Consider the following 117321-nt stretch of genomic DNA (forward strand, 5'->3'; position numbering starts at 1 on the left):
GTTTTCTTGAAGAGATCTCCAGTCTTTCCCATTCTATTGTTTTCCTCTATTTCTTTACATTGATCACTGAGGAAGGCTTTCTTATTTCTCCTTGCTATTCTTTGGAACTCTGCATTAACATGGTCTACCGGAGAAGGGAAACTTCTATTAAAAGAATATTCCTTTCATCAACTGGTTTTTTTTAACTTGAAGTATAGTTCATACAGGGCTTCCCTAATAGCTCAGTTGGTAAAGAATCTGCCTGCAATGCAGGAGACCCCGGTTTGATTCCTGGGTTGGGAAGATCTGCTGGAGAAGGGATAGGCTACCCACTCCAGTATTCTTGGGCTTCCCTGTGGCTCAGCTGGTAAAGAATCCACCTGCAATTCAGGAGACCTGGGTTCAATCCCTGGGTTGGGAAAATCTCCTGGAGAAGGGAAAGGCTACCCACTCCAGTATTCCGACTATTTCAGTATAGTTCATACAGGATAAATACTTGATCTTTCCTTTTACTAGTTTTTAAAATAATGGTTGGTTCTCTGCATGTGTGCTAAGTTGCTTTAGTCGTGTCTGACTCTTTGTGACCCTATGGATTGTAGCCCACCAGGCTCCTCTATCCATGGGATTCTTCAGGCAAGAATACTGGAGTGGGTTGCCATGCTCTCCTCCAGGGGATCTTCCCAACCCAGGGATCAAACCCATGTCTCTTCTCCTGCATTGGCAGGTGTGTTCTTTACCACTAGTGCCACTTGGGAAGCCTGGTTGGTTCTCTAGTATTCTCCAAAGGTGATCATATTTTAAATATAAAGATATAGTTCACATACTATAAAATTCACCCTTTTAAAGTATACAATTCACTAGTTTCTAGTGTATTCACAAAGTTGTGCAACCATCACCACTAGGTGATCATTTTTAAAAGCCTCAGTATAAACTCAGGGACATATTTGATATATTTTGATCCAAAGCAATTAATTCTTTTAACATTCAATTGTTTTTCATCTTTAGCGAGCTGGAGCCTCTTTAAACTGGCTCCTCAGACCTTCTGACACTTTCTTTTTTTGCTTTCTTTTATGAGAAGATATTGCTGGTTCATCTTGTACTGTTCTGCTCCAGCCCAGGAATCAGTCATTTCTCCCAGAAACCCTGGTTCCTGTAGTGGGAAATTATATATGGAGATCCCAGTTTGGGTGCCTGGGGTGCTCATCATTACTGCTTATTGTTTCTAGACCTCATATATTGATGTTTACCTCTTCAGTAGAGCTAATTTGTTTGCTTTGTCCTGTGATTTATAATCCATGAGGTAGAATTTAGCTATTAGTAATTTTCAGGAATTAAACAGTGTCTTATTCAACTAATGATTTGTGTGAAAAATACTGTTCTAAAACCACCTAATTGTCAGTTAGTGTTTATTTTAAAATTATTTCCCTTGGGTAGGGTGGTTTAAAGATTCAGAGTAAAAATTCTTACTTGGCATTAATTATAGTCAGCTGAATTACAACATGATGCAACATGTTCATGTTAAGTATAACTTAAGTATCAAGTACCAGATAAATGGTAAATTTTTATAGGGCATGCTTAGTTCAATAAAACTAGGTTCTTGCTAGGGGAAAGTAAATGCTTTTTTAACCTTTGGGATATAATATAATGAATTACTACAACTTTATTCAAGAAGGTCTGTATTTCTCATAAGCTAGTAATTTATTGTTTCTTATTTGGATTTCCGTCAGTCAGTGATGAGAAATGAAAAGCAACAGCTTCTTTTTTTCTTTTTTTAACAGCTTCTTTTCTGAATAATCTTTTTCTGAAGAGATGATTGAAAGGCCTTGTATTATTCCTGGCTCAAGGACCCATAAACATGTCAGGGATTTTTAGTTAAGTTATTAAAACACTGTCAAAACCTTGAGTAGCTTTTAACTATCTGATATACATTAACAGCTCTGAAGGAACAAATAAATTTTAGCTCATAACCAAAATCCCTTTGACTGCTTTGAAACCATCTAGTTTGTATTCACAGCATATGCCTTTGAAACGTTCTGCTCTCAATCTCCCTAAATAAAATTTCACTTTATTGTGTGTTTATTTAAGTGAGAAAATGAAAGCACTTGAGAATGTTTGTATTCAGCCATACACAGCCTCCTTATTCTGAGCTCCCTAAGGGAAAGGACCACATCTTTTTACTCCCTGTGCCCAGAATTCTCTAGGTCCCTAATATTAAAACAACAAAAAAAGTATCTATGCAAGAGAGGCTGTAGTAGGTCCCTTAAATGCAAGGTCTCAGGTGCTTAATCACTTAGTGCCTGATTATCAAATGCTTTCAGTGATTTTTAGGTGTCTTCAAGGTCCTACTGTGAATATTTTCACAACCTATATTTTGTGTTTTATACAACATGGAGCAATCTCCTTTTTAAAAAATATATTTATTTATTTTTTTGGCTGTGTTGGGTCTTAGTTGTGGCATGTGGGATCTAGTTCCCTGATCGAACCTGGGCCCCCTGCATTGGGAGCACGGAGTAGCCACTGGGCCACCAGAGAAGTCCCAGCATCGAACCATTGAACAATTTCTGATCTCTGCTGTTCATACTTCCTCTGCGACTTCACTTTTATCACATGAGAATTTTGTATTAAATGTACTTCCAGTAAAATGATTTTTATCGTATACTGTTTCTTACAGCCTTCTGTAAATGGATTCAAAATACCTTTTTAAAAAACGCCAAAAAAGAAAAAGATTATAGCTGACCTCTTCTGTACAATCATGCATATACTAATCTTTGTTGGACTTCAATAATGGTTTGTTAAATATAATTAATAGAACTAGGCCATCCTTTCCTTGTTTCCCATCAAAGTTAACAGTCTTTTAAAAAAAGTATTTATTTTTGGTTGTGCTAGGTCTTAGTTGCAGGCATGTGGGATCTAGTTCCCTGACCAGGGATTGAACCCATTTCTTCCACATCTGGAGCAGGGAGTCTTAGCCACTGGGACCACCAGGGAAGACCCCTAACAGCCTTTATATGGATGAAAGGTAATGGCAGAAGGCTCTTTATTTATTTATTTTATTTATTATTTTTATTTATTTTTTTCATTTATTTTTATTAGTTGGAGGCTAATTACTTCACAACATTTCAGTGGGTTTTGTCATACATTGACATGAATCAGCCATGGAGTTACATGTATTCCCCATGAAAAAATATGGAACGCTTCACGAATTTGCGTGTCATCCTTGCGCAGGGGCCATGCTAATCTTCTCTGTATCGTTCCAATTTTAGTATATGTGCTGCTGAAGCGAGCACCAGAAGGCTCTTTAAAAGTATCTATACCTAAACTGCTTTTGACTTTTTAAATTGAGCAAACATCTTTTTTATGTTCCTTGACACTTTTTCCTCAAGTGCTGGTGGACTTAGAAGTATTGGAGGGTAATTATGGAAGAACTAGAACAAGAATATTGACATTAGGTTGTGTCCTATGTTGCTTAGTTACATGATTGATGAGACCCATTCTTGACATGTCATAGCATTAAAAGGAGGCCCTTGGAAAGTACCTATTAAAGGCCGGTTACCAATATTTTGAAATCATATTAGTGTGGGTATACAAGCTATTTTTCACTTTTTTTTTAAACTTGAAAAAATTAGTTTTATTTACCTTTCTGTGAATAGTATCTCAGCCCAGCGAAATTTTCTATAAATGATGACATGTCATTTATCATTTAATTGCTTGAAAAAAATCAAGGTTAAAGCCTTGAGAGGAAATTTACCATCAAGTACATTTTCAGAGTACTTCTTACTGTACCTTTGCTTTTCCTTTTTGAAAGCAACTTTATAGTTTTAAGAGCTCTAAAAGGAAAGGACAAATTGCATTCTGGGAGTTTTAAAAAGTCATCACGGGATACTAAAATAGAAGGCCTCTGTATTTGAAGAGATTTCACACTAATATGCTGTTTGCTTTATAACTTTTGTGTTCTTTACTGTTTAGAAGTATCTTTAACATTTAGTGAACTGAACAAAGAAATAAAGCATATCAGATTTGAATTAATGTAAAGGCTATATTATTTAGCATTTAACTAGTAAGTTTTAAAAATAGTTTGGGTTCACTATGGAAAAAGCATACAATTTCAGTAGCGAAATTGCAAAATACACATTTTTGGAGTTGATGAATGTTTTATTTACTCAAATTCATCTTTTTCTAAGTCTCTTTAAACTTTAAAAGGCTTAAGTAGTTTGTAAAAAACACCCATATCGCCATTCTGCTGCTCCCTCTGTATTTATTAAAGAATGTGAAAAATTCTTTATTTATGAGTCACACAGGACATATATTTCAGACTCCCCAACCGTGAAACACAGATATAGAGAAAATATACGTTAAAAATTCCTGTTTGTTGCAATGTGCGAAACAAGTTTCAAAATATAACACTTTTTATTTTTTCCGCCGTAAACTAATCAATTAGATTCTCTAAACGTTATTAAAAAGAAAAAATTTAACAGTTTGGTACGTGCTCTAGAATAACCCTTCTGCCCCTCCTTTTGCCCACACACCCATTTAGACTGGCAAGCCTATTTTCATTTTATTTCAAAGTTGCCTTTTTTTTTTTTTTTTTAAGCGAAGGCAGGGGACAGTGGGGGTTGCTAAATTTATCTTCTTCTCCAGCCACGGGGATGAAGAAAACACATTTACTGCGGGCGGGGGTCTGAGGGCCTGCAAACAACTCGAGCAGGCGCCTGGGCCAGGACCGGCGCGGAGAGGCGGTAGGTCTCCGGGGAGGGCCCGGGGGCCGGCCGCGGCCCTCGGGAGATGGTGGGGGGCGGCCGGGCCGGTTGCGGGCCTCTTGCCTCTCCGTGGGGTCGGCGGACCACGGCCCCGCGCGGGCTTTTACGGCCGAGACGGCGGCAGTGGCGCGTGTGTAGCGGCGGCGGCGGCGGCAGCGGGCGGGAGCGCGGAGGAGGTGGAAAGAAGGGGGGCGCTGTCACGGAGACTGCGGCCGCCGGAGACCCCGCCGCAGCGAGGCCACTGGGCTCCCCGGTCGCGGAGCGTGAGCGCACCGGCCGGGGCGCCAGGGGGACACACCGGCCGAAGGAGGGGGCCTATCTATCCTTCCGCATTTTCCTGGGTCTCTCTCCCGGGCGGTGACGTGACGTGCTGACGGCGGGCCCGTGCCGGGGAGCTGGGCCGCTTTTTGTCAGCTCCGAACTCGGCCCCTCCTCCCTTCCTCCGCCCGCCCCACCAGCCGGAGCCCGGCCCAGTGCTCCAGAGAAAGGCCGGCCTGCAGCACCCGCCACCGTCGCCGACCGCCCGCACGCCCGTCCGGTGAGTTCCGGGCGCTGCCGCGGCCGTAGGGCCTAGCCCGCGCGCAGGGGCCTGGTCCCGGCCTGGTTGGCGGCCCGCGTGGCGCCCTTCCGCGCTAGGCCGGGCGGTGTGGCGCGCGGCGCGGAGCAGGCCCCAAGGAGGCCGCAGTTAGGCCCGGGGAGGAGCCCGGCTGCCCCGAGCGGCGGCGGAGGCGCGCTCCATAAACGGGCGGGGGTTGGGGGACGGTTGCCCGGTGACCCTGGAGACGGCCGAGGGGCCCCGGTCGGTGTCGCGGCCGGCCTGGGGCATCGCGCCGCGGTGAGGCCTGGCAAGGAGGCGAAGGCTGCAGGCGTGAGGTGAAGGCCGCAGGCCGGCCGGGCCGATTTTCGCTATGTAAATATCGACGAGGGGGGGAGGGACGGGGGAAAAGATGGCGGCACCTCGGCGCCTACTGCAGGGGACGGTTGAGGGGGTTGTCGGGAGGGGGAGTCGCCATCTTGAAGGCGGTGTCTGAAGAGAAAATTCCGCTACAGCCCGTGAGGGGGGGTCGGAGAGCGGGCGGCGGCGGCGGCGGCTCCGGTGACGGGTCCCGGAGGCCCGGCACGGCAGCGTGTGCGTGCGGAGGGGGCGTGCTCGCTCCCCACAGCGGCCATTGCCCTCGCCGCCATGATGGGCGCTCTGGCTCCAGTCGCTCGGCGGCAGCGCCACCTTCCTGCCCTGCCTCCCGCAGCCCCGTGACTGGCTCCTGCTTCCGCTGTATTTTAACTGAGTTGCCGCAGGCGGCCATAGCTGGCGCCCGGGCGCCGGGGCCGTCTCGTCCCTCAGGTCCCTCCCCCCGCGCTGGTAGTCATTTGAGGGTCGTCCGGACGGATGGCCACCCAGGCATGTGGACTCATCAACGCAAAAGGGACCCCAAGACATTTTTAAATTTTTACCACATCGCAGTAACACGTGACTGTTAGGGTGCCCTAGATGCAGTCGTTTTCCAACAATCACTGTCTTCTCGAGTAAAAAAATTAAGGAGTAAAAAAAAAAAAATTGATAGGTAAGAAGTTCTTACCACTTTTATGCTATAAGGGAAAAAATACAAATTGCACAGTACGGAAACGGAGGAATGAAAAATCTTAAGGAGTCATTTGAATTTCATTAATTCGGCAACAGCTTTCTAGAAAAGATACATTTAAGCTCTTAGCGATCTGTTGGTAGCATTTTTTCCCCCCCAGGAGTAAGAAAAGGGCAGAAGTTTTATCTCGTTACTGAAGGACAGCATAAAGTGATGCAGTGCTGTTCTGTACATGGTATGGTATTCAGTTTCTCTATTTGATGTGAAAAACTCTACGGTGCAGTTCCACCTTTTAAGTAGTTTTGACTGCATACTCTACTACTCTCCCGTGAACTCGGAGCCCAGTGCCAGCTGGTGCTCCGAAAGATTAAAAAGATTCTTGTAGTGCAGACGGCGACTCCAAGAAGTTCGTTGTTCAGAGGCAGATGAGGTGAGATGTACTGAGGTGGTGCGGGGAAGGTACAACCAGTTATTGGGGTTTCAGAGGAAAGCAAGGTTAGGTCACATTTTGAGGTTACTGAAGGATGGGTAGGACTTTGTTGACGGAGATGGGGGTGGGGAAAGGGCGTTTCAAGGGTGAACGCTTCTTACAGAAAACAGCAAGTGTGTATAATTTGGCTGGAGTAGATGGTGTAGGTAGAGGAGTGGCGGCTAAGGTAGATGGAGCTTACTTTGCAGGTAGAGAGGCTTATACTTGATGGGAAAGGCCCAGAGAGCCCTCAAGTATCAAGAGTGATGACGCACCTGAGCCCGGCTTTATAGTCCTTGGTCCTTCCGCTGGCCTCAGAAGAGTTTCAAAGTTGAGATATAATGAGAGTAGCAAAGTTAACCTTGAAAAGCAGTGTTTCACTATGGGAATGATTATCAAGAATGTTTGGAAGTTCAGCCAATTTTGCTACTTTTAAAAAATAATCTGTTATAGATAACTGCTCCTTTTTCCTGTCCTAATTTCTCACTTCAAGTAACCTTTTGTTCAAGAGTTGCTATAATTTCTGTAATAAACCAATGGGGAGGGACTTCTAGCTTTTCATTTACCGTGGTTGAACATTACAGGATCAGTGCTGTGGGTTACTTTACCAAAAGGAGGAATGAACCTGTAAGTATCCCCATGGTAATTTTTAAAGAAGTCAGTTTTAATGATGATTAAAAAGGCAGCAATCTTCAGATGGCTTTTTTGGAATCCCTATTTTTCTGTTTGGTAAGAGGAACCACCTTTTTGATTAAGAACGTAACTAAGACTTTGCTAAACTAAGCCTTCTCATGTTTTGATTAATATGTGAACTAGTCTAGATGCACATTTTGGGAATGTGTTTCCTAGAATTTTATAACGTAAATTTATAGGTAGCATAAATATTCATTAGAAAGTTGTTTCACTTTTTCCATTTTTTTTTTAGAGTCTCATGTTGATTGTAAAAGGCCCTGGGTTAGAAACGTTTGAGACAGTGCATTGTAGGAGGCTGACTCTTGAGCAAGATACTAAGGTGGGCTGTGGTTGTTGAGATGGTAAAGGTAAACGGAAACTTGAAAGAACCAGTTGCTTTGTGTCTTGACAACTGGGAAATCCGTAGAACTCTAAAAGAGAGAATTGTTGCTGCTGCACATGCAGCACAGCAGCAGTGGGTGTTCAGTACAGCAGGAGTGGATGAATACGATTCCGAGTTGGACTCAAGTTGTGTAGTTAAGAGGACAGAAATCTATGGTTTAAAACTGGTGAAACACTGGCCATCTTGGATAAACGAGGTGTTGATTTTCAATTTGTGTATCTTTCAGATAGATGGAAGTTTGCTTTTTTAAAAAAGCATGCTCATAATGCATTGAAGAAAAGCTTTTCTTTCGCATTGCTGTTTGTAAATGCTTCTTTTCTAAACCCATCTAGACTTTTAATGCCACTGATGTCCTTGTTTGTATCATTTGTGTTTGTGTACACTGGCAATTGCAGACTTTTCTTTTTTACTCTTTAACTCCTCAACCTGTCCTTTAAACCACTCCGCCTCAGCAGAGATTGCCTAATCGTTTACTTAGGCCAGAAAGAGAGGGCGATCAGATACAAGCAAGTGAATCCCCTCCCTGCCACTTCAGGCTCTTCCTTTGTCTCTCCCTAGGCTGCCCCGTTCTCTGCCTGCAGGAAGAACTGGCCTCCTTCAGGCCAGACGCTCTGCCGGTGGGACCACCGGTCCCAGAGGATGGAGCTCTGGCAGTGTGGTTCTGCCACTTGCATCGCTGCCATCTAACTCTGCTGGTGCCTTTCCCTGTCCTTAAAAACGTTCCTGGGCTTGCTCATCTTACAAAAACTTCAGCTATTTTCCCTTTCACCAGCACTTTTATTTCTTTTCATCCCACTCTTCCTAGATCTGATACTTCCCAAATTGGGAAACTTTTCCACAGCATGTCAGCAGGTGTATCTCATAAAAGTGTTCTGTGTTTCAGAAACTCTGTGCCTTCTCTGTCTTCTGGCATGGGGTTTTTCTCCAGGTCAGTCGTCTCTGCTGTTTTCTTGAATCTTCTCCCATGGTTTTGGTGCCCTTTACGATGCCCACCCGCTTTTCTAGTTTCTCATCTAGCATTTCCAGTTGCTTATTAACCACCTATATTCAGGTGTCTAACATGGCTGAAACCAAAGAAGCCCAGTACTGTTTACTGGGGGGAAAATTGTTCTTTAAACCCAGAGCCCCTAAAATAACTTCTGCTTCTAGCTTGTTTTCTTTCTTTTATGGCACTGTCATTTTCCCAGACTTATTCTGTCTCATATAGCAGTGTCGGTATGTTTTAATTTAGCATTTAACCGATTTTGTTTTAGCTGTGTATTTATATTTTTGTTATCTTTTCTAAACCTGTAGAGGCAGATTCTCATTTATCCTTGTCCCAGAGCATTACCTGGCACATAGTAAAGACAGTTACCTAAAAACAATTATCTCAATTATTGGGTGCAGAGAATTGTATGTAGTTGGATAGTTTTCAACTATTAAAGTATCTGTCTAGTCACCATGTTCTTTGACCAAGGGGTGTATGTAGTAAGACATACCACATAAGCTGAGTAACCCCCACTGCTTAAACTTGGGGTTAATATAGCCAGTCTCCTCTTATTCCTGTCAAATTATTTTTCAAAGAGCTTTTTTTTTTATAAAATCCAGAAATCTTGTAACTATATTTTACTCAAAGGGAGGTATGTTTTGAGGAAGCTGCATGACCTTGAAAATACAACCATTAGGATAGAAAAAATATTTAAAATTTTAAAATTATGAAATATCTCAGAATTGCTAAAAAGCAAGTATCGCTCAGATTTAACAGATCTTAAATATCTTACATGTATTTGTTTCATAACTTGCTCTGTATTTAAAGAAAACCTCACAGAAAGAGTGCCTCCCTATCCCATTCCTGTCTTTTCTTTGCCAGAAATAGCCACTGTCCTAATACGTATGTACCAGAAACAATATCAAGTACTGCTTTGTGTGTTTTAATTTTGCATATATGGTATCGTACTGTGTTTATCATTTTATATATATTTTTTCACTTAGCAAAGTGTTTTTTGAGATTTTTTTCATGCTTGTATGTGAATCTAGTTTAGCGATTCTCAGAGTGCTCCAGGAATTCCCAGGGATCCTTGAGATTCTTCCAGCCTCATTCTTTTGTGCACTGCACAAGTACTGTACAAAGGCGCCACGAAACATGATGTCATGATAGATGGAACACAGACGCAGTTATGGGAATCCAGCTGTCCTCTATTAAGCCTGTCTTTGAAGAGATTTGCAGAAATGTAAAACAGTGCTACTCTTTTAACAATTTTTTTGTTTTGAAAAATAGTTATTTAAAAATCAGTATTCATGTTACATACAGTGGGTTGATTTTCTATGAACTAATAAATCTTTTTAAGATGTCTCGGATTTAATTTCTAACATAAACATATCTAGATAGAACCCACATAAACAAAAACTCTTTGAGGTCTTCAATTTTTAAGAGTGTAAAGAGGTCTCGAGTCCAAGAAATTTGAAAACCACTGATCTACTTCATTCATTTTACTTATATTTTAATGTGTAAATATACTGTGGTTTATCTATTCTTAGGCGGGGCCATTAGGTTGTTAGCAGTTTTCTGCAATTTCAAACAGTGTGGCCCTGAGCATCCTAAATAGGGGGTGGTTCTCTCTGGAGATTGTGGAAGTCGAGTGGCTACATTCAAGAGTCAGTGCATTTGTCGATTTTATTGGGAATTGTTGAATTGTGCTCCATTTGACATCCCCACCAGCTTTGTATGAGTCTGTTTCTCCAGACCACTGCCAAAAGATTAGACTTTGCAGTTTTCTCCAGTCTTTTGGGTAAAAGTGGTATCTCATTGCTGTTTTCATTTAGCATTTCTTAGATTACTCATGTTGTTGAATTTTTTTTCCCATGTATTTATTGGCTGTATGAGTTTTCTGTGATTTACTTGTGCCTAACTTTGGTCCATTTTTTATTGGATTGTTGCCTTTTCCTCACTGGTTTATGGTTATTCTTTTTATATTCTGAATATTAATAATGTGTAGTTTTACACACAGAAAATATCATTTTCTAGTCTGTGGCTAATCTTTTAGTTTTGTTTGTGGAATGTTTTTTGTGTAGGACTTCTTAATGTGAAAGTAGTAAGTTTTCTCAGTTTTTTCTTTTTTAATGTTTTATGTTTTCTCGTATCAGCGAGAAATTCTTCCCTTGCCCCAAGGTTATAAATGATACTGTACTTTTTTCATATTTAGGTCATTAATTCATCTGGAATTTTTTCTCTATTGTGTGATGTAGGGATCTAATTTTATCTTTTTAATATGAATTTGCTGAGTAGTTTGGCCTTCCTCCTCGCTGATTCCATATATATATCTGTTTCTAGTTTCTTCTGATTTCATTGGTCTGTTTGACTATAATACCTCTACCACTCTGATTTAACAATGATAGCTTTATAATTAATAAGTGTTCTTTTTCAGAGTTTTGAAGCTGTTTTTCTTCCTATATTTTCGGGTCAGTTTGTTGGTTTGTATGAAAAATTGTTGGATTTTTATTGTATTTGCATCAAATTTACAGAATAATATATAGATATGCTAAGTAGCGGAGCTGGGATTTGAGTCTTGGGTGTATTCTACTGCTTTTCATAAAGCTCTTGCACAGCTTTTGTTAGATTTTTTTAGAAAAAATTTGTATAATTTTTGTTATTGTGAATATCTTTTAGATATTGTTTCTAGTTATTGCTGATATAGAGAGTACTATGGACTTAATGTATTGATAGTGTAACCTTGTTGAACTTGCATATTACTATATTTCATAGATTCTGAAGTACATTCCCCCCCATTACATCTTACATCTCTCCCCCTCAGAGAGTCACATAGATCTTCAGTTGATAGTGTCCTGTAATCATGGTTGTCCATGTCTTGATGTTATCATCTTTATATGCACATACTTGGTCAGGACTCTTCCTTTCGTCGTCACTTAGATGAGTATGTGGATTGTTGTTTTGTAATTTCTTGCTCAGCAATACAACTGAAGGCAGAAGGAATTGTGAAGTGAGTGTCTTACCAGAAAGAAAATCCCATAGATAATAATGGAACATTTTACGAAATGCCGTATCACCAATACTCTTGTTGGTAGAGGACAGTATTGTTAGGAAAAATTGAAGGGCTTTAAGTAGAAGAGCATTCCAGAGTAGGACCCTGAATGTGAAGTTTTAGGAGTACCCCTCAACCAATTTCTTTTGCTTCTATTTTTTTCTTCCGTATATGCACAGGCTGTGATGGAAATACATCTAAATCAGTCTAAAAGAATTGTCTTGATAAGTCTAAAATGAAATTTCTAGATATTAAAGTGTAGTATCAGTTTGACTGTATTTTCCTTAGTTGTAGGTAGAACAAGGATGCATCTTAAACAGGTGGTATTTTTGGATTCAGTGAAATGTGGGAGTTTATAATTCATTTGTATTTTCTAAATACATAAATGTATGTGAATAAAGATGTTTTATTCTTTTGATTCCTTTTTGCCTCCTCTTTCTTTTTTGTTTTCTTTTTCTTCTGTTTCACTGACTATCGCCTCTAGCACAGACTTGTATGAAAACATTGATAACAGGCATTATTGTCTAGGTACTTTAATGTTTAATGGAGTGCTTCTAACACTTTATCATTAAAAATGATATTTTGGTGGGGTTTTTTTTTGGAGCAGGGGCATACTAGTTTTTTAGTTTATGTTCTCTTCTAACTAGCATTTTAGAGTTTTCGTTATGAACAAGAGTTGATTTTTTAATGTTTTTGCTGCATCTATACATGTGATGAATTGTATTAATAGATTTTGTATTTTTAACTATCTTTGGAGTCCCTGTATATCTGTGTCCTTTTGTTACTGCCATGTACTTTTATTTTTATGCTAACTTTTTAAGATGTATTGAGGAGTATTTCTTTTTGAAACAAGTTGTGTTTAATAGAGATGATCTGTTTCTAGAAAGTTAGAATTCATCAGTGAAATTGTCTTTGCCTGGTGTCTTTTTTTTTTTCTGAATTGTTTTTTGATTAATAGTTTTTTTCATGGTGGTAAGTCTTTTGGCTTTTCTTGAGTTTCCTTTATACAAAATAAAGTATTCTAGAAAGATATAACATTTCAAATATATTGGTATAAAATATAGTCTTCTCTAAAGACTTTAAAATGTCTAATTTCATTAATTTCCTTTTTTTTGATGAGTACTGCCAATAACTTGCCTATATTAAGGCTTTTAAAATAGTTCTTTATATTGACCCTTTTTGCTTCTGCTCATATGGTTAATATTTCTTTCTATCTTATTTGCATTTATTCTGACATTTTAAAAGTTTAATTTGAAGTTTAGCTAATTAGTTTTTAATCTCTACTGTTAAATGCCTTTAAAACTATAAAATTTATTCTGAACTGTAACTGGATACTGTGAATTTGATATGAATTGATTTTTTGTTATTCTAAATATATTGTGATTTTTATAATTTTCCTCTTGCCCATTGAATTATTGAGACTTTCAAATTTATGGGAATTTTTTGGGGGGGTATTATCATCGCTGTGACATTTATTTCTGATTTTACTACTTTATAGTTGGGGGATGTTGATTAATACACAAAAATTAATTGTATTTTTCTATACTAACAGCAAACAATTTGAAAATCAGATTTCAAAGCCAGTACAGTTGATTGATTGTTTCATATTTTTGTTCTAAATCCCAGTAGTACAATTTATAATAAGATCAGAAAGCATTCAATACCTTGAAATAAACCCAGCACAACTTACTAAGACCTTTAGTTAAAAAAGCATTACTGATAACCAGCCCAGGTTGGGTACATGAGACAAGTGCTTGGGCCTGGTGCACTGGGAAGACCCAGAGGGATCGGGTGGAGAGGGAGGTGGGAGGGGGGATCGGGATGGGGAATACATGTAAATCCATGGCTAATTCATTTCAATGTATGACAAAAACCACTGCAATGATGTAAAGTAATTAGCCTCGAACTAATAAAAATAAATGGAAAATTAAAAAAAAAAATAATAAAAAATAAAAAAACAAACAAACCCCCCCCCCCCAAAAAAAAGCATTACTGAGGAAATGAAAGATGAGCTAATAAATGTAGAGAGACACAATGTTCATGGATCATAAGTGTCCATATTATAAATATGTCAATTTTGACATACAGAGAGATTCAATGAAGTCCCAATCAAAACCCCAACAGGTTGTTGTTTTTGGATCATATCAGGTTTATATGGAAATGCAAAGGGCCTGGAATAGCAAAGCTAGTCTTGAAAAAAGTGTAAGTTGGAAAACTTTCACTACCATGTATCAAAGCTTATTATAAAGTTACAGTGATTAATATAGTGGGTGCAAGGCTGAATTGGTCAATGGAACAGAATAGTCTGAAAGTAGACCTACATATATAAGGTCAGTTGATTTACAACAAAAGTGTGTTGGGATTTTAACTGAATGTAGTAATCAAAGAGAATTAATATTACTGATCCAATATATTGAAGGGCAAGATTGATTTTTCTGTGTATTTTTTTTTTTTTTAATTCTACTTAGTAGAGTTTTCAGTTATTCTTATCAGTGGTATTTTACGTTTTTAACTGTGGCATAAAAAAGCTTTTGTCTTAAAAAAGAAAAACCTTTGCCTTCAAGTATATTAAATTTGTCTCAGCACAGTTTATGAATTCACTCTGAAATTAAGATTTTAGTTGATTATCTTGAATTTCCTCAGTAAGTCATATGTAAATAAATATAATTTCTTTCAAATAATAATTATATCTTGCATTTCATTATCTTACTGCCTTGGCTATCAGTTCCCATACAATCTTAAATAATAATAGTGGGCATCCTTGTCTTAAGTTTGACTTGAGAAGAAATACTTTTAGTGTTTCACCTGAGTTTTAATACATTTCTTTTTGTTATAAAGTGATACTGATATCAGTTTCCTATCTAAAAATACATATTGTAACATGAACTAGTTTTTGATTTGCATGTACTTGTGTGTTTTTTTAAACAACTTTATTGAGAGAAAGCTGTTACAAAATACACCCTTCTTGCATGTACTTGTGTGTTTTTTTAAACAACTTTATTGAGAGAAAGCTGTTGCAAAATACACCCTTCGAAACTGTATACTTAAGTGAATTTTTTGTAGATTGAGTTGTCCTCCTATCACCAGTAATTTTAGAACATTTTTATCACCTCAGAAAGCCTGTACCCAGTTAGCAATCAGTTTCCACCCCCTGCCCCTGCCAGTCTACTTTCTGTCTGTATGGATTTGCCTTTTCTTCACATTTCATGTTAGTGGAATCCTGTTGGTGTCTTCCTGTTCTTCCTTTTTCACTTCACCTGCTTCTCCTTCATAGTAAGAACACTTAACATATAATCTACCCTTTTAGGAAATTTTAAGTGTACACTACAGTATTGTTAGCTATAGATACTATGCCATATAGAGGATTTGCAGAACTCTCTGTCCTTTACCATTATCTCTCCAACATCTCCTCCATTTAACCCCGGGGACCCACCATTCTACTCTCTGCTTCTCTTGAGTTTGACTGATGGGATTTTGAGACTGAAGACTATCTCAGTGTATTTATATATCCAGTGTATTTATATATTACATTTTCTTTATCCATTCAACTGTCAGTGGACATTTAGGTTTTAATATTTTGGCAACTCTTAATCTGAACATGAATATGGGCTATGGAAAAATAAGATTTTAGGAAGACTTGTCATTTTTAGGTCTAGTTTTTTTCCTGTTTAAAAGCTCTTCTTAAAGAAAAAGATTTTAACTGAAGTATAGTTAATATGCAGTGTTGTGTTTTAGGACAAAATTTTAATAAATTTTGAAAGTTTGAACTCTTAAACTTTAACCAAAAAACCTTGAAATGACTGGTGCAAATGGTTTTATGGGAAAAACTAATCTGTAACAACTTGGCATTAAATTTTTGAGCAAAACGTACAGAATTCTGAGTAGGACAGGGCAAGGAAGGAGGGGCTCTGATGTTTACAACAGGAAGCATTTTTTTTTTTCTCTTCTTGACACAGAGGGTGGCAAGGTTGTTTAAAATATTCTGTTAGTGGAATTTGAATTAAACCTTTTAGCTCAATATTACTTATATATATATCTTATTTTTTGAGTGATCTGTCAGGTGTTGATAAGAGTTGTAACTTTTTAGTACTATTGATTTTTTTGGTTCCGTTTCTATCTTAGTTTTTTTTTTTTTTTGCTTTTACATGTTTCCATGCTGTTTTATTTGACACATACAAGTTAATAATAACTTCAAGATAGACTAGAGAACACACATTTATTTTTACTTTTTTTTGAAATCACATTGAGGAAGAAGTATACAAAGAAAAAAGAAAACCTGAGGGATATGCCACTTGTAGTCCAGAATATGATGAATTTCTGGTTGCATAAAGCAATTGGGAATCAATCAATGACAAAGCCCTAGAGAACTTAGATCAGTGAACATGTATCCTTATTTGAAAAGCTGGAAGGACATCCCCAAATTGTTATTTTGCGTTATCCCCAGTGTCAGAAGTGGGGACATCCCAGGAGAAAGAGCAAGCCGTGGGCACAACCAGATAAAGTTACAGAAAGCCAAGCCATTTACTTATCAGTATAGATGTCTCTAGTGGTTGTCCTCCTGAGCTAATGCCAGAAATTTGGCTTTCTGAATTGCAGATTCATCCATAGGAGATTCCAATGTAAGTATTGTGGGGAGAAAGCTAAGGACAGTGCTTTAGGTAGCTTATAGCTATCCTGAGGACATTGGACCTCCAGTACCTGCACGATGGGATACTCATCCACCATAAAGGAAAGCCTGGCTAATTACATGGTTCCTTTCTCTCCCTTGGCCTTATTCTAGACAGGACTCCTTTGGTCAGAACTTGGGTTCATTGCTAGGCCACCAGGGATTCTCACTTGGGCTGAGAAAATACAGAATACAGCTCAGCTATCAGGATGTAACTCTAGTCTAGACCCTTATCCACAAATATATGTGGAGAACCTGTAAGAACAATGCTTTTGAGGAATACCATCAGTCTGAAAGAGAGGCACGAAATTCAACCCACTGAATAATGAAACAGCAGAGGAGACAGTTTAATATAGAGTACAGAATAAATCCTCAGAGATATTTGAGAAGATGCAGTATCCACTGAAAAGAGGTTACTGTGTAAAAGAAAACTAAGTTTATTTTGAAATTAAAACATTTTTTAAAAAGCTTTTTGGCCATGCTACTTGGCATGCTGAATGTTAGTTCCCTGACCAGGGATTGAACTCATGCCCCCTGCACTGAAAGCACAGTCCTAGCCTCTGGACTGCCAGAGAAATCCCAAAACATGATATTTTAAGTAAAAATCAATGGATGGGGTGAAGATCAGATAGCTAGGTTAGGAGAAAGGGCTTAAGGATTCTGAGAATGTAATGGAAAAGGATAGAAAATACAGGAGAAAAGGTTAAAGCAATGTGGAGGCTAGATTTAGGAGTTCTAACATTCTATAATAGAAATTCTAGTAAGAATGAACAGAGAAAATGGAAGAAAGTGTAGAAACAGAAGAAAATTTCTTCACTTCAAAAAGGGCTCAAACTTTTGATTGGAAGATTGCCACTGGGTTCTGGAGGAAGTCTGCCAGAGCTTGTTAGAGTGATAGTGGTGAAAATAAAGGGGATATGAAGAATTTAAGAGTGACTGACTGTGAGAGAAATTTAAGGGCTGAATTGGTGAGAGAAGTGAAATAGCATTCCAGATTTGAAAGTTAGATATCTGAAGAAATGATAGCTACATATCCCACATTGAAGAATGTGGGAAAAAATTGGTAAAGAAACGTAGCTTAAGAGAGAACATATTAGGCTTTAAATGTAAATTTTAAGCAGTTTCATTTTCTTTTTAAGAAAAATTCTGTTACAGATGGGTCTCCTTTTGTTTTTGTTTCCTGTAACTTGAGCAGTTTCATCTAACATGTATAGTTTCATCTAACATTTGAGTCTCTGAGCATGTCTTAGGGAGAGGAACTAGAGTTACATCATAAAATTAAAAGGCACGGAGTTTCAGGAAGCCCAGAAGCAGACAAGTGATTCTTGTATGCTTATGACAAAAAGCAGAGTGAATACATAAGTACCCTGTTCATTTGCCTCAGAGGAAGATTGTGAAAGTGTCTAGGTATCAAAAGATATAAAACAAATAAATTATATTCTTTATCCCTAATTTAAGACAGATAAAATGCCACTGCTATACTTATTAACTTGGCATGGTATTTTTATTGCTTTATTTTAAAGGATGGAAGAAAGTTATTTTAATTTCCTGAGTTTAAGTCAGCTCATTATTTCTCTTAAAATTGTACGTTTTTCTGCTGTGAATTCTTCCATAGCATTTTTAAGATCATGCATCCAGGAAGGGAATATTTTACTGAGCTTAAGGTAACAATGGGGTCCTGGAATTATTTTGAGGGCATTTGATAGACTAAAACTATGTGTTCACCCAAATCGTTGGGTTCTTGGTTCTCTGAACCATTCTGCTGATTTGTCTTCAGATTCAGCTGGTCCCTGGACATGGTTCTTGCAGCAAAGGTAGGGGCACTTTCAGTTACATCATCAGTGTGCGCCCCCTACCACCCCGACTTTGTCACAGTCCATAGAACTTTCCTGAGTAGTCCCATTCTAAGAACATTGGTTTCAGTTTGATTATCAGAGAGGTTTCTAACCCAAAGGGGTTACAAAGTTGAAGTGCAGTCACCTCTGCCTGGACGTTCAAAACATGTTTTTTCCTGGTTTGAGTTTTTATAATGACAAAATAGAAGGAAAAATAACCAGTCAAAATTGTTGAACAGTTACTGCTTACCTGAGTCAAAATAAGGTGAGTGGACACCCTCCTTTAGACCAGAGTATCTGAGGAAATGGATATGATGTGAAATGTTGGGAATAATAGCAAATAAGTCTAATATGGTAACTTGGGTTAATATTTTAGAGCACCCTGAGTTTTGGGGAACTGCTGGAGCTTTCTGAGCAGTGAGTGCTTTGAACAAAACAGTACTTCTGAAAATTAGTCTGCCCACAGATCGCAGGAATGCCCTGGCAGTTGGCACCAGCCCTTACTTGTAGGTTCCTGGTCATTTGTTGTGGGAGTGGCAGAAAGCGAAAGGCCAGTTGAGAGGCTATTTTTGTCCCTTGGGGATCAGGAAATATGAAACTGAGAGTGAATGGTGACACTAGGAATAAAAAGGGACAGATTCCAGGGAACCTGTGGAGAAGGAAGGGACACAGTCTGACAACATGGTGGAATATAAGCAGGGAAGAAGGAAAAGGCCTTAGTGGTCATATGGGGAGAAAGCAGGATTTTCTCCTGATGAAAATCTTCAGCAGACAGCCTGGTGGAAGTGTTAGGAACTACCCTGAGTATTGGATTTGGGGAATTATCTTTGTGTAAATCATAATTGAAACTCTGGAATAAAGAGAAAGAAGAGAATAAGGCTAAGTGTCCTATCCTGGGCAGGACTGCAGTAAGGGGAGAGGGCAAGCAGAGTAGACAGAAGCTGGGAAGATGGGGAGAGACGAGAGTGTCACTTAAACTGAGGAAGGAGATAATGTCAGAGTTGAGGGGATTAGCTGTCAAACTCTTAATAGAAAAGCTGAGAAAAGGAGTTACTGTGCAGGTGGAAAATTCTTAGAGCAGATGGGTTTGGGTTTATGTAGGGAAATTGGGGAGAGGAACCTTAATACCTTAAGGAACCCCGTTTATTACCTTCTAAATTGGCTTAATTTCATGTTTTAAGACTTATGTCATTATGCTTAGAAAATTAGCTTACATTTATAATTTTGTAGTTACATTTTTAAAAGGGGAAAATGGACTATGGCCAGAGGTGATTTTGTTGGGGAGAGAGCAGTGACAATTTATTCAGAGCATTTATGTTTTACTTTTTTTTTTCTTTTTTGCATTTTTTTATAGTTGAAATATTTTTGGTTTTGGTTCGTTTAATTTGAACAACTTCAAATAAATAACATGAAACATTCACTTTCCTGAAAATGGATAGAATACATCTCAGAATTGACAAGCTGAACATCTGTTTATTAATGTTAATTGGATTTCTCATGGATATTTCATTAAGGATTATATATGTGTATGTAAATGCAAGTTTAGCATCTGAAAATAATCATAAATAATTTACAGCAAATAAGTACAGTCAGAAAAAGGGAAAAAGGATAAAATGCTGTAGAAATTCAGAGGAGGGGGGATATTATTTTCATCTTTTTCTTTCTTGGGTGTGGGGAAGAGGATTTGAGGGAAGGTCCAAACAGATGATAGCGGAAAGGTGTTCCTGGTAGAAGAAATTCTGAGCCAAGTATAGAATTTGGATCTTATGTGGATATTGAGCACTTTTGTTTGGTTGAAGTGTGTGAATGTGGTGGTCGGGGATGTTGCTTGAAGGAGGAACACTTAGGGAAGATAATGAGAAAAAGATAATTTGCAGCTGGAACTTAGAAGATGGCAGGAGTTTCAACTTTATTTGAAGGAAACAGGGAGCCATTAAACATTTTTTGAACCGAGGCCTGATATCACCTAGCTGATGCTTTAAAAAAATGACTCTTGTTTCTGTTATTTGAAATTTTAGCAAGCATCATGGGGCACTTTTATCATCAGCAAAAGATGATAAAAGTAAAAGAAAGATGTGTTTAATACTACCATTTAGGTTGGATTAGAAAGTGAGAAAGTAGAGATAAGGAAACCAGTGAGGGAGGAAGTTTACGTAATACTTGTAACATGAGTAAGCCCTAATCCCTGATGTCTGCTCTTTTGAAGCAGTGATTAGTATTAAGTAGTATATTATTTGATTGGTTAATTTTTTTGTTGTAAATTTTTGGCTTAAGTAGAAAAGGGAGCATTAAGGTCATTGGGGTGGCTTGCAAAACTCAAGGCAGACTGTAGCTGCACTTCAGAAAGATCTAGAACCAGGACCAAAAAAGCCATTATTGGTAAGCTTCCCTTCCCTGCTCCCTCTTCTCTATTTCTCAAGGCATTCACTGGATTCTTTTTGCTTTTTATTTGTAAACTTTATCTCACTAGTCTAAGCTGAAGTTGGTAAATAGTCTTCCTCACCTCCTATGTTCCAGCCATGAGGAGAGGAGAGAGAGAATGATAGACTGAGTGACCTTTGCTCATGGTTTCAATTCTAGGGATAGGACTTTGATTTTATGGTGCTCAAAAATGAACTTATTTGTACAGTTTTATAGTTAGTGCCAATCAGCTACGGCCAGGAGAGTATAAATTCACTGTGGGAATTTACTTCTCTAGACTGGAGGGTTAGTTAAGAGGTCATTGTAAGTTAGGCAGAGATCCTAAAGGATGTTTGCTACAGTTACACATTTTGAATTTTTAACTGTTGTTTAATGTATTGGTTGGAAGATAGCAGACTACATTAAATTTAGAAAAGTAATAAGAAAATTGTGCAGGAATTTCCTCCCAGTAAGCTACAGAGTTGAGTCTTAATAAAGCCAGTTGCGCTTGTGTGAGTGAGGAGTATTACAGACTGAGGAGACAAGAGTGCTGGGATGCTGGAAATGTTCTCTGTCTTGATCTGGGTAGAGTAGTGATTACACAGATTTATGCATGTGTCAGAATTCATCAGGATGTTTGCTGTATGTATGATGTATGTAAGTAGTATCTCAGAAAGTCTAGGCAAAGTTGATTTTTTGATTTATCTACCTTTGCTTGTCATGTAGATGCCCATATATCATTATGTTTTTGGCAATTTAATTTTAACTTTTCTCTTTTATTTCACCTAGATACATTTTTGATAGATATTCATTTGTCACATAATTTTGAGTGTTTCAGAAGTGTAAATATTATGATGACATTTTTAATACATGATATAAAAAACCTAATGCTTGGTTTACTTTCTCCCCTAATTTAGGAGCTGTGACTGATGAAAATTAAAGGCCATGGATGAAGATGGACTTGAATTACAACCGCAAGAACCAAACTCATTTTTTGATACAACAGGTATAACTATTTGGGTTGTTCCACTTCCCAACTACCAGATTTGGAGTTGGTTGTCAAGTGGACAAATTGCTAGATGCTCTCGTTGATATTCACATTTATGTATTTTATTATCCTGTCAAACCTACAGATGTTAAAGTGAGTACATTATTATTTCCCTGCCTAAAAATATGGCTCCCTCTTAACCATCACTCATATTCTTGTCAGTAACAGCAACAGGATCAAAACCTTAGTGTATAGTTCAGTTATAGCATTAAGTTCTATTAAAGTTCTTCCTTTGAAGATATTCCTTGCTTACGTCTCTTCATTCTACTTTCTTCCACATAGACCAACTCTATCATCTCATTCTTAGTCTTCAGTAACTTTTAAATTCTTTTCCTTCCCCTTAGTCGCTTTTGCCTAGCCCAGTAATCAGAGTACTCATCATAAAATAACATGTGAATCTTGTCATTTCTCTGTTTCCCATTATCCAGCAGGTAAAGTATAAACCTAAGGCACTCTGTTTTCTGACCCCATCCTACTTTTAAAATCCTCTCTCTCACAAGGTAACAAAAGGAACCATTTGCTTCAGGAAGATGGAGTCTTACCTCACTCCCCAAACTGTTCAAGGAAAACTAAACTTAGGAAGCTCTAAAAATAGAAGAAAAATAAGTATTCACAATTTTTAATTACTCATGGTTCCCATTATATAACATAGTGAAGTGATTATGCTAGGTTTTGTAATGTAAAGTGGTTTTATATAACATTAACTAGGAACCCTTATAAATAAAATGTTAATGAGTTTTCCATTGGACTTGAAATGACTATTTGTAGTATATTAAGGAAATAGTAATTAACTATCAGAAAATTAAATATTAATGATATTTTAACTTTTCTTTAATCTCTAAATCTAATGGGGGTTTGTGTATTTTTCTTAACAATATGGGATAGTCTTTTGATTCACCTTTGGTAATTTCAGCTTGATAATGATAAATGCAAAGTTACGATTCTTTCTTCTTTAGAACATGAAGTATAATTAATGTGCTTGAAGGAGAGACTTAAGCTCTTTGGAGAAAAACGCACGCTATTGACTAGCTTGATCTTGCCGCACGCAAGCCTAGATCATGGGCTGAGGGGTCGATTGAAGGGCTGTTGCATTTTAGCCCTGATTGTTAACACTTATGGTGTTTGTTTATCTTTGAGCAAGTCACTTAATCTGCCAGGGCCTCCATTTCCATATGTCCTAATAATAATGAAACCTTTCATTACAGTTTTTCAGAACACTTCCCATATATTCCCATTTGATCATCACAACAGTCCTGTGAGGTATGCATGGCAGATACTACTGTCCTCATTTTACTGATGAGGAAACTGAAACTCAGAGGTTAAATGACTTGCCCAAGGTCACAAAACTAATAAGTGTCCAAATCTTGCCCTGTGGTTTAGATTTTTTAACCAGTACTCTTGCCACTAAATGCTTTCATCTTCATGCCTGCAAAATGGAAATTACTGTGCTCTATTGCTTGATGTTACATTGAGAATATTGAAAACAGTATAAAACATTCTGTGTAAGTTCTATGGGAATTAAAGCAAACACTTTGTTACTTCTAGGAATAATTAAAATTAAAATGAATATTAACTGGCTTTAAGATGTCTTACATTTTTAAAGGTTCTTTGGCCCTTGTTGATTATTTGTGTTCGTTAAAAAATTTTTTTAAAAAGCCCTGTGTGTGTCTGTGGGCCTGGCCATTGATAACAGTCATTGAGTTAGGCAGCTGCTTGAACTCAGCTTGGTCTGAGTCACATCCAGAAGCACTAATCGACTGAATAGCTTTTTAGGTAAGACTTGTATAAAATATTGTTTGCTTTTCTCTGGATAAGGAGCCAAGATACTGGATTTGTCTTGTCTTACATTATGTTTTTGGCAAGGATATCTGATTTTGATTCTCATTTGTGGCATTCATTCAGAGTAATATTTACTGAGCACCATAATCTGTGCAAACTGTGTGATCTTGGTGAAGTCATTTAATCTCACTGGGCTTCAAATGATTCAACCCTCTACCTTCATTTGTTAACTGCAGAGTGGACTAGAATAGGGTTTCTTATATTCTGAGGAATTGGGGGATTGGGATATGGGAAGATGGGAGGAAGCTGGATGGAGGCAGATCACCCTGGTGAGGTTGGATCAGGCCCTGCTCCAACTAACCTTACCCTCCACTGCTGCAGAGCAGCTACACTTTTATTCATCTTACCTCTTCACAGAGGCTCCTTAACCAGTTGTCTTTCCTCTTTAACTGTGGCCTTCTAGCCCTGGTTTTATTTATGGCCCAATCCTTTTTATATTCTAGATTCAGAAGATAGTTTCTGAATTTCCATAGTCATAAATGGAGGATATTGGTGGGATATTGTCCTCAAACAAAACAGGAGAAAGGGGAAAAAATGGAAGGGAAGTAAGAAAACATGGGAGAGATGAAAAGGAGAAAAAACATGAGTTAAGAGAGACATGGAGCAAGAAGGGAAAGAAGTGAAAAACATAATGAGGGAAATGATATATTTATCTCCTGAAGTTGCTTTACTTACTAATTTTTATAATCATCCCTTTAGTACCTATACATATGGGTTTAATCTTAGTCAGCCTAGGAAATCACTTTCATGAATATATTTTTTGTGTGTGACTCTCAATTTGTTTTTCTATTATTTCCTTATCAATTGATTTGGGATGAGTATAAAAATTCTTGTGTTAAGAATTTCTGATATGATTTAAAAGTAGATTCCCTCTTTATTTCTTTAACCTGTCTTAATGTTTGAGACAACTGAGGAGCTCTAGACTGTTTTCCTGGTAGAACTTAAGTAACATTTGTATTAATTGAGGTAGTCATGCAGGTCTACCTGAAATTTGTGATTTTAATTTTTGTTTTTTTAAGGAGCTGATGCTACACACATGGATGGTGATCAAATTGTTGTGGAAGTACAAGAAACTGTTTTTGTTTCAGATGTTGTGGATTCAGACATAACTGTGCATAACTTTGTTCCCGATGACCCAGACTCAGTTGTAATCCAAGATGTTATCGAGGACGTTGTTATAGAAGATGTTCAATGTCCAGATATCATGGAAGAAGCAGATGTATCTGAAACAGTCATCATTCCTGAGCAAGTGCTGGACTCAGATGTAACAGAAGAAGTGTCTTTAGCACATTGCACAGTCCCAGATGACGTCTTAGCTTCTGATATTACTTCAGCCTCAATGTCTATGCCAGAACACGTCTTGACGAGTGAATCCATACATGTGTCTGACATCGGACACGTTGAACACATTGTTCATGATAGCGTAGTAGAGGCAGAAATTGTCACTGATCCTCTGACAGCCGATGTAGTGTCAGAAGAAGTATTGGTAGCAGATTGTGCCTCAGAAGCAGTCATAGATGCCAACGGGATCCCTGTGGACCAGCAGGAGGATGACAAAGGCAACTGTGAGGACTACCTTATGATTTCCTGTAAGTCTTGTGGTACAGTGATTGTCAAAGGTGTTTTCAAAGGTTGTCTTTCCTAACTTAGGTTGGGAGGATATTTTCTTGACTTCTATAAAATTAAATTAAATCTCATTGACCTTTCTTCATTGTTTCAGTCTGGACCCTGTAAGATAACTCAAAATTAAGACAAGTGAAACAATACAGAATAGATTCATTTCTTTTTAAGGACACAATAGAAAGATGAAATTTCTTTCGTCTAGAAAGACAAAGATGGAAAGGAATAGAACTGAACTTTATGAAAACATAAAGGATGTGATTAGGCTGTTATGAGCCTTTATTAGAATTAGGAACCCTCTTGAAACTTAAAAGGAGAAAAATGTGTAATCAGACTACTTATATTCTTGTATATGGATGTACAGTACTACTTACATAATACTTATGTATTTATACAGTATGTAAAATGCTGTTTATTATAACAGCATGGAAAAGAGCTCTGGCATAGTATTTAAACAAATGATTCTAAAACATGATTTCAAATGTAACAGACTCATACTAGATTATCGAAGAAAAGTAACTGTTTTGGAACACACCTCTAACATCTGGGAGGATGACTGTGTCTTCTTACAATGGTTCTTGGTGCCTCTGTCAGAGATAAAATCCACAGTTGAATAGACCACAGTTCTGACTCAGTGTGGAAATTCCCAGGCCTTTAGGAACTAAATTCAAACAAGACTCACAGACTATTTGCTCATATAAATTTATGAGACTGTTTGCTTTGCTTGAATACCTGTTAGAATTAATTTAATAGAACATATTGGAGTCCACCAGCATTTTAGGAAATAACTTTTAAAAGTTCTTAAGATTTTGGAAATCAGAGAATTGTTTGTGTGAAAAGAAGAAAAATGCCAACACGTTTATTGTGCCTCTACTGTGTTTCAGAAATTTGTGTGGATAGTGCAAATATAGACTATAGCCTGCCAGGCTCCTCTGTCCATGGGATTTCCCAGGCAAGAATACTGGAGTGGGTTGCCATTTCCTTCTCCAGGGGATCTTCCCAACCCAGGGATCAAACCTGCATCTCTTGTGTCTCCTGCATTGGCAGGCGGATTCTTTACCACTGCACCACCTGGGAAACCCAAGAATATGGATATATGCTAAATAAAAAAACACAAAAAACCATTGTTCTTGGAGAGCTTGCAGTCTACAATGGGAGAGAAAGATAGGTCACACTATGATGTAGAGGTATGACTAAATTAATGTGGAGACGGAATGGAGTTGCTGACCTTTGAACTCAACGATGAGTTCCAAGTTTAACAAGATGCCGAAGGTCATGGGTGAGAAGGAGCCATTCCGGGAAAATGGTATAGTATGGCAAAAAAGGTCTTGGCTTCTTCTGAGAATAATGGGAACTTTAGGATGTACTTGTATCTTTGTGCACTTTCTGTTTAATTACTTAGAATGCATTTCTAGAAGTAGTAGTGATGAATCAAAGGGTACACATATTTACAAGTCTGGTTATATTTGCCTTGATAGTTTGCCTAATATTAACTCCACCCACAAAGTTTATGAGAATGTCCATTTCCCTACATTCTGATCAGCATAGGACATTGTTTCCCCTTTTAATTTTTGCCATTCTGACAAGGAAAAATATTAATACCCTGTTTGAAACTTGAATTTATTTTAGGAAGATAATCCTGGTAGTAATTTGGAGTAAGAATAGGTGAGGAGAGGTTAGTGGTAGAGAGGAGTTGAAATGGTTCCTAGATGAGACAAAGAAGATCCTGAGTACCTTCATAATAGTGGGAGTATAGAAGGGGAGTTCAATTTAAGAGAGTTTAGGAAGTAAAATTAATGTGATTTGGTGATAGATGAGGGGTAGGGATTTAAGGGAGAAAGAATTCGAGGAGGACCCTAAGGTATTCTACCTTGGGAGATGGCTGCCTGGTTATGCTGTTACCTGGGAGGAGGAATAAATTCAATGGAAAGAAAGTGATTTAGGACCTGTTTAAAGTTTGGGTTGTTTGCTGGGAACAATCTGGTGGATGTTTCTGTGGAAGTTAAAAATATGAATTTGGTGCTTTTGAGAGAGTTTGTGACTAGAGAGGAAGAAATTTGGGACAAGAGATTGTATAGCTGGTGTCCTATCCTATCTGGAAATGGATGGTGGGCCCCAGAAAGTGCTTATCAAATAAGGATGTCAAGTATTGATCCTTTGGGAATTTAAGAAGTAGGCAGAGAAGAGCCAATGAAAATCAGGAAGGTTTAGGAAAAAGAGGAAGAGAAAAATCTTTAGAGTGTTTTTAACACAAAGATAAGAATTGCTAAGAGTGTCAGTCACTGAGGAGGGAGTGGCCTTTTTCTTTAGGCAGTTAGGAGGTCATTGGTATCTTTCAATGAGCCTTTGTTTTTATTTTTGTGGAAAGGCAACTTTATTTATTAATTAAATTTCTTTTGTTGTTTATTTATTTTAATTGGAGGATAATTATTTTACAGTATTGTGATGGTTTTTGCCATACATCAACATGAATCAGCCACAGATATACATGTGTCCCCACATCCTAAACCCCCCTCCCACCACCCTCCCCTAATGTATATCCCTAATGTATATTACCATATGTAAAAAGATTTTTATTTTAACTATTGGGTGTAATATAGGCTCAAGGATGTATAGTACAACATGAGGAATATAGTCAATGTTTTGTAATAACTGTAAATGAAAAGGAACTTTAAAAATTATAATAAAAAGTTATTGGTATCCTAATTAGAATAGTTTCAATAAAGCATGGGCCAGTGGAGAGGGCATAGAGGAGATAAGCTATAATGAGTTGAGAAGTTGGTGGAAGTGGTGGAGTAGGTGAAGCAGTTTGTATAAGTTGCCATTTTGGTCACTGAAGGGACAGAAAAAGCATGAGTACAGGTTTTGATGGTTGGCTGGATGGTAGAAGTGTGTTGAGCATTTAAAGGTTTATAGGTGCAGAACACAAACTGTTGAACAGGAACTGAAGATAAAGGAACTAACAGGTGGAGCAGATTCCAGAGAAGAGGAATGGAGTAGGGTCCAGGGCAGTGGTGGAAAGCTGATAGGTGAGTCCTAGAAAGGAAGAGTGAGAGAGAGGTAGTTAAGGTTCAGGAAGATTGGAGAGCCTGAGACAGTGAGTTTAAAAGGAGTGTTTGAATGTTGGGAGCTATTTTCTCTGTGTAGCAAATACACCTGCTAATATAGAAGAACCTGCAGAGGTTGGGTGGGAGCTGAAGGGTAGTAGCAAAGGCCTTTATCTTATGGGGATGGGCCAGGATAGGAAGCTAAGAGCCTATAAGATAGATTGCTGAACTGCAGGGGCCAGGTGAAATTGGGCGACTTAAGTTTATTTGTAAGATGCATTATTTAAAAAAAAAAAAGATGCATTATTTAGTATGAAAATGCTATTTTTAAATGTAACTGCTAGATTTTGTATTCCCACAACTAGGCAACCCAAGGGCAGGGCTGGAGAAGGGAGAGAGTTGGGTTCATTGTGCTTTTTGAGGGGACAAGGATCTTTGTCTCCATCAATGGAGAGAAAGAACTTTCCATTCTTCACTTGTCTTTCCATTTTCTGCCCTGTCTTAAACCTGTTTTCTGAGGAGGAAAATGCAACTAAAGGTTCGACCTTTAGTTGCACAGCATCTCACTTTATTACCCTTTTAAGAAGTCAACTCTTCAAGAAGGTTATCCAAAAAGCCAGAAGTTTCTTTAGTAATGGTTGACACAGTGTACTAGATTCTTGGATTAGAGCTCAGACTTGCAAAATTTTTATTAAAAAATCTTTGTAATCATCTTTTTTGGGGTTTCTGCTAATTTATATAGATTTTAATGTTTCCTGAAAAAGTAAATACAAATGGATACAAACTGCTATTATACTGTATTTCAGTATATTTTATATATGTACATAAAAATACATATTTTAATATAAAATGCAATTTTACTTTTTGTTTCTTTCTTTACTTTTAAAATAGAATATCACACCCAAGCTCAAAGAATATAAAAACACATATATATTAGTACAAGTTCTTATCCCCCTATTTTACTCTAAGGAAATGGTTGGATTGGTTTTAAATTGGGTTTAGGGATGGTGGCTTTTGGAAGTTTCTTTTGTCTTCTCTATTACACAGACACTTCTTCACTGTTTTCCTCTACTCCACACTGTCATCCCTTTTCCCTTAATCATGTTAAACTGTTGACTTTGGAATCAAACCAGTTGAATGCCTTGTAATTAATTAGCTTTTCTCTTGTTTCTGCCTCCCAGTAAAGACACTTCTTTTATGCTGCATTTTAACTTAAAACCTATATTGATTTCAGAAGTTTAGGATTGAGAGGGCTTTGTGCCAAACATATACAGGAATGGTCTGATTTTATCTGTGATAGAGAATGCTGAGATTCCATAATTAGCAGTCAGCTTTAATGCTCTTCATAACATGATGAGAGATGGTGGTATCTCTGAATTCCTGTGATGTTTATTCATTACTTGATAGGTCAAAGAAGAATATGAACAGATGTGCAAATATTCTTCTCATTAAAAATTTCAGGAAGTCATTGAATCGAAAGAAAGAAAGATAGCGCTAAGTCGTGTCCAACTCTTGCGATCCCATGAACTGTAACCTGCCAGGTTTCCTATGTCCATGGGATTCTCCAGGCAAGAATACTGGAGTAGATTGCCATTTCCTTCTCCAAAGGAATTAAAGAGACTGCTAAATAGCTTTCATAGACTTTAGTGTCCGTCTTGGCAGATTTCTTCCCTCTGAAGGTCTCATTTAAAAAGATGATGACATAGCAAGTAGTAGTGTTGTGGGTAGTGTACAATGGCACACTCTTTTTCACAGTATAAGCTGCCTTTGAAGTCAGGATGATCTTTATCTTTGCCGTCTAGATGTTGTGATTGCTTCTAAATTGTTTCTTGAGGACAAGAACTATCTGTTGCATCTTAGCTACTTATGTATCTTCCCCATCAAACCCTTTGGCATATTAGATGTGAAATATTTGTTGAATAAATGAATATATGAATGCTATAGCTGAAAATCTGTGGACATTATACCTCATCTAAGATATTAATGACACGTTTCTTCCCTATCAGTAGCTGTGGCTCTTACTTGGTTCTGGTCAGGCTAGATTTGGTAGCTTTGCTTTATGGCACTTAGGAGTTTTTTGTCTCTCTGAAAGTGGAGTGTTTGAATCATCCACTTGTTACTCAAATTGTTTCTTAAGTTCTCCATTAATTTGAGACAGCTTCCAGACATCCCTAATTTCTTTGCAGTGATCTTCACCCTCCTACAGTTTCACTTTGCAGCTGCGTGTTCAAGATGCTACTTGGTGAAACGTTAGTTTGTACAATAGGGAAAGTTAGAAAAGGTCTGGTGATGATGAGTTAGGCTCTACCTTGCAATAGCTACAGGAAACAAAATATTCTTTGGGTGCCTCTGATTGATCAACAAGATGTCACTCTAGGTCTTGTTGACATCTTTCATGTCTTTTAATTAGAACAGTTAGATCGGAGATGTATAGGAGTTAGGTACTCCTTTCTAATCCTAGATTCAGTTTAAGTTTTGAAATAAACTTTTTTAGTAACAGCTTTATGCACATACCGTACCATTCACCCATTTTTAAAGTGTGCAATTCAACAGTTTTTAGTATATTCATAAGCTTGTGCAGCTATCCTCATAATTAGTTTTAGAAATTTTTTCATTTCCCCGAGGAGAAACCCTGTATTCTTCATGTATCACTCATATCATCCCTCTCCATCCTCTCCAAATCTAAGCAACCATTCTATTTTCTGTATTTGCTCATTCTGGACATTTCATATAAATGGTATCCTATAATATGTGGTCTTCTGTGTCTCGCTTCTTTTACCTAGCATAATGTTTTCAACATTTATCTCTGTGGTTTTTTATCTATATGTGGTTTGATTGTTATCAAGTCAATGTGAACAATTTTTAAAACTTATCCTAAGAGAGATTTATCCTCTTGTCCTAAGAGAGATTATTTAGTTGGAGATTTGTAACAGGTTGGTAACAACAAAAATAAGTAATAGTAAATCTTCACTAAATAATATCTTTGTGCCTGAACTTACATTTTGTTACTTTCAGCAACCTTATAATGTTGGTGTTATCACTGTTTTACAGATTGGTTAACTGAGACTCAGTGGAAGTAACTTGTCCAAAGTTACATATCCAGCTAGCATTCGGGTGAACATTTGAAATCAAGTGTGTTTTATTCCACAGTTTCTAGTCCCTACTCTAATATTGCATTTCTTCGTGTGTGTGTGTGTGTGTGTGTGTGTGTGTGTATAAAGTTAATACTACAAAGCAGTAGAGTTTGGGATCAGTAGTATTTATTGGTGGATAGTGGAGGCAAATAAGAGTTGCAGTGATTTACTAAAACTTACTGTATTACTGCCAGTATCTACATTAGGAAATAATTTAAAGGGGGCCTAAACGCTTTCTTAATTACTTACCCATTATAGCAGAATCTACCCAGACAGCGCTGATGCCCTATTCCATTATTTTTCTACCACAAAAATGTTATTTTTTCAAAATAGGTTTATAATAAGTGAATTGTATGTGAACTGTTGTTTTACTCTTGCCCATGTTTACTTTTTTTGTATTTATTTATTCACAAACATTATTGATAAACTACGATAAGCCAAGAACCATGCTAGCTGTTAGAAATAAACAGTGAAAGTCTCTGACTTTTTAAAGTTCACAGTCATGGAAAGAAGACAAACAGACACAGGTAACTACTGTTGAGTGTATATATAACTGGATGTACCAAGTATTTTGGAAGCACTAAGTGAAAAGATGTTAGGACATTTGGGATACACTTGAGTGAGCTAAATGCCATAGAAGTGTTATAAGCCCAAGTTCTGTGGAAGCTTGCTTAAAGACATATCTGAATTTATTTCATTTCTGCTACTGCTAAGTCACTTCAGTTGTGTCTGACTCTGTGCAACCCCATCCCTGGGATTCTCCAGGCAAGAACACTGGAGTGGGTTGCCATTTCCTTCTCCATATTTCATCTCTACTCCTATGCATTTCCTTCCTTCCTTATATTGTTTTGAAGCAAATTCCACCTATCATTTCATTCGTAGGTGTTTGAGTATATAGTTCTCAAAGACAAGGATTTTTAAAAAATGAAACAGTAATACCATTATCACATCTTTAAAAAATAGTGTAGTGAACTTAATTTGAAAGGGGAATGAAATGTTCGGTAGGCAGCTGAGAGGGGAGGAATGGAGCATGCTTAAATGGAAGGAGCTGGAAAAGAGAAGTTCAGAGACTTTTGTTTGGGGTACAAATAATGTGTTTGCTGACGCAAATGAAGGAAGTGGTGAGAAATGAATGGCACAATAGGGAAGGGCACAAATCATACAGGCTCTTAAATATCTTGTACTAAGAGGGGAGTTGTTAGAAGGTTGTAAGTAGATTAATAATAACATGCCTAGATTTACAGTTTAGAAAAGTAACCTTAATGGTCATGTTGAGAGAAGACAAGGTAAGAGTAAAATCAGAAACAAAAAAAATACACTATCAGAGGAGGTTGTAGAAGGCCAGGTGAGGAACAGCTGATGATAGTTTGAAATAAGGTTCTCTCAGTAGAGTTTGGCAGAAACTGCTTTGTGACGTATGTCAAAAGTAGAATTTGGATTAAATTTAGAGTTGAGGAAGGGGGGGGAGGTTGAAGCGCCCTCTCAGGGAGCTTTCTGTGCAACTGGGCAAATGGCAAAACCATTGCTGGAGGTGGAGCACATGTAGATAAGCTGAGGGTCTGTCTACAGAGTTCACTGTCCAGCCACAGTGTCAACTGTACCCCTGAGGATGGGGGGTGTGGTGGCCTTGGCCTTCTAGTTTAGGTGTTTTGACCAGTTGGTCTCATGTTAGCTCCTGATTAAGAACAACTTCGTAGTGAAGACATCCAACTAAAAGTTGTTTGGGGAATGATTAAATAAATAAATCCAAACCCCTTTATGTTTGATGCATAAACTCTGAGGATCAATACAGTCAAAGGACTTGTTTATTGATTCTAGGAGTTACTAGCACAGGAGACATGATAAAATATTTGTTTATTCTACGGGCTGATTCTTGAATGTGTATGTATCTTACCATTTTTTAAAATATATGTGCTCTATCAGTTTTCTTCCTTAAACCATTTGATAAACCACAGCAAAATTTCAGAATTTAAAAAATGCATATCCACATGGGAATATTTCTGAAATGTGAGGAAAAGTCTTTTATTTATTGAACTATTACAGAGAAGATGCTTGTTCTAATAAAATTCAGAAAGATTTGTGTTAATCCATAGAAAATTATTGTCTTTTTTACTGTAGGCATTCTGAAATTAACTTAGAAATCACAACACTAAAATTATAGGGAATTAAGAGCTTTCAGTTTAATGTCCAGTCTGGATATCAGTTAGATTTGTACTAGGAATGAAAAGTGTTAGTCACTCAGTTGTATCCGACTTTTTGCGACCCCATGGACTGTAGCCTGCCAGGCTCCTCTGTCCATGGGATTTCCCGGCAAGAATACTGGAGTGGTTGCCATTCCTTTCTCCAGGGGATCTTCCTGATCCAGGGATCGAATCTGGGTCTTCTGCATTGCAGGTGGATTCTTTACCGTCTGAGCCACCAGGGGATAAAGTGCTCAAATAAGATAAACATGTTTAGTCCTTCCTTATCCCCACCACAAAAAAGATTGAGTTAAAAGTTCTACATCTTGAAAGTCTTAGATAGAGTTGGAGCTTCAGATTGGGCTTGTGATTCATATTTACTATTTACCTGCTTGAGCCCTGGACAAAAATTGTCTGATAGCTTGCTCTTGGGACAGATCTCTGCTTACTTGATGGGATTAATGGGAGTTGGTTAGTGGAGAGGCAGGAGAGAGGGAGAGAGAACATACCTGTCCTTTCATAGGGATGATAGAGAAGCAGCATGGTGTTTGGAAATAGCATGTGTAGCTTAAGAGTCAGCCAGCCTTCAACTTGGATGCCATGCCTGCTGCCTATGAGCTGTATGAATTTGAGCAAATTACTAATTTCACTTTTTTGAAGTCTTGTTTGTGAAAAGGCAGTAATACTATCTGACTGACAATGTAGTTGTGAGAATTAGAGATCATGCACACCAGGCTTTCAGCACAAAGCATGCCTGTCAGTAACTACTAGCCATAGTAATCATCCACACAGAGTCTCTCTGTTGGTGACATCCATTGGGCTAGCAAGACTAACCCTGGACTGGCTTCATTTAAAACCTTTCTGTTGTCCCATCAGGGCATTTTTGGGTAAAGGCAGCATAGGGTGGAATTGTAGCTGTCATTCCTCTTCCCCCTGAATTTGTGAAGAAAGCAGTTCTTGGTTAACTAGGTTTAATTAACTATGTGTTTTAGACCAATTCAGTGTAATTTGGCCTATATTTTTCATTAATTATATCCCTGATGCCATGTTGGAGGTCACTGTAACTTAGGGTGGGCACTTGAATGGCTCTGATCCTGTCTACAGAGACTAAGTACGCCTTTGAACCTTTCTAGGAGGAGATCAGATTATAACCAATTCTTTGAAATATTTTATAGGCTATATAATAGAATTAAGTTGAAATTTTAACCCCAGAAAGAGGATTCTTGAGGAAGATAAGAGAGGAAAGTCTAAAAGTGAACTTCAAAGTTAACTGATAACTTGGTTAGGTATGGAAGTCTAGGTTGAAATGAATTTTCCCTGAGAATTTATAATGGCTTGTTTCATTGTCATCCAACGTTTGGTTTAAGAGCCTAATGCCATTTTTATTCTCATTTCTTTGTAGATATTTGTTTTTCTTCTGAAAGTTTTACAGATCAACTTTTCATCCCCATTGGTCTGAAATATGATCACAGGTTGTATTTAGTTAGGTGTGGATCTTTTTTCATGTGTTATCATGCATGGTGAGCCTTTTGAAGATTCATGTTCTTCAGCTCTCTGAAATATTTTATTTAATATTTTGTGAGACGAATTTAAGTACATAGTTTCTAAATTGCACCAACCACATTTCAAGGGCTTAGTAGTCAAATGTGGCCAGTGCAGATATATAGAACATTTTCGTTGTCACAGAAAATTCTGTTGGTTAGCACTGACCTGCAGGCTCAATGAAATTGCAAATAATGTGATCTCTTAAAACTCAGAGAAGAGATACAGAAGAGGTTCAAAAAATGTATTATAAGACAATAAACTGATAGAAGTTGAAAAGTAAGAATATGATCAAGATAAAAGCCACCATAGAAATAACTATAAGAATAAATATGCCTCAGTATATGACCAGGGGCAGAGGGATACCTGACTTTAGAAAATCACAAAAATGAAATGGTTAAAAATACGAAGATATAAATGATTATGGGGAAGGTGGATAGAGATGGGAGACAGATAAAGGAGACAAGTGCACATAAGTGAAATTCCAGAAGAAGGGACTAACTGAACTAGAAAAATACTTAAAATGGAAAAAATTTTTCCAAAATAAAGATTAGAATCTTCAAGGAACTTTCCTGAAATAAAGATTAAATCTTTCTTTCAAGTTGACCAAATGATAAAACTACTAAGTCATAATCACAGTGATGTTTAGGGAACTTTGAGGATAAAGTATTATAGGGACATCCACACAGAAATACTCAGTGCTAGAAGACAGTGGAACAGTATCTACAAAGTTCTGAGAAACTGTAACCTAAGGATAAAGTATGCCTGTATTTTGCTGTAGTTTTGCTTTTGCTAATGAGATTGTTGATAAGTCAAATTTTTCTTTAGCTTTTAAGTTTAAGATACTAAATGGGATGTAATGATGATTATTACATAAGACTTGGCAATATTGTAAAGTAATTAGCCTCCAATTAAAATAATTTTAAAAGAAAAAACTAGTAAGAAAATTTACTAACTAATGATGTAATCTCTGGTTAGTGAGACTATTGGTGATTTTTTTTTTTAATACCAAATTATATGTAGTGAGCATACATTTCTTTAAAAATCTGAAGATGAGGACAAAGGTCTTAAGTTCTAAAGACAGGCACCTACTCACTCTCTCCCATCCCTTACTTATTTACTGATGGGGCTAATCACATATCATTTCAGAGCTTTCCTTTCTTTTTCTGGAAAAGGTAAGAATCAAATGGAATCAAACTATATAGAAATGCTAAGGAAATTGCAAAATGCTATGCAAATGATAGTTATTATTAGAAGTGGTCTTAATTTCCAGAAATTATGCTCTTCTGTTTTGGAGAGGCCTTATTCTGAAACTTTAGTTCTTCATTACAACATTAGGAGGAGGCACTTATGCAGAAATCATATGTGTGATGACTCAATGTTATGAAAGCCTTCTTTGTCTGTTTTTAGAAATTCATTTTTAATGGAATCTTTAAAATCACAGTGAAATTTTTAGTACTTAATAGGACCACCAAAGTGTTTTCTTTTTAAAGCAAATCACTTCTGTAATATTTCGTATTCAGAATAATTTCACAGTTTAAGTTAGTAGACACATTCTCAAGGTGAAAATCTGAAGGTGAATTCTACTTGTGTAAAAGACTAAATAATGAAAATAGATTCTGCTTTATCAATGGAAGAGATCCATTTGTTCAGTTTTCATTTGGGCTTCAGGTTCTGCAATTTTAATCCTAGATAGAACTCAAGGATAGCCCTCTTCCCTGTGCATCCTACCTCTGTCCTGATTTTTGAGGCCTTGTTGCATTATTGCAGTAGACTCAAAAGTGTTATCTCTGCTTTGTGTCTTGATCCCTTTGAAGCCACCTTTCTCATGGCCATCTACTCTTCCACCATCTACAGCAGACGTTCTTGAACTGCTGATCAGAATTCCCGGGGCAGGACACCTCTAAATCTGTCAGGTTCTGCCCCTGCAGTTTCTGATTCTGTAGAACTGCTTGGCAGTGCCCGTGTTTTTAAGTTTCCTGAAAGATTGTCATACCTGACCAGACTGTGAAACCTCCTGCCTATCAGAGTCAAGTCTGAACCCCTCTGCCTGGTTGTACAAAGCCCTCCGTGACCTGGCTCTATCTTAGTAGTTAGCCATGTTTCCAGTACCTGTTACAATCAGTTTTGCTTGTGTACTTGTTGAGGTAAAAATCATCCAATTTTATGTGAATCAAATTAAGAGATTATATTTTTAAAAAGGGTGTTTGAAAATGGTAACATTTTATTTAAATATCTGTTGTTATTATTTATTATATATTTCCTGCCTTTTTTAGTGGATGATGCTGGCAAAATAGAACATGATGGTTCCTCTGGAATTACCATGGATGCAGAGTCAGAGATCGATCCTTGTAAAGTGGATGGCACTTGCCCTGAAGTTATCAAAGTGTACATTTTTAAAGCTGACCCTGGAGAAGATGACTTAGGTAAGAGAAGACCTTCAGCATAGTATCCATCCTGATCAAATACTTCACCCTATTTACTGTTTGGTGGTTTAGACAGTGAATATTTGTAATCTTTTCTGAAAATAACCTTTTAAGTGAGGATTCCAATATAGCAGTAGAAAAGTGTGCAAATGTAATAAGTAAAACAAGTGGAAATGAAGTTTTCACATAGATTTTTGGAGCTGTCATCTTCCCTGATAGGTGGGACTGTAGACATTGTGGAGAGTGAACCTGAGAATGATCATGGAGTTGAACTACTTGATCAGAATAACAGTATTCGTGTGCCAAGAGAAAAGATGGTTTATATGACTGTCAATGACTCTCAACAAGAAGATGAAGATATAAGTAAGTAGGTGGCCTTTTTGTGGGAGAGAGTTTTATGTTCCTGTAGCTCTTTTTTTTTTTTAAATATGGCCAGTAACTGGAGGAAACAAGTAGCAGTATTATAGAGACTATGATTCTGCTGTATTCCAAGAGAAACATCAATGACTTACTCTGTGTGCTTAGAATATGGCTTTAAAAGCAAATTATGGAACTGTATTCAAAATCGTATAGTAAACCATAATGGAAAAGAATATGGAAAAATAAAATTTAAAGAAAGCAAATTATGTAAAAGAATATGGAAAAATAAAATTTAAAGAAAGCAAATTATGTTAAAAGCCAAGAAACATGATTCATTCAACAAATATTGATTGAGTGCTTACTATGTGAAAGCTGTGTTCTAGGTCTATAACTTCTTTCTACTTGTCTATTAACCAAATTCACGTGAAAATATCTTTCCTGTGATCTCTGTAAACATGGTCACAGAAGTTTCTAAAATTTTCTACTTAGATGTTGCTGAAATTGCAGATGAAGTTTATATGGAAGTGATTGTAGGAGAGGAGGATGCTGCTGCTGCTGCAGCAGCTGCTGCCGCCCATGAGCAGCAGATGGATGACAACGAAATCAAAACCTTCATGCCAATAGCATGGGCAGCAGCTTACGGTAAGTCCTGTCGCAGCTCTTGGGATTGAGTTGGTTTTTTAACGTGAATTCATGATAGAAAAGTTTCTGTGGTCTTAGGTTTCACAAATCTGAAATACCAGCATCCTGTAAGAGTTATTTGATTTGAATAAGAATAGAGGAAGATTATAAAGTCTACTTTTTGTCTTTATTTTTAAGAGGAATTTCCTTCATGTGTATATCATGTAGAAGGAAGTAGTGCAAGAAGTACACAGGCTTTCAAGCTGAAACTTTTCATCTTGATTATATGTGGCCCATGACTTTACAGTTTGGGGAGACAATAAGAGAGTCCATGGGGCAAAATGCTGACATATATTTTTTAGATATGGAAGCTAGGCATTTCTTACAGTCTTGCTATAATAGATGTGGTCATAAAACCCATTACCTAGAATGGGGAATTTCCGTCATTCATGAGTATCATGGCTTATTTTCGTTGTTATAGTTAACAAAGAGTCCCTAATTCTTTATAATTTATAATACTGTATAATTTTGTTTTTTAATGCACACTGTTAGGTAATAATTCTGATGGAATTGAAAATCGGAATGGCACTGCAAGTGCTCTCTTGCACATAGATGAGTCTGCTGGACTTGGCAGACTGGCTAAACAAAAACCAAAGAAAAGGAGAAGACCTGATTCCAGGCAGTACCAAACAGGTGAGGGCATACGAGTTCCACAGCGCAGCGTGCTTTGCGAGCTCTCAGATGAAACTCTAATATGTATCCTTAAAGGTGTTGTGATGGCATTTTAGCTGCTAGACCACATAGAGTTTTTGTGTATTGAATTTAAAAATATAATTTTAAGAATTCAGTGATATTCATGAATGATTTCCTTGGATTAAAACGACAACAGCGAGTGGATCAAATGTAGATTTAAAAAATTCAAAACTTGGGTGATTTTTATGTGGCCATGCAAAGAAGTCCCTGAGATATGTTACAAGCAATAACTTTTTTAAAAAAATGAACATATTTAAAGAATCTGATTATGTCAGCATAAAGCAGGAATAATTTACAGAGCAGCAGGACAAGTACTTCAGTTCATGTGGCATATTCCTGTCTATTCTTATATGCTGATTTGCATACTAAAATTTTTTAGACATCTTTAAGCTTTACTGTAAATTGACATAACTTATGTTGTTAAGAATAACCAAAACAGCAGTTGTGATTATGAAAGTTTTTTATCAATAATTTTCCACCAATTTCTTAATTGGTATAGCTTCAGTTGCTAGTTGGTAAAAGTTACATATTTATTTTGTTTATTTTTTCCAAGCTGAAGGGAGTGAGATTGGTACAGTCATACTGAGTGGAGTTTCCAGACCAGGTTCCCTTCATGATGAGACTGCTAATCTCTTACGTTGAAAAACTATAAAAGAAATGTTAAGCAGCAAGTAGCCTAACATAGTAGGAGTATTTGCCCAATAATGTTCAGAACACACACTTTAAATTCTTGAAAAAACCAAAACAGAATTTGGTTTGATCACTCATGCTCCTTTCTTTTCCTTTCTTAGCAATAATTATTGGCCCTGATGGACATCCCTTGACTGTCTATCCTTGCATGATTTGTGGGAAAAAGTTTAAGTCAAGAGGTTTTTTGAAAAGGCACATGAAAAACCATCCTGAACACCTTACCAAGAAGAAGTACCGCTGTACTGACTGTGATTACACTACCAACAAGAAGATAAGTTTACACAATCACCTGGAGAGCCACAAGCTTACCAGCAAGGCGGAGAAGGCCATTGAATGCGATGAGTGCGGAAAGCATTTCTCTCATGCTGGGGCTTTGTTTACTCATAAAATGGTGCATAAGGAAAAAGGAGCCAACAAAATGCACAAATGTAAATTCTGTGAATATGAGACAGCTGAACAAGGGTTACTGAATCGCCACCTTTTGGCGGTCCATAGCAAGAACTTTCCTCATATATGCGTGGAGTGTGGTAAAGGTTTTCGTCATCCATCAGAGCTCAAAAAGCACATGCGAATCCATACTGGAGAGAAGCCGTATCAATGCCAGTACTGCGAATATAGGTCTGCAGACTCTTCTAACTTGAAAACGCATGTAAAAACTAAGCATAGTAAAGAGATGCCATTCAAGTGTGACATTTGTCTTCTGACTTTCTCAGATACCAAAGAGGTCCAGCAACATGCTCTTATTCACCAAGAAAGCAAAACACACCAGTGTTTGCATTGTGACCACAAGAGTTCGAACTCAAGCGATTTGAAACGACACATAATTTCAGTTCACACAAAGGACTATCCCCATAAGTGTGACATGTGTGATAAAGGCTTTCATAGGCCTTCAGAACTCAAGAAACATGTGGCTGCCCACAAGGGTAAAAAAATGCACCAGTGTAGACATTGTGACTTTAAGATTGCAGATCCGTTTATTCTAAGTCGCCATATTCTCTCAGTTCATACAAAAGATCTTCCCTTTAGGTGTAAGAGATGTAGAAAGGGATTTAGGCAACAGAATGAGCTTAAAAAGCATATGAAGACACACAGTGGCAGGAAAGTGTATCAATGTGAGTATTGTGAGTATAGCACTACAGATGCCTCAGGCTTTAAACGGCACGTTATTTCCATTCATACAAAAGACTACCCTCACCGTTGTGAGTACTGCAAGAAAGGGTTCCGAAGACCTTCAGAAAAAAACCAGCACATAATGCGACATCATAAAGAAGTTGGCCTGCCCTAATAATACTTTTGCAGAATTTTGTAGAGATGTTGGCTTTGAAGCAGAAAAATCATTTTAAAAGCCAATCAGTCTCGTTCACATACAATACTGTATATTGATTTATGCTGTGTACAAATAGATTGCTTCTAGTTGACTTTTTTTTTTTTTTTTTTACATTTTGTTCAATAGTGTGTTCTGAATTCTATTCAGTTTGTTTAATAAATGGGGAAAAGCAGCAACAAGCAAGTTGCTTTTAATAAAGCAATCCCTGATTCTATACTGAGTTTTTCTATCTTAGAAGTTTTATATTTATTTAAATATTTACCTTGCTTACCTTGATGGTACTCTTCTAAGATCATTTAACTTAAGGTTAAGGTAATTTTAGATTGGTAACTCTGAAAGTACTCATTTTGACTTATTTTTTCCCATAAATTTCTCACAATAAAATTGTCAGAGACATCTACTAACATAAATGGGAGATTTTATGGTCAGGTCTAATTATCCTAACATGGAAGTCATGTACTCTTCTTCTTTAATATTTTCAGACCACGTGACAATGAAAGTTTTCATTCGAGCTTTTGCGTCCCTGGCATTGCTGAGTGAAGAGCAGTGGCTGGGTTCGGGTTTACCTTTCGTTTTGTTCAGCAGACAAAATATCCTTTCAGGGGGTGCTTTCTTTGGAGTATTTACACCTTTTGTCAGCATAGCAAACTTTTAGAAAACTTTATTGAAAAATTTTGCTTGATCCTGTTGTATTTTGTCTGTGCTGCTTTGTGTTGGAATGGTTGTGTGCTACAAATGAGACTTACTGAGGACTGCATTTGGAATCTCCTAGAGGTAATTCGTGGCTCATAGGATCTTTTGCAACTTTATATATGTAAATTTACCCTGACTTATGTATATGCACATATATATGACATGTATCATGTGTATCGTGTGTATTGCTTATTTTACATATTTATACACACAACCCCAATTAGTAGTTGTTTAAAATCTATAATAATGAAAAGTATTAAATTTACAATAACATGAAAGATGCAGGGATGCATGAGAGAGCATTTTGTAAATCATGCTCTTTGGAGAGACTACTCAGGTGAAGAAATAGAAGGAAAATAAGGACACTAGTATTTTTAAAGAGTAAAGGTATTTTCTTTTAAATATCTTTGGTAACTGAAAAATAGAACTTAAGATGTTTCTACATAGAATGTTTTCATATAACTTCAGCTTCATGCCTTTATATTTTTCTGAAAAGCTAATGAGTATCCAGATATATACTCCCTCAGTTCTCTCTGAGAAGCCTGTGAGGGGACTCTGTGTCACCAAGTGAGGGGACTAAGGAAGCAGCGGTTCCATGTACCACAGAATGGGTGCTAATTACGACTTCCACTTGGCAAGTTGAGACTGCTTGTTACTTCTCCGTACAGCTAGCAACCTTTCAAAAATGTAACACTCAAGTTGGCTTTGATTAGAAGGTAAAGGTGTATTCTCAGTGCATGAGAAAATTTTGAGGCCTTATTTGGAACATCACCAAGTCTTTCACAGTTGTGTTTTTCTTTAGCAGTTAACTTTTTTTTTAACAAATAGACATGATTCAGGGTCATAAATACATAGAATGTACCTGGTTACTTAGAATTTGGTTAAGGTGAATTTTGGAGAACAGAAAATAGGTTTTGGGGTCTCTTACATTGGCTGTTGACACATGAGTATCTGGCACATCGTGGGAGATTTTGGAATTCTTTCCCCACTTATTAGCTGCCTTGCCACTTCATTATGGTGCTCCATCCCCTTTGTGCTGTTAGGTTTTTCGCTTTCATCTTTCTCTTTGCCATTGATACTTCTTTGCAAGAGTTATATTTTTAGGGTTAGAAATCTAATAGTATTTGGCAAGCCTCTGAAGTGCTAGATTGATTGAGTCCATTTCTAAATCAAGTGCTTTAGGCTGGTATGAACACCATCCTTGAATGCCAGTAAAAGCCAAGGCATAGAAATGCCTGTGCCCTTTTGCCCCCCGTAACATGCTTTTTTTTTTAAGTAACTAACAATTATGTGATTCATTGCCCTGCAGTACAGTTGAAAGCTCTGTCTGTTTTTTTGTGAGAACCTTTAAAATCTCCCTTAATTTTTATTTTTCCCACAAATAGTGTAAAAGAAAACACAAGTGAAAGTGGAAATTTATTACTTTTAAAACATCCTGTAAAAATTAATACAGAAAATATAATTGGTCATTTATATTTTTTTAAATAAACTGAAAGATAAAGAACACAACAATTTACACACTTTATATTTCTCTTACATGGTCTGGAATCATACACCGTTCTTTTCTTTTTAAAGCACAATATTGAAACCTTTAAAAGGTATTTAAGGGTTTGGTCAAGTGAATATGATAAAATGGTATTTGTCTGTATAAAGAGAAACTGAAATCGTAGTCACTGTTATGTACTGACATTAGTTACAACCTAGTTTTAATTCTTAAAACAATTTTGATTAGCAAAGCTAAAAAAATGGATGTTTCAGTTAAATGTTTTAAAGAGGTACAGATTTTTACAAGGACATAATATAAGTTATTGTTCTGTAGAAATATCCTATTAAATATTGTATGTCCCTCCCTCTGTACACTTTGTAAAAAAAGTAAAATACATAAAAAGAAAATCATATAGGGATGTGTGACATTATTGTAATTGTGTACTTGAGAATAACGTGCAAAAATAAAAATCAGAATATTTTCCTGTTAATGTTTAGTCTATTTGATACCAGTACTAAGTTAATGCTTTTTCTTAAAAAAAAAAATGTACAGTTTTTGTAAACCTAATAAACATCAAAAGCAGTGGATTATTTTCCTTTCCCCATTTCTTAATTCCTTACATGCCACAGCAGAATGCACAATGCTTGATCGCTTTGAATTTTGTGACTTGGATTTAAATACTACTAATATTTCAGTTCTGCAAATTTGCAAGTAACATTTCAGAGAAGTTAAGAGGTGATTGGGAAGTCCTTTGATGAGCATGTCCTTGAAATTCTTTTTTTCTTTTATCTTCATAAAGGATTTGTTTTATTAGCATCTCTAATTCCCCCAAGATAAATATCCCCACGCATAAAATGGTTTTTGAGAGCACTTAAAATTTACTTCAGCATCAGTCCGATAGCACATTTAATCAGTGGGGTTGTCCCCACCTCCACAGCAAAGCCCTGCCGTAGAGTTAGCCCTTTGTACACAGTTGGAAGGCTTTAGTAGACACTAACATCCTAGAGAACGGTCATTGTTATAATAAAAATCAGAAGTCAGGTAAAAGTTATCAGGAGTCAGAAAAAAATAATAAAACAGATTTGAGTCATCTTTGATTTTTAAAGATGAGATCTTACAGTTATTTAACTGTTGGAACAAGTGTTTCTCTAATAGTTGAAACACTAATCAAAATTTGAGGTAAATGATTAAGGAAATATGGTGAATGTCACTGTCTAGAGCCATAAAAAAGAGAAAACCATGCCATGCTGAAAAACTTAATCACAATAGAACCCCTAATGGATAACATCTTACTCGTCTGATCCCAATCACAGATAATGTACTGCTCTCTCCTCTGGGAATCTCGGTATTAACAATTTCCTTTATTTCTCACAAATTCTAGGATTCATGTAAGGAAAAGCTTTATGAGTAGTTGAAATCTTACAAGGGTGTTAGTTCAGGGCAGTGGTTTTCAAAGTGTGGCCTGGTAGCAGTGGTGGCATTATAATCACCTGGACTTTGTTAAAGATGCAAATTCTCAGCCCCACCCTAGGTTCACTGAATCAGAAACTGGGTGTGGGACCCAGTCAGTGACCTGTGTCTTAACATGTCTTAACATATGACTGTGATGCATGTTCAAGTTTGGGAAGCACTGCTTTAGAGCACTTAAGGAACTTTAAAGATGACTGGTGCATTAATTTTGTGTAGTAGACAACACACACACATGCCCTAGAAGGAAGCAGTGATGGTGAAATGGGACTCAATTTATACGTTCACTTTCATACCACTTTATACCCCTTTTGAAATGTGAGCCTGTCAGTAAGTCTATCTTTTAGTACACATGTAAATATCCTGTATGTACTTCATAAATCTTGTATGGCCTCCCCAAAGTTACATTCCTCAAAAGTAAATAGAATTCAGAGGAAGGTTCAAGTAAAAAAGAAAGGCTGAAAAAAGTATGTGTTGAATTGGCCCAGCAGTACTTAAGTAGTTCATTTGCCACATATGCAGCTGTTAAGGTCACATTAAGTTTGCCCTTTTGGATTTTGTTTTATCTTTTGTGTATGTATTGTTTGCCTTTTTCATAAAATAACTCTTGGATTTGTTATATATTGTTCCTGTTATTTTTGACGCCTTTACTATTGTAAATAAATTCCTATTTTTAAGTTACTCTAGTGGAGTGTTGCCTGTAGACAAGGGCTACACACACACACATACACACACACACATGGACACGAGGCTTAAATCACACAGTTAATAAATCCCCAACACAGTACAAGCTGGAAGTAATGTGACTCCTTCAGTAGTTCAGCACTTCTAGGCCCAATGAAGGTATCAGTGTTATACCTAGATATAGCATCTGCACCTGCTCAGACTTCAGAATCTTTTTCATGGCCTCTGATGGAAACTCTTAGTCAACCAAGTTTGAGGTCAAAGTAAAAAAAAATCAAGAATTATTTTCCTTTATTTTTCCTGTTCCCTTGGTCTCGAGTTACTTGTGTTGCTGATACTGGTGAACACAAAGGATTTGCCATTGTAGTGATGTCAAGAGAGGCCAATTTCTGCTTTTCCTTCATGCTTGTGATTGACTTTGAAAGCAGAACCCATTTCCCTTTGCCTGAACTCTGAAATGAGGTATTCCAAAGCTATCTGATGGAGTTTGGGAGGTTCTAATCACATTGAGAATAGACATAAGAAACCACCCACACTGGGTATGTGGCTTCATATCATAAAGCTGGATTGAGAGACCCAGAGGCCGAATCTTTTCCTCCATCCAGTCTAGACCTTGAATAATGCAGCCAGTCACTTGAAGGTGTGGGGTTCACCTTACCCTCTGTGAGCTATAGAGAGACAGCTTGGTCCTCTACCAGAGAAATGGAATGACCATCTTCCCCCACCCTCTCAGGGGAAGCAAAGAAGAGTTCCCTTAAGCCATTCTCATAAAGCAAGGGTTAGTCCAATTCTGGGTTGGCCCTCTGGCATTAGCCCACTAGCAGAGATCTTTACTTTTGGCCTTGCATATTCCTGTTGGTTTTTTCTCTCTTGAGGTAGTTGTGACAGACTTTCAAAGATTTAGTTCCTATTTCTCCCAGGGCGGTATGCTTCAATTTTTCTTCAGGAAAAAAAAAAAAAAGCTTTTAAAGGGAACATTTATTAAACTATACAAAGAAGGATATCTTGCAAGTTATTTTTATTGTATGTGACCCACAATACACTTGCTTTATTAAAGGGCTGTTCTTTGTTTTCTTCCAATCTCAGTTGATAACACGTAAATCTTGTGTTTTGTAACCACAGCATTGATTCTGTATGTTTAGTGATTTTCTTTTCAAACATCAAGTATTTCTGTAACTATTGTTTGACTTAAGAGATTTTTTTTAATGCACATTCTTTTTGGAGAGAATATGGAAAATTCAGAATGGTACAGAGAAGAAAGTAAAATGCCTTTCCGTCTTATCCTATTACCCAGAACACTGGTGGTGGTGGTTTAATTGCTTCAAGTTGTGTCCGACTCTTGCGACCCCATGGACTGTAGCCTGCCAGGCTCCTCTGTCCATGGGATTTCCCAGGCAAGAATACTGGAGTGGGTTGCCATTTCCTTCTCCAGGGAATCTTCCCAACCCAGGGATTGAACCTGTGTCTCCTGCATTGGCAGGCAGATTCTTTACACTGAGCCACCTGGGAAATCCCACCCAGAACATCCTTTAAATCAATCTTTACTGTGAGATTTCCCTGGTGGTCCAGTGTTTAAGAATCTATGTTCAATGCAGGGGATGAAGGTTCAGTCCCTGGTCAGGGAACTAACACCCACATGCCCTGGGGGCAACTGAACCTGCATGCTCTAGGGCCATGTCCTCAGTCGTGTCCGACTCTGCGACCCCATGGACTGTAGCCCGCCAGGTTCCTCTGTCCATGGGATTCTCCAGGCAAGAATACTAGAGTGGGTTGCCATGCTCTCCTCCAGGGGATCTTCCTGACCCAGGGATCGAACCCAGGTCTCCCGCATTGCAGGCAGATTCTTTACTCTGAGCCACCATGGAAGTGCACTAGGGCTGGTGCAGCGCAACTACTGAGCCTGCACACTCTAGAACCTGTGTGCCACGACGAAGACACAGCACAGAGAAAAGAAAACCTTTACTGAGTTTTAATTTTGTTACATTTTTAAGTTATAAAATGCATGTAATTGTAACATGCCGTACAGTACAAAGTAAGTATAAAGGCAGCTTAATGATGTCATCTCTACACTTCCTTCAAGCCAATTTTCTTGAGGTAATCACAGTTAATAGACTGTATGCCTTCCCTTCATGCTCATACGAAACTGTACAAAGATAAATATGTAAACAGAGCAAGAGGACATTTGGAGGAATGTAAATTTTTTTTTGACCAAAATAAGACTATGCATCTCTATAAGTCACGTAATATATCTATCCCTTTGGGGAAATAGACTGAGCTCTATCTCATTCTCTTTAACAGTTGAAAAACTTGCCAGAGATTGTACCCACCATAGTTTAGTCAACTTAGATACTATTAAAGCATCTATTGATCTTTATATATTTTTCATAGACCTAGCTACTTTACCACATGACATTCCAATTCTAATTTTCTTTGGTAGTCTTGAATTTCTATGTTTGCAGTCATATTCCAAAAAGATGTCAATTTCTACTTTCTATTTTATGTTAGCTAGAACTTCTAAAACAATGCTGAATATATTACAGCAGACATTTCTGTGTTACTCCTGCTTTTAATGGCAACAGTCCAGCATTTAACCACTTAGTATAATGTTGGTTTTGGAAAACATATTTATCAAAGTTAGTTTCCTTCCACTATTATTTTACTTAGACTTTATTAGGAATGACTAATTTATCAAATGTCTTTTAGCCACATATTGATAGTTACTTGATTTTTCTCTTTATTTGTTGATGTGATGAAGTATACTGAATTACATTGATAGGTTTCCTAAAGTTAAACCATATTTGCATTTCTAGGATAAAAGTACCCTACTTAGGAAATTTTTATTGTTCTTTAAATATATTGTTACTTAAAATTGGCTAGTATTTTTTAAAAGAATTTTTGTATCTGTGTTCATAATTTTGGTGTTTCCTTGTTTTGTAATGTTGTCATCAGGTTTAAATGTTAATGTAAAGCTAAGTCCATAAGATAAACTTGGAAACTTTTCTATAATCTCGATAGAACTCAGTCGTGAAAGCATTTGGGTCTGCTGCCTCTTTGTAAAATGGTAGGTTTTTACTTTAATGATCTCTTCTACTTTAATTCGTCCACCAACTTTTCTTCTTAAATGAATTTTGATATCTGTATTTCCATGGGAAATCATCCATTTCTTCTAGATCAGTGCTCTGCAAACATTAATGTGCATCCACATCACCTGAGGGAGGTTGTGAAAATGCTTATTCTAATTCTGTGGGCCTGATGTGGGGGTTCAAGAGTCTGCATTTCTTGCATGCTGCCTGGAGATAGTGACGCTGGCTCATGTACCATATGGTGCAAGCCCACTAAGAATTCATTGGGTCTCAATTTTGGTCAAACATCAGAATCACATGAGGCAGCCTTTGTCCCACCCAGTGCCCGGGCAACACCCCAGACCAATTAAGTTGGAATCTCTGGGAGGGACTTAGGCATCAATAATTTTCTGAGTTCCTCAATTGATGACAATGTGTAGCCATGGTTAAGGACCACTTTTCTAGATTTGTCTATTTATTACCATAAAGATGCACATAATATTCTCTTACAATTATTTTATTCTCTTGCATTTCTGGTAATATCTCCTTTCTAGTGTTGATCACTAGTTTTATTGGTTTGGGTTCATACTGTGGCCCAAATATCCTCTACATTTTTTGGAATTTTATAGTTTTCTTTTGGGGCAAGGCATAATACTTTTTTTGTGGTGAACATACAGTACAGGAAAATCAGTACAATGTATATTTTTTCATTTCTGATATAAATTTATAGATAAAGTTGGACTTGATTATAATTTCAAATATATATTACTACTGTTTTAACTACCTGATTTTTAAATTTTTGAAAAAGTATTAAAATCTCCCATCATATTGGTGTTTTATTCAGTTTCCTTGTATTTCAAGTTTTGCATTATGTATTTGGCATCTGTACATTTCTGTTACATAGATGTATGACTATCTTCTTTATGATTGTACAGAGCTTTAGTTTTTGTCCTTTTTAATGTTTGATCTTGAATTCTGCTTTGTCCGATACGTGTTTTCTATTTCAACAATCCTTTCTTATTGCTTATATTATAAATCCTCAGTCATGTTATCATACTCTATTTATATGTAAGCATATATTGCAAGATTTATTGCTACTGCTGTTTCTTATTCATTTTATCTCTCCCCATTTGACATCTCTGTGCTGAATAAACTGTCATTTGATTAATGCATACCAAATGTTTATTCCCTCATGTCTGATATGTGGGTGTCTTATATTCTTTCTGAGGCCTTGCCTACCCCAAAATATCTACTTTTGCCTTCCCAATTAAGACAAATGCTGTCTTAGTTTTGGTCACAGTCCCTTAGTTGGGAGGTTATAAACCTTTCACCGTTGGTAGATGTTATTTCACTGGTTCTCTTTTCTATATGTTTCCTTTGTTTTCTAAAGTTCATATGATTTTTAAAATATCTTTGGAATTCAGAAATCTCACTAAGATACATCGTGTGTGTGTGCTGTTTTAATCATGTCTGGAAGTTATTTGTTGAACACTTTCTTGGTGATGGGTCAAGTCTGTCTTCAGTTGAAGAAAGAATCTCTTTAATTTCACATCCCAGCATGTGATTGTTATCGTACTGAAAAATGTAAATGTTTGAAACCTATGTCGCTTGAAGAGCAAAGCAAGAGAGTGGTGATATTTGTAAATGTGTAGCTTGTCCTCATGGACTAACAGTGCTTCTGAGTTATTTTTATGTGGTAGAGGAACTTCAGCCAGAAGTTTCCTGTCAGAATAACAGCAATCTGGGTACCCCTTTTGCTTCAACTTTAAGAAGCATGTGAAAAGGTCTTAACTTAATGCTTAGCTTATAGATAGTACTAGATAAGAATTCTCCATATCCTTCTTAGCATATTATAAATCTTGTTAAGCTAGCAAGGAGAGCATTTATTGTTGCAGACATAGCTGTTATTTCTGAATGTGTTTTCTCACATTATTCAAATTTAACATGGAATGCCAAGCTTTGTTTAAAAATGAACCCATTTACACTCTGACCAGTGCAGCAGTTTATGAGAAGTCCCACTGCTACCCATTCTCACCAAAGCATTTTCTCAGACTTTTAAGTCTTGCCAGCTTTGTACATGTAAAAAAAAAAAAAATTACATTGAGACTTTAACATATCCCTAAATATGAATAATACTGAGCATCTTTTCACACGCTTACTGATCGTTTGTGTTTCTTCTTCTGTGAAAGCCTGTGTAGATTTTTTTTTTCTTTTGCCCATTTCTGTTGGATTGTTTACCTTTTCTTTGTTGATATTAGTCCTTTGCCAGTTAAATGTAATTTAGCAGTTTCTGCATTTATCTTCTCTTCCTCTATGGCTTGCCATTTTACTCTTTCTATTGCTTTGTTTAATGAACATAAGTCTTCATTTTAAAGAACTAAAATTGAAATATTTTCATTATGTTTAGTGCTTCATGTGTTTTAGAAAAGCCTTCCCTTCCCTACTCTAATGAAGATACTCTCTGATGTTATCTTCAAAAGCTTTGTATTTTGACTTATCTCAACTAAGTCTTTAATCCACAGAGTCAGTTCTAGCATATATATGCCGAAGAATTAGGCATCCAATTTAAATTTTTTCAAATTCAAATGGATACAAGTTCAACTCTTTATTGAAAAGCCAGTACTGTCTTCACTGATTTTCAGAGCCAACTCAAAATATTCCTATGTATATGAGTTTGTTTCTAGGTGTTCTGTTTTGTTCCATGTGTCACTTGTCTTTTTCTGCAACTATACCACCCTATTTGAATTACTATACTTTTTAAAAAGCATCTTTATTAAGATATAATTCACATACTATAAAATCCATCCATTTAAAATACACAATTCCATGCTTTTAGAACAATGAAAAAGTTTTGCAACCATCACCATGATCTAAGTTTAGAATATTTCATCACCCCAAAAGGAATCTTGTACCCACTAGCAGTTACTCCCTGGTCCCCCCCCCCCCCCCCAGCCTCTGGCTACCATTGGTCTACTTTCAGTCTCTATAGATTTGCTACTCTGGTAATTTCAAATAAATGGAATCATATGATATGTGTGCTCTTTTTGACTGACATCTTTCACTTAGCATAGTGTTTTCAAAGGTCATCCATATTGTAGTACATGTGACTGTGCTCAGTCACTTCAGTCATGTTTGATTCTTTGTGACCCCGTGAACTGTAGCTCACCAGACTCCTCTGTCCATGGGATTCTCCAGGCAGAATACTGGCAGTGGGTTGCCATGCCTCCTCCAGGGGATCTTCCTGACCCAGGGATTGAACCCATATCTCCTGTGTCTCCTGTATTGCAGGCAGATTCTTTACCCACTGAACTACCTGGGAAGCCCCCCATAATGTGGTATGTATCAGTAATTCATTCTTTTTCTGATAGAATGATATTCCATTGTATGGGTATACCACATCCTGTTTATCCATTAATCAGTTAATGGACAATTGAGTTCTTCAACTTTTTAGGTATTTTGTTTTATTATTGAAGTATAGTTGATTTACAATGTTATGTTAATTTCTGCTATATAGCAAAGTGATTCAGTTATACATACATATATATATTCTTTTTCATATTCTTTTCCATTATGATTTATCACAGGATATTGAATATAGTTCCCTGTGCTATACTGTAGGATCTTGTTGTTTATCCATCTTATATATAACAGTTTCCATCTGTTAATCCCAAACTCCCAATCCATCTGTTCCTCACCCTGCCTCCCCCTGGGCAACCAGAAGTCTGTCCTCTATGTCTGTAAGTCTGTTTTGTTCATTCATGTTATATTTTAGATTCTACATGTAAGTATTGGTATATCATATGGTATTTTTCTTTCTCTTTCTGGCTTACTGCATTTTGGCTATCACGAATAATGCTGCAATAAGCTTTTGTGCACAAGTTTTGCACATACGTGTATTTTCATTTCTCTTGGATATGTATACCTAGGAGTGGAATTGCTAGGTCATATAATAATTCTATATTTAATATTTTGACCAAATGCCAGACTATTTTCCAAAGCAGCTGCATGATTTTACATTTCCATCAGTAGCATTATGAGGGTGCCAATTTCTCTACATTCTTGCCAACACTTGTTATTGGCTGTTGTTTTGATTATAGTTATCTTAGTGGATGTGAAGTTTTATCTCTTGTGGGTTTGATTTGTGTTTCCCTAATGACTAAGGAATGCAATTCCCAACTTACTGTGACATTAGAACATTATTTCATTAGAACATTATTTCAGTGGGTTAATTCTACTTTATTAAAATTTAATGGGGTAAATAGCATACTTACTTAATACATTATTGGGCTTCCCTTGTGGCTCAGCTGGTAAAGAATCCGCCTGCAATGCAGGAGACCTGGATTCAATCCTTGGGTTGGGAAGATCCCCTGGAGAAGGGATAGGCTACCCACTCCAGCATTCTTGGGCTTCCCTTGTGGCTCAGCTGGTAAAGAATCCACCTGCAATGTGGGAGACCTGGGTTCGATCCCTGGGTTGGGAAGATCCCCTGGAGAAGGGAAAGGCTACCCACTCCAGTATTCTGGCCTGAAGAATTCCATGGACTGTATAGTCCATGGGTTGCAAAGAGTCAGACACGACTGAGTGACTTTCACTTAATGACTGAGGATGTTGAACACTTTTTCATATGCTTACTGGTCATGCATATGCCTTCTTTGGAGAAGTGTCTATTAAATCCTTTGCCCATTTAAAATTGAGTTGTCTGTCTTTCTGTTATCGAGTTGAAAGAGTTTTTTATGTACTCTGGATACTAATCCCATGACTTACTATAGTTTAAGAATAATTCTTATATTTCTTTTTTAAAAATTATTTATTTATTTGACTGTACCACATCTTAGCAATGGCATTCGGGGTCTTAGTTGTAGCATGTGGGATCTAGTTCCCTGACCAGGGATGGAACCTGGGCCACCTGCATTGGAACATGGAGTCTTAGCCACTGGACCACCAGGGGAGTACCAAGAATAATTCTTATATTTCTTAGGGAAAGTCTACCCATTTTGTTGTTCTTCAAGGATGTCTTGAGTTTCTTGGTTCTTTGCAATGACCATATAATATAAATTTGGGGAGCTTATTATATGCTTACAAATGTATCATTCTTAACATTTTCCTTTTTTAAAAAAATATTTTTACTTATAGCCTTATGGTGTCATCATGCTTTAAAATTAATCTCTTGTAAGCAGTACATAAGAAAATTTTAAAATATTCAGTACAGTTTTAGTCTTGTTAACTGTAATTGTTTTAATGTAATCAGTGATAAATATTTCCTATTTGTCTAACCTGTACATTTTTTGTATTTTTATTATAAAAATTCAAGTATAAACAAAAGCAGTCAGGATAGGATAATGGACCCCCATTTACCCATTATCCATATTCAATAATTATCAACATTTTGCCAATCTCCTTCATCTATTCCTCCCATCCCATTTTATGCTGCAGTATTTTAAAGCAAATTCTAGAAATCATGTAGCTTCACTGATAAATACCCAAGTACGCTTCTCAAGCAGATGGCATTTAAAAAATGTAACTACTATGCCATCACCATTTACAATAATTGCTTATCTTATATTACCCAATCCATATCCAAATTTCCCTAATTGACTCTTTTATTCTTTAAGAGTTCTTCACCCACTCAGCCACCCATTTTTACAGAATTAATTTTTCAGAGAAATCAGGTCATTTGTTTTATGGAATGTCTCACAGACTGCATTTGGCTGGTTGCTTCCTCTTGATGTCATTTAACTTGTTCTTCTGTTGCTCTTATTTCTTGCAAATGAGTAGTTAGATCTGAAGCCTTGATTAGATTCATATTCGGGTTTTTGGCAGGAATACTTAATAGGTGGTGCTTCATATTGCATCACATGCTTGGGCACAGAAGACCTGGTTTTCACACTTTTAGTGATTGTTGAGTAAATTTAGATGCATATTTACCTTTTATCTATTTAATTGCTTTATTTTGGATTTACTGTTTTTTTCCTGCTTCACTTTTTTCCTTCTGTTGTTCTGAAAATAAAAGAAATTTCTTTTGCTGTTTTAATAATTGTTACCCTGTACATTATAATATTGCTTCTTAACTTATCAAAGTCAAATGTTAATTGGTACTTTTATACTTCTCTGAGAAAATGGAAGGACTATAGATTAGTCTTCCTAACTGAAATGCTACTGTTGTCATATATATGTTTTTTTGGAAAAAATTTTTAAATATTTTATTGAGATGCAGTTGACATATAATATGATATGAGTTTCAGGCATTTGACATAATGATTCAGTATTTGTATTTACTGTGAGATGATCACCACAAGTCTAGTTAACAACATCTGTCACCATATATAGTTAAAAGAACAGTTTTTCTTCTTGTGATGAGGACTTTTGATTTACTCTTTTAAAACTGGTTTTTTGTTATAGTTGATTTACAGTGTTGTGTTTCTGCTGTACAGCAAAGTGAATCACCCGTATATATACACGTATCTACTCTCTTCTAGACTCCATTCCAATATAGATCATTCAGTTCAGTTCAGTTGCTCAGTCGTGTCCGACTCTTTGCGACCCCATGAATTGCAGCATGCCAGGCCTCCCTGTCCATCACCAACTCCCGGAGTTTACCCAAACTCATGTCCATCGAGTCAGTGATGCCATCCAGCCATCTCATCCTCTGTCGTCCCCTTCTCCTCCTGCCCCCAATCCCTCCCAGCATCAGGGTCTTTTCCAATGAGTCAACTCTGCATGAGGTGGCCAAAGTACTGGAGTTTCAGCTTCAGCATCAGTCCTTCCAATGAACACCCAGGACTGATCTCCTTTAGGATGGACTGGTTGGATCTCCTTGCAGTCCAAGGGACTCTCAAGAGTCTTCTCCAACACCACAGTTCAAAAGCATCAATTTTTCGGCCCTCAGCTTTCTTCACAGTCCAACTCTCACATCCATACATGACCACTGGAAAAACCATAGCCTTGACTAGATGGACCTTTGTTGGCAAAGTAATGTCTCTGCTTTTTAACATGCTATCTAGGTTGGTCATAACTTTCCTTCCAAGGAGTAAGCGTCTTTTAATTTCATGGCTGCAATCACCATCTGCAGTGATTTTGGAGTCCAAAAAAATAAAATCTGACACTGTTTCCACTGTTTCCCCATCTATTTGCCATGAAGTGATGGAACCAGATGCCATGATCTTAGTTTTCTGAATGTTGAGCTTTAAGCCAACTTTTTCACTCTCCTCTTCCATTTTCATCAAGAGGCTTTTTGCACCAAATAAAGTTCCCTGTGCTATACAGTAGGTTCTTATTAGTTATCTTTTATATATAGTAGTGTGTATATGTCAATTCCAACCTCCCAGTTTATCCCCCCTACCCCCTTAGTAACCATGTCTGTTTTCTAGATCTGTGACTCAATTTCTGTCTTGTAAATAGGTTCATTTGTATCATTTATTTATTATAATTTTATTTATTTGGCTGTGCTGGGTCTTCGTTGCTGCACAGGTTTTCTCTAGTTGTGGCAAGCAGGGGCTACTCTTAGTTGCGGTGCATGGGCTTCTCACTGAGGTGGCTTCTCTTGTTCTAGACCATGGGCTCTAGGCCCATGGGTTTCAGTAGTTGTGGAACGTGGACTCAGTAGTTGGGGCTCCTGGCCTCTAGGGCACAGACTCAGTAATTAAGGCACATGGGCTTAGTTGCCCCACGACTGTTGTCATATATTTTAATTCCCGGTGTGTTGTAAACTCTAGATTAGAATACTACGTTGGCAATTTTCACTATAGTGTTTTCTGGATTCCATTGTTCCCTTTGAGAAGTCAGCTATTGATCTAACTATAGATCTTTGATAGTGACTAGTTTTTTCCCTTGTGTGTGCTTTCCCCACCCTTGTAATTCTGCTGTGATATGTCTGGGTGTGAATTTCTTCTGATTTTTCCTGCTTAGGATTTGTTGAGTTTCTTGAAACCAGAAATTAATGACTTCTTTTCTCTCTTCAAATATAGCTTCTTCATTCTGCCTCTCCTCTCTTTCTGGGAGTCCGGTGAGATCTATTTTAGGTCTCTATATTGTATCCCGTGTCTCATACTTTTTAAAATACATTTTTCATCCGTTAAATCTCTCCATGATCCATTTTTGGGTAGTTTCTTTTGCCCTATCTTCCAGTTCAGTAATTCTGTCATTGGCTGCATACAGTTCAGTTCAGTTCAGTCACTCAGTCGTGTCCGACTCTTTGCGACCCCACGGACTGCAGCACGCCAGGCCTCCCTGTCCATCACCAACTCCCGGAGCTTACTCAAACTCATGTCCATCGAGTTGGTGATGTCATCCAACCATCTCATCCTCTGTCGTCCCCTTCTCCTGCCTTCAATCTTTCCCAGCATCAGGGTCTTTTCCAGTGAGTCAGTTCTTTGCATCAGGTGGCCAAAGTATTGGAGCTTCAGCTTCAGCATCAGTCCTTCCAATGAATATTCAGGACTGATTTCCTTTAGGATTGACTGGTTTGATCTCCTTGCAGTCCAAGGGACTCTCAAGAGTCTTCTCCAACACCACAGTTCAAAAGCATCAATTCTTTGGCACTCAGCTTTCTTTATGGTCCAACTCTCACATCCATACATGACTACTGGAAAAACCATAGCTTTGACTAGACAGATCTTTGTCAGCAAAGTAATTGAAGAAAGTAGGGAAAACCACTAGACCATTCAGGTATGACCTAAATCAAATCCCTTACAGTGGAAGTGACAAACTAGATTCAAGGGATTAGATCTGATAGAGTGCCTGAAGAACTATGGACAGAGGTTCGTGACATTGTACAGGAGGCAGGGATCAAGACCATCCCCAAGAAAAAGAAATGCAAAAAGGCAAAATGGTTGTCTGAGAGGCCTTACAAATAGCTGAGAAAAGAAGAGAAGCTAAAGGCAAAGGAGAAAAGGAAAGATATACCCATCTGAATGCAGAGTTCCAAAGAATAGCATGGAGAGATAAGAAAGCCTTCCTAAGTGATCAATGGCTGCATATAGTCTGCTCTTAACCCTGCTATTTTTTTTTCTTTTCTTTCTTTGATTTCTTTTGTTTCTTTCACTCAGCATGATTACTTTTAATTTTCTCCATATTGCACATCTACTAATAGTTCATTCCTTTTCATTGCTGAGTGTTATTCCATTGTGTGGATATACCACAATATTTTTATACATTCACCTATTGCTGGATATTTGGATTGTTTGCAGTTTTAGGCTGTTACAAATTAAACTGACATGAACATTTATGTATTTGTGTTGATATAAGTTTTCATTTCTTTTGGGTAAATGGAGTGAGTGGTTTGTATGGTCTATGTTTAATATTTTAGACACAAACTTTTTTTCCAATGTAGTTGTATCATTTTAAACTCCACTAGCAATATTAAGAGTTCTGGTTGCCTCACATTCTCACCAAGACTTATGATCATTCTTTTAAAAATTGTCCCCATTTTAGTGCTTATGTATTGATATTAATTTTTTATCTTTTTTGAAATTTCATTTTATTTTAAAATAACACAGTGCAATTGGCTTTTTGGTATAAAAGTTTATAAGCTTTATAAATTAACATAAAATAAAAATGATTCCTTTTTTGTTTTTGGTGGGTTTTAACAAATATATATGTTTCTATAACCCCTGCCACAAACTGACTGCAGAAAAATTCCATCATCCTAAAAGTCTCCCTCAACATGCCCCTTTGTAATCCTACCCTCATCACACCCCTAATCCATGGCAACCAACAATCTTTTATAATCTCTTTTCCAAAATTTCATAGAAAAGGTATCATGCAATATATAACTTTTGAAAGTGTCTTCTTTCACACAGCATAGTGCTGTTGGAACTCATCCATGTAATAGTTTGTTCCTTCTTATTGCTCAGTAGCATTCCATTATAAAGCTGTACCACAATTGTTTATTCATTCACCCACTGAAGATCATTTGGGTTGCAATTATGATTTGAGTTGCTATAGACATTCATGTTTTTGTGAACATAGTTTTCATTTATGTAAGGTGGTTTCCTAGGAGCGGGATACCTGGGTAATGTGGTAAGTATATGTTTTACTTTGTAAGAAACTGTCAAAACATTTCCTGGAGTGGCTGTACCATTTTGTATAACTATCAGCAATGTGTGAGACTTCCATTTGTTCTTCGTGCTTGTCAGTACTTGATATTGTAAGTTTAATCTTTTTGTTTTAGTCGTTCTGTTAAGTTTGTAATGCTATCTCATTGAGATTTTAATGTACAGTTCCCTAATGACTAGTAACTTTGGCCATCTTTTCATATGCTCATTTACCATCCATATATCTTCTTTGTTTTAGTGCTATTAATGCAGTTTGCTCATTAAATTTTTTAAATATCTTTTTTCTTCTAATTTTAAAAAATGGAAGTATAATTGATGTTCATTGTTGTGCTAGTTTCTGGTGTACAGCAGAGTGATTCAGATATATATATATATATATACATATATGTATGTATATATATTCTTTTTCAGATTCTTTTCCATTATAGTAGGTTATTACAAGATATTGAATATAGTTCCCTGTGCTATACAATAGTGAAGTGAAGTTGCTCAGTCGTGTCCGAATCTTTGCGACCCCGTGGACTATAGCCTACCAAGCTCCTCTGTCCATGGGATTCTCCAGGTAAGAATACTGGAGTGGGTTGCCATTTCCTTCTCCAGGGGATCTTCCCAACCCAGGGATCAAACCCGGGTCTCCTGCATTGCAGGCAGACGCTTTGAACCTCTGAGCCACCAGGGAAGCCCATGCTATACAATAGGACCTTGTTATTTATCCATCCTATCTATACTAGCTTTGCATCTGCTAATCCCAAACTCCCAATTCTTCCCTTCCCTCCCCCACTTTCCCTGTTGGTAACCATAAATTTGTTTTCTAAATCTGTGAGTCTGTTTCTTTTTTGTAAATAAGTTCACTTGTATCATATTTTAGATTCTACATATAAATGATATCATATGATATTTGTCTTTCTCTGTCTGACTTACTTCACTTAGTATGACAATCTCTAGGTTTATCCATGTTGCTGCAAATGGCATTCTTTTTATGACTGAGTAATATTTCATTGTATATATGTACCACAGCTTCTTATCCATTCTACTCTTAATCAGCATTTAGGTTGCTTTCATGTCCTGACTATTGTAAATAGTGCTGCTATGAACATGGGGTGCATGTATCTTTTTGAATTATAGTTTTCATCTTTTCTGGATAGGAGTGGGATTGCTATATTATATGGTTGCTCTACTTTTAGTCACCATGCTACACATTAGATCTTCAGAGCTTATTCGTCTTGCATAACTGAAACTTTGCACCCTATGACTAACATCTATTTCTCCTACCCTTAGCTCTTGGCAACTACCATTCTGTTTTCTGCTTTTATGAATTTGAGTTTTTTAGATTCTACATATAAGTGAGATTTTGCAGTATTTGTCTTTTTGTGGCTGGCTTATTTCACTTAGCATAATGTCCTCCAAGTTGCCCCATATTGTTGTAAATGGCAGGATTTCCTTCTTTTTAAAGTCAGTAATATTCCTTTATATTTATACATATCACATATATTCGTTATCCATTTATCAATTTTGTTTCCTTTAGTTTTATACCCAGAAGCTGGGTCATACGGTAGTTCTAGCTTTCATTTTTTGAGAAACATCTATACTGTTTTCCATAACGTCTGCACCAATTTGTATTCCCACCAGGAAAGTACAAAGGTTCCCATTTCTTCCTTTTCTCCTTGCCAACACTTAATATATTTTGTCTTTTTGGTAACAGCCATTCTAACGCGTGAGTGATATTTCACTGTGGTTTTGACTTGCATTGCCCTGATGATTTGTGATGTTGAGCACTTTTTCATGAATCTATTAGTCATTTGTGTCATCTTTGAAAAAAATGTCTGTTCAGATTTTTATCCACTTTTAAATTGTGTTATTGGCTATTTTGCTATTGAGTTGTATGGATTTCTTATATATACTAGATATTAACTCTTATCAGTTATATGGTTTGCAAGTATTTTCTCCTATTCCATAGGCAGCAGCATTTTGTTGATGATACTCTTTACTGTACAGGACCTTTTTGTTTTAACTTTGTCTCACTTGTTTATTTTTGCCATGCTTTTGGTATTAAAGCCAAAAAATCATTCCAAAGACCAATGACAAAGAGATTTCCCCCGATGTTTTCTTCTTGGAGTTTCATGATGTCAGGCCTTACATTTAAATCTTTAATCCATTTCAAGTTGATTTTTGTGCATGGTATAAGATACAGGTCCAATTTCATTCTTTTGCATGTGGATATTCAGTTTTCCCAATACCATTTATTGGTATTGGAAAAGACTGTTGTTTCCCCATTGTGTGATGACTTCTTTCAGGTTTTGTAAATCTGAAAAAGTCTTTATTTCCCTTCATTTTTGAAAGATATTTTCACTTGGTATAGAATTCTCGGTTTACTTTTTTTCTTTTAATATTCTAAAGATGTATCTTCACTGTTTGCATTGTTCCAAAGAGAAATATGATGTTCTTCTGTTAAATAACATTTTTTTTCAATTGTCTGTCTGCTTTTAAGATTTTCTCTTTATCACTAGCTTAGAGTGATATGATTATGATGTGCCTTGGTATAGTTTTCTTCATTTTTCTTGTGTTTTGGATTCACTGAGCTTCTTAGATCTGTGAGTTTATAGTTTCCATTATATTTGGAAAACTTATGGCTATTACTGATTACTATTAATCCTGTCCAGTGTAATTTCATGTCTGACATTATAATTTTTATTTCTTAAAGCTCAATTTGAGTCTTTTTTAAAAAAATACATATCTTCCATGTCTTAACTTCTGAGGGCATGAAATACCTTTTAACCCTTTTGAATGGTCTTGTCTACTAATTCTAACATCTGTGTCATTTTGGGGTTTGTTTGATTGATTGATCCCCCCCCCCCCATTTTGGGTTGTATTTTCCTCCTCCTTCGCATGCCTAGTAATTTTTTTAATTGGACATCAGACATTGTGCATTTTACCTTGTTGAGTGATGGATAATTTTGTATTCCTATAAACATTCTTAAGCTTTATTCTGTGACATAGTTCCTTGGAAACAATTTGATCCTTTCAGGTCTTGTTTTTAAGATTTGTTAGACAGGATCAGAGCAGTGTTTAGTCTAGGGTTAATTATCCCCTCAACTGACCTCAGATTCTTCTGAGTACCCTGCCAAATTCCCTGTGAATTTTGAGGTTGTCCAGTCCGGTTAGTGGGAACACGCAGTATTCTTGGCCTTGTGTTAACTCTGAATCCTGTTCCCTCTAATCTCTTCATTTGATTCTTTCCCTGGCCTTGGGCAGTTTCCTGACATGCCTGTATAGATTAGTACTCTGCTGAATACTCAAGGGAGGCCCTCTGCAGTGAAGCTGGACTTCTCTCTGAAACTCGTTCCTGAAGATTCTAGCCATTTTGATCTCCTCAGATTTTCAGCTCTGTCTCTTCAGCTTGGGGAGATCACTGGGCTATTTCTGAGTTCCCCTTCCCTGCCCCATGACCTGGGCACCCAAGGCCGTAATGTGGGGTGTTCCTAGTGTTCACCTTGTTTGTTTTCCAGCTCTTTCCATCACTGTCATTTGTCGCCTAATGTCCAGTGTCTTGTAACCCAGTGTTTCATATATTTTTTCATCTTTTGGTTGTTTCCGATGGGAGGGTAAATTCAATCTTCTTATTCCATCTTGGCCAGAATTCTCCTAATAATTTTTGATGGAATGTTTGACATATATATGAAAAATTATAGAGATAATTTGATTCTCTGTAAAGTATTGTTTTCTTATAGAATTGTTTTACTTTAGTTTCAGGCTGGCATCTGAAAGAGGCAGTTCTCCTTAATGTAATCAGGGATTAAACTGATTTGAAGCGGAGAGTAAGTCTTTTTGAGTGTTTATTCATTTCTGATTCATCCTTATTCCTAAGATACGGCCCTTCAGAGATTCTAGCTGAAAACATGAAGTATTTATCAGGGTCCCTTTTCCTTGGTGGACCCTAAACTCTTAATTTCCCCCATCCCTTTGGGACTATTGGAATCACTGCTCAGCTCCTCGGACTATGAGTCATTGCTTCTGCTAAGCTTCTCAGCTTTTCAGCTGCTTTTTAAAAAATCAGTAAATGCCTTGAAGGAAAAGCAGCCAGCAATGAATGTTGGTCTCATTTTGTGTGTTTCTCATCTTTTATCTTGGCTCACAAGACCTCATTGCATTGGCTCTGATACCTTCAAACAGATCTTTAAAAATAGTTTACCTAGTTTTTCCAGTTGTACTTGATGAGAGAGTTGGTATGCAACAAGTTAGTCCACTATTGCCAGAAATAGAAAAGCTACCTTTCGTTTTTTTGTTGGTTACTTTCCTTCATCGAGGTGTTTGAAATTTTCTTTATGTTTTGTAATTACAGTTCCCATTTGTTTAGTGTAAGTTCTAAATTTACATACATAGAATATTCATCGCCAGTCACTTCACCATTGCAGGCCATTTTTGAGCTCTTTATTTTATTCAGCATTAGGTTGCTTGGATTTTATTCCCGAAAGTTTTTCTCTGGAAGCCTCCTTTCCCTGTTTCAGCTGGCTTGGTTTCTTTCCAGGTCTGTCTGTACAGCTGCTATCCTCAAATTATTTCTACTTATTATTTTCCTGGTTATATGTACTCTTTCTTTAATATTATGTCTTTCTCTTTCTAGGCTTAAAAATTACACAGTCACATGCTCTAAATTCCTGAAACGGGTTTGGGAACGTAAACTTTTAAGTCTTTGCATGTTTGACTATGTCTTCATTCTGTTTTCACTCTTGGTACTTGAAGCTATATTATTTCCTTTTTCATAGCACACAGAGGCAGTGATGAGAATTCTGAAAATGATATTATTTTAGTTCCTTTGAAGGCAATGTTTTTCCTCTTTGGGAATTTAAAGAATTTTTTTCTTCATTCTTGGTGTTCTGAGATTTCACTACAATAGGTCCAGATAAATATTTAAAAGTTTGTCATACCTTAGCATTTGCTTCACTCTTTAAATATGAAAACTGTGTCTTTTTTCACCTCTGAGATTTTCCGTCTCATTTATTTTATTATAGTCTCCTCTCTATTCTCTTCAGCTACTCTAGAACTTTCATTTGATCAAAGCTGATACTTCTGAATCTGTCCTTGTTCTTTTAACTTTTCTTTAATATTGTAATCTCTTTTGTTCTCTGTTTGCACTGTGTTCTTTTTTTTTTTTTTTTAATGCACTGTGTTCTAAGAAAATCACTCAGGAAAACTTATTCTTCAGCTGGAGTTTTTTTCCAGTCTTTAATTGGTTTGTTTTTTAACAGTCAACTCTTGTTTTATGAATGTGATAGCCTCTCTCATCTTTCTCCAGATATTAATAATTAATTTTAAGTTATTTTCTGTATGCTACATCTACTGTTAATAATTTTAATACAAGTCGAGGCCTTATGTGATCCATTTATTACAAGTCTGACAGCCAAAGAAATCTAGGTAAGCAGCCAACATTCATGATGAGTAATTTACAGCTTTACTTGGTCTCTTGAGAAAAACCGAAGAGGAAATGCATTTTAAATACCCACCTAACATCTTAAATATGCCTTTTCTCCACTGCTGCTTCCAAATACACTTTATACTGCTGGTAAGAGAGCTCTGAAAGTCACCTTCCAACCCTCTCAAATCCTCTCTAATATCTTTTCCATACAACTTCTTTCTTGTACCCCCTCCTTTCCAACTTAGATTCCCTATGCTCTCTACTTAAAAAAAAAACAATCTCCTTATGCCTCACGTGTGGATTCTCCACAACAAATAAAAACCCAAGAACTGCAACATGCAGAAGAATTTTTCTCCCTTAGAAACTGAACATAGTGAGGTAAGATTGTGAACACTCACACTCTAAGGGAGTTCCCTGGTGGTCCAGTGGTTGGAACTCTCTGCTTTCACTCCCAAGGGTGTGGGTTCAATCCCTGGTCGGAGAACTAAGATCCTGCAAGTTGTGCGGCATGGCCAATAAATAAGTAAATAAAATTGTTCCTGTGATGGTTTTCCCAAGGAAGCATTTGAAAGTCTCCGTGTAAAGAATCCTGGTATTTAATACTGGCAGCCAGAGATTACTCCTCCAGTTCTCTCTCCATCCTTCTCTGTCAGTTTAATTACTTTTTTGGCATCCTAGAAACCATGCCAGACTGAGCCTGAGTGCATCATGATTTCTTCTCAAAAACCTTAGAGCCAGAGAGTGGCACACTCCACAGAGTAATGTGAAAAAGAGGAGATACTCACCAAGTAGCTGTCATCACGTTTGCCAGCTGCCGCTGGATGGCCATCTTCCTTATCAACTTGAAACAAAACCAGGCCATATAAACCTCCCAATGTTTGGAGGTAGCATTTTCAGTTTCATTTCCATTTGTCTGTTTCCAAAATGCCAGGGTATGGATGGTCCAAAACTCACTGCCCCCGCTCTTCTGACCCATCTTACTCAAACGAAAGCAAATGAGTGGGTGTAGTCTCCCAACTGAACTCTGGGGAAGAGGGCCCTGCTTGGGTTTCAGACACTGCTTTATTCAAGCCACTGGGATCTTGCTTATCTTGGATACAATTTCATATTTTTGAATAACTTCTCTCCCCTAAATCTACACTAGAATCTTTAGTCTGTACTTTATTGTTGAATCTTGCTTTTGGAAAACATGTACGGTAACCTTTTGCTCTTCCTCAGATTAGCTTCACCAACAAATGAGAAATCTGAAGTTTAATGAAATCTAAGGTGACATCACTTTGCTGACAAAGGTTCATATAGTCAAAGCTATGGTTTTTCCAGTAGTCATGTACGGATGTGAGAGTTGGACCATAAAGAAGGCTGAGCACTGAAGAATTGATGCTTTCGAACTGTGGTGCTGGAGAAGACTCTTGAGAGTCCCTTGGACTACAAGATCAAACCAGTCAATCCTAAAGGAAATCAGTCCTGAATATTCACTGGAAGGACTGATGATGAAGCTGAAGCTCCAATACTTTGGGCACCTGATGCAAAGAGCTGACTCATTGGAAAAGACCCTGATGCTGGAAAGATTGAGGGCAGGAAGAGAAGGGGACAGAGGATGAGATGGTTGGATGGCATCATCGACTCAATGGACATGAGTTTGAGCAAACTCCAGGAGACAGTGAAGGACAGGGAAGCCTGGTGTGCTGCAGTCCATGGGGTCACAAAGAGTCGGACATGATTAGCCATTGAACAATAACAAGATGACTTATTAAATCTCGACTATAAATTAAGATTATCATTGCTGTTATTTAGTTACTAAGTCATGTCTGACTCTCTTGGGACCCCATGGACTGTAGCCTACCAGGCTTCTCTGTCCATGAAATTCTCCAGGCAAGAATACTGGAATGGGTTTCCATTTCCTCCTCCAGGGGATCTTCCCGACCCAGGGATCAAACCCTCATCTCCTGCATTGGCAGGTGGTTCTTTACCACTGAGCCACCAGGAAGCCCATCAATTAGGATTACAAGTCCTTATTTCAGGTCAGAGGTCTCAACCCTAGCCGCAAATGACACTCATCTGGATGGTTAAATGAGTTCCTATGCACAGGACTCAGCCCAGGCCAACTGACCGTGGACTTCTGAAGGAGGAGCCAAGGCATCAGGATTTTTAAAAAGCTTCTGGGTAACTCCATGTGCAGTCAAGGTTGAGAACCTCTCCTCCTGGTGCTTCTGGTCCTTCTAGCCTCGGTGTCTCTCCCAGGAGACACCTGCTGTAAGAGGTGGTCCAGTCTGAAGAAGTCAATAGCACCCTTTGCCTTTTTTCACTAATGTGTATTAATAAATTGGGCCTATGAATTGAGGCCATTGTCCATTCTGCTGTTCTCTCTAGGGCTGTGAGGCAGCTGTCAGACACAAACAAAGATTTGGTGACCTAGGGTCCATGAAAAACCCTAACGTGGGAGCCATTTTAGTCATGCTCTGTTCTTGCAGCTTCTGCCCTTGTTCCGTCTCATTGGCATTTCTAATCACGGATCAGTGTTTTGATCTGGTACCCTGAGGTACGTCTCACCAACTGATCACGTTTCTGGTAGCACATACTCCACTTCAGTGATGTCAAAGTGTACATCATCACTAGCTTCATAGAGGCTGCTAACTCCCAGGGGACTGATGGGACCTAGGAGGACCCTGGGCAAATGCAAACTGCAAACACATCAGTCACAAGACCCCTACTGCCATCCAGAAACAAATTCCATTTCTGAAGAAACTGGTCATCCACGGAGGTTATGTTTTAAATGATGTGTCATTTATAACTGCAGACTTTCTGCATTTGGTAGACTTAAATGATGCTGCATATGTTTGTTTTTTTCTCTCCAGTATATACACTTCTAACAGTGTACTCTCCACCAAATTTGCCACTTTGACTTCAGACCTCATCCTGTCCCTCTTTTGGGTCATCTGGAGTAAATGTCAGGTCTGTCATGGCCTTGGTTTGTCTGGGTGACTCCTGTTCTTTACCATCTTTGATCTGATTTTTCTTGTTCAACACAAAAGTTTTGACCTGGAGTCCAGCTATATCTCACACTTTGGAACTCAAAGATGACTGATAGCACACTAGAATGTAGTCCAGGCACTGGGCCCTTGCAATGCTGGGGAAGGGACAGGACGGTCAGGAACTACTTCATGCAAGACCTGACCTTTCCCTCTCTTTGTCTTCTACTCAGGAGAAAGCAGAGTTTTCTAAGTGATCAGAGAGGTGAAAGATGTAGCGTACCCACACCCTCTACCAAACAGACACACAGAATTGGTTCTTTATAATCCAAACCATCTGGAGGGTAAAGAAGAACTTGGTCGGTGATCCTCTCCGTTCAGCTCATTTTGTGCGCCTGTGTCCAGTCCTTCTGCTGGTAGAGATCCACCTCCTGGAACCATTTCCCACATCTGTGCCCCTTCCCCATGTCCCTTGATCTTTTTAGCACCCCCGTACTCCACACAGTCCCTCTTTTCTGGATGGGAGCAGGAGAAAGTTTTAGGTCCTGAAGGCGGAAGTGGACAATGGAAGAGTTCATTGTGCTGCTGTGACCTGTTGGAGCTACAGTTCCAAAGCAGTCGGGTGTTTCTGTGGAGGATAAGTTTCTGTTGGTGTGTATTTTGAATCTGATTTTGCTGAAAGAGATCATGTCTCTTCAACTTTTAATTACAGTTTGAAAAAGCCTCCTCCTATGACCTCAGCCTTGAGATGTTTTAGGCTCCTCAAGTGGAGTGGAAAGGAAAACACACACACACACACACACACACACAACTATTCCTCCATTAATCCATTAATACCAGAGGTAACTCTGGTATTTCTTGTGTTGGCTGAGCTTGCTGACTGTCTTTTACAGCAATGAATTTCCTCAGATGGTCTGTGATTTTTGTGTGCTCATGTTTTTGTTTGAGAAATTCTGTTTGTATGGCTGTGATGCTGGCTCTGATTGTGGAGCTTGTTTGGAGGATTATGGGGCCTCAGTGGAGCGGGGACTGTTTGGCTGTGTCTCTCCCTGATGGGGACTGCCGGCTTCCTGGAGAACACGTGATGAGAGAGAGTGGGAGAGACGAGAGAAACACTCCATATGTGTACGCGTAGTCTTGAAATCACCCACCCAGAAGATTGTTCAGCTCCACTGGGAATGTCCCTTCTGTTCCCCCAATAAGTCGTATTGTGCTCATTGTACTCACTCACTCAGTCGTGTCTGACTCTTTAGGACTCTATGAACTGTAGCCCGCCAGGCTCCTCTGCGCATGGTATTATCCCAGCAAGAATACTGGAGTGGGTTGCCATTTCCTCCTCCAGGGGATCTTCTCGACCCAGGGATTGAACCCGAGTCTCCTGCACTGCAGGCAGATTCTTTACCACTGAACCACCAGGGAAGCCCCTGGTAATAAGTCACATACTATAGGCTGAAAAATAGTGACAGATGACCTTTAATGTTTATAACAACCCAGAGATTTTAATCTTTTATGAAGAAATATTTAAAAGTCGATCGATGCATCATGAATGGTATGGCCATTTTCCTGGAAGTATAATATTTTGTTAGGCACAAATGGCCACATGTTAATCGAATTTATCAGTTGATTCTGACTTGAGGTGCTCTTAGTTTAAAATGATTACTCTCTTAGTAATACACAGATCCTGGCTTACATGCAAAAACTTTACTTGTGGTTATGATATTGTTTTGACTTCCCAGATGGCACAGTGGTAAAGAATCCACCTGCTAATGCCAAGAGAGAGATGTGAGTTCGATCCCTGGGTCGAGAAGATCCCCTGAAGGAGGAAATGGCAACCCACTTCAGTGTTCTTGCCTGGGAAATCCCATGGACAGAGGAGCCTAATGGGCTACAGTCTATGGGGTCGCAAGAGTCAGACACGACTGAGCGCACACACACATATACATGATATAATTTGCCACAGTATGTGTCAAAATCTGCAACAAAATTTTCTTTTTAAAAAGAAAATCACAGCTATCACTTAGAATTGTAGAATTGTGTTGCTTCCTTTGGAAAATTAATCATCAATACGGCATATGTGATAATTCCCTATAAACAACATTCAATTGGCTTCAGTCTCTTTATACTCAGAATAGGCTGTATTAGAAGGTGCTGTTTTCAAGGGAATGGGTACCAGCTCATTGCGAAGGGTGCCATCTACTGGATTTACTAACATTCCCTCTAACACCACCAGGAGTTCTCTTTCAGGACTTTCTTTCCTCCATTTCTGGGTTACTCCATCCTTCCCCACTTTCACACAGCATAAACAGAGCACAGAATTCCCATGGAGCTGTGTAGCAGCTTCTGAACTGAATCCCAATGATTTAAAAAAAAAACTTTTGGCTGCACTGGGTCTTCATTGCTTTGCACAGGCTTTCTCTAGTTGTGGTGGGGGCGCTTATCATTGGAGTGGCTTCTCTTATTGCAGAACATGGGCTCTAGATTTTCGGGCTTCAAACTGAATCCCAGTGATGCTTGTGTCTTCTTGAGTGTGCACTAGTCACTTGCTTCTAATCAATAGAATGTGACAAAGGGGATGGGATAGCCCTTCTCAAATTAGATTACAAAAGAGTGTGACCTCTGTCTTGGGCACAGCCTGTTTGGTGCCTCTTACTGGCTTGTTCTGATGAAGCGAGCTGCCATGACTTGTGAGCTACCCTATGGAGAGGTCCACATGGTAAGGAACTGAGGGTAGCCTCTGGCCAGCAACCAGTGAGGAACAGAGGCCCTTATTAGAAATGAGACCCTTAGCCCAACAGCTTGTGAGAAACACAGTCCTGCCAGCACTCCTGTGAGTGAGCTCAGAAGTAGATCCTTCCTCCATGGAACCTTCAGATGAGGCTGCAGCCCCAGTCAACATTTTGATTGCAGCACCGTGAGAGACCCTGGTTCCTGACCCACAGAAACTGTAACAAAGTGAATGTTGTTTTGAGCTGTTAAGTTTGGTGATGTTTTGTTATGCAGCAGTAGATAATTAATTCAAAGGCCAATGCTGGCTCAGTAACTTTGATGGATTTTCCAAAGCTTCAAAACTTCATGTGTTTTTATCATTAATTTTCAGTTGGAAGAATAAAACATGAATACATTCTCTTGGTGAAAATAAGTACATTATAGATAAAGTCCTCTTCAACAGTAACCTGATCTAGGTCTCTCTCCTCCCCACCTCTCCACTCTTCATTATGAGTTTGGAGTAAATCTTTCTAAAACTTTATATAAACATGCTTGTGCTTGTTTTTATAAAATCAGTGCTCTCTTGCAATATCATTCACTTTTTTCACTCTCCCTTGCTTTTTTCCCACTCAGCCATCTCATTCAGTTTTGAAATCCACATTTTGATATATGTGGATCTAGTTCATTCTTAGCTATGAAATGAAAACAGCACATTTTACTTTTCTGTCTTGTACTGATGACCTTGAGTTGTTTCCAGATTTTCACTGTTAAACACAATGCTGCTATGAACTTCTCCTACCTGTCTATACCAGAGCCTGTTTTTCTGGGGTAGACACCTCCAAGGGCAAGTGGTGGGGGGGCACACCTTTAGTCTTAGCAACATTGCCAAACTGCTCGCCAAAATGGCTGTGTGAATATACACTTCCTGTAGTAGCAAATGTGCCTGTTTGCCCTAAACCTTGCCAGAATGTCATATTTTCCAGTCTGGTGGGAGAAGAATGACTTCTCGTTGTTTTAGTTTGCATTTTCTTAAGTTATTAGTGAGGTTGAAAAACTTTTTATACATTTATTGGCAGGTTTTCTCCCTTTTTTATAGGGTTCCTATGAGAGTAGTTGTGTGTGTGTGTACGTGTGTAACAGGGGTTGGGGGAAAGGTGTGAATTTGAGCTTGGATGCCAACTACCCAGCGGAGCTGCATTCCAGTTTTGAGAACGTGCACTGCCCATTGCTGATAGCACTAGGAGAGCTTGTGAGAGATTGAGATCACGTACAGCTTTGGGAGTGAGGTAGAGCCACTGGTTTCAGCTGGGAGGTTAATCTAGACAGGCTTGGGGGTTATCTGGCACTCAAACTCTTCCCAACACTATTGTGTGAAGGCAAAAACAAGGGCGTTATGACTTTGGCTTAATTAATTGCCTCTGATTCAGCGCAAAATAGGTTGCTGCCACATTATGGGGGCAGGCAGAGGATGAATGGAAATCAGGAAGCTCTCCTCGGTAACAGTTAATAAAAGACGACCACATGCCTAAACAGACAAAGCTGACAAGGGCAGAGACTCTCTGGAATTCAAGTTTGGGATGCCTCACACCTGTCAGGCAAGAGCAGTTAGGATCGTATGATGTGAGGAGGGATACCTCATAACTAGTTGCAAAAACAAAGGCAATTGCTGATCCTCAAATTTTCTTCCTTGCCCAAAATGTATATTTATATATTTTAAAGAATTTCTCATATCTTTGACTGACTTCTCTCTCACTATAGATGAAGATGGATAAACTTGTGCTATTTAGACCAAAGGTTCCAGAATTGTGTTGGAATTAGAGGAACAGATCTGATCCAAAGATCTTTATCTTGCAGCTGGATGCAGAAACTGAGGAGACCTTGGCCTCTCTTTGGGAAGTGTGAGTTCATTTTATGTTGAAATGGGAAACAGCCATGTTATTTTGGACAACAGAATTTTTGGAAGGGTATATATGGGAAGATGGCTTATGTGAATAATTAGTGACCAAAAGGATGGAATATTTTGTGATGGAAGTGGGGGAGGTACCACCCAATATTCATTCAGCCTTCCTGACAGCAAGCATGATTACTTCTGGGCAATTCTCTAGGTGTGTACAATCTTGGTGGAATGATAGATTGAGGATCTGGTAGAACTCCTGCTCCAGAGGCCCCTGAAGGCTCCATCTGCCAGATCTTTCCTCTAATTTCTGCAACAGAGCCAAAGTGTCAGCATGTTGCCCAAAGTATGTGAGGGTGACTCAGTCTTCTGGAACTTTTAATCCTTTAATCCTCAACAGAGTGAAGCAAATCAATTCATTCATTCCAGTGACTGTGCTGGGAAAGATCGTCAAGCTACTCCAGTTACAGAGCCTCTCTGGTTCTGTTTTGCTCCACTGCATGAATATACTTCAATGTATATATCCTTTCTCTATCCACATCTGGGGCTATCTCAAGTATTGCAGCTGTGAGGATTCTTTTTTTTTTCCCCATTAATTTTACTTCAGTAACTTCAACTTTCTGTCCCTAGCTACTGAGTGGATAGATTTTTGTCACAATAGTGTTTATTTATAATACATTTAAATATATATATTTTAATTTTTTTCATTGCTCTTACTAGATACATTTATTTCTAAGAAGAGACAAAGCCAGTTTATACCCCACTAAAAGAGAAAGTATATCTAAAGCTTAAGTAAAAGAGAAAAAATACCAAGCTATAAAAAAATGCAAAGTTGGGAAAATGTTCTAATAACCATACCTAACTCACAAATTGTCTTTCATTGCCAGACATTGCACTTAGCTAAAACATTTAAAATTTAGTAAAAGTGAGATTATTTGATAAGATTTGTTTTGTTTTTGTAATTAATATTAAGAATAAAAACAAAAATTGTAATGAAAATACTCAAAGCAACGTTGGAGTACTTTTATAGCTTTTGATTGCATCACAGACCAAAAAAAAGAATCAAAGTCCTTTGTTTTGTTAAGTGACTCAAACATTTGGTCAAATGCATTGCCTTTGGAAATGTCTGAACTGTCTTTTCTATCTCTTTGCTTGTTAATCTTTAAACTCACAGGCATTTCAGGGTAAACTTAATCAGTATGCTTCTGATTTATTGTCAAGTCACTGAAAAGTTACTTCTAAAATGTTAGTTTGTGACAAATGAGATTTTTGAACCATTTAAAAATACTTTCAGGACCTTATATTTTTAGAGACAAAAAAAGTCATATTTCTCTAGATGTCATTGGACTGAAATCCCAGCGAGGAGAGGTTTAACTTTAGAATTCTAAGAGTAAAATAGATCTTCAACTTGAAAAAGCACATCTTCTACCACTATTCTCCAGTGTCGTCCAAGCTTATCTCCCGTTCTGTAGATTTGATATTTGAACTTTGACTTCAATTTAAAAGCTATCTCAGTGCTCCTCTTTTTTTTAAATTGAAGTACAGTTGATTTATAATGTTGTTAGTTTCAGGTGGACAGCATAGTGATTCAGTTTTTTTCTTTTTTTTGCAGATTATATTCCAGTGTAGGTTATTACAAGAAAATGCTGTGAAGATTTTGTACTTCACATTTGGTGCAGATGTTCACTCATTTCTCTTGGGTATACACCCAGGAGTAAAATTACTGTACTTGTAATAGAGATTAAACATGCATCTTTGACTTATTAAATCTAATATTAAATGATAATTTTGCCTGCTCCCAGGGCCACAGGGATCATAGAACATCCCACTACACCCCATCCTGGCCTATGTGCCTTTGTAGTTGTGTTTATTAAGCCTCTCAAAACATAATTATTATTGTATTGTACAATCAATATTTTTTGCCTTTTATTTACTTTATTTATTTAAGTATAGAGTATTTACAATGTTGTGTTAGTTTCTGGTGTATAGCAAAGTGATTCAGTTATATATATTCTTTTTCATATTCTTTTCCATTATACTATATTGAATATAGTTCCCTGTGCTCTATAGTATGATGTTATTGTTTATCTATTTATACATGGTAGTTTGTATCTGCTAATCTGAAACTCCTAATTTATCCCTCCCCCCTTTCCTGTTTGTAACTATAAGTTTGTCTTCTGTGTCTGTGAGTTTGCTTCTGTTTTATAAATAAATTCATTTATATTATTTTTCAGATTCTACATATAAGTGATATATATGATATTTTATTTATTTCACTTAGTATGATAGTCTCTAGGTCTATCCATGTTGCTGCAAATGACATTATTCTTTTTATGGCTGAGTAATAGTCCACTGTGTATATGCACCACATCTTTATCTGTTCATTTATCAATGGACACTTAGGTTGCTTCTATGTCTTGGCTTTTGTAAATACACTTCACATTTATTCTTGAAGGATACTTGCACTGAGTACTGGTTGTTAGGTTGGCTGTTATTTTCTTTCATCTCACTGAAATTAACTTCCTCTTTTCTTTAGGCCTCTACTGTTTTTGTTGAAAGGTGCACTGTCAGTCTGTTTCTCCTCTGTAGGTAATATATTTTTCTGCACTTTTACTGGCTATGCTGACCTTGATTACTTGGTTGACATAGTGCTTATCAGGTTTCTCTAGTGTAAAGTGACTTCCCCCCAACCCCTTGTACTCTTTGGAACAAGACTCTAAGAACAACCCATACTTAAGGGGTGGGAGTTAAGCTTCACTGTCTTGAGGGAGAGTATCTACATAAATTACTTCTAATTCTTCAGTATAGGAGATTTCTCTATTCTCCCTCATTAGTTTTTTTTTCCAGTTGTTTATATGGACTCATGGATGTTTATTTTATAAATATAACTTCAGATTGTAGTTTAGTATTATGTGATTTGTTTTGTTTCTCTTGCCCAAAGTATTCCAGTTTTGACAATTCATAGCTTATTCAGGTTGTGTCCTGTGTTCTATTGACTCCCATCATTTTCTTGGAGCACTTCCTTACTTCCTGGCACTTTCACATGCTTCAGGCTCACATTGTATTTTTCATCCCCCCCCCCCCATTTTTTTCTTGCAGATATTTTTAATCATGTATTTTATTTCTTTAAAGTAAGCATTTTTTTTTCAACTAATCTCTGAAGTTTTGCTAAGTCTGATTCTGCAGTCAGTTGTTTCAACTGCTTCCCACACAGTGACTTGTTTTCATACATGTTTGGTTATTTTTTTGTGTTGTTTAGTTGCTAAGTCGTGTCCGACTCTCTGCAACCCTATGGACTGTAGCCTACCAGGCTCCTCTGTCCATGGGATTCTCCAGGCAAGAATACTGGAGTGGGTTGCTTCTCCAGGGGATCTTCCTGACCCAGGGATTGAACCCGCATCTCCTACATTGGCAGGCAGATTCTCTACCACTGAGCCACTCTGGTTATTTTTACCTTATACTATAATAATTAGTGAAATTGAAATTTTATTTTGAAGATTCACTGAAGCCTAGGATGAAGTTGATTTTCTCTAAAAAAAAAAAAAAAAAAAAACGTTTTCCATTTGGTTTTTTTTCTTGGGGTAGACCCAATCTGGAACCATTTTAAATCAGGTACATAGCTCTAATTTCCCAGAACTACTCAGGCAGTGGGAACCTGAGCTGTAAGTTCATGGTCACAACTTTGCAGAGAAGAAATTCTTTTCCTGCTCTAAATATCATCAAGCCAGTGGGGTCCCAGCTTAACATGGGAAAGACCGCCTGTTACTTTGTCTACCTTGGGTTGTTTTATGTCCAAATTTCCCTATTAAGCTGCTAAAATTGAAGCACAAGTGTTCCTTATTAGCAAATCCCTTGGGGTAAAAGTGATTCTGGGCTTTGAAACTGTTTCTATAGACTCCTACTTTCTTTTGGATTTTGGCCTGGTATTTCCTTGCTTTTTCATTTGCTTTTAAGTGCTCTTCAGATTTTTTAAAAAAATCTATTCATGTATTCAATGGTTTGTTATTTATTCATATTTTTAGTTGATTGGTACAAATAATACAGCCCCTTTCCTAGAAATAGCTTTTTCAATCTAGGGACACTTTCTTAAGTTCATAAAAATTCTCAGACATTCTCTCCTTAACTATTGTCACTTCCTGATTCTTTCTGGTTTCACTCTCTGGAACTTTCATTAAATAGGTTTTGGTGCCTTTCAATCTAGCCCCCTAGCTCTTAATTAGTTTCTCATATTTTAAATCTTATCACTGTGTGGCCTCTGATGAGTGATCTCCTCAGCTGCTCTAGGTCATGAACTCACTTTTTGCACCCATTCTCTTGTTTATCTCCTCACGTTGGGCGTTCATCCGTTTGTTCTCAGATTCATTCCCCATCCTGTTGTGTTCTGTCCCATCCATACTGCAAGGACCTTCATATCCTACCATCTCTTCTATGTAAGTTTGTGTATTTCTCTCCCTTTGTCTGGGCTTTGAGAAACGTCACCAGAGGGGCTCCTCCAAGCCCGCTGGGCTCAGGCGGCTCCTGGTGGTGCTTGCGGGTGAGCCCTTGGAAGAGAGACCCGCCCAGCCCCGCCTGGGGACCAGCCAGCCTGCGGAGGTCAGTCAGGTGGTCGCCCATCTTCCTGACGAGTTTCAGCTGCTCACCTAGGACGCGGCTCTCCCGGAAGTGACGGAGGTGGGGGCTGCGCGGGGAGAGCCCCAGGCCTGCAGGTCCATGACGGCCTGGTTCGGATGCTTGTCCTGGAGCTCGGTGGCCTCCGCGGCGTCCTGGGCTTGACCCCACTCAGCCTGAGATGCGCCTGCGGTCCTGGGAGAGGGCGCGGCTGCCTTGCTGGTCTTGCATTTTCAAGAGATGCTAGGCGCCCTCGCGCTTCTCCTGGGCCAGTTCGTGGACAGAGTGGCCACCGCGCTCCAGAGCCACGTGATCGCGGTGGAAACAGAAGCCTAGAGAGAGGTTGGTGTGTGAGGCCCACAGATGCAGGGTGACCAGGTGGTGGATGGGGCCTCCACCTCGGTGGAGTCATTCTGACGAATCTAGGAGGTCAAGGTAAAAATTGGTGGTCTGGGTGGCTGAGGGTAGCTGAGGGGCTGATTCTGAAGGTTGTGACTGGAAAAGAGGTTGGAGGGTGGTCGGAGTATGGAGCAAGTGGCATCCCTGGGTCTGTTCCGTCCAAACAAACACTGTTGTAGCAAGAGACACATCCACAGGACCACCTAGTGCACTGCTTCTGTGTTATTTTTAAAATTATCAAGATTTCTATCTGTTCTTGATTCATAGCACCTACTTTTGTTTGTTGAGTTTAAATACACTTATTTTTAAATTCTTTCCAAACTGTTCTATTATTTCTTTTATATGATTCCTCTTAGATGTTGGCCTCCTTTTGTGGTGTCGGGCCTTTGTAGTTTTTTTTTCTTTTTTTGAATGCCTACTGTCATGGAGGCTTTTTTTTCCTCTCCCACTCAGTCCCTGGAAAGTGCTTTTGTGATTGCTTCAGCCCAGTGTCTTGAGGACCAAAGTCAGTGGCTCAGGGATTTTGCTCTGTGGACATATACCGCAGTTCCAAAGCAGGAGCTCACACATCTCTGGTGGCTGACCGTGCACATCTCAGCTTGCTTTCTCATCACTGAGCAGTTGGTTTCTCGCTCCACTCCCCAGTGGATAGGTAGGATTTGTTCACCTTCAGATATAGCTGGAGGGCCGTGAGCAGTTTCCCCTTACTCCTGGGTTGGATTTGAAATTCCAGACTTGTCTTCAAAAGGTACAAACTTAAAGATGTAAAATAAGTACCAGCGAGCTAATGTACAATGTCATGACCGCAGTTCATATTGCTGTGTGATATATTTGAAAGTTGGTAAGAGATTAGGTCTTAAAAGTTCTCATGACAGAGTAAAACACACTTCTTTTTTTTTTTTTGTATCTATATGAGGTGATGGATGTTAACTAAATTTATTGTGGTAATCATTTCACAATTATGTAGGTCAAGACATTATGCTGTACACCTTGAATTTGTATAGTGCTGTATGTTAATTATATCTCATTAAAACTTAAAAACTAAAACATAAAACAAAGCAAAAAAGAAATCCCACACTTTACTGGGTCGGGTCCTTCCTTACTGCTCACTTCCTTACTGCTATGGGCTTCCACTTCCTTTCTAGTCCATGATTTTAAAAATCATGTCCCCTGAGTATTTTTGAAACACTTTATCTATCATTTTTACATTTTTGAAACAGAGTGCAGGAAGTTTAGCATATTTTCACCCTGAGTCAACACAGTTTTAACCAAAATGTAGTCTAAAGCCTTGCTGCTCAAGAGCCCTCTGTGGAGTGTGTTTATTTTTGATTTTTATGCAATTTTAAAGGTTACTTTCCATTTACAGTTATTACAAAATACTGGCTATATTCCCATGTTGTACATTATATCCTTGTAGCTTATTTTATTTTTTTAAATTAATTATTTTTAACTGTGTTGTGTGTTTATTGCTGTGTACTGGCTTCCTCTAGTTGTGGCGAGTGGGGGCTACTCTTCCTTGCGGTGTGTGGGCTTCTCATTGCAGTGGCTTCTCTCACTCTTTTTTTTTGGAACTTTTTATTTTGTATTGGGGTATAGCCGATTAACAATGTTGTGATAGTTTCAGGTGAATAGTGAAGGGACTCAGCCATACATATACATGTATCCATTCTCCCCCCAGACTCCCCTCCCATCCAGGCTGCCACATAACATTGAGCAGAGTTCCATGTGCTGTACAGTAGGTCCTTGTTGGTTATCCATTTTGAATATAGCAGTGTGTACATGACCATCCCAAACTCCCTAACTATCCCTTCCCCCTGGCAACCATAAGTTCATTTTCTAAGTCTGTGAGTCTCTGTTTTGTAAGTTCATTTGTAGCCTTGCCTTTTAGATTCTACATCTAAGGGATGTCATATGATAATTTCTCCTGTTTGACTTCACTCAGTATGACACTGTCTAGGTCCATCCATGATGCTGCAAATGGCATTATTTCTTTCTTATGATGGCTGAGTAATATTCCATTGTATATATGTACCACATCTTTATCCATTCCTCTGTCGATGGACATTTAGGTTGCTTCCATGTCTTGACTATTGTAAACAGTGCTGCTATGAACATTGGGGTGCATGTATCCTTTCGGATCATGTTTTTCTCAGGCTCTATGCCCAGGATTTGGATTGGAGGGTCATATGGTAGCTCTGTATTTAGTTTTTTAAGGAACCTCTCCACCATTGTTGTTTGTGGATTTTTTGACGGTAGCCATTCTGACTGGTGTGAGGTAATATCTCATGGTAGTTTTGATTTTCATTTCTCTAATAATTAGTGATATGTTGAACATCTTTCCATGTGCCTTTTGCCATCTATCTGTATGTCTTCTTTGGAGAAATGTCTATTTAGGTCTTCTGCCCATTTTTTGATTGGGTTGTTTGTTTTGATGCTGTTAAGCATCATGAGCTGTTTGTAAATTTTGGAGACTAATCCCTTATTGGTCACATCATTTGCAAATATTTTCTCCCAATCTGTGGGTTGTCTTTTCATTTTGTTTATTGTTTCCTTTGCTGTGCAAAAGCTTTTGAGTTTAAGTAGGTCCCATTTGTTTATGTTTGTTTTTATTTCTATTATTCTGGGGTAAAAAGATGTTGCTGTGATTTATGTCAGAGAGTGTTCTGCCTATGTTTTCCTCTAGGAGTTTTATAGTGTCCGGTCTCACATTTAGGTCTTTAATCCATTTTGAGCTTATTTTTGTGTATGGAGTTAAAGAATGATCTAATTTCATTTTTTTTACATGTAACTGTTCAATTTTCCCAGCATGCGGTGGCTTCTCTTGTGGAGCATGGATTCAGGACGTGGGCTCTGTCATTTTGGCACATAGGCTTAGTTGCTCTGTGGCATGTGGGATCTTCTCAGACCAGGGAATCAAACCCGCGTCCCAGCTTTGGCAGGTGGATCCTTATCCATTGCACCACCAGGGAATTCCCTGTGTAGCTTATTTTATTTCTAATAGTTTTCCCTCTCACTCGCCCACCCCTATATTGCCTCTCCCTCCCCTCCCCACTGGTAACCACTAGTTTGTTCTCTGTATCTGTGAGTCTGCTTCTTTTTTGTTATATTCACTAGTTTGTTGTATGTTTTAGATTCTGTGGAGTGTGTTTTAAATTCAGAATCTCGGGCCTCCCTGAGACCTGGGGGATCAGAAATGGTTCTTTGACTAAAGGCCCAGGTTCAGTTTTAAGGAGCGCTCCTCTAAAGGTCACTTAGTTTCTGTATCACCAACCAGGACAAGATGAGGAGAGAGGAGAGAAGCTTTTATTTACTTAAATTTCACCTTCTTCCCTTTCCTGTCACTTCCGTGTTGATATATCTTGAATTTTTATTACAGTTTTCTATTAAAGGCCATAATGCTTATACACAATAATAATTTTTTTCTTAATTTTTTCTTTTTTTTTATGGCTTGTGGGATCTTAGATTTCCACCCAGGGATTGAACCCCCTGGGCCTTCGACAGTGAAAGTGTAAAACCCTAACCATTGGACTGCCAGGGAATTTCCCCCATCACTTCTTTTAATTTTATTTTTCTCCTTGTTGAGGTTCTCTTGGAGCTTCTGATAGAACATTTTCGAGTCCTTATAATATGAAAATGGTCTTTATTTTGCCTTCATTCTTTGACAATATGAATATAGAATTCAAAGTCCAAAGATACTTTCCTTTGGCACTTTGCAGGTATTTATTATCTTCTTGAATCTATAAAAAAGAAAAATAGAGAAGAAACCTTTTTATCATAAAAAAACAACTTTACAGGAAAGTAGAGGGAGTGAAACAATGAACCATGTGTTTATCTCTTGACTTCAGCAATTAACAATATTTTTGCATCTGTTTTGCTGACAGGAAATCTCAGGTCAACCCCATTCTCATTTTTTTTTCCGGATCTTTTTGTTCTGGTGGCTTTTAGGGAACTCTTTATCCTTCTTGTTCTGAAAGTTCGCTGCAGTGTCTAGATGTACCTTTCAAAAATTAATATTACTGATTAGCGCTCAGAGGTCTCTTTCAATCCAAGGCCTTGTGTTTGGATTCAATCCTGGGAATTTCTTGACTGTTATTATTCTTTGGATGTAACTCCAGTTATCTCCTTTTGGAAATAACTTTTAAAGGAATCTTGTAACTTGTAATCTTGAATCATTCCTCCCATCCGCCTTTACAATTCTCTTCATTCTTTTCATCCCTTTATCTCTTTGTGTTGTGTCCTGGGAAAGTTTTATCCTTCAGTTGTGTACACGCTGCTATTCACTGATAGAGCTCAACAGCTACATTTTTTGGTTCCTCAGCTTTTCGTAGTTTAAGGTTACCATGCTTGGTTGTGGACTTCCGTCCTACAGGAAAGTTCTCCTGGGTGCCTCCTGAGAGGAGACGACTTTCTAGCAGGCCTGATTTGCAGAGGGGCTGGCTATATAGGAGCATGGTGTGACCCTGGCCTTCCAGTGGTGAGGGCCACCATCCTTTTTAGGTGAAGAGGGCCTTAATTGTAAGCAACAGAATCCAATAGCTACTTTAAACAGAAAAAGACTTTATTTCTACTTCTTATTGAAGAATTTAATAGAGTGCTTAGCACTAGTACACTCTATACCTTGATTAACTTTTACATATGTATACACTTGTGTAATTACCACCCAGATCAAAATATAGATTATCCCCAGCCTTCCAGAAGTTCTTTGTGTCTCTTTCCAGTCAGTATTCATCCCATCCTCCCCCCAGAGGCAATCATTTCCTCTATTTCTATTACCACTGATTAGCTTTTCCTGTTGTCGAATATTACAGAAATGGAACTACACCATGTGTACTTGTCTGACCTCTTTTGCTGAGAGTGTGAAATTCATCCTTGTTGTTGTGTACATATTATTTATCCTTTTATATTGCAGTGTAACATTCTGTTGAATGAATCGGTCACAATTTATATATCCATTCTCCTATTTCTAGACATTTGGTTTTTTCCCTCTTTTCTAATTCCGCTGACTGATGCTTCTGTGAACATTCTCATTTGTGTTTTTGGTAAACATATGCATTTATTTCCTTTGGGTGACAGACCCAGGAAAGAGTGTTGGGTCATAGACTGGGTATATGTTTAGCATTAGTCAATACAATTTTTTTGAAAGTTGATTGTACCAATTTACATTCCTATCGGCACCGTATGAGAGTTCCAGTTGCCCCACATCCTTGCTGGTACCTAGTGAGTCTTTTTATTTTTAGCCATCCTGGTGAGTGTGCTGTGGTGTCTTATTGTGCATTTAATTTGCATTTCTCTGATGAGTAATGATGTTGAGCACTGTGACAGATACAAAGTTTTCCAGTTTCCACAACATCTCCCATCATCTTACAATGGAACTGTAACACTCTTCCCATTCAAGGTGGAGTCCATGTGCCCTTCTCTTGAGTCCTGTGACTCTGGTGGAAGTGGTAACATGTAACTTCTGAGAGTCGGTCATAAAAGGCATTACAGGCGTACCTGTTTTTACTGAACTCTGTTTTATTGTGCTTCATAAATTTTTGTTTTCAATAAATTGAAGGTTTGTGGTAACCCTGCAGTGTCAGATGATGGTTAGCATTTTTTAGCAATAGAGTGTTTTTAAATTATGGTATGCGCACTGTTTTTTTAGACACGCTATTATGCACTTATTAGACTACAATATAGTGTGCACATAACTTTTATATGCTATTGGGAAGCCAAAAAAATTGTGTGACTCACTTTATTGCAATTTTTATTTTATTGTGGTGGTCTGGAACTGAACCCCCAATACTCTGAGGTGTGCCTGTGCCCACTTGTTTGGGACACCTTCTTGGAGCCCTGAGCTTCCACAGAAGCAGTTCAACTAACCTGATGTCACCATGCTGTGAGGAAGCCCAAACTAGTCCAAAGAGACCATGTGGAGAGGTCCTGAGACTACACAAGAAAGATTCCCAGCCAGCCTGCAGTTCTGACCACCACTTGGGTGTAACTACGTAAGATACCCCAAGTCAGAACCTCTCAGTTCAAGACATTCTCCAATATTTGCTGTTCTCAACTGGAGGAGATTTTGCTCCCAAGGGACATTTGAGAAAGGCTAGAGACATTTTTGGTTGTCACAACTTGGTGGGGGGCTATTCCTGGCATCTAGTGGGTAGAGACCAGATGCTCCTAAACATCCTACAGGACACAAGACAGCCCCCCCCCCCCAAAGAATTATCTGGCCCAAATGTCAGTTGTGCTAAGGTTGAGAAACCCTACTTTAAGTCACATAATCCACTAAGTTTGGGGATGTTTTGTCCCACTGCAAAAGTACTAGAACAGGGACTTCCCTGGTGGTCCAGTGACTAAGATTCTGCTCCCAATGCAGGGGCCTGGGTTCCATCCCTGGTTAGGGAACTAGATCCCACATGTCCCAAACTAGATCCCAGATGCTGCAACTGAGAGTTTGCATAACACAACTAAAAAGATCCCACATGTCACAACTAACAATCAGCGCAGCCAAATATTATTTTTATTTATATTTTAAAAAGTACTAGAACAAATACACAAGCAGAAAGGGAATTTGTTAAAGAAAATTAGATAGTTCACAGATCTCTGGGAGGGCCAGAGTATTGGGCTTAAAGGCTACTCATCCAGGAATAATGGTCAAGTCATACTATGTGGTGAAAACTGCTGGACATGGACCCAGAGTTTTCTATCTGTGATGCTGAGGACTGATACCAGGACCTCTCAATGCTGGAAACCAGTGCCACCCTCACCAGAAAGTGGATTCCAAGTGTTTCATGCTTCTTCACATTGCTCACTTTTGAATCAGAGTCTTACTTTGGCATGTCTGATGGAAGAACCCTAAATCACGTGTAAACCTGCCTGACCTGTCTGCAAGAGAAGTTGACAAAGCAAAGTTTCTGGCTTCTGCTATGGAGGCAGGACCAACTCAGGAAAGGTGTTCCAAAGATGCTGGGAAGCCACAACCTTGACAGAATTCCCTGATAATATGTTGTTTTAAATCTTGTTGTAAATGTGATTGATGATGGCTGCAGAATAACACCCATGTTAATACATTTGGATTATTTTTAGGGTTTATTTTTTTTGTTGTTGTTAACTTATTTTAAATAATGCTGTGATATCATCAGACCTTTGGGCTGGAAATTTTACTCTAGAGATTTTTTTAATCCCAAAGAAATAACTTATAAAAACTGCAGTTTATTATACAAAGGTCCTTACGGCTTTATTATTTTTAACTACTGAAAACTGAAAGTAGCGCAGACATCTAAAACCATGGAATGGGACTTCCCTGGTGGTCCAGAGCTAAGTCTCTGCACTTGCAACACAGGAGAGGCAGATTTGATCCCTGATCAGGAAACTAGATCCCACATGCTACAAGTAAGCTTCCACATGCCACAGCAAAGATCAAAGATCCCACATGCTGCAACTAAGACCTGGCACAGCTAAATAAATAAATTAATTAAAAAATAAAACTGTGGAACAATGGACTGATTTGTGATATGATAACAAACTTCTACAATTTCCTGGGATGGTAGTAATTCTAAATATTAGGCCACATTTGTCTCCATCTGTTTATATTTGGTCAGACCATGTGTCCAGTTTACTTTGAAAATGTAGGCACTGTGACTGTGTAATTTTGTTATAATGGAATTTTACAATAAAAATAATGACTTTGTGTTCTGTTGGGCTAATACATAGAAAGTGGGTACAAAATGTTTTATAGAGAAAACCAAAATATAAGAGTCTCGATATATTCATTACAGCCATGTAAAGTTAGTGTTTGCATAATGTGAAGAGTCATGAGAAGATTGCCTTTTGTTTTAGGTTTGTAAAGTTGTTTAACTATAGAAAAATAAAAGGAAATTCCCCAGGGTTTGTATTAACTGCTCAGGATCTGGAGAGCTTGCCCAATAGGTGGCACTACTGGATAGGAGCAGATAGAAACTTTTCCAGGCTGCCTTCAAGCGGTGTTTTTCAAACTTCCATTGGCATCAGAAAATGGCCTGCTTAAAACACAGCTCGCTGGGCCCTTCCCTTAGATGCTCTGATGTAGTAGGTCTCACACATGGCCCAAGAGTTTGCATTTCTAACAGTATTCCAGGAGAAGCTGACACTGCTGGTCCAGGGACCATGATTGAGAAACGTTGCCTTTGCATGGAGCTCCTTGGAGTGTAGAAGAGTCAGAACAGGCTTCTTCTGTCCTTCTTCACAGCAGTCCCCAGCTCACCTCACTGCCACGGCCACCCAGTATCAACAGAGGAGTAGGGTGGCCACTCTAGAGGTGGGGGGGTTCCTGCTTGACCTGCTGCCTCCTGTGTTCCATTTGAAGGGAGCAAAATGGAGGGAAGGCTCTTCATCTGTTGCTTTCCGAAGGCACCGACAGACCTCACACTGGGGTCCTGCACTGGCCAACACTGAGTGACTGGTAGCCTCAGTTGCCACCTGCTGAAAGGATGGGGTATCTTCTATCCCTCAGCAAGCATCTTGGAGTCCTTTGCACCCTCCTCTTCCCCTACTTCTGTAAACATGTATCTTACTATGAACCTAAGTCTGGGTTAGCTCATTCCAGGCTTTATGTGTCTTGTGCTCTAACTACTGAATAAAGAACTTGTCCTCCATCTCATAGAAATTCAAGCAAAATTCACCACTGTATTTTTCAAACACTCTCTCCTCAAACTTTCAACCTCTCCTCTCCCTAGTTTTACTCTCCCCTGAGCTTCACTTTGCTTCCTACTTCACTAAGAACATGGAAAGAATTAGAACTCCCATGAGTTCCCAGCACCAGAGCCACCCTCCCCCACTGCATCTGGCCCCATATACTGTACTTCCTCCCCAGTGAGATGGATGACTTGTTGCTGCTCTCAGCCAAGAGCACTCCCTCCGCCTGTGCACTGGATCCATCTCCTCTCAAGGTCTTGGCTGCTGCGATACTCCTCTCTCTACTGCATCACCAATTTCCCTCTATTTACTGGACTGTTCCCATCAGCATACTCATGTACTGTTATTCCTTCTGTATTAAATAGTAGAGTTGCTTCTGTTCATTATCTCCAGTTTTTCTGGTACTTTTCTCACCTGAGCCCACCCAGTCACATTTTGTCCCCATCTCTCTACGAGAACTACCCTGGTCACAAATGACCCCCACATGGCTGAGCCCAGTCGTCACGTCTCAGTCCTCAGCAGCAGCACTTGACAAGATGGTCACTTTCTCGAAACACTTGCTTCCCTGGTTCCCACAATACTCCACTCACCTCTTATGTCTTTTCTTTTTTTCCCATACAACTTTTTATTGAAGTATAGTTGATTTACAGTTGTGTTGCAGAAAAGTGATTCAGTTTTTTATATATTCTTTTTCAGATTCTTTTCTATTATAGGTTATTGAATATAGTTCTCTGTGCTATACAGTAGGTCCTTGTTATTCATCTATTTTACATATAGTCGTGTGTATTCCTGGTGGCTCAGACGGTAAAGAATCTGCCTGCAATGCAGGAGACCCAGGTTCGATCCCTGGGTCGGGAAGATCCCCTGGAGAAGGGAATGGCAACCCACTCCAGTATTCTTGCCTGGAGAATTCCATGGACAGAGGAGCCTGGCGGGCTACAGTCCATGGGGTTGCAAAGAGTCAGACACAGCTGAGCAACTAACACACACAGTGTGTATCTGCTAATCCCAAACTCTTAATTTATCCCTCCCCACTTTGGTAACCATAAATTTGTTTTCTATGTCTGTGAGTCTGTCTCTGTTTTGTAAATAAGTTCATTTGTATCATTTTTTTTAGATTCCATATATAAGTGACATGATATTTGTCTTTCTCTGTCTGACTTACTTCACTTAGTATGATAATCTCTAGGTCTATCCATGTTGCTGAAAATGGCATTATTTCATTCTAGCTCTCCTAATTCAAAGCCCCAAACCTCAGTGTCATTCTTGGTTTACTTCTTTTTCTCCAACCCGTATCCAGTCTATGAGCAAGTCGTCTTGGTCTCATCTTCAAACTGTATCCAGAATTCAGGGGCTTCTTGTTGACCTTTGTCCCTCCCCTAACCGCTACCATGCTGATCCCAGCCCCGAGCATCTCTCACCTGGATTATTGAAACAGACTCCCAAGTGGCCTCTTCGCTTCTGTCCTTGTCCACCTGCATCCTCAACACAGAAGCCAGTAATCTCGTGAAAACCCCAGTCAGATCAGGTCCTTCCTTTGTTGAACGCCCCCTCCATTTTATTCAAAATAACACCCAAGTCCTTAGGAAGACCTACTAGACCCCACGTGCTCTGCCCCCTAGGGTTCTGATCTCGTCTCCATTCCTCCTCTCCTTGTTCACTCCAGCAGCGTGCCTGCCATGCTTCACTTCAAGGCCTTGGAACTTGCTTCTCACTCTACCTGTATTTCTCTTTCCTGGATATTTATTTGTAACTCTCTCTCTCTCTCTCTCTCTCAAAGTTTTTCCCCCCAAGCTCCCTTCTCAGCAGACTTCGAACAGAGCAGCTTGGTGTGGCAAGTGGAGGTGGCAGGGTTGGGTCAGGGTGCGTATGATCTGGGTGGGTCTGGCCAGACTTAGTCTGGAGAGGCCAGCTGCATGGAGGGAGGTTTTCTTTGAGCGAGTGTGCTAGAGTGAAGCAAGAAATGCAGCTGGGGCCAGACTCAGGTTATTTCAGAATGTAGCTCTGGACTCTGATCATTCCTTTCAGGCCAGAGCCAGGAAAATTCAGAAGTTTTGGCGGGGGTGGGGCAGGCCTATGTATTCTTTTTTTTCAAGAGGCATCTTGGTGTTACCCAAGGTCCAGTGTACTAGGATTAAAATAACTGACATCAGAGCTTCAGCACTTATTAATGATATGATATTGGGCAATTCACTAAGCCTCAGTTTCTTCATCTGATAATGGGGAGAATAACATCAACCAGCTACATTCTCTCAGGACTTGGATGAGGGCCATATGCGATGGTGCTTGTGAAAAAGGCCATAAATTCAAAATTCTGTTCAGCTTCTAAGGCTTGCTATTCTCATTGTAACCAGCATGAACTTCTCCACAAAGTTTAGCATATAAGCATGCTGCATCTCTTTTATTTTTTGCAAGTTCAGTCAAGAGAGATGCAGGACCCTGTGTGCCAGGTGGACAGGAAATCCAATGTCAGCCTCTCAGGCTTCTCCACGGCCCTCTGGGCGGTCTGAGAACACTGGGCCTCACACAGTCCGAATGGAAGAGTCCAGCTGGCTGCTGCCTGGTGCTGGCCTTGCTCCCTCCGGGCGTTGCAGAGAACACCAGTCTTCTGTGGCCACTGGCCAGGCCTGTTCCTCCCCGGGGCCAGCGTGCTGCGCTCCTGGTGCAGGCTTCCAGAGGTCACAGTTCTTAGTGTCTCATCCCATAGCCACACCAGTTAATCCTTCCCAGCGCCTGGAGGCCCTAGAAGTGCTGGGCCCAGGCTGGCCCAGCGGCTCTTGCTTAGTGCAACTCAGAACGCTTGCCCTCTTTCCAGTCCCAAGGATCGCCACGGCACCTAAAGACAATGGAGGGGCCGTCCCCTCTCATCCCCTCTCTCAAGACCTTCACGTTGTCTTCTGCACGCCCCCATCCCCACCCCACCAGGCAGCTTCACTCCTTTGACCCTTAAACACAAAAGGCTGATGACTCCCTTTTCCTGGATACCAGCAGTTAGTTTCCTCCAACAAGACACAGCCTTTCAAAACGGTAAGCTTATTTCTATCACATAGCCTCCCCCTCCCTGTTTTGAGAATTATCTTCCTAAAGGTTACTAAGGGAACTAGATGACTGAGCCCAAAACCCAAGTTTATCCTCTTACAGAACATTATGACATACACACACACACATATAATATATATAATATAAACATAAATCTATAAATTTTTGTCCTAACTAGTCTCTTTCTTCCCTCCCTTGTTATATCCTCTGACATTCTGTGCTCTCCCACAGATTTTGCTGCAGCCTTTCTTACTGTAACAAAAGCAGATACTACTAAGAACCTGGTGTTACCCCTTCTGCAAGACCAGGGATCGTTCAGAATTTGGCTCAAAAGAGACCAATTTTCCACACAGTTAAAGTGTAGGCTTTAAGCATTCACTTGGAATTTAAAAAATAATAGCTTTATTGAGATAGAATTCACACAGTATACAATTCACCCATTTAAAGTGTACATAATTCAGTGGTTTTTAATATGTTCACAGATAGGTACAGCCATCACTATAAGTCAATTTTAGAATATTGGAATTACCTCAAAAAGAAGCCCTGTATCCTTTAGTTATTCCCCCCATCCTTCCTTCCCAGCCCTCAGTTCAGTTCAGTCGCTCAGTCATGTCCAACTCTTTGTGACCCCATGGACTGTAGCACGCCAGGCTTCCCTGTCCATCACCAACTCCCAGAGCTTGCTCAAACTCATGTCCATCAAGTTGGTGATGCCATCCAACCATCTCATCCTCTGTCGTCCCCTTCTCCTCCTGCCTTCAATCTTTCCCAGCATCAGAGTCTTTTCAAATGAGTCAGTTCTTTGCATCAGATGGCCAAAGTATTGGAGTTTCAGCTTCAGCATCAGTCCTTCCAATGAATATTCAGGACTGATTTCTTTTAGGATTGACAGGTTGGATCTCTGTGCAGTCCAACTCTCAAGAGTCTTCTCCAGTACCACAGTTCAAAAGCATCAATTCTTCAGTGCTCAGCTTTCTTTATGGTCCAACTCTCACATCCATACATGACTACTGGAAAAACCATAGCTTTGACTAGACAGACCTTTGTTGGCAAAGTAATGTCTGTTTTTTAATATGCTGTCTAGGTTGGTCATAACTTTTCTTCCAAGGAGCAAGCGTCTTTTAATTTCATGGCTGCAGTCACCATCTGCAGTGATTTTGGAGCCCCAAAAATAAAGTCTGTCACTGTTTCCCCATCTATTTGCCATGAAGTGATGGGACCGGATGCCATGATCTTAGTTTTTTAATGTTGAATTTTAAGCCAGCTTTTTCACTCTCCTCTTTCACCTTCATGAAGAGGCTCTTCTTGATTCTTACTTAGGCTCTTCTTAGTTCTTCTTTGCTTTCTGCCATAAGGGTGGTGTCATCTGCATATCTGAGGTTATTGATATTTCTCCTGGCAATCTTGATTCCAGTTTGTGCTTCATCCAGCCTGACATTTTGCATGATGATGACCTAAATCAAATCCCTTACAATTATACAGTGGAAGTGACAAATAGATTCAAGGGATTAGATCTGATAGAGTGCCTGAAGAACTATGGACAGAGGTTCATGACATTGTACAGGAGGCAGTGATCAAGACCATCCCCAAGAAAAAGAAATGCAAAAAGGCAAAATGGTTGTCTGAGGAGGCCTTACAAATAGCTGAGAAAAGAAGAGAAGCTAAAGGCAAAGGAGAAAAGGAAAGATATATCCATCTGAATGCAGAGTTCCAAAGAATAGCAAGGAGAGATAAGAAAGCCTTCCTCAGTGATCAGTGCAAAGAAATAGAGGAAAACAATAGAATGGGAAAGACTAGAGATCTCTTCAAGAAAATTAGAGATACCAAGGGAACATTTCATGCAAAGATGGGCACAATAAAGGATAGAAATGGTATGGACCTAACAGAAGCAGAAGATATTAAGAAGTGGCAAGAATATAAGAAGAACTATACAAAAAAGATCTTCATGACCCAAATAACCATGATGGTGTGATCACTGGACTAGAGCCAGACATCCTGGAGTGTGAAGTCAAGTGGGCCTTAGGAAGCATCACTACGAACAAAGCTAGTGGAGGTGATGGAATTCCAGTTGAGCTATTTCAAATCCTAGAAGATAATGTTATGAAAGTGCTGTATGCAATATGCCAGCAAATCTGGAAAACTCATCTGTGGCCACAGGACTAGAAGAGGTCAGTTTTCATTCCAATCCCAAAGAAAGGCAATGCCAAAGAATGTTCAAACTATCGCACAATTGCACTCATCTCACATGCTAGTAAAGTAATGCTCAAAATTCTCCAAGCCAGACTTCAACAGTATGTGAACCATGAACTTCCAGATGTTCAAGCTGGATTTAGAAAAGGCAGAGGAACCAGAGATCAAATTGCCAACATCCGTTGGATCATAAAAAAAGCAAGAGAGTTCCAAAAAACATCTACTTCTGCTTTATTGACTACACCAAAGCTTTTGACTGTGTGGATCACAACAAACTGTAGAAAATTCTTAAAGAGATGGAAATACCAGACCACCTTACCTGCCTCCTGAGAAATCTATATGCAGGTCAGGAAGCAACAGTTAGAACTGGACATGGAACAACAGACTGGTTCCAAATCGGGAAAGGAGTATGTCAAGGCTGTATATTGTCACCCTGCTTATTTATCTTTCATCCCTAAGCAACTAATATTTGTGTCTCAGTAGATTGGCCTATTCTGGATATTTCAGTTAAATGAAATCATACAATATGTAGTCCTTTGTGGCTGTTTTTTTTTCACTCCACATAATATTTTGAATGTTCCTTCACATTGTGCTATGCATCATTTCTTCCTTTCTTTTTATGTTCAAATATTGTTCCATTGTATGGATAGATCACATTCATCTGTTGATGGATATTGGGGCTGTTTCTAGCTCCTGGCTATTCTGAATGGTGCTGCTATGGGCATTCATGTACAAGTTTCTGTGTAGACATATGTTTTCATCATGTGGCATACATTTAACCCTTTAAATGAAGAGTTTTCTAAAATATACTCTGCCCAACTGTGTGTTCACAGACAGACAGTATGAGAACTCATTTGCTGTCTGCTTGACGGCTTGGAGTCTTTGCTCTTCGACAGTAGATGTCCCTGTTGTCTTTTATTGGCAGACTACAAACAAATATCTCACCATTCTCAATCTATATTTTTGCCTTCTACAGTCCTCTTCCAGCTCACGCTCTGCTATTTTCTGTGAAACTGGATAATACAATTTGTCAGAATTTTGTTTTTAAAGGCCTTGATAAGCATTGAAGTCAATAAATCTTTGTTAAATAAGTGGAAGAATAAATGAATGGTGTGTTCAGTGATCTCTCATGGCCCCTTCATGGTGCATGAAATGTCTTGACAAAAATTTCAGTGGCTCTGGGGCCTCTTTTGCCTCAGCCAGAAACAGTTGTGTTCCAGAAAGTTGAGTTTGCCAGGAGAGTGGCTTTCAGAAAAGCACAGCATCGCAGTATCTATTGTTTTGCAAAAGGAAAAAGATTTGTAGAAAAATTAAAAAGGCAGTTTTGGACTGGGAATCAGACCAGGATTCTGTAAACCAGCTAAGAATTAGCAGTGTGATCTTGGGAAATCATCTACCTCTCTGGGCCTCTGCTTTCTGGTTTTCAGTAAGGTGAGATTGAATGAATGGTTCTTAACTATTTTTTGGTTTGCAAAGTCCTTTGAAATTCTAATGAAAGAAATGAACTCTCAAAAAAAAAAAAAGAAATGAACTCTCCTTAGTAATGCCAACTATGAAAAAGATCTGTGTATGGTTTCCATGGTCTCTCCATACCCCCTCCCCAGATGCCAAAACTAAGACTCTAATATGCCCCAAATGATCACCATGGTCACTTCAAATTTCAGAAATTGTAATGCCTATTTTAGGGAAAATTTGAAGACTGTAGAGTCATTCCCAGTACTGTGAGCCCAATTACAACTCTTGATTGTTTGAGGTAATTTTTACACAATAAAGAGGAATGTTGTTGTTGTTGTTTGGTCACTAAGTCATGCCCTGAACCTTTGTGACCCCATGGACTGCAGCACACCAGGCTTCCCTGTCCTTCACTATCTCCCAGAGCTTGCTCAGACTCATGTCCATTGAGTCAGTGATGCCATCCAACCATCTCATCCTCTGTCGTCCCCTTCTCCTCCTGCCTTCAGTCTTTCCCAGCATCAGGGTCTTTTCCAATGAGTTGGCTCTTCCCATCAGGTGGCCAAAGTATTGGAGCTTCAGCTTCAGCATCAGTCCTTCCAGTGAATATTCAGGGTTGATTTCCTTTAGGATTGACTGGTTTGATCTCCTTGCAGTCCAAGGAACTCTCAAGAGTCTTCTCACAAAGAAGAATGTGCAGCATATTTTAAAATGGTGATTCTAGAATAATCTAGTTCAAGTATTGTGCCTAAAAGAAAAACAAGATGATTGATTTACTTCCAAGGTGATGTGTTTCAGAACCAAGCAAACTGAAGATGCCTCTGAGCGGGCCTCAATCCCACAGGCTTTTCAGTTCCTCGTCCATCCTTCCCAGCCCTTCACCATCCCTCCCACTGTCCCCCATGCTCCAAACTCGACCATAACCCACTTATGAGTGCCTTTCCAGGTTCACAGATCCATTACTGCCTGAGAATTTATGGTGCCCTCACCCCCTGGGCCCCCAGATGTGGCCTCACTGGCTTGGCAAACCAGTTGGTTTGGATAAACCAGTCAAGTTTGACCAATAGCACTGCTCAAGCAGAATTGACCTCATCTCACATGGCACCTTCAGCTCTGGGGACAGCGCTCCTGGAAAGCCAGTGAGAGGCATTTCCATGGGTTACCAGGAGAATCTGACTGATTTATGGCAGAGTAAAGAATGCCACTAGGTAAATCTAGCACTTACACTTCCGGACTCCAGCCAGCAAATGGGAGCCACAGCTCCTATCTTTGGACCATTGGAATGACGACAAGAAAACAAAGTAACTGCGGAGAAGTAAGTGCCTGTGAGTGGAGCAATTCCTCCGTAATAGGTGTTAATCAGGGCAACGTTTGAATGGAATAATGTGAAATTCAATAGAAATGTACATTATTACATCCATTGGGAGCAAGACAACTTTATCACAGCTAATGTTATTACCATGAATATAAAAGGAATGAATGATTCACCATTGAGTTACTTTCTGCCCTTCCCCCAACACCTTTTCTGCAGCTTTAACAAACTGGTCTGGAGCCAGCTGCGACATCAGTTTAGTCATGAATTTAAGCACCATTTACGCTGCTATCATGGCAATTTAAATTGTCACTTTCTATTAAAAGGTCTACCTCAGAATGGTTTTAAGTGAAAGCGTTCCACACTGACAGTACAATTAAACAAGAGGGAAAAAAAAAACCTTTCTTGGGATGTCAGTGCAAACGCATTTTAAATAGTGGTTTAGCGGCGCCTTGCTAATTTAAACTACAGTATTGCTTTCTATTAAAGAATAGAAGCTGATTTAGGCTTTTTTTCCTTCCTCGTACTGTGACAGTTTGAATTGGCATGGTGTTCCAGGCAAAACCCTGATATGCCAGTGGGGTCCATGAACGTTAAGTTTCCCCTCCTAAGGTAGTAGGCATTAAACAGAAATAATTTCCCCATGTGATGGGGAAGCATCACCTTTTGCAGCATTGGCTTTTAAAATTGCGCTTTTCTGATCCAACGTGTCTTTTCAGGCTGTGGTCCACTTGCTCATCAGGGAAAGAACTTTTAGTTACAGGGTGGCAGGGGAGTGGGTGTCAGGTAGAGGGGACAGCTTTATCAAGATGACAACGTCCCGATTCAAAAGTGGACCATTAACTGTAGAGAAAATGTAGTGTAGAAAATAATTCTGAGCACAGGTGTGTGGCTTTCTCTCTCTCTCTCTCTCAGATTTCTGAGTTGAGATCCCGAGGTGGTTTAAGCATTTCCCCAACCTCTTCTTCAATTCAGCTGACGAAAGACACTTCAGGCACTTTTCATCTTTGAATGCATTTTAACACAAATGGTAATGGAACTCTAATGTTGAATGTGCCAGTACAAAAAACCCACGTTTTATCCACCTCATTTGTCTTCTGGACTCCTGTAGCCCCAGTAGTCCATAATTCCCAAGCATTTGGCTTAGATAGATTCCAGCTCTCAGAGAGAATAACACAATTACATTCTTAGGTGTTGGTGCCTTAAATTAGAAGTTGACTAATATTTGAACAGCAGGAATGACTGGCATTTTATTTTAATGGTCTTGAAGTGTTTCCAGCCTCTCTGGGAGTACCTTATGTCGTGAGCAATAGTCTTACTCTGGAGCATATTAGCCTTCCCAGAAGTAAACGAGCCATAACATTTAAGTTGCTTCTCTTACATTCTCAATTGATATCGTTATTGCTCCAAAGGACACTGAAATAACATCTTGAGAAAAGTGGCCCAATGATGGTTATAGAGATGCAATTTTTTATGTCTACACAATTATATTTCTAAACTTCACCACATTCCACACTTGACTGCCATGGAAAAGATGATCGATGTAAACCCAGTTCTTACACAAATAATACATAATCTACTGAGATCGAAACTCATTTTTATTTTACAAATTAGGCAGACTTTCTTTCAGTTCCATTTTCTTCCTGTTAATGTAACAGACATTTGTATTTAACCCTAGGGCAGCTGGAAACAGAAGAAATGGCCTGCTTGATTGGGGGCTGAGGTGGGGGCAGGAAAGACTTACCCCTGAAAGAAGTATTACTGAAAGGTGAAGAGAGAAGAGAGCCAGAGAAACTTTCTTTGGAACAATGTACACGAGAAAGTGGAGAAATCATTCAAGACCAAGAGAGGGACATAGGTAAGGCGGGGAACTTTTGCAGGCAGCTGGAGTCACAAATCTTAGGTGCACTAGTTCTTTCCGTTTCACTCACACTGTTATCGACAAGTTTCAGAGATTCTTAAGAGCAGATTCTGGGTCTTATTCATCTTTTTGGATCACAGACAGCCCCCAGCCCTGGGCCAGGCATTTGACAGTATGCAAGATCCAAATAGCAGCTCTCAGCTGCCTTTTCTTTCTGTGAAAATGAGATTCTGTCCTCTTTTCTTTGCAAGATTAAGTGGAGTTGGACTGTTTAGATGCTGTGGGAAATAGAAATAAAAATGTAAGTTTAAATAACAGCCTGGTGGTAATAGATGTCCCAAATTTTCATATCCTGTTGTGACATTGCAGGGATAATTTTGTGAAATTTTTAAGAACAGGGCCTTGAATTGTATGTCAAAGTTGACCTGGGAAGAGAATGCTTAAATGTAAATTTAGCTTTAAGGAATGAGGGAAGAGAAAACAGTGGGGTTACTCCAGCCAGTGATGACAGAGGGCTCAAAATTGAGCTAAGCCAAGATTCATGGTGATGTCCTGACTGTAGATCAAGGAAGTTATTGCATTCTTTTTTTTTTAAGTCATTGCTTTCTTTTTTTTTTCATTTATTTTTATTAGTTGGAGGCTAATTACTTCACAACATTTCAATGGGTTTTGTCACACATTGACATGAATCAGCCATGGAGTTACATGTATTCCCCATCCCAATCCCCCCTCCCACCTCCCTCTCCACCCAATCCCTCTGGGTCTTCCCAGTGCACCAGCCCCGAGCACTTGTCTCATGCATCCAACCTGGGCTGGTGATCTGTTTCACTATAGATAATATACATGCTGTTCTTTCAAAACATCCCACCCTCGCCTTCTCCCACAGAGTCCAAAAGTCTGTTCTGTACATCTGTGTCTCTTTTTCTGTTTTGCATATAGGGTTATCATTACCATCTTTCTAAATTCCATATATATGTGTTAGTATACTGTAATGTTCTTTATCTTTCTGGCTTACTTCACTCTGTATAATGGGCTCCAGTTTCATCCATCTCATTAGAACTGATTCAAATGAATTCTTTTTAATGGCTGAGTAATATTCCATGGTGTATATGTACCACAGCTTCCTCATCCATTCGTCTGCTGATGGGCATCTAGGTTGTTTCCATGTCCTAGGCTATTATAAACAGTGCTGCGATGAACATTGGGGTGCATGTGTCTCTTTCAGATCTGGTTTCCTCAGTGTGTATGCCCAGGAGTGGGATTGCTGGGTCATATGGCAGTTCTATTTCCAGTTTTTTAAGGAATCTCCACACTGTTCTCCATAGTGGCTGTACTAGTTTGCATTCCCACCAACAGTGTAAGAGGGTTCCCTTTTCTCCACACCCTCTCCAGCATTTATTGCTTATAGACTTTTGGATAGCAGCCATCCTGACTGGCGTGTAATGATACCTCATTGTGGTTTTGATTTGCATTTCTCTGATAATGAGTGATGTTGAGCATCTTTTCATGTGTTTGTTAGCCATCTGTATAAGTCATTGCATTCTTTTTTTTTTCCATTTATTTTTATTAGTTGGAGGCTAATTACTTTACAACATTGCAGTGGTTTTTGTCATACTTTGAAATGAATTAGCCATAGATTTACATGTATTCCCCATCCCGGTCCCCCCTCCCACCTCCCTCTCCACCCCATCCCTCTGGGTCTTCCCAGTGCACCAGGCCTGAGCACTTGTCTCATGCATCCAACCTGGGCTGGTGATCTGTTTCACCCTAGATATACATGTTTCGATGCTGTTCTCTTGAAACATCCCACCCTCGCCTTCTCCCACAGAGTCCACAAGTCTGTTCTATACATCTGAGTCTCTTTTTCTTTTTTTGCATATAGGGTTATCGTTACCATCTTTCTAAATTCCATATATATGTGTTAGTATACTGTAATGGTCTTTATCTTTCTGGCTTACTTCACTCTGTATAATGGGCTCCAGTTTCATCCATCTCATTAGAACTGATTCAAATGAATTCTTTTTTAATGGCTGAGTAATATTCCATGGTGTATATGTACCACAGCTTCCTCATCCATTCGTCTGCTGATGGGCATCTAGGTTGCTTCCATGTCCTGGCTATTATAAACAGTGCTGCAATGAACATTGGAGTGCATGTGTCTCTTTCAGATCTGGTTTCCTCAGTGTGTATGCCTAGAAGTGGTATTGCTGGGTCATATGGCAGTTCTATTTCCAGCTTTTTAAGGAATCTCCACACTGTTTTCCATAGTGGCTGTACTAATTTGCATTCCCACCAACAGTGTAAGAGGGTTCCCTTTTCTCCACACCCTCTCCAGCATTTATTGCTTGTAGACTTTTGGATAGCAGCCATCCTGACTGGCGTGTAATGATACCTCATTGTGGTTTTGATTTGCATTTCTCTGATAATGAGTGATGTTGAGCATCTTTTCATGTGTTTGTTAGCCATCTGTATAAGTCATTGCATTCTTAATGAGGGACTTCCAGATGCTGGGCAAAGAGTATGAACGAAGACAACAGTGACTGTCGGTTCTCCCTGGTCCCCTTGGTCAGCTGTGTCTCCTCCTCCCATGAGGAATTTGGGGAAGGGTGCTGGAGGGAGGGCCTGAAAGTCTTTTCTTCTTTCCCAGCACAGGATTCCTTTAAGCTTTCTAGCAGCATTTATACGATGACATGCATAGGTTCTTTCATGACCCTGGAAATGTAATTTATTGAAGGTTAGAGGTGTAAACATATTTAAAATGGGAGAGTTTCATTTGCTTATATTGTTTTTTGTAAATTTTATTGAAGTATAGTTCATTTACACTGTTTTGTTAATTTCTTCTGTATAGCAGGGACTCAGTTTATATATATATATATATATACATATGCTTTTTCATATTCTTTTCCGTTATGGTTTATCACAGGGTATTGAATATAGTTCCACTGCTGTACAGTAGGACTTTGTTGTTTATCCATCCTATATGTAACAGTTTGCCTCAAAACAAGTAGTTCGCCTCTGCTGATCCTAAACTCCCATTCCTTCCCTCCCCTCCCCCACCCCCCTTGGCAACCACAAGTCTGTTCTCTATATCTGTGAGTCTGTTTTTGTTTTGTAGATGGGTTCATTTGTGTCATATTTTAGATTCCACACATAAGTGATATCACATGGTATTTGTCTTTCTCTTTCTGACTGACTTCACTTAGTATGATAATCTCTAGGTCCATCCATGTTGCTGCAAATGGCATTTTTTTTTTTTTTTTTGATGACTGCATTTGCTCATTTTCTTTGCACAACTCTCACCACAGTCAATTTGAGAATGTTTTTGTCCCCCTTGTAAAGGAACCCTGTACCTATTGGCAGTAACTTCCCAGTCCCTGCTATCACAGCCCTAAACAATCACTAATCTACTTTCTGTCTATATAGATTTGCTTATACTGAATATTTCGTCTACATGAAATGATACAATATGTGACCTTTTATGTCTGGCTTCTTTCTCTTAGAATAATTTTTTTTGTAATTTTATTTATTTGGCCACACTGTGCAACATGTGGGATCTTACTTCCCCAACCAGGGATTGAACCCTGGGCCCCTGGCATTTAGAGCACGAAGTCTTAACCCCTGGGCCACCAGGCAAATCCCTAGCATAATGTTTTGAGGTTCATCCACATTGTAGCGTGTGTCAGTAGTTCATTCCTTTTTATTGCTGAATAAGATTCCATTATATGGTTATATCAGATTTTATTTTTCCATTCATCATTTGACAAATATTATGGGTTGAGTTGTGTTGCTCCCAAAAAATAATATGTTGAAGTCTTAACCCCTAATACCACAGAATGTGACCTTATTTGAAAATAGGATCATGGCAGATACAATTGGTTAAAATGAGGTCATGTGGGAGTAGGTGGGCCGTTAAACAGTGTCTTTACAAGAAGAGAAGAGACACACCAGGGAGAAGGCCATGTGCTGACAAGAGGCAGAGACTGGAGTGATGTAGCTGAAAGCCAAGGAACTTCAAGTCTTGCCAGCCACCCCCAAAAGTTGGAGGAGCCAAGGACTGATTCTCCCCTGGAGACTTCAGAGGGAGGCTGGCCCTGCCAATACCTCTCTTTAGAGACTGTATCTGTGTTTTAAGCTGCACAGTTTGTGGGATTCATTACAGCAGCCCTAGGAAAGCAATGCAATGGGCATGTGGGTTGCTTCCACTTGACTTTCAGTTTTAATGTTGTATGTAATATGTGCATAATAATGCTTTCAGCCCATTCGGGCTCATTGTCTCAGTTCATCCACACAACAAACTAGTGAGGCAGGTTGAACCCTTCCCATTTTTTGGAGAAAGAAACTGAGGTTCAGAGATGATGGGAAAGGCTCAAACCAGGTTTTAAACCCAAATCTTCTCATTCCAGCCTCAGCAATCAATCAACCAGGATGCCAAATAAGTAACTTCCAAAAGGAGAGACAGCTATGTCAGATAGGCTATCTTTCCTTAAGAAAACTATCATCTATAGTGACAGTGGCTAGCATTTACTGAATATTTACTAGGTACCAAGCACTGTGCTCTCCAGTGGCAGGCACTGCTAGCTGCCTACACTGTATCTTCTTGCTCACTAAGAGAAACCTAAGCTCGCTAGGGTTGCAGTGATAGCTGGCTGAAAATTACATTTCCCAGCCTTCATTACAGGCTGGGATGATCAGATGCCATAGTTCTAGGCAATAAAATTTCTGTAGAAATGGCTATGGATCTCCAATGTGACAGAGACAGCTGTGTCCCTAAAGATTCATGCTCCCTTTCCATGACAGAGAGATGTTGCTAGGAGGAACTGTCCACTTAGGGACTTTATTTTCTGGTTCCCCTTACATCTGTGTGGACCCACGTGACTGAAGTCTGGCTAATCAAATGTGCATAAAGATATAGTACCTCGATTCTCAATCTGATCCATAAACCTTCCTATACAATTCCCCATATTCTCTTTTCCCTTGCCTGCTGGTGGGATATTCATGCCCAATATAAGCCTGGAAGCCTCATTCTCTAAATTGGTCCTTACATGATTGTACTGAGCAGAGCTGCATCCCATCCTCTCCCTACAACCCCTGCCCTCTGCTATCAGTTGACGTTGGCAGAAGTGAGAAGTAAACTTCTATTGTGCTAATCCACTGTATTCCTAATGAGTGTGGATTTGTTTGTTAAAGCTGTTCAGTTCAGTTCAATTCAGTTCAGTTCAGTTTCTCAGTCGTGTCTGACTCTTTGCAACCCCATGAATTGCAGCACGCCAGGCCTCCCTGTCCATCACAAACTCCCGGGGTTTACTCAAACTCATGCCCATCGAGTCAGTGATGCCATCCAGCCATCTCATCCTCTGTCGTCCCCTTCTCCTCCTGCCCCCAATCCCTCCCAGCATCATGGTCTTTTCCAATGAGTCAACTCTGCATGAGGTGGCCAAAGTATTGGAGTTTCAGCTTCAGCATCAGTCCTTCCAATGAACACCCAGGACTTATCTCCTTTAGGATGAACTGGTTGGATCTCCTTGCAGTCCAAGGGACTCTCAAGAGTCTTCTCCAACACCATAGTTCAAAAACATCAATTTTTCGGCACTCAGCTTTCTTCACAGTCCAGCTCTCACATCCATACATGACCACTGGAAAAACCATAGCCTTGACCAGACGGACCTTTGTTTGGCAAAGTAATGTCTCTGCTTTTTAGGTTGGTCATAACTTTCCTTCCAAGGAGTAAGAGTCTTTTAATTTCATGGCTGCAGTCACCATCTGCAGTGATTTTGGAGCCCCCAAAAATAAAGTCTGACACTGTTTCCACTGTCTCCCCATCTATTTCCCATGAGGTGATGGGACCAGATGCCATGATCTTCGTTTTCTGAATGTTAAGCTTTAAGCCAACTTTTTCACTCTCCTCTTTCACTTTCATCAAGAGGCTTTTTAGTTCCTCTTCACTGTCTGCCATAAGGGTGGTGTCATCTGCATATCTGAGATTATTGATATTTCTCCCGGCAATCTTGATTCCAGCTTGTGCTTCTTCCAGCCCAGCGTTTCTCATGATGTACTCTGCATATAAGTTAAATAAGCAGGGTGACAATATACAGCCTTGACATACTCCTTTTCCTATTTGGAACCAGTCTGTTGTTCCATGTCCAGCTCTAACTGTTGCTTCCTGACCTGCATACAGGTTTCTCAAGAGGCAGGTCAGGTGGTCTGGTATTCCCATCTCTTGAAGAATTTTCCATAGTTTATTGTGATCCACACAGTCAAAGCTTTGGTGTAGTCAATAAAGCAGAAATAGATGTTTTTCTGGAACTCTCTTGCTTTTTAGATGATCCAGCAGGATATTGGCAATTTGATCTCTGGTTCCTCTGCCTTTTCTAAAACCAGCTTGAACATCTGGAAGTTCACAGTTCACGTATTGCTGAAGCCTGGCTTGGAGAATTTTGAGCATTACCTTACTAGCGTGTGAGATGAGTGCAATTGTGCGGTAGTATTCTTTGGGATTGCCTTTCTTAGGGATTGGAATGAAAACTGACCTTTTCCAGTCCTGTGGCCACTGCTGAGTTTTCCAAATTTGCTGGCATATTGAGTGCAACACTTTCACAACATCATCTTTCAGGATTTGAAATAGCTCAACTGGAATTCCATCACATCCACTAGCTTTGTTCATAGTGATGCTTTCTAAGGCCAGCTTGACTTCACATTCCAGGATGTCTGGCTCTAGGTGAGTGATCACACCATTGTGATTATCTGGGTCGTGAAGATCTTTTTTGTACAGTTCTTCTGTGTATTCTTGCCACCTCTTCTTAATATCTTCTGCTTCTGTTAGGTCCATACCATTTCTGTCCTTTATTGAGCCCATTTTTGCATGAAATGTTCCCTTGGTTCTAATTTCCTTGAAGAGATCTCTAGTCTTTCCCATTCTGTTGTTTTCCTCTATTTCTTTGCATTGATCTGTTAGCCTGCCCTAACTTAAACATCTGGGAAAGTTTTTGCTCTCTTGATTCAATCACTACCCTTCTCTCCTTTTTACTATTTATGAACATGGATGTGATGGCTGAGGCTGCAGCAGCCATTTTGGGATCATGAGAGAAAAGTCATGGGAGCTGCAAAGACCTCAGCTCTGAAATCTTTGAACCCCTCGACCAAGGCCAGTGACTGACTACCTTCCTCTGGTCTTCTTGGTGAGTGAGAAAAACTAATCCCTTGGTCTGTTGAAGCTACTGTTTAGTCAGGGATCCTGTTGTTTGTAGTCTAGCACAATCTCTAACTGATACAATCCATTATTTCAAGTAAACATCACCCAAATGCTATTACTATCCCCTATTTTATTTTATTTTTTTATCCCCTATTTTATATTAAGAAGTTAAATATTTTGTTGAAGATCATACAGTTAGTAAAGAAACAGAAAGCAAGATTTTAATCAATAGGCCACAAAGCCAGAATATTGACCAATGTGCCATATGGCCTTTAAGGAAGACTTTTTCCTAAATATGTCTTGTCATTCTATCTTGCATGACATTGTTTCTATACACAAATTCAACTACTTATTTTTCATTCAAATATATTGATGGGTCTCTTTTATAGACACAAGCATCAGTGTTGGAAGATGATGTTTCATAAAGTAAACCTAAGGACTTTATGGAGAGACAGGCTGCTTCATCATATAGGTATATTTTTCATATATGGAAAACATAGATATATTACAGCATTTAATCAAGAATACATCATTTGAACTTGCTCTGTTAGCAATAAAGTAAGATTGATCATACAACAGAAGAATCTCTTAGTGGCTGAGTCATTTGGTTTAAAAAAAAATGACTCAAAGGCAACAACTTAAAATAATCCATCAAGCTTTCACACTTAATATATACTTATTCTTTTCTTAATCCAATTCTCTTCTTAGAAATCCTTTGTCATGCCTTGATGCTTCAAATACACTTATTATTTCCTTGATCTAATTCTCTTCATTCTGTGACATGAAAGTGCTTCTCTTTTTCTCCTATACAGGCCCAGTTCAATGCCTGGCAGCTTCCAGGAACTAAACAAATCAGCCCAAAGCCTGGATCCTCCAGAGGTAAACTAGTCACAGGGAGCAAACAGGAAAGACAGCCAGGAGTGGGTGAGAACAGGCATGTCCCAGCAACTAATTGGGGTTTCTAGTGGATATATTTTGAGGTGTCCACTTAGCAAAAAATCAGTGATTCCTCATGTCACCAGGAATTGTCCCTCCAAACTCCCTCACCCTCATCACCATTTGTCAACATGGTCCTCTTAGAGGGAGTGTTTGTATGTGTCTTCCCGTCTCATTGGCTGCAGATAATTGTCGGAGGTTAAGCACCTTACCGAGGGCAATCAGAATCCCTTTCTCAGGAAATTTGAAGGTTCAATTCTGTGAGACTTGAGTTCCATTTGGATTCTAGGACAGCAGAGATACAAAAGCTCAGAAACTGTGAATAGCAAGTGTGCAGAAAGCTGATCTGCAGAGAAAGAAGAAAGAAATTGTTGTACAGAGCAAAACGGGGAAGAAAGAGTGGGAGAGATATCCCCAGCTTTCGAAGAATTTGAGTTCCTTGATTTTAGTCCCTTTCTAATCTCCACTTAGGTTCCATGAGGCAGACCAGCAGCCTTAAAGTGGATTCTTGTTTTGGTTCAGTTAGCTTTGGTTGGTTTCTGTACTATCTTTTAGGATTTGAAATAGCTCAGCTGGAATTCCATCACCTCCACTAGCTTTGTTCATAGTGATGCTTCCTAAGGCCCACTTGACTTCACATTCCAGGATGTCTGGCTCTAGGTGAGTGATCACACCATCATGAACTTCCAGATGTTCAAGCTGGATTTAGAAAAGGCAGAGGAACCAGAGATCAAATTGCCAACATCTGCTGGATCATTGAAAAAGCAAGAGAGTTCCAGAAAAACATCTACTTCTGCTTTATTGACTACGCTAAAGCCTTTGACTGTGTGGATCACAACAAACTGGAAAATTCTTAAAGAGATGGGAATACCAGACTACCTGACCTGCCTCCTGAAAAATCTGTATGCAGGTCAAGAAGCAACAGTTAGAACTGGACATGGAACAACAAACTGGTTCCAAATCGGGAAAGGAGTACGTCAAGGCTATATATTGTCACCCTGCTTATTTAACTTATATGCAGAGTACATCATGAGAAATGCCAGGCTGGATGAAGCACACACTGGAATCAAGATTGCTGGGAGAAATATCAGTAACCTCAGATATGCAGATGACACCACCCTTATGGCAGAAAGTGAAGAAGAACTAAAGAGCCCCTTGATGAAAGTGAAAGAGGAGAGTGAAAAAGTTGGCTTAAAGCTGCAACATTCAGAAAACTAAGATCATGGCATCTGGTCCCATCACTTCATGGCAAATAGATGGGGAAACAATGGAAACAGTGAGAGACTTTATTTTGGGGGGCTCCAAAATCACTGCAGATGGTGACTGTAGCCATGAAATTAAAAGACGCTTACTCCTTGGAAGGAAAGTTATGACCAACCTAGATAGCATATTAAAAAGCAGAGACATTACTTTGCCAACAAAAGTCCATCTAGTCAAAGCTATGGTTTTTCCAGTAGTCATGTATGGATGTGAGAGTTGGACTATAAAGAAAGCTGAGCGCTGAAAAATTGATGCTTTTGAACTATGGTGTTGGAGAAGACTCTTGAGAGTCCCTTGGACTGCAAGGAGATCCAGCCAGTCAATCCTAAAGGAAATCAGTCCTGAATATTCATTGGAAGGATTGATGCTGAGGCTGAAACTCCAATCCTTTGGCCACCTGATGCAAAGAACCGACTCACTGGAACTGATGTTGGGAAAGATTGAAGGCAGGAGGAGAAGGGGACGACAGAGGATGAGATGGTTGGATGGCATCACTGATGCAATGGACATGAGTTTGAGTAAGCTCCAGGAGTTGGTGATGGACAGGGAGGCCTGGTGTGCTGCAGTCCATGGGGCCACAAAGAGTCAGACATGACTGAGCGACTGAACTGAACTGAACTGAACCGAACTACTACATGCCAGGTATGCTGTTAGGTGCTGAGGATACAACTGCAAATAAAAGACAGTCCTTTTTCCCCATGAAGCTTCAATTCCAGTGGGGGAAGATGGAAAACAGACAGGTAAATTAAATACTCATGAGAAAGGAAAGAAATGGGGTGCTGTGACCGGGATAAAATCATCCAGGAGGGCCTTTTTGAAGAGGGGAACATAAAAGACTAGCAGGGTATGGTAGCCACCCAGGCAAGGTGCCCAGGGAGCATCTCTTATGGTCCAGGAATAGGCAGCAACCTATGCAAGTGGATCCTGCTGAGGGAGTTGGGGGGTGGGGGGGGGGGAGGGAGAGGGGGAGAAAAAAAAGGGAGGGGGAGAGAGGAAGAGGGGGATAAGTCTGGGTGAGACACAACAGCAGCAGCCAGATCTTGGAGGTCAAGGTAAGGAGTTTGGATCTTCTTCCACTTGAAATGAGCAACTATCGAAAGGCTTCCAGCAGGAAAGTGGCTTCTAAATCACCACATGAAGGATTACTCTGGCTGCTGGGCTCAGAATGGCTTGAATGGGGTGAAAGCAGAAGGAGGCAGGCGGCATGTGCAGTCAGGGTGGGAGGTGATAATAGTTGGAGTAGGCAGGTGGCCCCGGTGATGGTGAGCAGTGCGTGAATGTGACTTCTGTTTAAAGGCTGAGCTGATTGAATGTGAGGAAGGTGCAAGGGATTCGACGTGAAGGATGAGGGAAAGGAGAGGATCAAGGTCGAGTCCAAGTTATCGGCTTAATAAGAGGTTGGATTTCGGGCCATTTCCTGAAATGGATCCTGGGCAAAGACTACTTTGGCAAATGGTAACATGAAGAGTTTCCTTGTAGGGCTCACATTGTGGTGAACTGAACTGGGCCTTGGAGGTATCTTGTCTCTGAAAGATAGTATGGAATGAAAATTAGGCTTAAAAGGAGAGAGAGAACAGAAGGGAGTCTGAGGTTTGCCAATGATTAATTGTCACAGGCTAATTTACCTCTGATAGAAAGAAAACAAATTCTATTTCACAGACAGGTCATTACATACCAAGTTGACTTATTGCAAAATGCACAATCACACTGTGTGTCCCCCATACACAATATAGAGGTTTCAAAGGTTGTTTGTAGTTGTGATTTGCAGAAAGCAGTACCTCCAATTGGCTACACATTAGAGATCACTTTATTTATTTTGATTTTAATTTTATTGGAGAATAGTTGATTTACAGTGTTGTGTTAGTTTCAGGTGTACAGCAAAGTGATTCAGTTATACATATATTCATTCTTTTTTATTCAGTATATTTTTTTAGGTTCTTTTCTCATATAGGTTATCACAGAATACTGAGTAGAGTTCCCTGTGTTGTACAACAGGTCCTTGTTTGTTATCTGTCTTACATATAGCAGCGTGTGTGTGTTCATCTCAAGCTCTCCATTTATCCCTCCTTCCCAGATTTCTCCTTTGGTAACCAGAAGTTTATTTCTGAAGCCTGTAAGTCTGTTTTGTGAGTAAGTTCTTTTGTATCATTTTTAAAAATTAGATTCCACCTATGAGTGATATCATCCTATTTGCCTTTCTCTGACCTACTTCACTAGTATGATAATCTTTAGGTCCATCCATGTTGCTGCAAGTGACATTATTTCATTCTTTTTATGGCTGAGTAATATTCCACTGGGGCTTCCCTTATAGCTCAGTTGGGAAAGAATCTGCCTGCAATGCAGGAGACCTGGGTTCGATTCCTGGGTCGGGAAGATCCCCTGGAGAAGGAAATGGCAACCCACTCCAGTATTCTTGCCTGGAGAATCCCATGGACAGAGGAGCCTGGCGGGCTACAGTCCATGGGGTCGCAAGAGTCGGACACGACTGAGCAACTAAACCACCACAAATATTCCACTGTATATGTACCACATCTTTATCCATTCCTCTGTTGATGGACATTTAGGTTGCTTCCATGTCTTGGCTATTGTAAATAGTGCTGCAGTGAACATTGGGGTGCATGTATCTTTTCAGAATGTGGTTTTCTTTGAATATATGCCCAGGAGTGGGATTGCTGGATCATAAGGTAGTTCTATTTTTAGTTTTTAAAGGAATCTCCATATTGTTCTCCATAGTGGCTCTACCAATTTACATTCCCACCAATAGTTTAGGAGGGTTCACTTCTCTCCATATCCTGGAGAGCACTTTAAAAAGATCAGTGAGGAGGGAGGTTCAAGAGGAAGGAGTCATATGTATACCTATGGCTGATCCATGTTGATGTGTGGCAGAAACCAATACAATATTGTAATTATCCTTCATTTAAAAATAAATAAAGTAAAAAAAAGATCTCTGCCCAGGTTTCACTTGAGATCAGTGAATCATAGTCTTTGAAGGTAGGGTCAGTTACCAGTATTTTTTTTGGAAAGCTGTTCTCAGGTAATTCTAATGTATAGAAACAGCATAAAGAACCATTTTGGTAAAAAGCAGTTTAAACATGGCTGATGACATTTAGAAATGACCGTTTTCGTAAGTTGTTAGCCTTCAAGCAGTGATTCTCTACCAAGCAGTATCTTGCACCCAGATTGGGCACAATTTGTCTTGATTTTCCTGAGTGTTTTTTCATACCACAAGATATTAAGTGTGTCCATTATTCAACAGTCATTTTTCAGAAGGAAATCTCCCTAAAGTAAAACACACCAGGCAGTTTGTGTCCAAATTACCAGTTGATGGATGACTTAATGTTTGGCTGATTGATTTTATTAAGAGATGGAACCATCACTACCCATGAAAAACTGACAAGCTTTCCTTACCACTGTGTCAAATGGAAGCTTCTGGTCGGTCTCAGCTTGGAACAGTCAGAGGCTTGCAGAGCAAGCTGTTTTTATGGTGGAGTGTTTCACACAGTTTGGCTCAGGTCAGAGCCACATTCATGGGAACCCCGCCGCTGCTGAACTATGAAATTTCCTGATTAAGGAAATGAGAGGAAATAAGTCATTAACTAGCACCTACACACAGCGCACAGTTTTCTTTTTCTTCAGGGGAATTAAAAACAGAAGATGCTGCTGTTAAAATTCCCTGAAATAAGATGACAAAACCAAGGATGAACATTAAACAGCTGTTTTGGAACTGATTCTGGGAATAAACAGAATGCTGCCTATGGTTTCGCCACAGTTAAAAAGCACAGATTCTCTGTGATTCATCTGAGGTCTATAGCATGCAAGCTGAGCCAACGAAATGATGCCAAGAAAAGACAATGACAAAGGGAGAGACTTAATCATCATGACGGTTGCAATTATAATTAAATGTAAACTTGAGAAGAGGATTGCTTCACTCCGGTAAGAAGGCCAAGATTTAGGAGAGTCTATAGCAAATGGACCAAAGGCTGTTGTTCAATTTCCCTCCCTACTCAGAGAACTTCCCACTTGAAGTTATTATTAATATTTATAAAATACAAGAAGAGAAAATTATATTATTTTAATAGCCCATATGAGAATTCTTAGAAGTTCTTTTCTCCTTTCCTTTTTTATCTTTCTCTCTTCCTTCCTTCTCTCCCTCCCTCCTTCCTTCCTTTCTTCTCTCCCCCACCTTTGTCCTTCTCTTTTCTCTTGCCTGCCTACCTCCCTTAACTTTTAAAAATAAGCCTGTTTCAAGAAGAAACTAAGATGGCCATCAGGCCAGAAGTGTGAACAGAACTACAGAAGGGCCTGGCACATGACAAGGAAAGGAAGTTGTGTTTTGAACCAGAGAGAGAGGGGAAAGGGAAAAGTGAATCCCGGAGAAAATGGAGTGAGCACTATGGCCGAAGACTGGGGGGAGTGTACTGCATCCCCCACACACAGATCTTTAGTAGAGATCTAAATGTACAAAATGCTTGTGGCGGGCGTGAGTTGGGACCCTTGTGCAGCATCTGGTAAAGGGTCTGACCTTTGGCAAGGAAGGGAATCAAGAACACACACAGGAACAACAAATCAGGACCATGCAGGAGAGAGTTGAGACTCTGCAGAAACGATGGGGAGGGCTCTCGACTCTCATTGTGCAACTTGGTTGTCTCAGCCAAGTTTACCTTAATCTCCCAAGTCCAGACAGCCTTCATCTGGGATCTATTTGCAAAGATTGGAAGAAGTTTTTATGTAAGCTCCATGGCTGTGAAGATGAGTGGTTTTTTCATTGAGTTCTGTGCACTGTGTTTTAAAGTCCTACCTAGAGTGATAATGAAGTTTCTATGGGGAATGTGAAACTCTAATGTGCACTTCCCAATTCTGACTGCATCATGTGTCAGTCCAGTGGGTTGGACAATATCATCTGACCAACCATCATTCTGTTCACCTCTAAACTCAGTAGACACACAGAGCCCTTTCTATGTTTTTTGGGGGGGTTTCTTTTGACTGTATTCTGCAACTTGTGAAATCTTAGTTCTCTGACCAGGGATTGAATCTGGGCCCCAGCAGTGAAAGTGCCAAGTCCTAACCACTGGACCTCCAGGGAATTCCTGAGCCCTTTCTGTGTTTAAGGCACCATGCTAGGCATTTGGGGGAAAGAGGAGAGTGAAAAAGTTGGCTTTAAACTCAACATTCAGAAAACTAAGATCATGGCATCTGATCCCATCACTTCATGGCAAATAGATGGGGAAACAGTGACAGACTTTATTTGGGGGGCTCCAAAATCACTGTAGATGGTGACTGCAGCCATGAAATTAAAAGATGCTTGCTCCTTGGAAGAAAAGCTATGACCAACCTAGACAGCATATTAAAAAGCAGAGACATTACTTTGCCAACAAAGGTCCATCTAGTCAAAGCTATGGTTTTTCCAGTAGTCATGTATGGATGTGAGAGTTGGGACTATAAAGAAAGCTGAGCACCGAAGAATTGATGCTTTTGAACTGTGGTGTTGGAGAAGACTCTTGAGAGTCCCAACCTGTCAATCCTAAGGAAATCAGTCCTGATTATTCATTGGAAGAACTGATGCTGAAGCTGAAATTCCAATCCTTTGGCCACCTCATGCGAAGAACCGACTCACTGGAAAAGACCCTGATGCTGGGAAAGATCGAAGGCGGGAGGAGAAGGGGACGACAGAGGATGAGATGATGGTTGGATGGCATCACCAACGTGATGGACATGAGTTTGAATAGGCTCCAGGAGTTGGTGATGGACAGGGAATCCTGGCGTGCTGCAGTCCATGGGGTGGCAAAGAGTCGGACATGACTAAGCGACTGAACTGAACTGAACTGAAATATGAACAAGACATAGATCTTGGTCTCATGGAACTTAGTCTAGTAGTGACAACTGTAGTGGGTTGAACTGTTTTTACCCGTCTGACTGGGTGGGCCTTTCATTCGATGACAGTGTCCTTAAAATAGACAGAGAAAGAAAAGCCACAGAAAAGATGGCTGCTTCAGTATGGAGGTAGAGAGAGATTAGAGTCATCCTCTCACAAGCCAAGGAATGCCAAGGGTTGTCGGCAGCCACCAGAGACTAGAAGAGCGGCATGGAACAGCTCTTCTCTCAGAGCCTTTAGAGGGAACCTGCCCTGCTGATACCTTGATTTTGGACTTCTAACCTCCAGAAGTAGGAGAGAATAAGTTTCTGTTATTGTAAGCCATTCAGTTTGTGATTATTTGTCACAGCAGCTCTAGGAAACTAATACAGCAACGTGTACTGTAATAGCAAGGTACTGTTATCAGTTATCCATGGGGTCACAAACAGACACGACTGAGTGGCTGAACACAACAACTGTTATCAAAAGAGCAGAAAAGAACATGCACTGATGAGGATGCAGAGAGCTGGAACCTTTATGCACTGTTGATGAGAGTGTAAAATGGTGCAACTGTTATGGCAAATGGTATGGAGGATCCTCAAAAAATAAAAATAAAAACTATCATGTGACCCACGAACCCCACTTTTGGGTACATATCCAAAAGAATTCAAAGCAGGACCTCTAAGAGACAGCATTCATCATAGCATTATACACAGTAGCAAAGTGGTGAAAGTAATCCACCCTAACGGCCACTGACAGATAAATGCATAAAGAAAGCAGTGTGTGTGTATTATATAGCCTTAAATCCTGTCACATGCTACAACATGGGTAAACCTTGAGGACATTATACTAAGCAAAAGAAGCCAATCACAAGAGGACAAATACTCTATCACTGCACTTACAAGAAATATCTAAAGTAGTCAAAATCATAGGAACAGAAAGTGGAAGGGTAGTTACCAAAGGCTGGAGGAATTGGTGTTTCATGCATATAAAGCTTCAGTTTTCATTTTTTACAGTTTTTTTTTTAGTGAAGTATACTTAATTTTCAGGTGTACAGTGAAATTATTCAGTATGTGTATACACACATACATTTTTTTCTATTACAGTTAATTATATTGAATATAGTTCCCTGTGCTATACAGTAGGACCTTTGTTTATCTATTTTATATATAATAGTTTGTATCTGTTAATCCCAAACTCCTAATTTAGATTCCACATATAAGTGATATCATATGATATTTGTCTTTGTCTGACTTACTTCACTCAGTATGATAATCTCTAGGTCCATTCATGTTACTGCAAATGGCATTATTTCATTTTTATGGCTGAGTAGTATTCCATCATATACATATATACACACACACACACATCCATCTTTATCTGTTCATCTGTTGATGGACATTTAGGTTGCTTCCATGTCTTGGAATAAATAATGCTGCTAAGAACACTGGGGTGCATGTATCTTTTTAAATTAGGGTTTTCTCCAGATATATGCCCAAGAGTGGGATTGCTGGATCATACGGTAGCTCTATTTTTAGTTTTTTGAGAAACCTCCATACTGCTTTCCATAGTGGCTGCACCAATTTATATTCCCATAAAGGTTCAGTGTTTTTTTTTTTTTTAAGGTTCAGTGTTTTTAATTGAAGCAGTTGTAGAGATCTGTTGCACAATAGTGCAGATATACTTAACACTACTGAACTGTACACTTAAAATAATTAAACGATGGTAAGTTTAATGTTATGTGTTTTTTACCAGAAAATCAAATAGCTGAGTACCAGGCAGAAAGGGCCATAGTAAGTAAACTAAGGTGCTTTGAAAATTCAGCTGGAGAACAGACTTAAAGTTGGTGGGAGTGCAAGAGAGAAAGCAAACCAGAGGTTGTATGGCAGTGACATTTGTGGTGGATCTCCAGGAAAAAGTGGGCTTCCCTGGTGTCTCAGATGGTGAAGAATCTGCCTGCAATGCAGGAGACGCAGGTTCCATCCTGGGTTGGGAAGATCCCCTGGAGAAGGGCATGGCAACCCACTCCAGTGTTCTTGCCTGGAGAATTCCATGGACTGAGAAGCCTGGCGGGCTACAGTCCAAGGGGTCACAAAGAATCGGACACAACTGAGTGGCTAACACTTCAGGAAAAAAGACATGATTTTGACATTCAAGGATGTTGGTGGACATGGACTAGGGCAAAGCGCCTACTTGCAAATGACTCAGTTGAGTACAAGATGAGCATGGTGCCCTGGGCCTCTGCTCCGTTATGGTGCTTTGGGGCACTGTAGAGAAAGATGTTGCTTTTTCCTGAGGGCCTGGCTTGGCCAGCAGAGTACGACTGGGTTTCAGCTGGGGACCCTTTTGCAGTTCAAATTCTGTGGAATAGAATTAGCTGTCTCAGGTCCACACAGAAGTAAGAAGCTCAGCTGAGGCGAAAGAGTTCCCTGGGTCAGCAGAACATCCAGACAGAAATAGGAAACAGAAAACTGAAAATGTAGAACCAGTGTTTGGAGGGAAATTTGGGATTCAAAGTGTAGATTGGGGAGTCACTTTCATGGTGTTAAAACATAAATTATTTCTATGGTTCAACTTAACTCCACGTAGATTATAGAACATTGGAGTGGCCACCAAGGAGACAGACAGCGCCCTCTGGTGGACTACAAAAGCACTCTTTATCAATACCACGCACAAAATAATTTTGAGCAAATACAGTTTAAGAGCTTTCTTTTTGAATAGGTATCCGAACCTTGCTGCCTGGAGCTCCAGATGGGTTTGTTTAGCCTGGGTTGTGCCAGACACTGAGGCTGCCTTCTCCTCCCTGAAACTGTATTCCTGCTGAGCATCTGGGTCCAGTAAGAGATCATGCACACTGTTCACACTTTACTCTAAGGTGCTGAGGGCGGCTGGACCAGGCACAGATCCTGAGAAGCCCTGTTCCTCTGCCCCTTATAGCCTAGAGATCAGCCACGCTCAGGGTGGCAGGGGCCTAGCTCCTTTGACCTGGGGTCTCACTTGGTGCCTCCAAGGCACAGAGTCCGTCCCAAGAAGAGACTTCATCCACTTCATCAGGCCACTCCGAGGGGAGATGGGAAGACAAGCCACTTACAGAGAAAGGAGAGAGAGAACTCTGATCCCTCCACTCTCTTACGAATGTTCCTGCATATTCTACTCCCCGCCGTTAGGGGGTGAGCGAGGGACTCCGTGGAGTCAGTTTGCTCTGAATTCTGGCGGGGACTCTCTGTGACACCAAGAACAGCAGCAAAGAGTGGAGGCTTTCCGTCTCATACGCGAATGGATCCTCACAGACAGTTCTCCAGAAGTGTTACTACTTCCCACTTTGTAGTTGGGAAGACTGTAAGTTCAGAGAGGTTACATTCCTCAATGTATGACAAAACCCACTACAATATTGTAAAGTAATTAACCTCCAACTAATAAAAATAAATGGAAAAAAAAAAAGGTCACACAATACTACCAAATGGGCCCAGGCAGAATTGTTTTTTTTTTTCTTAAATTGAAGTTTAATTCACATACCATAACATTCACAAAATTCAGTGGTTTTTAGCATGTTCACAAAGTTGTGCAACCATCATTGCTATCTAATTCTAAAACATTGTCATCACCCTAAAAAGGAACTCTATCTATTAGCAGTGATTCCTCATTCCCCCTGGGATTTGCCTCTTCTAGACACTTCAAGCAAATGAAATCATACAAATATGTGGTCCTCTATGACTGGCTTCTTTTACTTAGCATAAGGTGTTTAGGGGTCATCCCTGTGGTAGCCTGAATCAGTACTTCATTCTTTTTTATGGCAGGACAAGAATGTCCATTCATCAGTTGATGGACAATTGAGTTGTTTCCACTTTGGGGCTATTATGAATAATGCTGCTATGAACACTCATGTACAAGTTTTTGGAATGTATGTTTTATAACCCTGCTGCTCGGCATACAGGATCTTAGTTCCCCAATCAGGGATCAAACCCACATCCCCTGCAGTGGAAGCACAGAGTCTTAACCACTGGGCCACCAGGGAAGTTCCCATGAACATTTGTTTTTATTGGTGTTGGGTCTGTACCTAGGAGCGGGATTGCTGGCTCACAGGGAGCTCTCTGTTGAAATTTCTGAGGTGCTACCAGACTGTTTTCCAAAGTGGGTGCACCATCTTTCCCTCCTACCTGTGATGTGTGACTATGCCAATTGCTCTACAAGTGATTTTCAAACTCATTCTTCCTGGCTCTCCTTCTCCCTTAATATATGTATTTATTATTTACTATGTATCCAAGACTGTGCCCCACACTGGAGATTCAAAGATAAATATGCCTCCAGACTCAAGTCATCTTCAACCCAGAGCAGATACAGCATACTTATCTTTGCACAGAGTCCCTGCCTCAGACACTTTTCTTGGACTGTCCCAGCCTCAGGTGTCACTTCTTGTAACATATAAAGATGAATTGCAAAGTTGATGCCAATTTAAAAACTTAAAAAAAATTAGAATGACAGCAGCAACAAAACAAAACAAAAACACCATTACAAGTTGAGAGAGAGAGAGAAAGGCTGCGGAACAAAAAACTATTTTAGGAGTTCTATTAGCACTTCTTTGCTGCTTTTCAAACAAGGCTGTCCCACATTTTTATTTTGCACAGGGCCCCACAAATCCAGGCTGTGAACTTGGCGGAGTACCCCAGCAGGAAGGCATCACCAAATTCCATGGCAAATGCTGTTGATGTGGGGAGAGGGGAGAAATTGGGCCCTCGGGTGGTTTACCACACCATGCATTTGATGACCTGGGAACTTTTTCATCTTGTGAGAACAGGAGGGAATGGAGGGTCTCAAAATGCTCAGATCTTTAATGTTTCTTCCCCACAGCGATAAAAGATGACATTGGATTTAGTAAGAACCATTGACCCTAAGCAGATTCAATTTTAATTTTATAAATAAGATAGAATTTGGAGCCAGTTGATAGTTTATCTCTCAACTTCAAATACAGGGAAGGCTTAGCTGGTCTTGCTCACTGCAGACATCCTGGGGGGGATTGTTTTTCTGAGGAGACTGTGAATTACTCTGATTAGATAGTTCCTTGAGTGGTAGGGAAGGCTGAATAGAAGTGGTGGTAGATAAATGAACCAGAGAGGATATCCGACTTCTTCCCTGTCCCCTCATATTGATATCCTTTCTTTACGTGAAACTTCTTTTATGATTTCTATCTTTGTTTCTTTGTTTATTTAAAACGGACCCACAAATTTGGTGGAAAATGCAGACATATACCCAAAGTTACTTAGCTAGTAACCAGAACACCCAAGGTTAGAATCTGTATCTCTGTACTTTTCCTTTTATTTGGGAAGAGAGTTGCTCTGTATTTTTATAGACTCTCAAGTTGTTTTTGTAAATGTCATTTTGGGGCAATGTATATTTTTTTTTATTATTTTTGTCTCTTTTCACCTTAAATGCTGAAATAGAAACATCTGTCTGGCCTCCCAAAGTTTAGGTTGCACAAAACCATTGTCATGTGTTTAAGATTTTGAAAAAGTTTTTTTTTTGGCAATTCTATTAACCATCAGACAAGAAATGAGAGGAACAAACCCACTGCCTGCTTAATTAAGCTGTTCAAAAGAGTTTTGCTTAGGAATATGTGTTTCTGTCCTAGAAATTATTAGTGGATGGTTCAATTACAGGAGGAGTGAGAATTAACATTTTGAATGAAAGGGTGTATAATGAGAGAATTAGAAGTGGTAGAAAATTGCTCACAAATAGAATAGGATTTTAAGCAAGAGATGAAATTGGTCCAGCTATTTATGTATATTACCCATTTCAATCAGTACATTTTGGGCTCCGTTTCAGTTCTGGCCAGTCTTTCTTAACCTGCTAAAGGTTGAAATTTTACTGTCCAGAGTTATACTGCTGAAAATAGAGATGCGTTGTCCTGAGGAGTTGTGCTGCCAGTTTGATAGCTCAAGAGCAGGATAAAGCTAGTGTGTCTGCCCTCTCTCTTTCCTTCATCCTCTCATTACTGGGCCCTGACGGGTCTGGTCCGTGGGGAGATGTGTATGTTGAGAGCTTTCACCCACAAGGACAGAAACAACCTTTCAGGTTCTGTGGCCCAGGAGAGGCAGGCAGAACCCTGGCTAGTGACTTATAGAAGTTCTAAGAGGCCAAGTGTTGCCTAGGTAAAGCCAAGTAAGCAAGCTCGGGTGTAAGGTTTTTCAATGTATCTTATGCTACAACCACTTTGGAGACTTCAGCCTGCTAACATGGTGGCCGTAGAAATCACTGAAAACTCTCAGGGGCAAAATGCTGGAAGATTTTTTTTCACTTGTCTATTATCATCTCTCACATATCAAGGAAATGTTTAACACTGGCCAGCCAAGGGATGCCTATGGGGGCCACTCAGTTATTCTGGCAAATCCACACACCTGGAAAGGTGAGGGACTCAGGGGAGATCCTTGACCATGAGGATGGGCCGATGGGTGAAGACTTGCCCCTTCTGGGTCTGATGAAGATCCAGAGAACATGAGGGTCTCAGGTAGATCTTCTACAGGCCCTCAGTTGGGCCCAGTGTGGGTGAGCAGCAATTGATAAAAGGGGTAACTTTCCACAGTGAACTACCCATATGCATTCTGTCACCTTGGGGTCGGCATTTGGAAAGAGTCAAAGCTAAGACCCAGCATTTGCATATGTTCAGAAAAATGGGGGTGAGGGAAAAGGCATAACTGAAGTGCAGGCACTATCAAAGGATACAGAACAGATACAGCCTGTCGGAAAGACATGGAGGTAGATTCCCAGGATCTCCTGGG

At 39.1% G+C, this 117321-nt stretch overlaps 1 protein-coding gene, 1 non-coding gene and 1 pseudogene across 8 annotated transcripts; 1 reads left to right on the forward strand and 2 right to left on the reverse strand.

The window, feature by feature from the left end:
- Nucleotides 1-3159: 3159 nt before the first annotated feature.
- Nucleotides 3160-3266, reverse strand: LOC139033381 (U6 spliceosomal RNA). Its single transcript, XR_011485961.1, has one exon. It is a non-coding gene; the product is annotated as a U6 spliceosomal RNA (small nuclear RNA).
- A 1354-nt stretch (nucleotides 3267-4620) lies between these two features.
- Nucleotides 4621-45694, forward strand: ZFX (zinc finger protein X-linked). Of its 7 annotated transcripts, none has more exons than XM_020903069.2 (8): nucleotides 4621-4715; nucleotides 21698-21786; nucleotides 24687-25256; nucleotides 37467-37616; nucleotides 37836-37979; nucleotides 38466-38618; nucleotides 39150-39290; nucleotides 40142-45694. In XM_020903069.2, the coding sequence occupies exons 2-8, from the start codon at nucleotides 21726-21728 to the stop codon at nucleotides 41323-41325; spliced, it is 2403 nt and encodes an 800-aa protein (XP_020758728.1). In that variant the 5' UTR covers nucleotides 4621-4715; nucleotides 21698-21725; the 3' UTR covers nucleotides 41326-45694. The 7 variants fall into 7 exon arrangements, with proteins under 7 accessions (XP_020758728.1, XP_070318491.1, XP_020758726.1 ...); XM_020903067.2 differs by lacking the exon at nucleotides 4621-4715 and adding an exon at nucleotides 4775-5274; XM_020903068.2 differs by lacking the exon at nucleotides 4621-4715 and adding an exon at nucleotides 5574-5646.
- A 30506-nt stretch (nucleotides 45695-76200) lies between these two features.
- On the reverse strand, nucleotides 76201-76991 carry LOC110143436 (ferritin light chain pseudogene; annotated as a pseudogene).
- Between the last annotated feature and the right edge of the window lie 40330 nt (nucleotides 76992-117321).

Source organism: Odocoileus virginianus, unplaced genomic scaffold (genome assembly GCF_023699985.2).
Source record: "Odocoileus virginianus isolate 20LAN1187 ecotype Illinois unplaced genomic scaffold, Ovbor_1.2 Unplaced_Scaffold_4, whole genome shotgun sequence".
In the NCBI taxonomy this organism is placed as follows: Eukaryota; Metazoa; Chordata; class Mammalia; order Artiodactyla; family Cervidae; genus Odocoileus; species Odocoileus virginianus.

What these genes read in the sequence shown, in the direction of transcription:
- ZFX (XM_020903069.2), top strand. Translation starts at nt 21,726, where the DNA reads ATGGATGAAGATGGACTTGAATTACAACCGCAAGAACCAAACTCATTT. An exon ending in CTCATTTTTTGATACAACAG is followed by an intron (nt 21,787 to 24,686) that starts GTATAACTATTT and finishes TGTTTTTTTAAG; the next exon opens with GAGCTGATGCTACACACATG. An exon ending in CCCTGGAGAAGATGACTTAG is followed by an intron (nt 37,617 to 37,835) that starts GTAAGAGAAGAC and finishes CTTCCCTGATAG; the next exon opens with GTGGGACTGTAGACATTGTG.